General features: G+C 41.8%; 5 protein-coding genes across 12 annotated transcripts in view; 1 reads left to right on the plus strand and 4 right to left on the minus strand.

The window, feature by feature from the left end:
- The window catches only part of LOC115131677 (splicing factor, proline- and glutamine-rich-like), a 22,831-nt gene extending 14,386 nt beyond the window's left edge, over positions 1 to 8,445 (minus strand). For all 3 annotated transcript variants that reach the window (XR_003863990.2, XR_003863991.2, XM_029663585.2), the window contains exons 1-9: positions 7,513 to 8,445; positions 6,702 to 6,890; positions 6,277 to 6,578; positions 6,070 to 6,165; positions 2,648 to 2,844; positions 2,475 to 2,559; positions 2,278 to 2,392; positions 2,151 to 2,193; positions 1,846 to 1,940 (exon numbers count right to left, since the gene is read on the minus strand). Coding sequence is in view for 1 of the 3 variants with exons in the window: in XM_029663585.2 (XP_029519445.1) it covers positions 1,846 to 1,940; positions 2,151 to 2,193; positions 2,278 to 2,392; positions 2,475 to 2,559; positions 2,648 to 2,844; positions 6,070 to 6,165; positions 6,277 to 6,578; positions 6,702 to 6,890; positions 7,513 to 8,316 (1,926 nt within the window). In the remaining 2 variants the exon portion in view is untranslated. The remainder of the gene's footprint in view (positions 1 to 1,845; positions 1,941 to 2,150; positions 2,194 to 2,277; positions 2,393 to 2,474; positions 2,560 to 2,647; positions 2,845 to 6,069; positions 6,166 to 6,276; positions 6,579 to 6,701; positions 6,891 to 7,512) is intronic.
- Positions 8,446 to 37,200: 28,755 nt separating this feature from the next.
- si:ch211-250g4.3 (uncharacterized) lies at positions 37,201 to 89,959 on the plus strand. The gene is given in 27 exon segments (XM_065020507.1): positions 37,201 to 37,353; positions 37,849 to 37,922; positions 38,352 to 38,600; positions 41,727 to 47,761; positions 49,554 to 58,056; positions 58,059 to 58,337; positions 58,340 to 60,142; positions 60,145 to 60,423; positions 60,426 to 61,184; positions 61,187 to 62,219; positions 62,221 to 63,212; positions 63,215 to 63,744; positions 63,747 to 65,028; positions 65,031 to 65,357; positions 65,360 to 65,380; positions 65,383 to 67,113; positions 67,116 to 67,385; positions 67,388 to 67,515; positions 67,517 to 68,510; positions 68,513 to 73,497; positions 73,499 to 74,660; positions 74,663 to 76,227; positions 76,229 to 77,674; positions 77,676 to 78,448; positions 78,450 to 79,311; positions 79,313 to 80,246; positions 80,249 to 89,959. Coding segments are annotated over 26 exon segments (45,213 nt in total). The 5' UTR covers positions 37,201 to 37,353; positions 37,849 to 37,900; the 3' UTR covers positions 88,498 to 89,959.
- Positions 89,960 to 90,871: 912 nt separating this feature from the next.
- Positions 90,872 to 102,063, minus strand: LOC115131680 (acyl-protein thioesterase 2-like). Of its 2 annotated transcripts, none has more exons than XM_029663588.2 (10): positions 101,963 to 102,063; positions 99,710 to 99,802; positions 95,418 to 95,449; positions 94,882 to 94,947; positions 94,636 to 94,683; positions 94,011 to 94,081; positions 93,736 to 93,809; positions 93,451 to 93,552; positions 93,035 to 93,211; positions 90,872 to 92,901 (listed from the first exon to the last, which is right to left on the minus strand). In XM_029663588.2, the coding sequence occupies exons 2-10, from the start codon at positions 99,785 to 99,787 to the stop codon at positions 92,851 to 92,853; spliced, it is 699 nt and encodes a 232-aa protein (XP_029519448.1). In that variant the 5' UTR covers positions 99,788 to 99,802; positions 101,963 to 102,063; the 3' UTR covers positions 90,872 to 92,850. The 2 variants fall into 2 exon arrangements, with proteins under 2 accessions (XP_029519448.1, XP_029519449.1); XM_029663589.2 differs by lacking the exon at positions 101,963 to 102,063 and adding an exon at positions 101,162 to 101,185.
- Positions 102,064 to 102,236: 173 nt separating this feature from the next.
- Positions 102,237 to 106,167, minus strand: LOC115132754 (PITH domain-containing protein 1-like). Of its 4 annotated transcripts, none has more exons than XR_003864110.2 (5): positions 105,886 to 106,167; positions 104,320 to 104,363; positions 104,135 to 104,203; positions 103,589 to 103,690; positions 102,237 to 103,082 (listed from the first exon to the last, which is right to left on the minus strand). XR_003864110.2 is itself a non-coding variant. In XM_029665491.2 (5 exons), exons 1-5 carry the CDS (start codon positions 106,054 to 106,056, stop codon positions 103,064 to 103,066), a joined length of 351 nt encoding a protein of 116 aa, XP_029521351.1. In that variant the 5' UTR covers positions 106,057 to 106,167; the 3' UTR covers positions 102,237 to 103,063. The 4 variants fall into 4 exon arrangements, 2 of the variants coding, with proteins under 2 accessions (XP_029521351.1, XP_064876581.1); XR_003864111.2 differs by having other exon boundaries at positions 104,131 to 104,203; XM_029665491.2 differs by having other exon boundaries at positions 103,643 to 103,690.
- A 1,232-nt stretch (positions 106,168 to 107,399) lies between these two features.
- LOC115131682 (elongin-A-like) lies at positions 107,400 to 121,597 on the minus strand. 2 transcript variants are annotated; one of them, XM_029663592.2, is made up of 12 exons: positions 121,474 to 121,582; positions 120,386 to 120,442; positions 119,663 to 119,778; positions 119,017 to 119,543; positions 118,285 to 118,613; positions 117,967 to 118,078; positions 117,574 to 117,729; positions 117,068 to 117,165; positions 113,638 to 113,818; positions 111,158 to 111,287; positions 109,544 to 109,689; positions 107,400 to 108,209 (listed from the first exon to the last, which is right to left on the minus strand). In XM_029663592.2, the coding sequence occupies exons 1-12, from the start codon at positions 121,543 to 121,545 to the stop codon at positions 108,148 to 108,150; spliced, it is 1,986 nt and encodes a 661-aa protein (XP_029519452.2). In that variant the 5' UTR covers positions 121,546 to 121,582; the 3' UTR covers positions 107,400 to 108,147. The 2 variants fall into 2 exon arrangements, with proteins under 2 accessions (XP_029519452.2, XP_064876582.1); XM_065020510.1 differs by lacking the exons at positions 107,400 to 108,209; positions 109,544 to 109,689; positions 111,158 to 111,287 and adding an exon at positions 111,525 to 111,700 and having other exon boundaries at positions 121,474 to 121,597.
- Positions 121,598 to 121,896: the final 299 nt, after the last annotated feature.

Consider the following 121,896-nt stretch of genomic DNA (forward strand, 5'->3'; position numbering starts at 1 on the left):
CTGCCACGCAGTTTCCTTGTGGATTACAATGTATTCGGCGTCCAAAAAGGCCGCTTACCGATTGGTATGAAAACTTGAAAAATCGGCCCTAATTGAGCGGCCATGTCAATTAATCAGTTGACCTCTGGACCCTTCTAGAACATTTCAGTTTTACATCAAAGATAGAGATTTACTTCAGATATAAGATTGATTTATTTCAAGGTGTCCTAGACATTTTTTACCTTTTACCCCAGTCATATTCCGAATACTTTGGTTTTAATTAGGCCATTTTTCACACTTTAAAATGCCTAAACTCTAAAAATGAATATTCACCTACAAGTATGTTGATCTAGGCACATGGTGTAAAAACTATTAATCGTTGATTCTACTTGGAAACAATATGCCTAACAAAAGCAGGCTTAGTTAAGGTAGGCTTAGCCATAGCCATTTTCTTCAAACAAATAAATGCTTGGCCAATTAATTGTAGTTCTAATGTCAATAATAAATGGCATCCCAATTTGTCATTGCGTCCTTGTGTGTAGCGGCAAGACCAGACAGTAACATATCTACTAGCCATCTTCCCGTCAGAGCAATCTTACCTTCCCCATGCGATCCCTGCACTATAAAAAGGTGGGTTCATTTTGCATTGCTTGCACCGAAGAACAGAAAAACTGACACGTGGAGAAATCAGTAAGACATGTTGTCGAACTGCACAATCCAGTATCGAAAAGCAACATCTGCTCACCTATTGCAAAAGTAGCCGACCTGTTGTGCCGTTTTTCCTGTCAGATTGTTTTGCCACCTATGAGTCAAAGCGGCCGTGTGCCATTACACGAATTGATAGATCCTTGACAGTATAAAAACTTAACTCATACAAAACGCAAGCTGTATCACTTTTAAAACGGACTTACAGCTTTGCGTCAGAACATTTAAGGAAGTTACCAGATATTTAACTGGTCAACTTATTAATTGCATTTAGCCTATAGCACAAAAAAAGGACATTAATACACCTGCCTGCCATAGGCCTAATGCGGATGCCTTCATCACATTCTGGGCTTTAGAGGGTTTCACCCACAGGGTACAAATAGCACACGTTTCCAAGCAGTCAATGCAATGCCTGTCATCCTCAGTTCTTCATATTCTGTTATGCAAGTTGCACTAAGGAGCTTACCCATTAGCTCAATGGTATGTCAAGAGACATTTGCTTCATAATGCAACCTGTACTAAAACCCCTCATTTGAATTGCTTGGACAAGGTGGTGGCTGGGGAAACATTACAACAACTAGGTAGTCAATCCATGCCACAATAGAACATTGCAGGAAGTTCACTTTTCACACTGAGGCCCCTAAAAATATTTCCAGGTTACACCAAGACAGCATCTGTACCATTTCATGTGATAGCATGAAGTTCAATGAGAGTATAGGGAAAGTACTAAATCCACAAAAAAATGCTGCCAGGTGACATCTTTCCACTTGCCAAGAAAAAGTGCCTGTCTGGCTCACACAAGACAGGGCTTGCAACTGGTCCATTACACAAAGTAGGAGCTTTGAGAAAGCACTGGAACACAATTCACCGGGTTTAGTACAGGTTGATTATTTTCAGCTGAAATACAGGCTGTAAGAGTAGAGGAACTGAGGGAACATGCTGTTGCTGAAAACAGCCATTGAGCACAAATTTAATCTCAACATGGCAGAGATGCCGCAGAAGATGCAAACAAGCTTCATTTCTTCCACACGCTTCCAAACTTGGCCGACCGGAGCAAAACCCATCTACTTCACTCTCCCTGATGACAACTACAGCAACCAGTGGAAAAACCCACACTTAACTAGGCCCTATTAGTGTTGGAATCCATTTGGAATACATTACCATTTCGTTGGGCATCATGGCTCCCCCAGTGCTGGGTCCCCCCATGCCTTGGTGTCCCATGGGGAACTTCTGGTTGGGTGAGCCAAATTGATTGTCTAGTAGGGACAACAGGACTAAACGTCATACATTAAAATGAGAGTCAGGGCAGCTTAAGGGGCAATGTCGTCATATGCTTTTATAAAAGCAGTCAAACTAGGTACTCTCGTTTCAAAACACATTTCTGGGTCAAGCTGAAAATCAAGATATGGGTTGCAAGAACAACTCAAATTACAATTCATGAAAACAAATCGTTATAAGATACTCACCAGCCATGCCCATGGAGCCACCCTGAGTCATTCTCATATCCCTCTGAAATCAAGACAGTAAGACGCAGCTCAGTTGCAAATGTCAAGGTCTGAATGGTTGTATGATAACCTGAGCAGAGTAACTTACATTGTCCATGAAGTTGCCACTCCTGTATGCCTCCTCACGCTTGCGGCGCATTTGCTCCTCAATCTCCCTCTGGCGAAGCATCTCTTCCTCACGTATGCGACGCTCCTCCTCCTGCCTGTTATGCACACTGCCAAGTTTCAGTAACATTCCAATGAATAAATTGTGGAACAAACAGTAACTCAAACCAGTTTCAATACCTGAGCTGCATCTCTTTCCTCTTCTGCATCTCTGCACTGTGCATCTCTTCCATGCGCCGTAGTTCCTCCTCCCGCCTCAGCAGATCTAAACAGAGTGCAAGAACATACATGTAAGACAATGCTAAAAGCTTTTCCATTTTGAAAAGTGGTCGTTTGTCCCAAGCTAAACTTGCCTTGGCGGATCATGTTGGCCTGGTGCACATGGAACGCATCGTCCATCTCTCCCTCCAGTTTCTCACGGGCTTCGCGGATGTTCTTCTCCACCTGCTGCCGCTGCTGCTTCTCCATGTCATCCAGGGACTTCCAGCGCTTAGAATATTCAAACTCAAATGTGCCAGGACGGGCAAACCTGGGCGGTTCCTCCCGCTCCCTGCAGCCACAAGTTGTTAGAATAGAAAGTTGTAACCAAGACGTGCATAGAGGGGTACTCAACATGGGTAATCATTTAATCAGAAAATCAACTGAAATCGATTTTTAACCTAACCTAACCTCTTGAGTGTAGGGGGCAGTATTTTGATGTTTGGATGAAAAACATACCCATACTAAACTGCCTATTTCTCAGGCCCAGAATCTAGAATATGCATATAATTGTCAGATTGGGATACAAAACCCTCTAAAGTGTCCAAAACTGTCAAAATATTGTCTGTGAGTATAACAGAACTGATATTGCATGCGAAAAACTTAGGAAAATCAAACCCGGAAGTGGCCTCTATTTTGAAAGCGCCATGTTCCATAGCCTGCCTTCACTCCATTTAAAGGGATATCAACCAGATTCCTTTTCCTATGGCTTCCCCATGGTGTAAACAGTCTTTAGACAGTTTCAGGCTTTTATTTTGAAAAATCACATCCATTTTCTCGCTCTACTATTGAAGCTACATTCCCGGTTGAATTATTATCGATTATATATTGTAAAAACAACCGAGGATTGATTATAAAAAACGTTTGAAATGTTTCTAACATTACGGATACATTTTGGAATTTGTGACAGCTCGAGCCTGTGGATTTCTGAACATAACACACCAACAAAATGGAGGTATTTTGAATATAAAATTATTCTTTATGGAACATGAACATTTATTGTGTAACTGGGAGTCTCGTGCGTGCAAACATCCGAAGATCAAAGGTAAGCAAATTAATTGACAGCTAGCAGCCAATCTACTTGGCTGCTAGCTGTTTGTAATATTATCTACTGAGAGACTATATCTACTTTCGGCCCGTCATTGGACACTGTGCTATCTAACCTCCAAACGAGCTTCAATGCCATACAACACTCCTTCCGTGGCCTCCAACTGCTCTTAAACGCTAGTAAAACCAAATGCATGCTTTTCAACCGATCGCTGCCTGCACCCGCATGCCCGACTAGCATCACCACCCTGGATGGTTCCGACCTTGAATATGTGGACATCTATAAGTACCTAGGTGTCTGGCTAGACTACAAACTCTCCTTCCAGACTCACATCAAACATCTCCAATCGAAAATCAAATCAAGAGTCGGCTTTCTATTCCACAACAAAGCCTCCTTCACTCACGCCGCCAAGCTTACCCTAGTAAAACTGACTATCCTACCGATCCTCGACTTCGGCGATGTCATCTACAAAATGGCTTCCAACACTCTACTCAGCAAACTGGATGCAGTCTATCACAGTGCCATCCGTTTTGTCACTAAAGCACTTTATACCACCCACCACTGCGACTTGTATGCTCTAGTCGGCTGGCCCTCGCTACATATTCATCGCCAGACCCACTGGCTCCAGGTCATCTACAAGTCCATGCTAGGTAAAGCTCCGCCTTATCTCAGTTCACTGGTCACGTTGGCAACACCCATCCGTAGCACGCGCTCCAGCAGGTGTATCTCATTGATCATCCCTAAAGCCAACACCTCATTCGGCCGCCTTTCGTTCCAGTACTCTGCTGCCTGTGACTGGAACGAATTGCAAAAATCGCTGAAGTTGGACTTTTATCTCCCTCACCAACTTCAAACATCAGCTATCTGAGCAGGTAACCGATCGCTGCAGCTGTACATAATCTATTGGTAACTAGCCCACCCATTTTCACCTACCTCATCCCCATACTGTTTTATTTATTTACTTTTCTGCTCTTTTGCACACCAATATATCTACCTGTACATGACCATCTGATCATTTATCACTCCAGTGTTAATCTGCAAAATTTTAATTTTTCGCCTACCTCATGCCTTTTGCACACATTGTATATATACTCCCCCCTTTTTTTCTACTGTGTTATTGACTTGTTAATTGTTTACTCCATGTGTAACTCTGTGTTGTCTGTTCACACTGCTATGCTTTATCTTGGCCAGGTCACAGTTGCAAATGAGAACTTGTTCTCAACTAGCCTACCTGGTTAAATAAAGGTGAAATAAAAAAATAAAAAAGAAGTGCTTACATAAACGCTTGGTATGCTTTCGCCTAAAAGCTTTATTGAAATCTGACACGCCAGGTGGATTAACAACAAGCTAAGCTGTGTTTTGCTATAATGCACTTGTGATTTCAAGAAAACTAAATATTTTTAGTAATTTAATTTGAATTTGGCGCTCTGGAATCCAGCGGTGGTTGACGAAAATGATCCCGCTAACGGGATGGGTGCATCAAGAAGTTAACAGCTGTCTCATCTACCAACCCAACATCTGGTAAGCACTTTAGCTCAACGAGTCCCACCTTAACGAATGCCCGTTTTGGACTTATAATCCTTCTTAAACATTGTGTTTGAGCTACAGAGTTGTGGCACTGGATTGGTCTATTTCTGCACCCGTAGATAGCAACCATTTGTCTGTGTGATTAACGGGGGCTGAGCTAGAGCTGTGTTGGTGAGAAATGGGCAGATCTCTAAGGGGCCTGTTTTTTTATAACCCCTTTTTTTGTGATATCCAAGTGGTAGTAGTTAGTCTCGTCTCATCGCTGCAACTCCCGTACGGGAGAGGCGAAGGTCGAGAGCCACGCGTCCTCCAAAAACAACCAAGCCGCACTGCTCCTTGACACAATGCACATCCAACCCGGAAGCCAATGTGTTGGAGGAAACACCGTACACCTGGCGACCTGGTCAGCATGCACTGCGCCCGCCACTGGGTCCAGATTTTTAATACAAACTATTAAAAGCGGAGACTCACGAACACGTTACACGTTCTGCTCTACGGTTCATACAAATTCATTTGTGGCGGGTTTTTGCTTTGGCTGTGCTTATTTTTATTGACATTTGTCAATAAAACTCAGGAATGCAACAGTTTGTGTCTAAATGTTTTTTAAATGTTGTTTTCTACTTGAAACCCTTGTTGTCCTGAAAAGAAAATGGTATTACACTTCATTGTTGGGGCAAATATGGACATGCAGAGACATGAAAAGCAGATTGCTGGAATCTCAGTAATGATAGGACTAGCAGCGCAGTTTGCATGAAAAGATCCGCCCTGGCAGCACCTGGCTACAATAGCTATATTTCCAATTCTCACCTCAACTCAAAATGAGCATAACATCAAAAGGTATACTGTGGGTGTGGTAATAAAACAAAATATGCACACCTATCAAGCACAAAATCCCATATGCTATTGAATTAAAGCCATTTAGTTATATGAAGTGAGGGTTACTTATGATAGTTGTGGTTCTTCTGTGCCAGTTTCTCTGGTAGACCATCCTCATCATCATATTGTTCAAGAGGCTCAACGACAATTGGACGAGGTGACCTAAGACATTAAGAGTATCAATTACAGCGTAACCGCATGAGCCATTAGGAGAAAGCTTCATGTGCATTTCATGTTCTACTTAAAGTTGCCAAATAGATGTATACAACTTACGTGGTGAGCAAGAAGACGCCATCGTTGCAACGATCCAGGGCCTTTCGTGCAGCAGGCTTAGAGGCAAATTCAACAATGCCCTTGCCAGTGGAGCGCCCGCGATCATCTACAATTACCACAGCTCTCTCTACCACTCCAAACTGGGAGAAGGCCTCCTCCAGTAGCTCATTGGAAACAAAGGGTGACAAGTTCTTCACAGACAGTGCAGCAGAGTGAGTTGCGAAGCGCACCCGAAGAGGTCTGCCTTTCATGGGCACATCATCCAGTTCAGCTTTAGCTATCTCAGCCAATGCACGGGATTCCTGGAATGGTAGAAATGCTTTTAAACTGTAACTAGAGGGGGCACTAAACACCAAAAAATACTTTATGGTAGAGCCAACTACTAAAATGACAATGGTTATGCAAACACAGTGTGGTGCACTTACCAGGCGTATGAAGCCAAAGCCTTTGTTTTTGTTGATGAAAATCTCACTGGGCTCGCCATACTTCGCAAACAGCTTCTTGAACGTGTCATCTGAGATATCATTGGGAAGGTTGCCAATGAAAAGGCGGCATCGTTGAGTGTATGTCTTCTCGCCAGGTCTGCGCAGCGATGACAGCGTCGCTCTCAACTCCTACAGACAGAGACAACGTTCAGTTTCAAATACTAAAATGTAAATGATAGTGTTACTTGAAATTAACCTTAATCGTAATTAAACAAAACCAAAATGTAAAAGTAGTTGGGATAAGATTAACTATTTGGATTGTATGAAATTATCATGGGGACAAAGGATCCAGTTAGTACTAGCTAGCTAGGGTATATGCATGTTACTCAACCGTTCTACACCCCCCACAGTTGAAGAAAAAGGCCCAAATTTTAGTTTACGTCTTCTCAGTGGATTCTTCCATGCGCTTGTTAACCGCGTCGTGTGGATGCATATATATAAATCAGCTTTCAGTAACATTGTCGAAATGTACCCGTGGTTTAATTATTATTTTTTATATTTACACCGTCGTCGCTAGATTCACACAAAATGGCCGACGTGTCTCCCATGTAACAGTTAGCCACCTAGCTTAATTAGCTAACGTTCGCTGGCTAACTCCGCAACGCGTTTTGAACGGAAAGCTTTACTAGCTCAGTGGGTCCAATTGTATTTAACATAACACAGCTCCATAGCTAATATTAGCTAAAATACAGTAGTTAGTTAACATACTAATTACGGAATGTTAGTTAGTTTGACTGACGCCCTTACTAACCTTGGGGTGCTGGGCTTCCTCGGCCTCCATTTGAGTATTCTGAGTTTGAGGTTCAGGTTTTTTGTTAAAGGGTGCAGATTTATGCCCATTTCCATTGGCGTTGCCTGGTCCTGCTCTTTGCTGGTTCCTATTCATTTGGTTTGGTGGGGGAGATGAAAGTGCTGGTTTCTTCATTTGGTTTGGTGGGGGAGATGAGATTGCGGGTTTCGGAGGAACAGGCTTCGGAGGTGGGGACTGCATTTTTGGTTGACCTGTCGGCGCTGCTGCTGTTGGAGGTGTAGCTGCGGCTTTCGGGGGTGCTGCTGCGGCTTTCGGAGGTGCTGTTGCGGCTTTCGGAGGTGCTGTTGCAACAGCCGGAGGTGCGGCCGCCGGTGCTGCAGTCGCTGGAGTTGTTGCTGTGGGCGCAGGAGGTGCTGCTACGGTCACCGGAGGTGCTGCTACGGTCACCGGAGGTGCTGCTACGGGCACCGGAGGTGCTGCTGCGGCCGCGGCCTGCTGTTGCTGTACGGGGCCCTTCATGGTTAGCGCAGGGCCAGGAGTAGGTGGTGGCCGAATCGGTTGAGCGCCTGGCTGGGAAATAGTAGGTGGCAGAGGCTTCTGAGGGGTCATCGGACGTATCTGGTTGGGTGGTTTTCCAAAGTTACCGGGATGAGGCCCTCTTTGAAAGGGGTGTTGGTTTTGTCTGAAATTATTCAGGTTACCCATTCCACCTCGCATCGGACCACCAGGCCCAGCTCCCCGGCGTTGAAATCCAGCTCCACGGTTATTTCCTCTAATGTTAATGTTAAATCTGTCCCGAGACATTTCAACGTTGTAGGATCACTGGATCAAATATGTAATATATCGTTAAGTGTAAACAAAGCTTTGAAGTATGTAGCTAACTAACTGCTTTTGTTCCGAACAGCTCTCCTTCTTTTCTAAAATGGCGAATCAAAAACGTCGTCGTAGTGATTTTGAAAGGAATCCCACTTGCGCCTGCGTATCTCCGCCCAGATGTATCGACATACCGGGCGTCTCCATCTGATGTGATATTTTTTTGGGGGGGAAACAAGCCTGTTTCTTTATATATATATAAAATACATTTTTTTTGATGGAAATCATAATAAGTTCACGGTCCATGTAACAATTATCAGTCTAATAATCTAATACACTTGTTCAAATGGAATAATATAATATTCGTATGAATTTCTCATGTTCTCAATTGTCTGATCCACTCGTTTAAATTGAAAATGTTTTTACATTTCTCATTTTTCTGCACTGTAAAATTTAGATTTCTATATCGTTTTTCACATGTATCAAATGTCCTTTATTTGTTTGAAAAGTAAAGTTTAAATATTGGTGTGGCTTTGAAAAAGTATGTGGCTCAAGTGGAAGCTACCACTTCAGTGCAGGGGGATTAGCCTATAAATAATGTGGTAAATGAATGTTGTCCTTGGAGGCTAAGTCACACACACACCAGATATCCCAAAAGCAATGCTATACCAGTCTAACTGAATGGCGTTAACTATTTTGGTACGGTCACTGCGAAGACATGAGCTGTGTTCGAATACCCATACTAATATTACTGTATACTATGAGGATTATGTGTTATGCAATATAGCCCGTTACCATATATGTGATTGAATATTATCTGCTGTTGGCTTGTGTGGATGTATGTTTTATGCAACATAGCTGACTTGAGACATTGTTAACAGTTTCAGGACCATGGGCCTTTCTCATGATGGAAAAATATAGAATAACATGAAGACAGGAACAGTACAATGAGTTGGGGGGGCACATTCAGAACGTAGTGTTGCGAGAACAAACAGTCTTTTATTAGATAACAGGAGCCAGGTGCCTGATAACGGTATATTCTACACATCTACAACGACTGACCGCTGAAGTGCTTAGTGGGCTGGGACCAGCCTCTGCGCCAACAATCAACGATAGGCTGGGTGAGTCTAAACCACGCCCAGTCTCTACTCTGACAGGCCGGCTCGGAAGCAGGAACTACCTCTGTCAGAGTATATTTATAATATCTTTGTCAGGAACAAGTCAGTTATCTGTTTTGCCCTGCGAGGTGGGACAGAGAGCCCGTATATACGAAAATTGCATTTACCACTTATTGCTTAGCTAATAAAAAATACATAGTATACAATCGGTGACTCAATGTCATATTTATCCTGATACCAGATTCAAATTGACGCAACTCTAACAATACTACATACTTAATGAGTATATACTACATACTATATACTATTAGTGCATTTTAGCATACTGTAAAGGAACAGTATCCTTTCAGTTGAGCGTACAAGCTCTTCATCTGTCTACCGGAAGTTGATGCTGTTGCTATGCAAACTCTTGCTAGCTAGTTAGCGTAACAAATGACTAGTTAGACATTTTACGACATTTATTTTAGACATTCAATCTGGTGTGCCAGAGTGAGCTCGAAAATTCAGAGCGTTCTCAGATTGTCCATTTGTAAATTCAGAGCGCACTCTGGACTCTCAGCCCGAGGAGTAGGGTTGATTTGAGCGTTCTGACCTTAGCTTTGGTGCTTGACTACCATTGTAACGTTGGCTAGCCTCTTCCAGACACAAACGAGACCACTCTGACCATTTTACTCGCCCTAGCAGAGCTGGTTAGGCAGTTTTCATGTTATCCAGAGCGTTGGTGATTGTAAATGTGCTGATGGCAACAATTTAAGGATGTTTTTTTGCGACGTTTAATGACACTGGCCATATTCAACACACTCAGACGAGAGTGATATGAAATCGGAGTAGATAGCCAGATCGAATTTACGGAAGCACCCAAATGTCCATTGAGAACGCAAAACGACTATACCATTCCAACATAGCATGTAAGATAACTTATTTGAAAAGTCATTACTTTTTTACATTGCTCAATATTTTCTTAACACTTGTCATAATTAGTTTGTATCTGCTCTCGTTCTACTTCGGCTGCATATTTTCCACCCATTTTCTTCAAATCTGGAAACGATGTGAAGCCACGTACATTTCCTGAAGAATTGTATTATGGGCCCTAAAGTAATGAAATAGTGTCCTCTGCGTGCGTGTATACTTCATATTTTTGCGAATTTAGTATGACATCTGGGAACTTTTGGCATGCTAACTATATCCATACAATTTTATTTTTTATATATATTTTTTATTTCACCTTTATTTAACCAGGTAGGCCAGTTGAGAACAAGTTCTCATTTACAACTGCGACCTGACCAAGATAAAGCAAAGCACTGTAACAAAAACATCAACAGAGTTACACATAAACAAATGTACAGTCAATAACACAATAGAAAAATCTATGTACAGTGTGTGCAAATTTAGAAGAGTAGGGAGGTAGGCAATAAATAGGCCATAGAGCCGAAATAATTACAATTTAGCATTAATACTGGAGTGATAGATGTGCAGATGATGATGTGCAAGTAGAGATACTGGGGTGCAAAAGAGCAAGAAGGTAAGTAATAATATGGGGATGTGAAACAGCAGATTTCCTCCTCTTCGTCTGAAGAGGAGTAGGGATCGGACCAAGATGTGGCGTGGTAAGTGTTCATGACGAATTTAGTTTTAAAAAGCACTGAACACTATGAGACACAAAACAATAAATGTGACCATTAACCAAACCGCAACAATACCGTGTGGTGACAAACACACACACGGAAACAAACACCCACAAACCAACAGTGAAACCCAGGCTACCTAAATATGGTTCTCAATCAGGGACAACGATAAACTACTGCCTCTGATTGAGAACCATATAAGGCCAAACACAGAAATAGAAAAAACATAGAAACACAAACATAGACTGCCCACCCCAATTCGCGCCCTGAGCATACTAAATAAAGACAAAACAAAGGATATAAAGGTCAGAACGTGACAGGATGAGATAGTTGGGGGTGCTATTTACAGATTGGCTGAGTACAGGTACAGTGATCAGTAAGCTGCTCTGACAGCTGATGCTTAATGTTAGAGAAGGACATATAAGACTCCAGGTTCAGTGATTTTTGCAATTCGTTCCAGTCATTGGCAGCAGAGAACTGGAAGGAAAGGCGGCCAAAGTAAGTGTTGGCTTTGGGGATGACCAGTGAAATATACCTGCTGGAGCGGGTGCTACGGGTGGGTGTTGTTATGGTGACCAGTGAGCTAAGATAAGGCGGGGCTTTACCTAGCAAAGACTTATAGATGTCCTGGAGCCAGTGGGTTAGGCGACGAATATGTAGTGAGGGCCAGCCAACGACAGCATACAGGTTGCAGTGGTGGGTAGTATATGTGGCTTTGGTGACAAAACGGATGGCACTGTGATAAACTACATCCAGTTTGCTAAGTAGAGTGTTGGAGGCTATTTTGTAAACGACATCGCCAAAGTCAAGGATGGGTAGGATAGTCAGTTTTACGAGGGTATGTCTGGCAGCATGAGTGAAGTAGGCTTTGTTGCAAAATAGGAAGCCAATTCTAGATTTAATTTTGGATTGGAGATGCTTGATGTGAGTCTGGAAGGAGAGTTTACAGTCTAACCAGACACCTAGGTATTTGTAGTTGTCCACATATTCTAGGTCAGAACCGTTCAGTGTAGTGATGCTAGTCGGGCGGGGGGGGTGCGGGCAGCAATTGGTTGAAGAGCATGCACTTAGTTTTAATAGCATTTAAGCGAAGTTGGAGGCCATATGGAAGGAGTGTTATATGGTGTTAAAGCTTGTTTGGAGGTTTGTTAGCACAGTGTCCAAAGAAGGGCCAGATGTATACAGAATAATGTCGTCTGCGTAGAGGTGGATCAGAGAATCACCAGCAGCAAGAGCGACATCATTGATATATACAGAGAAAAGAGTCTGCCCGAGAATTTAACCCTGTGGCACCCCCATAGAGACTGCCAGAGGTCCAGACAACAGGCCCTCCGATTTGACACACTGAACTCTATCTGAGAAGTAGTTGGTGAACCAGGCGAGGCAGTCATTTGAGAAGCCAAGGCTATTGAGTCTGCTGATAAGAATGCGGTGATTGACAGAGTCGAAAGCCTTGGCCAGGTCGATGAAGACGGCTGCACAGTATTGTCTTTTATCGATGGCGGTTATGATATCTTTCAGGACCTTGAGCGTGGCTGAGGTGCACCCATGACCAGCTCGGAAATCAGATTCCATAGTGGAGAAGGTACGGTGGGATTCGAAATGGTCGGTGATCTCTTTGTTAACTTGGCTTTCAAAGATTTTATAAAGGCAGGGCAGGATGGATATAGGTCTGTAAGAGTTTGGGTCTAGAGTGGCTCTCCCTTTGAAGAGGGGGATGACCGCGGCAGTTTTCTAATCTTTGGGGATCTCAGACGATACGAGAGAGAGGTTGAATAGGCTAGTAATATGGGTTGCAACAATTTCGGTGGATAATTTTAGAAAGAGAGGGTCCAGATTGTCTAGCCAGGCTGATTTGTAGGGATCCAGATTTTGCAGCTCTTTCAGAACATCAGCTGTCTGGATTTAAGTGAAGGAGAAGCGGGGGAGGGGGGCTTGGGCAAGTTGCTGCAGGGGTGCTGAGATATTGGCCGGGTAGGGGTAGCCAGGTGGAAAGCATGGGCAGCCATAGAAAAATGCTTATTGAAATGATCGATTATCGTAGATTTATCGGTGGTGACAATGTTTCCTATCCTCAGTGCAGTGAGCAGCTGGGAGGAGGTGCTCTTATTCTCCATAGACTTTACAGTGTCCTACAGGAAACACATTTCTGTTTGAAAAAGCTAGTCTTAGCTTTCTTAACTGACTGAGTATATTTGTTCCTGACTTCCCTGAAAAGTTGCATACCGCGGGGACTATTGCATAATGCAGAACAGGATGTTTTTGTGCTGGTCAAGGACAGTCAAGTCTGGGGTGAACCAAGGGCTATATCTGTTCTAAGTTCTACATTTTTTGAACGGGGCATGCTTATTTAAGATGGCGAGGAAAGCACTTTTAAAGAACAACAAAGCATCCTCTACTGACGGGGTGAGGTCAATATCCTTCCAGGATTGGTGGATGACCAATAAGTATATGATATACTCAATTCACGTCACAAATAGTACGGTAGGTCCTGGAGTTCTTGGCACTGACATTTTTTTATTTGAATTTGAGAAGACAGCAGGTGAAGATACTTAACTGAAAAATGTTAAGATCTCAATTTAAGGTAAGGTTTCTCCCTTTATGATCTAAATGTATATTGTTTCATAGCTGTGCAAATGGCTGTTGTTTGACTCTTTCTCACTTTTCTATTTCTAAAACAGAAAATGTACACAATTCAATGGATATAAATCAACAAAGAGGTAAGAATATGTAAAATCAGTGTAGGTTCCTCAGAGGAGGACCATCCTCCAAAGTGAATTTCATAAAAATAAAAATTGTAAAACGTTAAAAAAGTTATCATTTTTAGATAAAACGATACTAAATATAATCATGTCACCAACTAGCTGATTAAAACACACTATTTTGCAAAGAAGGTATACAGTAGCCTCAATCATGCATGTTTCACTTGGGTCAAACGTTTCAGGTAGCCTTCCACAAGCTTCCCATGATAAGTTGGGTGAATTTTGGCCCATCCCACCTGACTGAGCTGGTGTAACTGAGTCCAGTTTATAGGCCTCCTCGCTCGCACACGCTTTTTCAGTTCTGCCCACAAATGTTCTATGGGATTGAGGTCAGGGCTTTGTGATGGCCACTCCAATACCTTGACTTTGTTGTCCTTAAGCCATTTTGCCACAACTTTGGAAGTACAGTGAGGGAAAAAAGTATTTGATCCCCTGCTGATTTTGTACGTTTGCCCACTGACAAAGAAATTATCAGTCTATAATTTTAATGGTAGGTTTATTTGAACAGTGAGAGACAGAATAACAAAAACAAAAATCCAGATAAAAACGCATGTTATAAATTGATTTGCATTTTAATGAGGGAAATAAGTATTTGACCCCTCTGCAAAACATGACTTAGTACTTGGTGGCAAAACCCTTGTTGGCAATCACAGAGGTCAGACGTTTCTTGTAGTTGGCCACCAGGTTTGCACACATCTCAGGCGGGATTTTGTCCCATTCCTCTTTGCAGATCTTCTCCAAGTCATTAAGGTTTCGAGGCTGACGTTTGGCAACTCGGACCTTCATCTCCCTCCACAGATTTTCTATGGGATTAAGGTCTGGAGATTGGCTAGGCCACTCCAGGACCTTAATGTGCTTCTTCTTGAGCCACTCCTTTGTTGCCTTGACCGTGTGTTTTGGGTCATTGTCATGCTGGAATACCCATCCACAACCCATTTTCAATGCCCTGGCTGAGGGAAGGAGGTTCTCACCCAAGATTTGACGCTACATGGCCTCGTCCATCGTCCCTTTGATGCGGTGAAGTTGCCCTGTCCCCTCAGCAGAAAAACACCCCCAAAGCATAATGTTTCCACTTCCATGTTTGACGGTGGGGATGGTGTTCTTGGGGTCATAGGCAGCATTCCTCCTCCATTCCTCCTCCTCCAAACACGGCAAGTTGAGTTGATGCCAAAGAGCTCCATTTTGGTGTCATCTGACCACAACACTTTCACCCAGTTGTCCTCTGAATCATTCAGATGTTCATTGGCAAACTTCAGACGGGCATGTATATGTGCTTTCTTGAGCAGGGATTCAGTCCTTCACAGCGTAGTGTGTTACCAATTGTTTTCTTGGTCCCAGCTGCCTTGAGATCATTGACAAGATCCTCCCGTGTAGTTCTGGGCTTATTCCGCACCGTTCTCATGATCATTGCAACTCCACGAGGTGAGATCTTGCATGGAGCCCCAGGCCGAGGGAGATTAACAGTTATTTTGTGTTTCCTCCAATTGCGAATAATCGCACCAACTGTTGTCACCTTCTCACCAAGCTGCTTGGCGATGGTCTTGTAGCCCATTCCATCATTGTGTAGGTCTACAATCTTGCCCCTGACATCCTTGGAGAGCTCTTTGGTCTTGGCCATGGTGGAAAGTTTGGAATCTGATTGATTGATTGCTTCTGTGGACAGGTGTCTTTTATACAGGTTACAAACTGAGATTAGGAGCATTCCCTTTAAGAGTGTGCTCCTAATCTCAGCTCGTTACCTGTATAAAAGACACCTGGGAGCCAGAAATCTTTCTGATTGAGAGGGGGTCAAATACTTATGTCCCTCATTAAAATGCAAATCAATTTCTAACATTTTTGACATGCATTTTTCAGGATTTTCTTGTTGTTATTCTGTACCTCACTGTTCAAATAAACCTACCATTAAAATTATTGACGGATTATTTCTTTGTCAGTGGGCAAACGTACAAAATCAGCAGGGGATCAAATACTTTTTTCCCTCACTGTATGCTTGGGGTCATTGTCCATTTGGAGGACCCAATTGCGACCAAGCTTTAACTTCCTGACTGATGTCTTGAGATGTTGCTTCAATATATCCACATAATTTCCCCATGATGTCAAGCAAAGACGCACTGAGTTTGAAGGTAGGCCTTGAAATACATCCACAGGTATACCTCCAATTGACACAAATTATGTCAATTAGCTTATCAGAATCTTCTAAAGCCATGACATAATTTCTGGAATTTTCCAAGTCTTCCGACTGGCTTGGAAAGAGTACCGTGCAGTATTGAAGAGGCCTCACTGCTGCTCGATCATCCTATTTTTCCAACTTAATTGAGGAAAATAAGAACAGTCCAAAATGCATTTTTGATACAGTCGCAAAGCTAACTAAAAAGCAGCATTCCCCAAGAGAGGATGGCTTTCACTTCAGAAGTGATAAATTCATTAGCTTCTTTGAGGAAAGGATCATAATCATTAGAAAGCAAATTATGGACTCCTCTTCAAATCTGCGTAATCCTCCAAAGCTCAGTTGTCCTGAGTCTGCACAACTCTGCCAGGACCTAGGATCAAGGGACCCACAAGTTTTTTAGTGCTATATCTCTTGACACATTGATGAAAATAATCATGGCCTCTATACCTTCAAGCTGCATACTGGACCCTATTTCAACTAAACTACTGAAAGAGCTGCTGCCTGTGCTTGGCCCTCCTATGTTGAACATAATAAACATCTCTCTATCCACCGGATGTGTACCAAACTCCCTAAAAGTGGCAGTAATAAAGCCTCTCTTGAAAAAGCCAAACCTTGACCCATGAAAATATGAAAAACTATTGGCCTATATCGAATCTCCCATTCCTCTCAAAAAATTTCGAAAAAGCTGTTGCGCAGCAACTCACTGCCTTCCTGAGGACAAACAATGTATACGAAATGCTTCAGTCTGGTTTTAGACCCCATCATAGCACTGAGACTGCACTTGTGAAGGTGGTAAATTAACTTTTAATGGCGTCAGACCGAGGCTCTGCATCTGTTCTCGTGCTCCTAGACCCTAGTGCTGCTTTTGATACCATCAATCACCACATTCTTTTGGAGAGATTGGAAACCCACATTGGTCTACACGGACAGGTTCTGGACAGGTTTAGATCTTATCTGTCGGAAAGATATCAGTTTGTCTCTGTGGATTGTTTGTCCTCTGACAAATCAACTGTTAATTTCAGTGTTCCTCAAAGTTCCGTTTTAGGACCACTATTGTTTTCACTATATATTTTACCTTGGGGATGTCATTCGGAAACATAATGTTAACTTTCACTTCTATGCGGATGACACACAGCTGTACATTTCGATGAAACATGGTGAAGCCCCAAAATTGCCCTCCCTGGAAGCCTGTGTTTCAGACATAAGGAAGTGGATGGCTGCAAATGTTCTACTTTTAAACTCGGACAAAACAGAGATGCTTGTTCTTAGGTCCCAAGAAACAAAGAGATCTTCTGTTGAATCTGATAATTAATCTTCATGGTTATACAGTCGTCTCAAATAAAACTGTGAAGGACCTCGGCATTACTCTGGACCCTGAACTCTCTTTTGACAAACATATCAAGACTGTTTCAAGGACAGCTTTTTTCCATCTACATAACATTGCCAAAATCAGACACTTTCTGTCCAAAAATGATGCAGAAAAATGAGTCCATGCTTTTGTCGCTTCTAGGTTGGACTACTACAATGCTCTACTTTCCGGCTACCCGGATAAAGCACTAAATAAACTTCAGGTAGTGCTAAACACGGCTGCTAGAATCTTGACTAGAACCCCAAAAATGGATCACATTACTCCAGTGCTAGCCTCTCTACACTGGCTTCCTGTTAAGGCAAAAGGGCCGATTTCAAGGTTTTACTGTTAACCTACAAAGCATTACATGGGCTTGCTCTTACCTATCTTTCTGATTTGGTCCTGCCGTACATACCTACACATACGCTACGGTCACAAGACGCAGGCCTCCTTACTGTCCCTAGAATTTCTAAGCAAACTGCTGGAGGCAGGGCTTTCTCCTATAGAGCTCCATTTTAATGGAATGGTCTGCCTACCCATGTGAGAGACACTGACTCGGTCTCAACCTTTAAGTCTTTATTGAAGACTCATCTCTTCAGTAGTTCCTATTATTGAGTGTGTCTGGCCCAGGAGTATTAAGGTGAACGGAAAGGCTTTGGAGCAACGAACCGCCCTTGCTGTTTCTGCCTGGCCGGTTCCCCTCTCTCCACTGGGATTCTCAGCCTCTAACCCTATTACAGGGTCTGAGTCACTGGCTATATGGTGCTCTTCCATGCTGTTTCTGCCTGACCGGTTCCCCTCTCTCCACTGGGATTCTCAGCCTCTAACCCTATTACAGGGTCTGAGTCACTGGCTATATGGTGCTCTTCCATGCTGTTTCTGCCTGGCCGGTTCCCCTCTCTCCACTGGGATTCTCAGCCTCTAACCCTATTACAGGGTCTGAGTCACTGGCTATATGGTGCTCTTCCATGCTGTTTCTGCCTGACCGGTTCCCCTCTCTCCACTGGGATTCTCAGCCTCTAACCCTATTACAGGGTCTGAGTCACTGGCTATATGGTGCTCTTCCATGCTGTTTCTGCCTGGCCGGTTCCCCTCTCTCCACTGGGATTCTCAGCCTCTAACCCTATTACAGGGTCTGAGTCACTGGCTATATGGTGCTCTTCCATGCTGTTTCTGCCTGGCCGGTTCCCCTCTCTCCACTGGGATTCTCAGCCTCTAACCCTATTACAGGGTCTGAGTCACTGGCTATATGGTGCTCTTCCATGCTGTTTCTGCCTGACCGGTTCCCCTCTCTCCACTGGGATTCTCAGCCTCTAACCCTATTACAGGGTCTGAGTCACTGGCTATATGGTGCTCTTCCATGCTGTTTCTGCCTGGCCGGTTCCCCTCTCTCCACTGGGATTCTCAGCCTCTAACCCTATTACAGGGTCTGAGTCACTGGCTATATGGTGCTCTTCCATGCTGTTTCTGCCTGACCGGTTCCCCTCTCTCCACTGGGATTCTCAGCCTCTAACCCTATTACAGGGTCTGAGTCACTGGCTATATGGTGCTCTTCCATGCCGTCCCTAGGAGGGGTGCGTCACTTGAGTGTGTTGAGTCACTGACGTGATCTTCCTGTTCGGGTTGGCGCTCCCCCTTTGGGTTGTGCCGGGGTGGAGATCTTTGTGGCCTATACTCGGCCTTGTCTCAGGATGGTAAGTTGGTAGTTGGAGATATCCCTCTAGTGGTGTGGGGGCTGTGCTTTGGCAACGTGGGTGTGGTTATATCCTGCCTGTTTGGCCCTGTCCGGGGGTATCGTCGGATGGGGCCACGGTGTCTCCCGACCCTTCCTGTCTCAGCCTCCAGTATTTATGCTGCAGTAGTTTATGTGTCGGGGGGCTAGGGTCAGTCTGTTATATCTGGAGTATTTATCCTGTCTTATCCGGTGTCCTGTATGAATTTAAGTATGCTCTCTCTAATTATCTCTTTCTCTCTTTTTCTCTCTTTCTTTCTCTCTCTCTCTTTCTTTTTTTTCTTTCTTTCTTTCTTTCTTTCTTTCTTTCTTTCTTTCTTTCTTTCTTTTTTTCTTTCTCTCTCTCTCTCTCGGAGGACCTGAGCCCTAGGACCATGCCTCAGGACTACCTGGCTTGATGACTCCTTGCTGTCCCCAGTCCACCTGAGGCTATGGAACCTTGACCTGTTCACCGGACGTGTTACCTGTCCCAGACCTGCTGTTTTCAACTCTCTAGAGACAGCAGGAGCAGTAGAGATACTCGGAATGATCGGCTATGAAAAGCCAACTGACATTTACTCCTGAGGTGCTGACCTGTTGCACCCTCGACAACCACTGTGATTATTATTATTTGACCCTGCTGGTCATCTATGAACATTTGAACATCTTGGCCATGTTCTGTTATAATCTCCACCCGGCACAGCCAGAAGAGGACTGGCCACCCCTCATACCCTGGTTCATCTCTAGGTTTCTTCCTAGGTTCTGGCTTTTTTAGGGAGTTTTTCCTTGCCTCCGTGCTTCTGCACATGCATTGCTTGCTGTTTGGGGTTTTAGGCTGGGTTTCTGTACAGCACTTTGTGACATCAGCTGATGTTAAAAGGGCTTTATAAATAAATTTGATTTGATATGATTTGAACACCATCCCAACCGTGAAGCACGGGGGTGGCAGCATCATGTTGTGGGGGTGCATTGCTGCAGGAGGGACTGGTGCACTTCATAAAATAGATGGCATCATTGATGGTGGAAATTTATGTGGATATATTGAAGCAACATCTCAAGACATCAGTCAGGAAGTTAAAGCTTGGTCTCAAATGGGTCTTCCAAATTGACAATGTCCCCAAGCATACTTCCAAAGTTGTGGCAAAATGACTTAAGGACAACAAAGTCAAGGTATTGGAGTGGCCATCACAAACCACTAACCTCAATCCTTTCAAAAATTTGTGTGCAGAACTGGAAAGTGTGTGCGAGCAAGGAGGCCTACAAACCTGACTCAGTTACACCAGCTCTGTCAGGAGGAATGGGCCAACATTCACTCAACTTATTGTGGGAAGCTTGTGGAAGGCTACCCAAAACGTTTGACCCAATTTGAAAGTGAAACAATTTAAAGGCAGTGCTACCAAATACTAATTGAGTGTGTGTAAACTTCTGACCCACTGGGAATGTGATGAAAGATATAAAATCTGAAATAAATAATTCTCTCTACTATTATTCTCTCTACATTTCACATTCTTAAAATAAAGTGCTGATCCTAACTGACCTAAAACAGGGAATGTTTACTAGGATTAAATGTCAGGAATTGTAAAAAACTGAGTTTAAATGAATTTGGCTAAGGTGTATGTAAACTTCCGACTTCAACTCTATGTGGTATCCTACACTGCCCTATATGTAAAGGGCTTTGAAATTCAGAGACACTGAAATAGTTCAAAAAGTGGAACATGATTGCTACATTCAACCATTGGCTGAAGATGAACATTCAGAGAAATATGTGTTTTATGTTTTATGACTTTGAGAGTAATCAGGGGTTCAGGGGGTTAACCTGCCTATTGTTGTATCCACCATGACTTTCAAGGGTGAAGAGTGGTTGGCAGAGGTCCCCAATTGTGCGCTACTCATTCTAAAACATTTCCAAAAACCCCAGTACAAAAATATCACTTTTTTAGCTCACAATTCTAGAGCCTATGATTCTTTTCTTTTGAATCCCTTGATACAACAAGGCGTTGCACCCAGTATCATAGCCCAAGGTAGTAAAATATTGTGTTTTGTAGACCCAGCCTTCCACCAGAGATACATTGACAGTTTAAGTTTCTGTTTGGCTCAAATGCCAGAGGCCTTGGGTTTTGAAAACTCGGTGAAAGGATGGTTTCCTAATTTCTTCACATCTGAGGAGAATCTACATTATATTGGAGCTTATCCCAGACCCGAAATGTACGGGTGTGATCAAATGTCTCCCAAAGAGAGAGAGAGAGAGAGAGATTCATGACTTGGTATGAGACAGTACGTCATAACACCTTTGATTTCCATAAAGAGATGGAATTATACTGTGACAATGACGTGGTTTTAAACTGCACGAAGGATGCCTCAAATTCAGAGAAGAGGTAATCAAAGATGCATGCATTGACCCCTTGAGTTTTCATGCATCAGCATGCATGAAAACCTATCGTACACACTTTTTTACCTCCAGCCTCTATAGCTATTCCATCACCTGACAACTACCGCAGACAATTCAAGTCATACTCTAGTGGCTCCATTCAATGGCCTTGTCCAAGGCTAAAAAAGATTTTTATTCAACATGCTTTGAATAAAGCGGAAAAAAAGATTGGACCATATTATGTAGATGGTTACACACAGATTGACGGTTTTGAGACGGTGTTTGAGTACAACGGTTGTGTGTCTTAATCCAAAAGACCTTTGGGGATATGTACCAGGAGTTCCAAGACAAATGGGAATCTTTACAGGCTGCTTATGGGGTGAAAGTGAAGGTGTTGTGGGAACACGAGTGGACAGAACTCAAAAAGTCTGATCCTCATGTTCTAGCTTTCCTTTCCAACTTTGTCATCCCCGAACCCCTGGAACCCTGCCAGGCCTTGTTTCCAGGTCGTACCAATGCGTTGACGTTATATTGCACAGCCTGATGAGAAAATTGGATATGTAGATTTTTACTTCCCTTTGTCCTCATGTAATGAGTTCCTCTTGTTATCCTATGGGACATCCAGAAATTATTCATAGTGACTTTGACTAACCACAAAACTATTTTGGTTTGATAAAAGAAACTGTTTACCCTCCCCAGGGTCCGAAATTAACACCCGTCAAGCGCCAAATGCAGGTAGATTTTCCGTTTGGCGAGTAAATCTCAGAAGGCTGTCTGCCACACTGGCGGGTAAATGTTTGTACCAAAATAGTCATGTAATAAAATCTGGCATGATGTCTCGAGGAAATTACTCATGTTTGCCAGCCTACCACAGACCGTCTCTCATGCTCCTAGTTTCATGGCACTGTTTACTGCATAGGACAGCTATTCCACATTGCTCACTTGACACGGGTCTGCTGCTAGCTACCGTTCATTAAATAACTGTTATGTGGTGACATTTACTTTTAAGCCAACCTTTGAAATGAAAACCCATCGACAAAAAGGAGGAGGAATCACATAAAAAAAGAACGTTTTGTGAGAAATGGAGGTTTGGAGATAAAGGAGTTTCAAGAGGCTGGCTACAGTATGATGCAGAAACTGTGGTGATGAGTTGTTCTGTGTGTCGCCAGTATGCTATGTATGTCCTCTCCAGAGATCAGGGAGTATGATCCAATAAAAGCTGTGATGCTTTGGCAACAGGACTCTGTCAGGAGCAGGAAGCCAGACTTCATGGACCGTGCAAAGCGGGTGATTGCGGTAGAGAGTGAGGAGTCTGATGAGGAGGTTTAAGTTGATTAAAATGATTAAGCATCTGGTAGGTTTACAAAACCTTCAAATTTACTTTTATGTTTGATCCTTAAGTACATTTAATAGCAAATACATCAGTAGAATTTTGAGTTCAAGACTTCTTCAGTTGTATTCAGGCTGGGAAATTACATCTAGCCACAGCCAAAATTACCCAGTGTCTGATAAGTCTCTATTTTACCTGTGTTTTATCAGGGTATTTCTACTCAAAGTAAAGGATTTGTAGACCTGCTTCCCCTGTTTCCCCTTTGTATCAGGAGAGCACCAGTTCTATGTCCAATGCACTTCTCATAATTGTATCTTACCATTGTTGTTGCCCTGTTTTGACTTCTATCTGCTCTTATTCATTGCATCTGATATGTTTTGTTTATTTCATTGTGTGCCCACTGTTTGGCGTTTTTGCACTCTGTACAGCACTTTTGGTCAACTACAGTTGTTTTTAAATGCGCTCTACAAATAAACTTGATTTGATTAACCGTTGAGCAATATATTAAAGTCATTTTGTTTCAAATTTTGCTCTGGCTGCTTCTTTAAGTTTGTATTCAACATAATAACTTATTATCTCAATGAAATGTACTGAAATTAATGTATATGTGACACAAAAAGGCAATTCCTTATTTTGGCTGGTAAAAAATATGCTTTGCTGATGGATTTTTTCATCTACCAGTCCCCTTGGCAGGTGAGCCAAAAAGTTCAGTTCGGATACTGCTTACAAGGGACCTCAAGGAAAACTTTTCTTTCCCCTTTGTCAAACCTGCAGTGAAAACAACAACCAGGAAAAGCCTTGTGATCATTCAGATCAAGAAAGAGCCTTGACCGTTGAATTCTCTATGGCTACAGAGAAGGGGTATCGTGTGGCCAAAGTCTTCAGCCACTGATCAAGAGAGCAAAGACAGATACATTCAGGACTATCATGAAAAAGAGGCCATACGTCTTGACCCTGACAGAATAGAGGTCAACAAAACCAAAAGAAACATCTCAAAGTTATTCTTGAATAGTCTTTGGGGGAAGCTATCTCAGAAAAGCAATATGTTGTCTTAGTGCCAGACTCTGACTGTGGTGGTATGTAAACATATACAAAGAATACAGATGACAACTCTCTCGGTAGGTAGTGTGGTCTACAGCTTATCATGAGATACTCTACCTCAGGCGAGCAATAGCGCGAGACTTCCTTAGATATCGTGCAACAGCTGTTGTTTACAGAAATACATAAACCGCCACCCCTTGTCTTACCAGATCACGGGGATCGGGGCCTGTTCCCGAGGAAGCAGAATATCCTTCGCGTCGAGCTCGTCAGAGTCGTGAAAGGAAAAAAGGACTCTGCTAGTCCGTGGTGAATAATCGCAGTCCTGATGTCTGGAAGTTTTTTTCGGTCATAAGAGACGGTAAGAGGCAACATTATGTACAAAATAAGTACAAAAATAAGTTACAAACAACCCAAATAAACAAACAAAAAAACACAATCGGCTGGGGGGCATATAAAACGTCTGCCTTCTTCTCCGGCGCCAAAGGAGAGTTTATCTTTCAAGGGGATGTTGGCAAGGGTTCTCATATGATGGACTTGCATGAAAGTATCACTGCATCCCACAAGATTACTGATGATAGAAGATCTCCTGGGTGGCGTCAGTTTCTCAAAGCCCTGCAGGCCTCAACATTCCACTCTCGGGTGTACCAAACTGTAAACTTCGCCAACAGATTCAAACTTTAAAACAAAACCCTTCAAAGAGTTTCAGCACCCCTAAAGATGTTCTTGGAACCCCTCCCCTTTTGAATGGGTTAATAATAACTAATTTATGGGCGAGTCCTCACCCCTGAATGCCTCTGGACCTTTTCCTAATCCTGATCTCTCAGGGTGGTTAGACTTTTGAATGACTTTTGATTAAATTCAATAAAACATGTTTTTGTTAAATGATACAATTTAACATTTGTGACATTCTTTAAACATTTGATGTGAGCATACACCTTGATTATAGGGTCTTAAAGGACACAGACTTAAACAAAAGAATCCGGGGGGAAAGCCTTAGGAATCAAAAAAGGTTGAGATATTTCTACCTCCTTCGTCATCTTCTAATGTCACAGCCAATGTTCACCAGACATGTGTTCAGGATGGGTATTAACAATAAACATGGCCGGTCGATCCTTCCATTTCTCAATAGGAAGTTCATCACAAGCCCATACGCCACAAAATTGTTTTCCTATCAAGCGGCTCATGAGACCTTCTAGCTCTTGGGTATTCATGTTTTGCTCAATGTTCCTTAATATCTTAATGAATAATAATCCACTAAGACTTGTCTTCAGACATTCACTTCCAACATTGAATCAGAGCGTGCATAAACAATACTAACTGTACAAGCTAAAGGTGTACGGAAACGCATTTCCACAGACAGATTTCCTGAGGTGATGAATTGATGAATTGAAAGCATACAATGTGTAACCCTCTGCAAAATCATGGATAAGTTGTCATTGAATTGTGGTTGGAAGGCCTTAGCAGGGACCTGACGTCCGTCCTGACAGAAAGCTACATACTCCGCATTGAAATGCTGAAAATGTTTTTGTTTTTTTAAATGTAAGCTGCCTGTATTAGAGGTGTGATCAACCAATCTAATAGCAATGTAGAGGGGTAATGTGCTTAAAAACAGGTTTTCTTGACTGCAGATTCTACTCCCCACAGCTATGCTGAATGTTTTCATGGTAATTCTTTGGAGAGCGTAAAGGGCATAATCCTTTAATCAAAGCCTGTGAACGACCCAGACGAACTGCTGGAGATAGACACTTTTTAAAATAAAAAACCGAGCACCCGACACTTTTAAACTAAAGTCACCGTCTCGGGCAGCCATCAGACAAAACTCATCCTTGGCCCTTGTTAATTTTTCCTTAAATCAACCGAATTTAAGAGTAAACGTTCTTGAAAGAAAAAGAGTGTATTGGACCTAGCCGATGAAACTCTCGAGAGGCTGAACAGTAGAGAGCATGAGCCTCCAGTCCTTTGTTTTCACAGGTAGTGGGGTCTATGGCTTCCATAGAAGCCCCTGCAGTATCCTTACTAAACAGTCCAGCGCTGAATTGTGTCTTCAAAGTGTCTTCGGAGTAGTTTAGTAAACCTTCCAGGATAGCCCTATAAGGATAGGTGGCACTGCTTTGACTGATAAGGCCCAAAGTCACATCCACTTGGGAGAAGATGGTGGCCAAGGGGTAATTAATGAGGCTCACTTTGGCATCATTTGCAATATTGGTACCATCTCTTTTGGTCACTTTGAGACGTAAATGTAATACGGTGTTGAGGTCCAGGTAGTTGTCACCATGGCCTGGGATGAAAAACTCTATAGGTCTATTGTCTGTAATGGCAGAGAGTGGGGCTATCTCCACATAACTGGACCTCTCTATTGAATGTTGGGTTAAGGGGGCCGTGAAAAGATCGAGCTCTGTCTTTATAGCTTCAGAGGACATGCGGTATAAAAGAGTCACGTTGCTTGTTCTTTTAGAAAATGCTTCTGAGTATTCTTTTTACCGTTTTTGGTCGAGATCTCCTCACTTTACGTCGTCTTTGACTTACAGACTTTCTTCTAATGTTCAGCTATCGCTTTTTAAGGGCGGGCATACGCCTTATGTTGGTCTTCGAGACAACAGCATAAGACCTGAGCCTTCTTGATGTTCAGGATCTGATGACGCACGTCTAGTCATAGCATTAGCCACCACCTCACTTACTATGTTTTTGGCTGCTGATATTAAATAAGGTTTGGCTATGCTAATGCCTCTCTTCATAAAGTGTATAACCATCCTAAAGAGGTTGCGGAATATACCACCTGGTATACACAAACATGTTGTAAAACCATGCATGTATATCCACAGGGAGTGGGAATCATTTATCTTTCACAGCCACCCATTTATTGGGCTTCATCCCCAACATGAAGGCTAAATTACTACTGGTCTGTATAGCTAGCTCATCATCCCCTGTGATTTGTACACGTTTTTGAATAGGGTTGTAGTTCAATAGTATTTTCATATGGTTCAGGGTTAGGAGGTCGTTCAACTCAAAGATGATCCTCTCTACAGTTCTATATAATCATTTTTTAAGCTCAAGATGTTTAGAGGGTTCAGATATCATTTTAAAATAAAAAATCACAGTTCTTATCCTTGATATTATACCAACTATGGGGGTATGTAATCTCGCTGAGACCTACTTCCCAGGCCTCTGATAACTCTATAGGCTTTGGAAAATTGGTTGTATAATTCGAACATTGTTATTCCCATATATATCTTCAAACGTGTTACTGGGGAGAGTCAGGTAAAATCCACGGTGCTCCATGATGCACTACAGTGTACACTTGAATGGGTGTATTTTTATCCTTGCATGAGGGTTGAAGTTCACACCCCCACTGCCGCCACCACCTCGTCCTCTAATACCCAACTGTTGAACTTTTGTGGACAGTTTTTCCAACGGACCAACACCCATTTAATCCCCTTTTCTCTCTTTGGATCCAGAATCTCCTCCACGTGAAAGACTTGGTCTTTACCCAGCTGTACCTTCTGTAGTTCCCTCTCATAAAAGGAACCCTCTAAGAGTTCCCCATCATAATATTTTAACTTGTAGACAGGCGGTACACGTGGAAAACATTCAGTAACTGTGAACAACTCGTCGCTGTAACCTTGCTCATATTTTTTTGTTGAAAACACCCCTCAACTTGGATATATGTACCAAGTCACCCACTATGAATTTAAAATGTGAAAACATCTTACGGCAAAGGGGAAACAAACCACACAGATTTTTAAAGACTTGAAAATAGTTTTCCGAAGACACCTCAGAGGGTTTCATATGGATACTCTTGTGGTAACTGTAGTTATAACCCTTTACCAAATCTTGAACTATATCCACATACAGTTGAAGTCAGAAGTTCACATACACTTATGTTGGAGTCATTTAAACTCGTTTTTCAACCACTCCACAAATTTCTTGTTAACAAACTATAGTTTTGACAAGTCGATTAGGACATCTACTTTGTGCATGACACAAGTAATGTTTCCAACAATTGTTTACAGACAGATGATTTCACTTATAATTCACTGTATCACAGTTCCAGTGGGTCAGAGGTTTACATACACTAAGTTGACTGTGCCTTTAAACAGCTTGGAAAATTCCAGAAAATTATGTCATGGCTTTAGAAGCTTCTGATAGGCTAATTGACATCATTTGAGCCAATTGGAGGTGTACCTGTGGATGTATTTCAAGGCCTACCTTCAAACTCAGTGCTTCTTTGCTTGACATCGTGAGAAAATCAAAAGAAATTGTAGACGTCCCCAAGTCTGGTTCATCCTTGGGAGCAATTTCCAAATGCCTGAAGGTACCACGTTCATCTGTACAAACAATAGTACGCAAGTATAAACACCATGGGACCACGCAGCCATCATACCGCTCAGGAAGGAGATGCGTTCTGTCTCCTAAAGATGAACGTACCTAGAGATGAACGTACTTTGGTGTGAAATATGCAAATCAATCCCAGAACAACAGCAAAGGACCTTGTGAAGATGCTGGAGGAAACAGGTACAAAGGTCCTATATCGACATAAGCTGAAAGGCCGTTCAGCAAGGAAGAAGCCACTGCTACAAAACTGCCATAAAAAATACAGACTACGGTTTGCAACTGCACATGGGGACAAAGATCGTACTTTTTGTAGAAATGTCCTCTGGTCTGATGAAACAAAAATAGAACTTGGCCATGATGACCACTGTTATGTTTGGAGGAAAAAGGGGGAGGCTTGCAACATGTTGTGGGGGTGCATTGCTGCAGGAGGGTCTGGTTCACTTCACAAAATAGATGGCATAATGAGGAGGGGGTGTGTATGTGGATATATTGAAGCAACATCTCAAGACATCAGTTAAAGCTTGGTTGCAAATGGGTCTTCCAAATGGACATTGACCCCAAGCATACTTCCATACTTCCACTTCAAGTTGTGGCAAAACAGCTTAAGGACAACAGAGTCAAGGTATTGGAGTGGCCATCACAAAGCCCTGACCTCAATCCTATAGAAATGTTGTGGGCAGAACTGAAAAAGCTTGCGTGAACAAGTAGGCCTACAAACCTAACTCAGTTACACCAGCTCAGTCAGGAGGATTGGGCCAAAATTCACCCAACTTATTGTGGGAAGCTTATGGAAGGCTACCCGAAACGTTTGACCCAAGTGAAACAATTTAAAGGCAATGCTACCAAATACTAATTGAGGATATGTAAACTTCTGACCCACTGAGAATGTGATGAAAGGAAAGTTTAAATAAATAATTATCTCTACTATTATTCTGACATTTCACATGCTTAAAATAAAGTGGTGATCCTAACCTAAGACGGTGAATTTCTACTAGGATTAAATGTATTTGGCTAAGGTGTATGTAAACTTCCGACTTCAACTGTATCTATGGGTGTTATGAGCAGTAAAGTATTTCCACATTCTCTCCTTCAAAGTCCTGTTAAAGTGTTCAACAACTGAAGCTTTCAAATCCGAACCTGTAGCAAAATGTACGATATTGTACTTCTTCATTAGTTTCTGAAAAGTATTAATAAAATAGCATTTACCGCCGTCAGTCTGCACTTTCTTAGGTGCTCCTCCGTCCTCCAAGATAGAGTCAAAGGCCCGGGTCACCTCTGCCCCACTCTTATTTTTTAAGACCCTTACAAATGCTATTTTAGAGAAAATGTCTATAACCATTAGCATGTATCGATATCCATCATTTTTATCAGAAAGTTCCTGCATGTCACATAGATCTGCCTGATACTGGGACAAGATAATGAGTAGAAAAAACTATATTTCGAGGAAATTGTTTTCGCACAGGTTTATGCAGAATGTAAGCAGCCAATCATTCACTTGAGCATCGCTTAACCTGCTACCTGTTTCTTCAGCTATAGCTCTCTGAAACCTCTCCTTCCCATTTTATTTTTGCATACATTTTTAAGTATTACGTATCCATACAATTTAGGATATGTAGCAAGATATTATTACCCTTTTTCTCAATGACCCAGGCATGCAACACATGGTATACTTGGTTTACATTTACAGGCTTATATCTCCGATTTTTTTTAACACATACATCCGTTATATAAGTATATACATAAAAAATATGATACATGTTACAATTAAATGATGGCTCAAACAAATAAACGAATCTTAGACAAGGATGTTTCTAGTTCTTCAGAATCATCCACAAGACGGGATACCAGTTGTGACCATTGTAGTCTTCCCCGTATGTCTTACATGACTCATGACTTGTTCCATTTTTAAACACATGCTCTGCATTAACCCCTGTACTGTAGGCTGTGTAGAGCGAGACATTGTCCACTTTATTTTCAATCATTTGTTGCATAAGAGTTGTAAATTATCTCAAAAGAAAAGATGTAGTTATTCTCTCTAACATAGTATGCAAATAGTTACCCATTTTTTTATATCTAATTAAAAAAATATATAATAATGTTACTCGTTTTCTTGGGGTTTAGTGAGCCAGAAAGTAACCACATCCGCCACCAAAGCTTCCTTGTATTTGTTGTCGTCCACCAGTGATTGCCTGATTTCTTTGACTTTCTCATGGATGTAGATTTACATTTACATTTACATTTAAGTCATTTAGCAGACGCTCTTATCCAGAGCGACTTACAAATTGGTGCGTTCACCTTATGACATCCAGTGGAACTGCCACTTTACAATAGTGCATCTAAATCTTTTAAGGGGGTGAGAAGGATTACTTTATCCTATCCTAGGTATTCCTAGATCACCTCCTTCAGTTCATGTAGGAAAGCCTCAGTTACACCGTAAACTCTGGGAATAGATGGCACAAGACCCTAAGACTCCAGGGCTCTGACCATCGATGGTATAAAGCGGCTGGACCACAGTCTTTTCACCAGCTCCTCAAAGTGGTTGAAGAAGAAGTACTTGGGTGTGAACACGGATGTCGTCGTTGGCTGGGGTGACCATGGCATTTTTCTCTTATATACTCTCCAATCACCACATCTAAAAGTGTGGCTACAGAGTGCCTTGATGGTATCCACAAAAATAGTACTGACCACCCCATCAAACACATCCTCAGGCTGTGTACATGTAGGGGGTGTCGGAGGGCATGACTAAGGGGAGTAGAAAGGAGGGCTGTGAGGCATAGAGTCTTCAGGGTCTGGTACCCATGACATATTGGAGTCCTCATATGGTATATGAATATCCATGGTATATGCTGAAATGAAGAACCGTAGGAGTTATGGTCACCCCTTTCATTGTTGAACCATTCCTTTGGGATCGAGGCGTGGTTAACGTAACACCAGCATACTTCGTTTTTTCAGGGGTTGACACTTCTGGGGGTTCCTTTGAATCAACATCCTTAGTATTCATATGTATAATGCAGTGGCTCTATAAAAAGAGAGCATCCACTACCTAAAAACGATTTCAATTCCATTATTATCCCAACCTTTAAAAGAAACAAGCATACGTAACATAAAATCCCCTGTCAGCCCACCATCACTGAAGTTCCCGTTGTGTATTTTCTCGTTGCTGATATAGAACTCTACACGAGTCCACAAGGAAGTCCATTCTTTCACCCTATGAAATATTCTTCCAGAGGAAGCAGGGGCAACTTCCCAATGGGCCTCCTAGCCCATGTACACGTTATAACCCTTTGAGCTAACTCTCAGTTCAGGACACACCACCTTGCGAAACACATGCCAGTCTTCAATCCTGTGGTCCACTCCTAAGGTCTGGTCTGTACGTTCTTCTCCTTCGGCTAAGGTATAGAGTTTCACTTTACAGGCCAGGTAATTAAACATATACCTCCACAGTTGTCCATTAGACATCAACACTTGATATTTCAGTCCAGTTACGGGAGGTATTTGGGTTCTATACAAATTTAGAAAATGCCTTTTTTGACGCATCATATATTGCTGATTTATACTCAACGAGTTTTCTGAAGTTTATCTCTCTAAAGGTTTCTTGTCGCTCGTAGTGTTCACAGGTCTTACTTATACTCAGGCATACCTACCACGGAAATATATATTTTTTTCATTCTACAGGGGTTCACAAGCTCACTCCATAAGTTCACTACAAACATTTCCAACTGTTTAAACTTTTCAAACACATTCAACGGTTCAACAAGGTCACTACACATCAATCAACATGACATTTTTATTGCAAACATATGCTTTACTTCAAAGGAACAGCTGCACTATCATGTTACATAAGCACTCACTCGATAGCGTGAGAACATCCGGACAGGATGTCCATAAAAGGGCATAAACACGTGACACTAAAAATAGATCATCAATCACTTTTGGACACATGCTGTCTACTATATTCTCTCTGTCATACATAATTCATAGATGCACCAAACATCTATTGTTTCATTATTCCTGGTAGATAGTACTGGTTATGATTAATTAGTCCTGGTAGATACTACTGGTTATGATTAATTATTCCTGGTAGATACTACTGGTTCTGATTGCAGACAGAGCCCAGAGAATGGGATGGTGTAAAATGTAATTAGTCATATTTTGATATGGTGCATGCATGGGGATGTCCACGTCAGCCAGAGATATATCCATGATTTAGAGGTACACCTAGCGGACTAAAACTTCACTGTTGTAGGCATAGTACAGCTAGTGCTATATAGACTTGCGCTGGCAAACAAATCCATTACATTAGCTAACTAAATGTGAAGTAAACTGAACTGAGTAATGGAGACTTTTAACTTGAAAACGTGCAGGATACCTCTTCCCGTCTACTCACAGGAGGATTCTGGAGCCTGCTCTCAATGAATGTATACAGGCTGCTACTGCCTGCTGCCGCTCAGTTAATCGTCAGATGGGGAGGAGAAGAGGTGGTAGGGGGCACAAGTGGGTAAATCGGGGGCCCTGCATTGATTGGGTAACTACACTGAACAAAAATATAAACGCAACATGTAATGAATTGGTCCTGTGTTTCATGAGCTGAAATAAAAGATCCCAGAAATGTTCCATACGCACAAAAAGCTTATATCTCTCAAATTGTATGCACAAATGTGTTTTCATCTCTGTTAGTGAGTATTTCTTCTTTGCCAAGATAATCTATCCACCTGACAGGTGTGGCATATCAAGAAGATGATTAAACAGCATGATCGTTACACAGGTGCACCTTGTGATAAGGACAATATAAGTAACTCTAAACTCTATAACTCTAAAATGTGTAGTTTTGTCATACAACACAAAGCCACAGATGTCTCAAGTTTTAAGGGAGCGTACAATTGGCATGCTGACTGCAGATATGTTGACCAGAGCTGTTGCCAGAGAATTTAATGTTACGCCTCCAACATCATTTTAGAGAGTTTGGCTGTACGTCCAACCAGCCTCACAACCGCAGACCACGTGTCACCATACCAGCCCAGGATCTCCACATCCCGCTTCTTCATCTGTGGGATCGTCTGAGACCAGCCACCTAGACAGTTGAGGAAACATGTGAGTTTGCACAACCAAAGAATTTCTGCGCAAACTATCAGAAACGGTCTCAGGGAAGCTCATCTGCGTGCTCGTTGACCTGACCAGGGTCTTGACCTGATCGCAGTTCGGTGTCCTAACTGACTTCAGTGGGCAAATGCTCACATTCGATGGCCACTGGCACGCTGGGGGAGTGTGCTCTTCACAGATTAATCCTCGTTTCAACTGTACCGGGCAGATGACAGAGTGGTACTCGTGTTGGCGAGCAGTTTGCTGATGTCAACGTTGTGAACATGGTGGCGATGAGGTTCTGTTATGGGCAGGCATAAACTAGGGTCAACAAACACAATTGCATTTTATCAAAGGCAATTTGAATGCAAAGAGTTAACCTGACGAGATCCTGAGGCCCATTGTCGTGCCATTCATTCGCCACCATCACCTCGTGTTTCAGCATGATAATGCACGGCCCCATGTTACAAGGATCTGTAGACAATTCCCGGAAGCTGAAAATGTCCCAGTTCTTCCATGGCCTGCATACTCAACAGACATGTAATTGAGCATGTTTGGGATGCTCTGGATCTACATGTATGACAGCGCGTTCCAGTTCCCGCCAATAATCAGTAACTACGCACATCCATTGAAGAGGAGTGGGACAACATTCCACAGGCCACAATCAACAGCCTGATCAACTTTATGTGAAGTACAGTGGGGCAAAAAAGTATTTAGTCAGCCACCAATTGTGCAAGTTCTCCCATTTAAAAAGATGAGAGAGGCCTGTAATTTCATCATAGGTACACTTCAACTATGACAGACAAAATTAGATTTTTTTTCTCCAGAAAATCACATTGTAGGATTTTTAATGAATTGATTTGCAAATTATGGTGGAAAATAAGTATTTGGTCAATAACAAAAGTTTATCTCAATACTTTGTTATATACCCTTTGTTGGCAATGACAGAGGTCACATGTTTTCTGTAAGTCTTCACAAGGTTTTCACACACTGTTGCTGGTATTTTGTCCCATTCCTCCATGCAGATCTCTTCTAGAGCAGTGATGTTTTGGGGCTGTTGCTGGGCAACACGGACTTTCAACTCCTTCCAAATATTTTCTATGGGGTTGAGATCTGGAGACTGGCTAGGCCACTCCAGGACCTTGAAATGCTTAAATACATAAATTAGCAAACATTACTAAACCTGTTTTTGCTTTGTAATAATGGGGTATTGTGTGTAGATTGATGAGTGGGAAAAAAAACGATTTAATACATTTTAAAACAAGGCTGTACGTAACGAAATGTGGAAATAGTCAAGGGCTCTGAATTCAAATGCACTGTAAATGTCAATGGAAAACAGCTAAAACAAATTTAAAGGGACTGTTCGCTGTCATTTCAGAGTTTGATGTGACTGGGTTAGTTTTTGTTAGCTATTCAATTCTAAAATCCCTATTACACTCTGGGGTAGGGATAGAACCCTCACGGTTCTTTGCCTTCACTGGATATATATAGTGTATATATAGCCTTTTTTAGTAAATGGTCCTTTAATCTCGTCCAAAGAACCCAACGATTATATAGAACCCTAAAAGAATGTGTAAGCACTTCACGATCAAGGGATATTACCGTGTGGAGTAGAGGATACTACAGAATTCTATGGTAAACTAGTATTTGTGGGTAGTGATTCAGTTAAGTCTGTCCCTTATTTTAATGTCAACCCTGTTACGTGAACTGAAATCTCATTTTAATATGGTGAAACTTTAAAAAAATATATTTTACAATGAAACATTGAACATCTAATAGTAAAAATAATGTAAAAGCAGGTGAGCTGGTTCTACTATTTTCGGCCATTATCAGTTTTTTTTAGTGGTTGATAACTGAGCAGGTCGAACATAATCCTTTAGATAGACAGGCTAGAATGTTTTAACAATACAAATGTTTTGTGAAGCTTGCATTCAATTGCCGCTTCCTGTTGCACACAAGTTTCCATTCACCCTGTCACAATGGGATTTATGGCTGATTTAAGAATTGTCAACCATGTTACCTTATATGGCACTTAATCGGCACTTACTATGGTATTTTTTTTATTTTCAACCTCTTGAGATGGGAAAACATATTTTTTTATGAAGTTGAACATGTGCTTATGACAGAATGTTAAAATCCGAATTGGTGGAACGACCCATCACTGGAAGCATTTTCAGGTGTCCTCTATTCAATGATAATAAGTGCTGTCCTTCTGCTGAATACCCTTAATAGCATGGCTCAGTTAGAGCTCCTCTACACATTTGATATTTCAACAGTGATACCTGATGATTGGAGCTGCTTTACACAAGAAAGCAAAAAAGAGACCATGTTTATATGCGGCTTTATTAACTCAATGATAATGAGCTTTCATTGTCTTCTTATATGCCCCCTTTATTTATCCTACAGTTCAGACTTGGTGTACAGGGAGAATACTGTAAGAATGGCCCATTTTCTGAAATCTAGATTGTACATTTAGTTACAGTTGAAGTCGGAAGTTTACATACACCGTAGCCAAAGACAATTAAACTCAGTTTTCACAATTCTTGACATTTAATCCTAGTAAAAATTCCCTGTCTTAGGTCAGTTAGGATCACCACTTTATTTTAAGAATGTGAAATGTCAGAATAATAGTAGAGAGAATTATTTATTTCAGCTTTTATTTCTTTATTCACATTCCCAGTGGGTCAGAAGTTTACATACACTCAATTAGTATTTGCCTTTAAATTGTTTAACTTGTGTTCAACGTTTCGGGTAGCCTTCCACAAGCGTCCTACAACAAGTTGGGTGCATTTTTGGGCTTTGTGATGGCCACTCCCATACCTTGACTGTGTTGTCTTTAAATCATTTTGCCACAACTTTGGAAGTATGCTTGGGGTCATTGTCCATTTGGAAGACCCATTTGCGACCAAGCTTTAACTTCCTGACTGATGTCTTGAGATGTTGCTTCAATATATCCACATAATTTCCCTACCTAATGATGCCATCTATTTTGTGAAGTGCACCAGTCCCATCCACAGGTACACCTCTAATTGACTCAAATTATGTCAATTATCCCAACAGAAGCTTCTAAAGCCATGACATCATTTTCTGTAATTTTCCAAGCTGGTTAAAGGCACAGTCAACTTAGTGTATGTAAACTTATGACCCGCTGGAATTGTGATACAGTGAATTATAAGTAAAATAATCTGTCTGTAAACAATTTTTGGAAACATTACTTGTGTCATGCAGAAAGTAGATGTCCTAACCGACTTGCCAAAACTATAGTTTGTTTAACAAGAAATGTGTGGAGTGGTTGAAAAACGAGTTTGAATGACTCCAACCTAAGTGTATGTAAATGTACGACTTCAACTGTATATTGACTACATCCGTCTTAGCTCGCTCATTAATGTCTTAATTGAAATTACAGATATAGCCTCTTATCTGCTCGTCTTCCCCTTATGTCATAGTTAGTACATCACAATTGTCAGTAGAAACCACATTTTTAAGCAAGTCAGCCATATCAGCTATGTTTTTTTAAAAGGCAGTAACTTAGTCTGAATGAACTGTTTTGCTACCAGACAAGTCTGATAACCAGGTGTAGCGGTGGTAACGATTCACTCCATGGTGCTGAAAAGAAAGACAGCTTTATGTATTGCCCTAACAGTTTCTGTGCACCGTTGTTCACCGTTATAGTGCAATTAATTTAATGTTTAGTGTTGTGTTGTGGCTTTGCTGGCATGCCTCTAAAAAAGAAATGATGAGTTTGTCCCACCAAGATTTACATGCTAAAATCGTCACTGTTGTGTTCACATTATTATTTTGCAAGTTCTGGGTTGGGGACTTCGGGTTGTCTGGCACCATGCCAATCAAAGGGCAGAAATGGACCCCACCCTTATCAGAGAGGGCCAGACTAAGGGCAAGATGCCTATTAAGATATTTTACCACCCCTGCGTTGCCTTCCAACCAATCAAACGGAAGCTCACTTTCTGTTATATTTATCCACCTTCAAATTAAGTGGACACCAATGGTGTGGAAAGAGAAGATATCAAATGTTTATGACACCTCTGCCTATTTGCTTTCTCTGGTATGACTGCAAAACCTACACCAACACCACATCGGACAATTAAACGGAATAAATTCTACTCACAAATCGGTGACTACTAAGGTGAGTTGTTGTTTTAATTGACTCAGATAAGATACTATATACTTTATTGGTACATTCTAGATGGAAAAGTGTCTTCTGCTTTTCCCCCAACTCCTCTGATATGACATACTGTAGATTATCTACCAATACACCAATATGTTAAATATTATTTTCTATAAAAAATGTGTACTACAAAAAAAACTGAACCATAACCTTATAGAGAAAATTCAGGGACATACTGTAGGGGGACAGAAGTGAGAAAGTTGTTCTTTGAAAAAAAGAAACAGTCGAAAACGCAAGGTCTCTAAAGGTGTTATTTTTTGGCATATCAATATGTTTTGTAAATGTGAAATTTGAAACCTAATTTCTCATCTTGTCATGATATTTTTGTGTGAATCATACTTATGTCTATATGAGTATAAATATTTGGGGTGTATGCACGCGCGCGTGAGCCTGCCTGCGTGCGTGTTCAAACTGAGTTTGATAACATAAAGCCACCTTATCCATTTCAACCAGGCCAGGGATCTCATGGACAGCAGCCCTCTAAGGAACATTGGAAGAGGCAAACATGGCAAAATCAAGAAACCACGGTACAATTTGCGTTCTGCAAAACAGTATATACCCTTTTGCTCTTCAGGATTGAGTTCTTCTTCTTATTTATATATATATATAAATAATTCAGCCATCATTTTCTAGTGAGTGATAAATTATAGTATCATATTATTTTAAATGATTCAAAATTAAACTATAATTCTATTTTGTGACATCTTTCGATATGTGTTTGTGATTGACAGTTCACCCTTGGCATGTGTGTGCATTGAATCATATACTAATGACATCTAGAGCAAGTAAAAATGACAATTTATTCAGTTTGTACTTATCAGGAGTCGCCTGTAACTATATAAAATTGTATAGAATCTTACAAAAATCTTAACCAGTTATACTTGAAATAAAGCTACATGATAATGAATTAATGAATACATTCAGCAACTCATTGAAATTAATTTATTTAATCCTAGTGGGGGACTTCTTGGAGGAGTTCAGAGAGCAGATCATTGCGCAGGTGAGATTATCTGGGCCCATAGTAGACGCTGTGATCTCACAACATCTTATCCCAGAAGAGCTGGCACACAGCGTCCGTGCAGCCCAGACCACACAAGACCAGATGAGGGCTCTGTTTGAAGCCGTAGAGAGAGAGACACCACAAACCAAACTTGCATTCCATCTGATATTGAGACGGAAAGAGCCTGAACTCATGGACAAACTAGGTAAGATTAATTCATATTTCTAATCTTCGGTCCCCTTTATTATAAAATTGTTGGAACATTCTAAGCATGCTCTTCACCATAAATGTATCCGCCATAAAGTTGTTATTAAACGAACAAACAACACTGTTTGTTTTTTTAATGAAGACGAGCAAGATTTTGTTGACGGCGGTTTTTAAATTAATTTCCTGCAATTCTAAACTTTTTATCATGAGGTGTAAAGAAAATATTGCTGTTTTAAAGAACGTTTCTGAAAATTCTGAAATGTTTATACAAATTTCATGCAATTCTACAAATTTTGCCATGGATCAGTGATCTTTTTGTTGTTGTTGCTGTTTTACAGCTAATCTCCTGCAATTCTACCCATTTTGCCATAGGGTGTAGAGAAATCTTTGCAAATTTAAACAGGGGTTGGAACCGGTTCAGGGAACAAAACCTAAAACCGGAAAATAGTAAACATTTTCGAGGAACGAAACAGAAGCGGGCATGAAAGAGATCTCTAGTGTTCCGGAACAGAAACATTATTTTAAAAGCATAGGAACTGGTTAATAATGTTCCAAGCATTTTTTTTCAGTCCCTCAAAAAACTCAATCAAAGCACCTAAACAAGCACTCATTCTGTCACTCAGAAACGTCTCCTTCCAGTTTCTGCCTACTCGTTTTCTAGGCTAGCTAAGGATACTATAGTTATCACGTTTCACGTTGGATGTATTACCTACAAAAAGGTAAGACGTGTTTTAAATTCCAGCGTTGCTGGGAACACAAACCTGTTAGCTATCTCTGGTCCAGGGCGTTGATCTAGCCTTAGCGTTGAGCCAACTCTCAGACGTTCAAAGTTCCTCCATAATATCTGCTCCTCCGTAGGTATCTAGCTAGTATATAATTATAGAATTCAGTGAAGTAATGATAGGCCTACTAATATCGTAAACACATTATAATGCACGTCAAATTATGATGCCCAGCGCTTCAAACCAAGCCTCAACCATTTCAGTTACATCTCGCGCCCTACACTTGTCTGTCCATCAAGCATGTAAAGAACTACCTTGCCCGTCCATATGGAAAGCTGCTCTATCTGCACTGATTGGTGGACTAATAATGAGCTAAATGTAAAAACAACGTCAATTTCACAAATACTGGTTCCAAGTCAGAATGAAACGATAAGGAAAATTATTTTGGTTCCAGCCCCTGGACAATTTCCTGCAATTCTACACATTTTTCCATGACTTATGCCATGTAATATTACATCTGAATTGGAGTGACAAACAAAATCAATGACCTCCCTGGAGGTCAGGGTCCTTGGTCACCTGCCCTGCGTACCTGGTCAGTATTTGGGGGGGGGGGGGGCAATACAAAATCACATTCTAAAATGCAGACTTTCTATTTGATGGGAAAGATGGGAAAACTGCACTTTCCCTCTCTTCCATCGGCATCGCTAAGAGGCGTGGTGGTCATGTCCTCCTCGAGCACAACGAACAATGGCAGCCTGTGGAAAGTTGTCAATGTAGAAATAATTTCCTGCTTGCAAAAATGTCCTACTTGCTAAAATTCTACACTCTTCACATACATACATTTCAGTTTATGTGAGAAAACAATACACACTGTTCAATACATACCATCCAAGAAGGTCATTACCCACTGATAAAATGACGTCAAATCACGTTATATCTACAGTTACTTTGATTGGACTCAACATCATACTTTCAAAATCTTAGCTAGCTGTTATCATCATGAATCCAACTAACAATCTACTGGCAAATCATTTTCAATCCTTGTCATATGAAGAGAAATTGGACATAAACATACACAACAAGACGGAAATCTCAAATTCAACAATGAGTAGTTTGGAAGGAATCAGTGGCTAACTGCATGCATTGCAATGCAATCACTAGCCTTAACGGTCTTTTTTCCAAGCTTAAATTATAAACATTCAACATTGGCCATGCTCTCAAATCTGACTTCAGTGAGTTCAAGACAACTGGGAAATCGGGGGAAAAACGCAATCCGACTGGGAAAATACATTTCCAACTCGGAATTGTAAGTCTGGAACTCGGGCCTCTTTCTAGAGCCAATACTTGTTTTTTTCCCAGTTCCCAGTTGTCTTGAAAGCATCATAAATCCAGAGAATGCCACACTTTGATGACAAAGTTTCATGACAAAATTTGTCCACGAAGGACCGTCGCGCCACCTTCCTGTTCAAGTGAGTCCAAAAATGTATTGTATGCTGCTGCTATAATGATGTAATATGCCAGAGAGATACTGTATGTATACTGTAGCTAAGAAAGTAATACTAAATGTATGTTGTGTAGTAAGCTGTTAGTAGCCCATGTGCCTCACCCTAATAATTTGGCCTATTTTCCCCTCTTAATTTCGCCTACTGTTCTGACTTGGTGGTGCACATGTAGTCTAGAACCACTTTTAGAGAAATGTAATCATCGAATATTTTAAGAGCTTTCATTGTCTTCTTTTATGCCCCCGTTATTTATCCTACGGTTCTGACTTGGTGTACAGGGAGAATACTATAAGAACGGCCCATGTTCTGAATTCTGTCACTGTATATTTCAAAAGTGCTGAACAAATACTTATATTGACTACATCCGTCCTAGCTCGCTCATTAATGTCTTAATCGATATTGCATATTGCCTCTTATCCACTTGTCGTCCCCTTATGCCATAGTTTGTACATCTCAATTGTCAGTAGAAACAACATTTGTTTAAGAAAGTCAGCCATAACAGATATGTTTTTTTAAGGCAGTAAATGAGGCTGAATGAACTGTTTCGCTGCCAGAAAAGGCTTGGCTGGTGTAGCAGTGGTAAGGTATTGGGACTCGTGTTGGGGCTCTGCGGTTGGGACAGCTTAAGGCCCTAACAGTTTGTGGGCACCGTTTGCCACCGTTATAGTAGAATTAATGTATTGTTTAGTGTTGTGTGTGTGGGGGGGGATAGTTGTTGTTGCAATTCATCTAGCTTCCACATGGGTGAGACATTCTGCATGTAGCACCTTTAAGATAGGCTGCTTTAAAGTATGGCCAGGTGTTCTTTATCTGAAAACGTGCTCACCTTTTTATAAATGCTATGCTCACTGGTTTGCTTTGAGAAAACTCTGATGTATTGCTCTTCCTCACCCACAACAGAGCAGAGACAACGAAACAGTAAGATGACACAGACAGGATTGGATCAAAGGTATGGCGATACCACAACATTAGAGGATAAGACCACACCAAAACTTGGCATACAGACAAAAAAGGAATCTCTTAAGAGACGAAGACAAGAAACAATGCAAGCAATTGAGGAGATTGAAAAACTTTGGGAGGGGTCAAGAAGGGAGAGAAATGAAACTAACTACATGAAAGCAAAGATTAAGCAACAACAAGAGGAAATAGAAAGGCTAATGGCTGAGAAACAAGAGCAAAACACAAAGATGGAGCTGATGAGGATGGAGATCCAGAATGTGAATGAAAAACTGAAACAGAACATGGAGGAAATAAATATAGAGAAAGACAGAATACGACAAATGTGGGCTGATGTCCAAACAGAGAAAGACAGTCTGGAGAGAAGACACAATGAGACCATTAACGAGAGACAGAGTTTGGAATTGATCAAGTATGAGACATTGAGAGCAAAAGAGGAGATGGAGCACTGCAAGGAAACAACAAAACTAGAGCAGGAGAAAATGGAACAGATTAAGGCTGACATTCAGGGACAGATAGAGGACATGGAAATAAGAATTGCAGAAACAAATCATGTAAAAGAAAAAATGGAAGCGATGAAGGCCGATGTACACAGGGAGCAAGGTCAGCTGGAGACAAAAAGAGATGACATTAAAAGACAAAAAGAACAGTTTGAGCAGATTAAATGTGAGATAAACAAAGTAAAAGAAGAGATGGATCGAAGATGGTATGAAACGGAGAAAGAAGAGCTTGAGCAGAGAGTTAGGATCCAGCAAGAGAAAGAGGAACTTGCCAACGTAAAAGCTGAGCTGCAGAGAGCTAAAGAGGAGGTTGATCAAAACAGGGAGAAGACGAAGCAAGAGAAGGACCTGGTCAACAAAATGAAAGCAGAGATTCTTCTAGAAAAGGATTCACTTGAGAAGGACAAACAAGAAACATTACGAAAACAAAAGGAGTTGGAGCAGATCAAGTATGCGATTCAAATGGACAAAGAGGAGATTGAGCAAAACAGAGAGGAAGCAAAGCGAGAGAATGATAAGATGGAACAGAGGGAAGCTGAACTGCAGAGACAAGTGGAAACGATTGAGAGAAACATTGAGGAGACAAAGCAAGAAAATGACAGAATGGAAAACGTAAAAGCAGAGATACAGAGAACGAAAGAAGCACTGGAGAAACAAAAAGATGACACCAGGCGAGTGAAGGAGGAAATGGAGAAAAGAAGGTATGAGACTGTCAAGGAGGAGCTGGAGCAGAGAGCTGAAATACAGAGACAGAGAGAAGAAGTGGAAATGCTCAAGTCTGAAATGCAGAAAGCCAAGGACGTTGAAAAAACAAGAGGAAACCGAGAGAAAGAGGAAGCCAAAAAGTGGAGTGAAGAAGTAAAGCGACAGAGAGATGGGATCAAACAATTGAGAGCTGAAGTTCAGAAGGAAAAAGACAACGTGGAGAGGAAAAAGCAAGAGACAATGAGAGAGAGACAAGAATTGGAGAGGATTCATTTTGAAACGCTGAGAATGAAAGAGGAGAATGAGCAAAGCAGGGAGATCACAAGAAGAGAAAAGGAGCAAATGGAGCAGATGAAAGTTAATATACAGAGACAGATAGAAGATATAGAAGAAAAAGTTACGGAGACAAAACAAGCAAAAGACAAAATGGAAGAAATGAAAGCAGAGATACAGAGACAACGTGAAGATTTGGAGAGTAGAAGGGAAAAGACAGAGAAAGAGCGAGAGCATTATGAAGAGGTTAAGTGTGAGATAATTCAATTGAAAGAGGAAATGGAAAGGAAATGGTGTGAAACAGAGAAAGACGAGGTGGAACAGAGAGCAAGAGCACAGCAAGAGATGGAAACACTTGAAAGGTTGAAGGAGGAAAAACAGAAAGTGCGAGAGGAAATAGAAAGAAACAAGGTGGAAACGCAACGAGAAAGAGAGAACCTAGAAAAAATTAAAGCCCGTGTGAAAGACGAGAAGAACATTGCAGAGAAAATATCAGAAGAGGCCAAAATAAAGAATGAGGACTTAACGGAAATGGAGCGTAACCTTCAGGAAGAAAGGGAAGAGATCGAGAGGAGCAAGCAAGTCACAAAGCAAGAGAAGGAAGAGATCGTAGAGATGAAGGCTGAACTCCAAAGACAGATGACAGAAATAGAGAACCGTGTGAAGGAGACAAACAGAGCAAAATATGAGGTGGATCAGGCAAAGCTGGTCGTACAAAAAGTGGAGTCCCAGCTGAAAAAGCGAAGAGACGAGGCTGGAAGAGTAAAAGATGAAATTGAGAAACAGAGATATGAAGCAGTGAAAGAAGAGCTTGAGCAACGAGCTGAAATCCAACGAGAAAGAGAAATGTTGGAGAAAGTAAGAAACGAGATACGGAGAGCCGAAGAAGACTCAGAAGAAACACAGCTTCAGAGCAAAAGAGGGGACTTACAAAAGAAGATGGATGAAACAAAGCAAGAGAGGGAGATGCTTGAGCAAATTAAAACAGAGGTTTTGTCAGAAAGGGCCATGTTGAAAAGACAAATCCATGAAACCGCAAGAGAAAGAGAGGACTTGGAATTGCTTCGGTGTGAGACCCTGAATAAAAAGCAGGAGCTTGAGAAAAAGAAGGATGAAGCTGTCAAGGAAAAGCTTGAACTGAGAGCTGAAATGCAGAGAGATAGAGAGGAGATAGAGAGAACCAAGAAGAAAATAGAGAGGGAGTTAAAACAAGGCAGGGATGCCACAAGTCTAGAGAGAGGCGAAGTGGAACGGATGAAGGTTGAAGTACAGAATCAGCATGAGGAAATGACTAGATCCATTGAGAGGACAAGGCAAGCCAGAGACGTGATGGAACAGATGAAGGATGAAATTCAGAGAGAAAAACAACTTTTGGAGAGAATAAGGGAAGAAACAATAAGAGAGAAAGAACCCTATGAAACGGTCAAGGATGAGTTAAACAGAGTAAAAGAAGAGATGGAAAAACTCTGGGACGAGGTACAGAGGGACGAGCAGGAAGAGAGAGCCAAACTGCATCGAGAAAATGTGGAGCTGAATAAGAGAATGGAGGAAATTAAGACAGAGATTAACCAGATAGAAACAATTAAATTTGACCTAGAGAGACAGAGAGATGAGATTGAAGCAAGGATGGAGAAGACAAAGAGAGAGATGGACAAGCTGGAACAAACGAAGGCTGAAATACAAAGACAGAAAGAGGACATTGAAAACAAGATGACAGAAACAAAGAGTGAGAAAGAGGAGATGGAAAGGATCAAATCTGAGATACAGAAGCAGAAAGAGGAAATTGAAAACAAAATGCAACAAGCAGAGACAGAAATGGATGAGCTGAAAAGTGTGAGGGAAGATATTCAGAGGCAGAGACAAGAGGTCGAGAACATGATGCAGAAGGCCAAGAGAGAGATTGGAGAGATGGAACTAGTGAAGACTGAGATGCAAAGGAAGAAAAAGGACCTTGAACAGATGATGAGAAAGACTAAGAGAAAAAAGGAAGAAATGGAAAAGATGAAGGATGAAATAGAGAGAGCGGAAGAAGAGATGGAACAAAGAAGGGAAGAGACCAAAAGGGAGAGAGATGCAATTGAACAGGCGAAGGCTGAAATAGAAAGAGCAAAAGAGGAACTGGAGATTCGTCTGGAAGAGGGCTTTAGAGATATTGATGAGAAGGAACAGATGAACGCCGAGATACAGAGATTAATCCAAGAGGTAGAGCGAACCAGAGAAATGGTACGACAAACAAAAGTGGCAATGGAAAACAGGATGGAAGAAAGCAATATGGAGATGGGTGACAAAGACAGAGTGAATGCTGTAATCCAGAGGTTGATTCTAGAGGTGGAACAAACCAGAGAGGTGTTAAGAAGGGTGAAAGAAGAAATGGAACTGAGCAAGGGGGAGTTAAAAGGGGAAAAGGACAAAATCAGACTGATGAAGACGGAGACACAAAAAAGAAAAAAAGAGCTGGAGCAAAGGATGGAGAAGATCATGCGAGAGAGGGATGAGTTAGAACTGGTGAAGTCAAAGATACAGAGACAACGGGAAGAGCTGAAACAGAAGATGGAAGATGGAAAGGCTGAGAGTGAAAAGATGGAACAGATGAAAGATGAAATTGAGAAACAGAGATATGAACAACGAACTGAAATCCAAAGAGAAAGAGAAATGTTGGAGAAAGTAAGAGACGAGATACGGAGAGCCGAAGACGATTCCGAAGAAATACAGTTTCAGAGCGAAAAAGGGGACTTACAAAAGAAGATGGATGAAACAAAGCAAGAGAGGGAGATGCTTGAGCAAATTAAAACGGAGGTTTTGTCAGAAAGGGCCATGTTGAAAAGACAAATCCATGAAACCGCAAGAGAAAGAGAGGACTTGGAATTGCTTCGGTGTGAAACCCTGAAGAAAAAGCTGGAGCTTGAGAAAAAGCAGGAGGAAGCTGTCAAGGAAGAGCTTGAACTGAGAGCTGAAATGCAGAGAGATAGAGAGGAGATAGAGAGAACCAAGAAGAAAATAGAGAGGGAGTTAAAACAAGGCAGGGATGCCACAAGTCTAGAGAGAGGCGAAGTGGAACGGATGAAGGTTGAAGTACAGAATCAGCATGAGGAAATGACTAGATCCATTGAGAGGACAAGGCAAGCCAGAGATGTGATGGAACAGATGAAGGATGAAATTCAGAGAGAAAAACAACTTTTGGAGAGAATAAGGGAAGAAACAATAAGAGAGAAAGAACCCTATGAAACGGTCAAGGATGAGCTAAGCAGAGTAAAAGAAGAGATGGAAAAACTCTGGGACGAGGTACAGAGGGACGAGCAGGAAGAGAGAGCCAAACTGCATCGAGAAAATGTGGAGCTGAATAAGAGAATGGAGGAAATTAAGACAGAGATTAACCAGATAGAAACAATTAAATTTGACCTAGAGAGACAGAGAGATGAGATTGAAGCAAGGATGGAGAAGACAAAGAGAGAGATGGACAAGCTGGAACAAACGAAGGCTGAAATACAAAGACAGAAAGAGGACATTGAAAACAAGATGACAGAAACAAAGAGTGAGAAAGAGGAGATGGAAAGGATCAAATCTGAGATACAGAAGCAGAAAGAGGAAATTGAAAACAAAATGCAACAAGCAGAGACAGAAATGGATGAGCTGAAAAGTGTGAGGGAAGATATTCAGAGGCAGAGACAAGAGGTCGAGAACATGATGCAGAAGGCCAAGAGAGAGATTGGAGAGATGGAACTAGTGAAGGCTGAGATGCAAAGGAAGAAAAAGGACCTTGAACAGATGATGAGAAAGACTAAGAGAAAAAAGGAAGAAATGGAAAAGATGAAGGATGAAATAGAGAGAGCGGAAGAAGAGATGGAACAAAGAAGGGAAGAGACCAAAAGGGAGAGAGATGCAATTGAACAGGCGAAGGCTGAAATAGAAAGAGCAAAAGAGGAACTGGAGATTCGTCTGGAAGAGGGCTTTAGAGATATTGATGAGAAGGAACAGATGAACGCTGAGATACAGAGATTAATCCAAGAGGTAGAGCGAACCAGAGAAATGCTACGACAAACAAAAGTGGCAATGGAAAACAGGATAGAAGAAAGCAATATGGAGATGGGTGACAAAGACAGAGTGAATGCTGTAATCCAGAGGTTGATTCTAGAGGTGGAACAAACCAGAGAGGTGTTAAGAAGGGTGAAAGAAGAAATGGAACTGAGCAAGGGGGAGTTAAAAGGGGAAAAGGACAAAATCAGACTGATGAAGACGGAGACACAAAAGAGAAAAAAAGAGCTGGAGCAAAGGATGGAGAAGATCATGCGAGAGAGGGATGAGTTAGAACTGGTGAAGTCAAAGATACAGAGACAACGGGAAGAGCTGAAACAGAAGATGGAAGATGGAAAGACTGAGAGTGAAAAGATGGAACAGATGAAAGATGAAATACAGAGAGCGTTTGCAGAGATAGACCTGGCAAGGGAGGAGATACAAATGGAAAAAAGGAAGATTAAAGAGGACAATGCAAGGAAAGAGAAGGTATGTACCGAATTATTGTGTTACATATTTTTTACAAGATTTATAGGGCCAACATCCCAACGATTGGTTGTCAAATTTGTTGTGGAAAAGTCTCTGATTCACACACAAAAATCTCTGATTTATGCACAAAAAATGCAGGCCTGCTAATTACACAAGTCCAACCTCAAAATAAATCAGAACAGGAATTGAAGTAAACAGAAACTTGCCATTTTTTTAGAATGCCATCAATAAAATATACTGGAAAAAAAATATGAACGCAACATGTGAAGTGTTGGACAAAAAACATATTTCTCTCAAATGTCGTTTCCCTGTTTGTGAGCATTTATCTTTTGCCAAGTTAATCCAATAAGTTGATTAAACAGCACGATCATTACATAGGTGCACCTTGTGCCGAGGACAATAAAAGGCCACTCTAAAATGTGCAGTTTTGTCACACAAAGACAATGCCACAGATGTCTCAAGATTTGAGGGAGCATGCAATTGGCATGCTCACTGCACGAGTGTCCATCAGAGTTGTTGCCAGATAATTGAATGTTAATATCTCATAAGCTGCATCCAACGTCATTTTAGAGAATTTGGCAGTACATCCAACCGGCCTCACAACCGCAGACCACGTGGAACCACGCCACCACGTGTAATCCGACTATTCACCTGCGGGTTGGTCGGACAGCCATCCGGATAGCTGATGAAATTGTGGGTTTGCACAACCAAAGAATTTCTGCCCAAATTGTCAGAAACCGCGTCAGGGAAGCTAATCTGCGTGCTCGTCATCCTCTCCAGGGTCTTGACTTGACTGCAATTTGGCGTCATAACCAACTTCAGTGTGCAAAGGCTCACCGTTGATGGACACTGGAACGCTGGAGAAGTGTGCTCTTTACGGATTAATCCCGGTTTCAACTGTACCGGGCAGATGGCAGATGGCGTTGTGTGGGTGAGCGGTTTGCTGAGGTCAATGTTGTGAACAAAGTGGTCCATGGTGGCGATGGGGTTATGGTATGGGCAGGCAAACACAATTGCATTTTATCGATGGCAATTTGAATGCACAGAGATACCGTGCCAAAATCCTGAGGCCCATTGTCATGCCATTCATCCGCCACCATCACCTCATGTTTCAGCATGATAATGCACGGCCCCATGTTGCAAGGATCTGTAAAAACAAATCCTGGAAGTTGAAAATGTCGCAGTTCTTCCATGGCCTGCATACTCACAAAATATGTCGCCCATTGAAACATGTTTGGGATGCTCTGGATCAACGTGTACGACAGCGTTTTCCAGTTTATGCTAATATCCAGAAACTTTGCACAGCCATTAAATAGGAGCGGGACAACATTCCACAGGCCACAATCAACAGCCTTATCAAGTCTATGTGAAGGAGATGTGTCGCGCTGCATGAGGCAAATCGTGGTCACACCAGATACTGCCTGGTTTTCTGATCCACACCCCTACTTTTTTTAAGGTATCTTTGACCAACAGATGCAAATCTGTATTCCCAGTCATGTGAAATCCATAGATTAGGACCTAATGAATTGATTTAAATTGACAAATTTCCTAATATGAACTGAACTGAAATTGTTGCATGTTGATTTTATATTTTTGTTCAATGTATATTTCAAAATGAATCAGAGAAGTAACTTTAAGTAACTATGTATATGGAGCTCTCCATCCTCATTACCGTTATCCACAGGGTGAATGTCAAACTGTGAAATTGATTCATTAAGACATAATGTAGTTTCTATGTAAAGTGCCCAAAAGGCAAGTTTCTATGCTCAAATCAATTTTCTGCTTTGGAAAGGATATGATGGAGTCTATGAAAGCTGAGCTTGACAGACAGAAAGAGGGAAAAAACGGAAGGAAAAAAGAAATGCCAATGATGAAGACCCCGGTCCAGAGGCCACAGGATGAAACAGAGAAAACCTACCTTGGAGATACGACAACTGAGATACCATTTGAGTCACAAGAGCTAAGAACCGCCATTGAAAAGGAAAGAAGAGACTTGGAACGCAGAGAGAAAATGATTATGAGAGAGAAGTATGACCTGGAAAAGTCAAAAGCCGAGTTTGAGAAGGAAAAGGCTGAGATGGAGAACATGATCACAAAACAACGAGAGGAGGGCAGACAAATTATTGAGGACATAGAAAAGGAAAAAGAAAATCTCGAGCAAATGGATGCAGAGATGCAAAGGAAAAGACAGGTCATCGTAAGGGAAATGCAGTATAAAACACAAAAGATGCGGGATTTAAAAAAAGCAAAAGCTAAATTTAAACAAACGCAAGTTAAATTTAGCAAAGAGAAAATTGAAATGGGAAACATCAAAAAGGCTACCGTGGCGGAAAGAAATAAACTAGCAGTAGAGCAAGCTTACATAGAGAAACGTAAGGAGGAGATGGAAGCCATCCTGGAACTGACAAAGAAGGAGAATGAAGATCTGCTGAACTTAAAAGCTCAAATAGAGGGATGGAAAGAAGACAAAGACGAACAGGGTGAACACCTGAACAGGGAAAGAAAGGAACTTGAATATCTGAAAAGTAAGATGCAAAAAGAAAAAGAGGATACGATAAGAAATAGGGACATTTCGGAAAAAGAGAAAAAGGACTTGGAGCTGATGAGATCTGAAACGCAGAAAGAAAAGGGGAAGATGGAACAAGAGAAGCTTAAGGTACAAGTTGAGAGAGAAAAGCTTGAACAAATGAAACTGGAGTTACAGAGAAAGTCCAACGACCTAGATATGATCATAGAAGACACAAAGAGGGAGAAAGTCAGTGCATCACAAATCCCTGTCCAAATACAACAACAAAAGAACCAAATTGATTGTTTTGTGGAAGAGACAAAGAGGAGTAAAATCGAAGAAGAATTGATGAGCGCTGAAATAAGAAGACAGAAAGAGGAGATAGACAGCAAACAAGACATTCTATCAAAGGAGAGAGAAGATCTGAATAAACTCAGAACAGAGGTAAACAATCAGAGAGAAGAGATTGAAAATATCACGCAAGAGCAAATTAAAGAAACATTTCTAATTAATCAGACAAAGACAGAGATGGAAAAAGAGAGATGTGAGATGGACAGAAAAAATAAAATGATAGAGCAGAATATGGATGAGATAGAGCAGAGAAAGTGTGAGATGAGAAAAGTAGAAAACATAATTATCGAACTGAGAAAAGAAGAAGAGAGTGTAACGAATGAGATGAACAGGATGAGAAAGAACACAGAGCAGAAAAGTTTTGAAATGCAGAGACGGTCTGAAGACATGAATCAGCTAATGGATGAGACAAGACGGGAGAAGGGGAAGGTTGAAGAACTGGCTATCCAAACTCAAAAACAAAGAGAAGACATGGTGGGTTTTATGGAAAAGAACAAACAAAAGCAGAACGAACTGGAACTCATGAATGACAAGATTGAAAGAGAGAAACAAGACATCGTGGAAAGTCGGGATGTGCTAACAAAGGAGAGAGAGGAGCTGGAACAAATGAGGTGTGAGATACAGCAACAGAGAGAGGAGACAGAATCTCACATGGAAGACCAAAGGAAAGAGAAAGAACATTTGGAACAAATGACGACGGACATGAAAAAGCAGTTGCTAGAGGTGGACAATGACAAGGAAATTATTGAAAGCTCAATGGGTGAACTGAGAGTGAAAGAGGCAGAAATGGTGAGAGAAAAAGACAACATGGATAACAAGATGGCTAGGCTCAAAGAGGAAGAGGATAGAATGCGGGAAGAAATAGGAAACAAGATGGACATCTTAAAGCAGGAAAGTTGTGAAATCAAAAGACTTAGAGATGAAATTGACAGTGAAAAGCACCAGCTGAATGCACAATTGCTTGAGTTGGAAAAAATGCGTGAAGAACTAGATAGAGAGAAGAAGGAAGTGAAAGACAGGAAGGATGAAACACTGAAAGAGAAAGATCAGTTGGAAGAGAGGCGAGGTAAGATAAGTAAGGAGAAAGAGGAATTGGATATCAGTCTTGAACTGATGAAAAGACAAAGGGAAGACTTGACAAGCTTGAAGGCTGAAGCAGAAGCACAGACCGAGCATATGGAAATAGACTGGAAGGAAAAGCTCATGAGGGAAAGACAACAACTTGAAGATGTAAAGGAGGAGATACAGAAGGAAAAAGAAGCCTTTGAGAGAAAGAAGGGATTGACCATGAAAGAAAGAGATGAGTTTGATCTGATGAAGTCTGAAACCCAGGGACAATTGGAGGCAATAGAACAAAACAAACAAGACATTTGTGTGGAGAAGGAAAAGCTGGATCAGATCAAAGCTGAGTTAGAAAGACGGTCTAAAGATGTGAATCAGGTCATGGATGAGACAAGACGGGAGAGGGGGAAGGTTGAAGAACTGGCTATCCAAACTCAAAAACAAAGAGAAGAAATGGTGGGTTTTATGGAAAAGAACAAACAAAAGCAGAACGAACTGGAACTCATGACTGACAAGATTGAAAGAGAGAAACAAGACATCGAAGAGAGTCGGGATGTGCTAACAAAGGAGAGAGAGGAGCTGGAACAAATGAGGAGTGAGATACAACAACAGAGAGAGGAGACAGAATCTCACATGGAAGACCAAAGGAAAGGGAAAGAACATTTGGAAAAAATGACGACGGACATGAAAAAACAGTTGCTAGAGTTGGACAATGACAAGGAAATGATAGAAAGCACAATGGGTGAACTGAGAGTGAAAGAGGCAGAAATGGTGAGAGAAAAAGACAACATGGATAACAAGATGGCTAGGCTCAAAGAGGAAGAGGATGGAATGCGGGAAGAAATAGGAAGGAAGATGGACATCTTAAAGAAGGAAAGTTGTGAAATCAAAAGACTTAGAGATGAAATTGACAGTGAAAAGGACCAGCTGAATGCAAAATTGCTTGAGTTGGAAAAAATGCGTGAAGAACTAGATAGAGAGAAGGAAGTGAAAGACAGGAAGGATGAAACACTGAAAGAGAAAGATCAGTTGGAAGAGAGGCGAGGAAAGATAAGTAAGGAGAAAGAGGAATTGGATATCAGTCTTGAACTGATGAAAAGACAACGGGAAGACTTGACAAGCTTGAAGGCTGAAGCAGAAGCACAGACCGAGCCTATGGAAAAAGACTGGAAGGAAAAGCTCACGAGGGAAAGACAACAACTTGAAGATGTAAAGGAGGAGATACAGAAGGAAAAAGAAGCCTTTGAGAGAAAGAAGGGATTGACCATGAAAGAAAGAGATGAGTTTGATCTGATGAAGTCTGAAACCCAGGGACAATTGGAGGAAATAAAACAAAACAAACAAGACATTCGTGTGGAGAAGGAAAAGCTGGATCAGATCAAAGCTGAGTTAGAAAGACGGTCTGAAGACGTAAATCAGGTCATGGACGAGACAAGACGGGAGAGGGGGAAGGTTGAAGAACTGGCTATCCAAACTCAAAAACAACGAAATGAAATGGTGGGTTTTATGGAAAAGAACAAACAAAAGCAGAACGAACTGGAACTCATGAATGACAAGATTGAAAGAGAGAAACAAGGCATTGAAGAAAGTCGGGATGTGCTAACAAAGGAGAGAGAGGAGCTGGAACAAATGAGGAGTGAGATACAGCAACAGAGAGAGGAGACAGAATCTCATATGGAAGACCAAAGGAAAGAGAAAGAACATTTGGAACAAATGACGACGGACATGAAAAAACAGTTGCTAGAGATGGACAATGACAAGGAAATGATAGAAAGCTCAATGGGTGAACTGAGAGTGAAAGAGGCAGAAATGGTGAGAGAAAAAGACAACATGGATAACAAGATGGCTAGGCTCAAAGAGGAAGAGGATGGAATGCGGGAAGAAATAGGAAGGAAGATGGACATCTTAAAGAAGGAAAGTTGTGAAATCAAAAGACTTAGAGATGAAATTGACAGTGAAAAGGACCAGCTGAATGCAAAATTGCTTGAGTTGGAAAAAATGCGTGAAGAACTAGATAGAGAGAAGAAGGAAGTGAAAGACAGGAAGGATGAAACACTGAAAGAGAAAGATCAGTTGGAAGAGAGGCGAGGTAAGATAAGTAAGGAGAAAGAGGAATTGGATATCAGTCTTGAACTGATGAAAAGACAACGGGAAGACTTGACAAGCTTGAAGGCTGAAGCAGAAGCACAGACCGAGCCTATGGAAAAAGACTGGAAGGAAAAGCTCACGAGGGAAAGACAACAACTTGAAGATGTAAAGGAGGAGATACAGAAGGAAAAAGAAGCCTTTGAGAGAAAGAAGGGATTGACCATGAAAGAAAGAGATGAGTTTGATCTGATGAAGTCTGAAACCCAGGGACAATTGGAGGAAATAGAACAAAACAAACAAGACATTCGTGTGGAGAAGGAAAAGCTGGATCAGATCAAAGCTGAGTTAGAAAGACGGTCTGAAGACGTAAATCAGGTCATGGACGAGACAAGACGGGAGAGGGGGAAGGTTGAAGAACTGGCTATCCAAACTCAAAAACAACGAAATGAAATGGTGGGTTTTATGGAAAAGAACAAACAAAAGCAGAACGAACTGGAACTCATGAATGACAAGATTGAAAGAGAGAAACAAGGCATTGAAGAAAGTCGGGATGTGCTAACAAAGGAGAGAGAGGAGCTGGAACAAATGAGGAGTGAGATACAGCAACAGAGAGAGGAGACAGAATCTCATATGGAAGACCAAAGGAAAGAGAAAGAACATTTGGAACAAATGACGACGGACATGAAAAAACAGTTGCTAGAGATGGACAATGACAAGGAAATGATAGAAAGCTCAATGGGTGAACTGAGAGTGAAAGAGGCAGAAATGGTGAGAGAAAAAGACAACATGGATAACAAGATGGCTAGGCTCAAAGAGGAAGAGGATGGAATGCGGGAAGAAATAGGAAGGAAGATGGACATCTTAAAGAAGGAAAGTTGTGAAATCAAAAGACTTAGAGATGAAATTGACAGTGAAAAGGACCAGCTGAATGCAAAATTGCTTGAGTTGGAAAAAATGCGTGAAGAACTAGATAGAGAGAAGAAGGAAGTGAAAGACAGGAAGGATGAAACACTGAAAGAGAAAGATCAGTTGGAAGAGAGGCGAGGTAAGATAAGTAAGGAGAAAGAGGAATTGGATATCAGTCTTGAACTGATGAAAAGACAACGGGAAGACTTGACAAGCTTGAAGGCTGAAGCAGAAGCACAGACCGAGCCTATGGAAAAAGACTGGAAGGAAAAGCTCACGAGGGAAAGACAACAACTTGAAGATGTAAAGGAGGAGATACAGAAGGAAAAAGAAGCCTTTGAGAGAAAGAAGGGATTGACCATGAAAGAAAGAGATGAGTTTGATCTGATGAAGTCTGAAACCCAGGGACAATTGGAGGAAATAGAACAAAACAAACAAGACATTTGTGTGGAGAAGGAAAAGCTGGATCAGATCAAAGCTGAGTTAGAAAGACGGTCTGAAGACGTAAATCAGGTCATGGACGAGACAAGACGGGAGAGGGGGAAGGTTGAAGAACTGGCTATCCAAACTCAAAAACAACGAAATGAAATGGTGGGTTTTATGGAAAAGAACAAACAAAAGCAGAACGAACTGGAACTCATGAATGACAAGATTGAAAGAGAGAAACAAGGCATTGAAGAAAGTCGGGATGTGCTAACAAAGGAGAGAGAGGAGCTGGAACAAATGAGGAGTGAGATACAGCAACAGAGAGAGGAGACAGAATCTCATATGGAAGACCAAAGGAAAGAGAAAGAACATTTGGAACAAATGACGACGGACATGAAAAAACAGTTGCTAGAGATGGACAATGACAAGGAAATGATAGAAAGCTCAATGGGTGAACTGAGAGTGAAAGAGGCAGAAATGGTGAGAGAAAAAGACAACATGGATAACAAGATGGCTAGGCTCAAAGAGGAAGAGGATGGAATGCGGGAAGAAATAGGAAGGAAGATGGACATCTTAAAGAAGGAAAGTTGTGAAATCAAAAGACTTAGAGATGAAATTGACAGTGAAAAGGACCAGCTGAATGCAAAATTGCTTGAGTTGGAAAAAATGCGTGAAGAACTAGATAGAGAGAAGGAGGAAGTGAAAGACAGGAAGGATGAAACACTGAAAGAGAAAGATCAGTTGGAAGAGAGGCGAGGTAAGATAAGTAAGGAGAAAGAGGAATTGGATATCAGTCTTGAACTGATGAAAAGACAACGGGAAGACTTGACAAGCTTGAAGGCTGAAGCAGAAGCACAGACCGAGCATATGGAAATAGACTGGAAGGAAAAGCTCATGAGGGAAAGACAACAACTTGAAGATGTAAAGGAGGAGATACAGAAGGAAAAAGAAGCCTTTGAGAGAAAGAAGGGATTGACCATGAAAGAAAGAGATGAGTTTGATCTGATGAAGTCTGAAACCCAGGGACAATTGGAGGCAATAGAACAAAACAAACAAGACATTTGTGTGGAGAAGGAAAAGCTGGATCAGATCAAAGCTGAGTTAGAAAGACGGTCTAAAGATGTGAATCAGGTCATGGATGAGACAAGACGGGAGAGGGGGAAGGTTGAAGAACTGGCTAGCCAAACTCAAAAACAAAGAGAAGAAATGGTGGGTTTTATGGAAAAGAACAAACAAAAGCAGAACGAACTGGAACTCATGAATGACAAGATTGAAAGAGAGAAACAAGGCATTGAAGAAAGTCGGGATGTGCTAACAAAGGAGAGAGAGGAGCTGGAACAAATGAGGAGTGAGATACAGCAACAGAGAGAGGAGACAGAATCTCACATGGAAGACCAAAGGAAAGAGAAAGAACATTTGGAACAAATGACGACGGACATGAAAAAGCAGTTGCTAGAGGTGGACAATGACAAGGAAATGATTGAAAGCTCAATGGGTGAACTGAGAGTGAAAGAGGCAGAAATGGTGAGAGAAAAAGACAACATGGATAACAAGATGGCTAGGCTCAAAGAGGAAGAGGATAGAATGCGGGAAGAAATAGGAAACAAGATGGACATCTTAAAGCAGGAAAGTTGTGAAATCAAAAGACTTAGAGATGAAATTGACAGTGAAAAGCACCAGCTGAATGCAAAATTGCTTGAGTTGGAAAAAATGCGTGAAGAACTAGATAGAGAGAAGAAGGAAGTGAACAACAGGAAGGATGAAGCACTGAAAGAGAAAGATCAGTTGGAAGAGAGGCGAGGTAAGATAAGTAAGGAGAAAGAGGAATTGGATATCAGTCTTGAACTGATGAAAATACAAAGGGAAGACTTGACGAGCTTGAAGGCTGAAGCAGAAGCACAGACGGAGCCTATGGAAAAAGACTGGAAGGAAAAGCTCACGAGGGAAAGACAACAACTTGAAGATGTAAAGGAGGAGATACAGAAGGAAAAAGAAGCCTTTGAGAGAAAGAAGGGATTGACCATGAAAGAAAGAGATGAGTTTGATCTGATGAAGTCTGAAACCCAGGGACAATTGGAGGCAATAGAACAAAACAAACAAGACATTCGTGTGGAGAAGGAAAAGCTGGATCAGATCAAAGCTGAGTTAGAAAGACGGTCTGAAGACATAAATCAGGTCATGGATGAGACAAGACGGGAGAGGGGGAAGGTTGAAGAACTGGCTATCCAAACTCAAAAACAAAGAGAAGAAATGGTGGGTTTTATGGAAAAGAACAAACAAAAGCAGAACGAACTGGAACTCATGAATGACAAGATTGAAAGAGAGAAACAAGGCATTGAAGAAAGTCGGGATGTGCTAACAAAGGAGAGAGAGGAGCTGGAACAAATGAGGAGTGAGATACAGCAACAGAGAGAGGAGACAGAATCTCATATGGAAGACCAAAGGAAAGAGAAAGAACATTTGGAACAAATGACGACGGACATGAAAAAACAGTTGCTAGAGATGGACAATGACAAGGAAATGATAGAAAGCACAATGGGTGAACTGAGAGTGAAAGAGGCAGAAATGGTGAGAGAAAAAGACAACATGGATAACAAGATGGCTAGGCTCAAAGAGGAAGAGGATGGAATGCGGGAAGAAATAGGAAGGAAGATGGACATCTTAAAGAAGGAAAGTTGTGAAATCAAAAGACTTAGAGATGAAATTGACAGTGAAAAGGACCAGCTGAATGCAAAATTGCTTGAGTTGGAAAAAATGCGTGAAGAACTAGATAGAGAGAAGGAAGTGAAAGACAGGAAGGATGAAACACTGAAAGAGAAAGATCAGTTGGAAGAGAGGCGAGGAAAGATAAGTAAGGAGAAAGAGGAATTGGATATCAGTCTTGAACTGATGAAAAGACAACGGGAAGACTTGACAAGCTTGAAGGCTGAAGCAGAAGCACAGACCGAGGCTATGGAAAAGACTGGAAGGAAAAGCTCACGAGGGAAAGACAACAACTTGAAGATGTAAAGGAGGAGATACAGAAGGAAAAAGAAGCCTTTGAGAGAAAGAAGGGATTGACCATGAAAGAAAGAGATGAGTTTGATCTGATGAAGTCTGAAACCCAGGGACAATTGGAGGAAATAGAACAAAACAAACAAGACATTTGTGTGGAGAAGGAAAAGCTGGATCAGATCAAAGCTGAGTTAGAAAGACGGTCTGAAGATGTGAATCAGGTCATGGATGAGACAAGACGGGAGAGGGGAAGGTTGAAGAACTGGCTATCCAAACTCAAAAACAACGAGAAGAAATGGTGGGTTTTATGGAAAAGAACAAACAAAAGCAGAACGAACTGGAACTCATGACTGACAAGATTGAAAGAGAGAAACAAGACATCGAAGAGAGTCGGGATGTGCTAACAAAGGAGAGAGAGGAGCTGGAACAAATGAGGAGTGAGATACAGCAACAGAGAGAGGAGACAGAATCTCACATGGAAGACCAAAGGAAAGAGAAAGAACATTTGGAACAAATGACGACGGACATGAAAAAACAGTTGCTAGAGATGGACAATGACAAGGAAATGATAGAAAGCTCAATGGGTGAACTGAGAGTGAAAGAGGCAGAAATGGTGAGAGAAAAAGACAACATGGATAACAAGATGGCTAGGCTCAAAGAGGAAGAGGATGGAATGCGGGAAGAAATAGGAAGGAAGATGGACATCTTAAAGAAGGAAAGTTGTGAAATCAAAAGACTTAGAGATGAAATTGACAGTGAAAAGGACCAGCTGAATGCAAAATTGCTTGAGTTGGAAAAAATGCGTGAAGAACTAGATAGAGAGAAGAAGGAAGTGAAAGACAGGAAGGATGAAACACTGAAAGAGAAAGATCAGTTGGAAGAGAGGCGAGGTAAGATAAGTAAGGAGAAAGAGGAATTGGATATCAGTCTTGAACTGATGAAAAGACAAAGGGAAGACTTGACGAGCTTGAAGGCTGAAGCAGAAGCACAGACCGAGGCTATGGAAAAAGACTGGAAGGAAAAGCTCACGAGGGAAAGACAACAACTTGAAGATGTAAAGGAGGAGATACAGAAGGAAAAAGAAGCCTTTGAGAGAAAGAAGGGATTGACCATGAAAGAAAGAGATGAGTTTGATCTGATGAAGTCTGAAACCCAGGGACAATTGGAGGAAATAGAACAAAACAAACAAGACATTCGTGTGGAGAAGGAAAAGCTGGATCAGATCAAAGCTGAGTTAGAAAGACGGTCTGAAGACGTAAATCAGGTCATGGACGAGACAAGACGGGAGAGGGGGAAGGTTGAAGAACTGGCTATCCAAACTCAAAAACAAAGAGATGAAATGGTGGGTTTTATGGAAAAGAACAAACAAAAGCAGAACGAACTGGAACTCATGAATGACAAGATTGAAAGAGAGAAACAAGGCATTGAAGAAAGTCGGGATGTGCTAACAAAGGAGAGAGAGGAGCTGGAACAAATGAGGAGTGAGATACAGCAACAGAGAGAGGAGACAGAATCTCACATGGAAGACCAAAGGAAAGAGAAAGAACATTTGGAACAAATGACGACGGACATGAAAAAACAGTTGCTAGAGATGGACAATGACAAGGAAATGATAGAAAGCTCAATGGGTGAACTGAGAGTGAAAGAGGCAGAAATGGTGAGAGAAAAAGACAACATGGATAACAAGATGGCTAGGCTCAAAGAGGAAGAGGATGGAATGCGGGAAGAAATAGGAAGGAAGATGGACATCTTAAAGAAGGAAAGTTGTGAAATCAAAAGACTTAGAGATGAAATTGACAGTGAAAAGGACCAGCTGAATGCAAAATTGCTTGAGTTGGAAAAAATGCGTGAAGAACTAGATAGAGAGAAGGAGGAAGTGAAAGACAGGAAGGATGAAACACTGAAAGAGAAAGATCAGTTGGAAGAGAGGCGAGGTAAGATAAGTAAGGAGAAAGAGGAATTGGATATCAGTCTTGAACTGATGAAAAGACAACGGGAAGACTTGACAAGCTTGAAGGCTGAAGCAGAAGCACAGACCGAGCCTATGGAAAAGACTGGAAGGAAAAGCTCACGAGGGAAAGACAACAACTTGAAGATGTAAAGGAGGAGATACAGAAGGAAAAAGAAGCCTTTGAGAGAAAGAAGGGATTGACCATGAAAGAAAGAGATGAGTTTGATCTGATGAAGTCTGAAACCCAGGGACAATTGGAGGAAATAGAACAAAACAAACAAGACATTCGTGTGGAGAAGGAAAAGCTGGATCAGATCAAAGCTGAGTTAGAAAGACGGTCTGAAGATGTAAATCAGGTCATGGACGAGACAAGACGGGAGAGGGGAAGGTTGAAGAACTGGCTATCCAAACTCAAAAACAACGAAATGAAATGGTGGGTTTTATGGAAAAGAACAAACAAAAGCAGAACGAACTGGAACTCATGAATGACAAGATTGAAAGAGAGAAACAAGGCATTGAAGAAAGTCGGGATGTGCTAACAAAGGAGAGAGAGGAGCTGGAACAAATGAGGAGTGAGATACAGCAACAGAGAGAGGAGACAGAATCTCATATGGAAGACCAAAGGAAAGAGAAAGAACATTTGGAACAAATGACGACGGACATGAAAAAACAGTTGCTAGAGATGGACAATGACAAGGAAATGATAGAAAGCTCAATGGGTGAACTGAGAGTGAAAGAGGCAGAAATGGTGAGAGAAAAAGACAACATGGATAACAAGATGGCTAGGCTCAAAGAGGAAGAGGATGGAATGCGGGAAGAAATAGGAAGGAAGATGGACATCTTAAAGAAGGAAAGTTGTGAAATCAAAAGACTTAGAGATGAAATTGACAGTGAAAAGGACCAGCTGAATGCAAAATTGCTTGAGTTGGAAAAAATGCGTGAAGAACTAGATAGAGAGAAGAAGGAAGTGAAAGACAGGAAGGATGAAACACTGAAAGAGAAAGATCAGTTGGAAGAGAGGCGAGGTAAGATAAGTAAGGAGAAAGAGGAATTGGATATCAGTCTTGAACTGATGAAAAGACAACGGGAAGACTTGACAAGCTTGAAGGCTGAAGCAGAAGCACAGACCGAGCCTATGGAAAAGACTGGAAGGAAAAGCTCACGAGGGAAAGACAACAACTTGAAGATGTAAAGGAGGAGATACAGAAGGAAAAAGAAGCCTTTGAGAGAAAGAAGGGATTGACCATGAAAGAAAGAGATGAGTTTGATCTGATGAAGTCTGAAACCCAGGGACAATTGGAGGAAATAGAACAAAACAAACAAGACATTCGTGTGGAGAAGGAAAAGCTGGATCAGATCAAAGCTGAGTTAGAAAGACGGTCTGAAGACGTAAATCAGGTCATGGACGAGACAAGACGGGAGAGGGGGAAGGTTGAAGAACTGGCTATCCAAACTCAAAAACAACGAGATGAAATGGTGGGTTTTATGGAAAAGAACAAACAAAAGCAGAACGAACTGGAACTCATGAATGACAAGATTGAAAGAGAGAAACAAGGCATTGAAGAAAGTCGGGATGTGCTAACAAAGGAGAGAGAGGAGCTGGAACAAATGAGGAGTGAGATACAGCAACAGAGAGAGGAGACAGAATCTCACATGGAAGACCAAAGGAAAGAGAAAGAACATTTGGAACAAATGACGACGGACATGAAAAAACAGTTGCTAGAGATGGACAATGACAAGGAAATGATAGAAAGCTCAATGGGTGAACTGAGAGTGAAAGAGGCAGAAATGGTGAGAGAAAAAGACAACATGGATAACAAGATGGCTAGGCTCAAAGAGGAAGAGGATGGAATGCGGGAAGAAATAGGAAGGAAGATGGACATCTTAAAGAAGGAAAGTTGTGAAATCAAAAGACTTAGAGATGAAATTGACAGTGAAAAGGACCAGCTGAATGCAAAATTGCTTGAGTTGGAAAAAATGCGTGAAGAACTAGATAGAGAGAAGGAGGAAGTGAAAGACAGGAAGGATGAAACACTGAAAGAGAAAGATCAGTTGGAAGAGAGGCGAGGTAAGATAAGTAAGGATAAAGAGGAATTGGATATCAGTCTTGAACTGATGAAAAGACAAAGGGAAGACTTGACAAGCTTGAAGGCTGAAGCAGAAGCACAGACCGAGCTATGGAAAAGACTGGAAGGAAAAGCTCACGAGGGAAAGACAACAACTTGAAGATGTAAAGGAGGAGATACAGAAGGAAAAAGAAGCCTTTGAGAGAAAGAAGGGATTGACCATGAAAGAAAGAGATGAGTTTGATCTGATGAAGTCTGAAACCCAGGGACAATTGGAGGAAATAGAACAAAACAAACAAGACATTCGTGTGGAGAAGGAAAAGCTGGATCAGATCAAAGCTGAGTTAGAAAGACGGTCTGAAGACGTAAATCAGGTCATGGACGAGACAAGACGGGAGAGGGGGAAGGTTGAAGAACTGGCTATCCAAACTCAAAAACAACGAGATGAAATGGTGGGTTTTATGGAAAAGAACAAACAAAAGCAGAACGAACTGGAACTCATGAATGACAAGATTGAAAGAGAGAAACAAGGCATTGAAGAAAGTCGGGATGTGCTAACAAAGGAGAGAGAGGAGCTGGAACAAATGAGGAGTGAGATACAGCAACAGAGAGAGGAGACAGAATCTCACATGGAAGACCAAAGGAAAGAGAAAGAACATTTGGAACAAATGACGACGGACATGAAAAAACAGTTGCTAGAGATGGACAATGACAAGGAAATGATAGAAAGCTCAATGGGTGAACTGAGAGTGAAAGAGGCAGAAATGGTGAGAGAAAAAGACAACATGGATAACAAGATGGCTAGGCTCAAAGAGGAAGAGGATGGAATGCGGGAAGAAATAGGAAGGAAGATGGACATCTTAAAGAAGGAAAGTTGTGAAATCAAAAGACTTAGAGATGAAATTGACAGTGAAAAGGACCAGCTGAATGCAAAATTGCTTGAGTTGGAAAAAATGCGTGAAGAACTAGATAGAGAGAAGGAGGAAGTGAAAGACAGGAAGGATGAAACACTGAAAGAGAAAGATCAGTTGGAAGAGAGGCGAGGTAAGATAAGTAAGGAGAAAGAGGAATTGGATATCAGTCTTGAACTGATGAAAAGACAAAGGAAGACTTGACAAGCTTGAAGGCTGAAGCAGAAGCACAGACCGAGCCTATGGAAAAAGACTGGAAGGAAAAGCTCACGAGGGAAAGACAACAACTTGAAGATGTAAAGGAGGAGATACAGAAGGAAAAAGAAGCCTTTGAGAGAAAGAAGGGATTGACCATGAAAGAAAGAGATGAGTTTGATCTGATGAAGTCTGAAACCCAGGGACAATTGGAGGAAATAGAACAAAACAAACAAGACATTAGTGTGGAGAAGGAAAAGCTGGATCAGATCAAAGCTGAGTTAGAAAGACGGTCTGAAGACGTAAATCAGGTCATGGACGAGACAAGACGGGATAGGGGGAAGGTTGAAGAACTGGCTATCCAAACTCAAAAACAAAGAGAAGAAATGGTGGGTTTTATTGAAAAGAACAAACAAAAGCAGAACGAACTGGAACTCATGAATGACAAGATTGAAAGAGAGAAACAAGGCATTGAAGAAAGTTTGGATGTGCTAACAAAGGAGAGAGAGGAGCTGGAACAAATGAGGTGAGTGAGATACAGCAACAGAGAGAGGAGACAGAATCTCACATGGAAGACCAAAGGAAAGAGAAAGAACATTTGGAACAAATGACGACGGACATGAAAAAACAGTTGCTAGAGATGGACAATGACAAGGAAATGATAGAAAGCTCAATGGGTGAACTGAGAGTGAAAGAGGCAGAAATGGTGAGAGAAAAAGACAACATGGATAACAAGATGGCTAGGCTCAAAGAGGAAGAGGATGGAATGCGGGAAGAAATAGGAAGGAAGATGGACATCTTAAAGAAGGAAAGTTGTGAAATCAAAAGACTTAGAGATGAAATTGACAGTGAAAAGGACCAGCTGAATGCAAAATTGCTTGAGTTGGAAAAAATGCGTGAAGAACTAGATAGAGAGAAGGAGGAAGTGAAAGACAGGAAGGATGAAACACTGAAAGAGAAAGATCAGTTGGAAGAGAGGCGAGGTAAGATAAGTAAGGATAAAGAGGAATTGGATATCAGTCTTGAACTGATGAAAAGACAAAGGGAAGACTTGACAAGCTTGAAGGCTGAAGCAGAAGCACAGACCGAGGCTATGGAAAAAGACTGGAAGGAAAAGCTCACGAGGGAAAGACAACAACTTGAAGATGTAAAGGAGGAGATACAGAAGGAAAAAGAAGCCTTTGAGAGAAAGAAGGGATTGACCATGAAAGAAAGAGATGAGTTTGATCTGATGAAGTCTGAAACCCAGGGACAATTGGAGGAAATAGAACAAAACAAACAAGACATTCGTGTGGAGAAGGAAAAGCTGGATCAGATCAAAGCTGAGTTAGAAAGACGGTCTGAAGACGTAAATCAGGTCATGGACGAGACAAGACGGGAGAGGGGGAAGGTTGAAGAACTGGCTATCCAAACTCAAAAACAACGAGATGAAATGGTGGGTTTTATGGAAAAGAACAAACAAAAGCAGAACGAACTGGAACTCATGAATGACAAGATTGAAAGAGAGAAACAAGGCATTGAAGAAAGTCGGGATGTGCTAACAAAGGAGAGAGAGGAGCTGGAACAAATGAGGAGTGAGATACAGCAACAGAGAGAGGAGACAGAATCTCACATGGAAGACCAAAGGAAAGAGAAAGAACATTTGGAACAAATGACGACGGACATGAAAAAACAGTTGCTAGAGATGGACAATGACAAGGAAATGATAGAAAGCTCAATGGGTGAACTGAGAGTGAAAGAGGCAGAAATGGTGAGAGAAAAAGACAACATGGATAACAAGATGGCTAGGCTCAAAGAGGAAGAGGATGGAATGCGGAAGAAATAGGAAGGAAGATGGACATCTTAAAGAAGGAAAGTTGTGAAATCAAAAGACTTAGAGATGAAATTGACAGTGAAAAGGACCAGCTGAATGCAAAATTGCTTGAGTTGGAAAAAATGCGTGAAGAACTAGATAGAGAGAAGGAGGAAGTGAAAGACAGGAAGGATGAAACACTGAAAGAGAAAGATCAGTTGGAAGAGAGGCGAGGTAAGATAAGTAAGGAGAAAGAGGAATTGGATATCAGTCTTGAACTGATGAAAAGACAAAGGGAAGACTTGACGAGCTTGAAGGCTGAAGCAGAAGCACAGACCGAGGCTATGGAAAAGACTGGAAGGAAAAGCTCACGAGGAAAGACAACAACTTGAAGATGTAAAGGAGGAGATACAGAAGGAAAAAGAAGCCTTTGAGAGAAAGAAGGGATTGACCATGAAAGAAAGAGATGAGTTTGATCTGATGAAGTCTGAAACCCAGGGACAATTGGAGGAAATAGAACAAAACAAACAAGACATTAGTGTGGAGAAGGAAAAGCTGGATCAGATCAAAGCTGAGTTAGAAAGACGGTCTGAAGACGTAAATCAGGTCATGGACGAGACAAGACGGGAGAGGGGGAAGGTTGAAGAACTGGCTATCCAAACTCAAAAACAACGAGATGAAATGGTGGGTTTTATGGAAAAGAACAAACAAAAGCAGAACGAACTGGAACTCATGAATGACAAGATTGAAAGAGAGAAACAAGGCATTGAAGAAAGTCGGGATGTGCTAACAAAGGAGAGAGAGGAGCTGGAACAAATGAGGAGTGAGATACAGCAACAGAGAGAGGAGACAGAATCTCACATGGAAGACCAAAGGAAAGAGAAAGAACATTTGGAACAAATGACGACGGACATGAAAAAACAGTTGCTAGAGATGGACAATGACAAGGAAATGATAGAAAGCTCAATGGGTGAACTGAGAGTGAAAGAGGCAGAAATGGTGAGAGAAAAAGACAACATGGATAACAAGATGGCTAGGCTCAAAGAGGAAGAGGATGGAATGCGGGAAGAAATAGGAAGGAAGATGGACATCTTAAAGAAGGAAAGTTGTGAAATCAAAAGACTTAGAGATGAAATTGACAGTGAAAAGGACCAGCTGAATGCAAAATTGCTTGAGTTGGAAAAAATGCGTGAAGAACTAGATAGAGAGAAGGAGGAAGTGAAAGACAGGAAGGATGAAACACTGAAAGAGAAAGATCAGTTGGAAGAGAGGCGAGGTAAGATAAGTAAGGATAAAGAGGAATTGGATATCAGTCTTGAACTGATGAAAAGACAAAGGGAAGACTTGACGAGCTTGAAGGCTGAAGCAGAAGCACAGACCGAGGCTATGGAAAAAGACTGGAAGGAAAAGCTCACGAGGGAAAGACAACAACTTGAAGATGTAAAGGAGGAGATACAGAAGGAAAAAGAAGCCTTTGAGAGAAAGAAGGGATTGACCATGAAAGAAAGAGATGAGTTTGATCTGATGAAGTCTGAAACCCAGGGACAATTGGAGGAAATAGAACAAAACAAACAAGACATTCGTGTGGAGAAGGAAAAGCTGGATCAGATCAAAGCTGAGTTAGAAAGACGGTCTGAAGACGTAAATCAGGTCATGGACGAGACAAGACGGGAGAGGGGGAAGGTTGAAGAACTGGCTATCCAAACTCAAAAACAACGAGATGAAATGGTGGGTTTTATGGAAAAGAACAAACAAAAGCAGAACGAACTGGAACTCATGAATGACAAGATTGAAAGAGAGAAACAAGGCATTGAAGAAAGTCGGGATGTGCTAACAAAGGAGAGAGAGGAGCTGGAACAAATGAGGAGTGAGATACAGCAACAGAGAGAGGAGACAGAATCTCACATGGAAGACCAAAGGAAAGAGAAAGAACATTTGGAACAAATGACGACGGACATGAAAAAACAGTTGCTAGAGATGGACAATGACAAGGAAATGATAGAAAGCTCAATGGGTGAACTGAGAGTGAAAGAGGCAGAAATGGTGAGAGAAAAAGACAACATGGATAACAAGATGGCTAGGCTCAAAGAGGAAGAGGATGGAATGCGGAAGAAATAGGAAGGAAGATGGACATCTTAAAGAAGGAAAGTTGTGAAATCAAAAGACTTAGAGATGAAATTGACAGTGAAAAGGACCAGCTGAATGCAAAATTGCTTGAGTTGGAAAAAATGCGTGAAGAACTAGATAGAGAGAAGGAGGAAGTGAAAGACAGGAAGGATGAAACACTGAAAGAGAAAGATCAGTTGGAAGAGAGGCGAGGTAAGATAAGTAAGGAGAAAGAGGAATTGGATATCAGTCTTGAACTGATGAAAAGACAAAGGAAGACTTGACAAGCTTGAAGGCTGAAGCAGAAGCACAGACCGAGCCTATGGAAAAAGACTGGAAGGAAAAGCTCACGAGGGAAAGACAACAACTTGAAGATGTAAAGGAGGAGATACAGAAGGAAAAAAGAAGCCTTTGAGAGAAAGAAGGGATTGACCATGAAAGAAAGAGATGAGTTTGATCTGATGAAGTCTGAAACCCAGGGACAATTGGAGGAAATAGAACAAAACAAACAAGACATTCGTGTGGAGAAGGAAAAGCTGGATCAGATCAAAGCTGAGTTAGAAAGACGGTCTGAAGACGTAAATCAGGTCATGGACGAGACAAGACGGGAGAGGGGGAAGGTTGAAGAACTGGCTATCCAAACTCAAAAACAACGAGATGAAATGGTGGGTTTTATGGAAAAGAACAAACAAAAGCAGAACGAACTGGAACTCATGACTGACAAGATTGAAAGAGAGAAACAAGACATCGAAGAGAGTCGGGATGTGCTAACAAAGGAGAGAGAGGAGCTGGAACAAATGAGGAGTGAGATACAACAACAGAGAGAGGAGACAGAATCTCACATGGAAGACCAAAGGAAAGAGAAAGAACATTTGGAAAAAATGACGACGGACATGAAAAAACAGTTGCTAGAGTTGGACAATGACAAGGAAATGATAGAAAGCTCAATGGGTGAACTGAGAGTGAAAGAGGCAGAAATGGTGAGAGAAAAAGACAACATGGATAACAAGATGGCTAGGCTCAAAGAGGAAGAGGATGGAATGCGGGAAGAAATAGGAAGGAAGATGGACATCTTAAAGAAGGAAAGTTGTGAAATCAAAAGACTTAGAGATGAAATTGACAGTGAAAAGGACCAGCTGAATGCAAAATTGCTTGAGTTGGAAAAAATGCGTGAAGAACTAGATAGAGAGAAGAAGGAAGTGAAAGACAGGAAGGATGAAACACTGAAAGAGAAAGATCAGTTGGAAGAGAGGCGAGGTAAGATAAGTAAGGAGAAAGAGGAATTGGATATCAGTCTTGAACTGATGAAAAGACAAAGGGAAGACTTGACGAGCTTGAAGGCTGAAGCAGAAGCACAGACCGAGGCTATGGAAAAAGACTGGAAGGAAAAGCTCACGAGGAAAGACAACAACTTGAAGATGTAAAGGAGGAGATACAGAAGGAAAAAGAAGCCTTTGAGAGAAAGAAGGGATTGACCATGAAAGAAAGAGATGAGTTTGATCTGATGAAGTCTGAAACCCAGGGACAATTGGAGGAAATAGAACAAAACAAACAAGACATTCGTGTGGAGAAGGAAAAGCTGGATCAGATCAAAGCTGAGTTAGAAAGACGGTCTGAAGACGTAAATCAGGTCATGGACGAGACAAGACGGGAGAGGGGGAAGGTTGAAGAACTGGCTATCCAAACTCAAAAACAACGAGATGAAATGGTGGGTTTTATGGAAAAGAACAAACAAAAGCAGAACGAACTGGAACTCATGAATGACAAGATTGAAAGAGAGAAACAAGACATTGAAGAAAGTTGGGATGTGCTAACAAAGGAGAGAGAGGAGCTGGAACAAATGAGGTGTGAGATACAGCAACAGAGAGAGGAGACAGAATCTCACATGGAAGACCAAAGGAAAGAGAAAGAACATTTGGAACAAATGACGACGGACATGAAAAAACAGTTGCTAGAGTTGGACAATGACAAGGAAATCATAGAAAGCTCAATGGGTGAACTGAGAGTGAAAGAGGCAGAAATGGTGAGAGAAAAAGACAACATGGATAACAAGATGGCTAGGCTCAAAGAGGAAGAGGATGGAATGCGGGAAGAAATAGGAAGGAAGATGGACATCTTAAAGCAGGAAAGTTGTGAAATCAAAAGACTTAGAGATGAAATTGACAGTGAAAAGGACCAGCTGAATGCAAAATTGCTTGAGTTGGAAAAAATGCGTGAAGAACTAGATAGAGAGAAGAAGGAAGTGAAAAACAGGAAGGATGAAACACTGAAAGAGAAAGATCAGTTGGAAGAGAGGCGAGGTAAGATAAGTAAGGAGAAAGAGGAATTGGATATCAGTCTTGAACTGATGAAAAGACAAAGGGAAGACTTGACGAGCTTGAAGGCTGAAGCAGAAGCACAGACCGAGGCTATGGAAAAAGACTGGAAGGAAAAGCTCACGAGGGAAAGACAACAACTTGAAGATGTAAAGGAGGAGATACAGAAGGAAAAAGAAGTCTTTGAGAGAAAGAAGGGATTGACCATGAAAGAAAGAGATGAATTTGATCTGATGAAGTCTGAAACCCAGGGACAATTGGAGGGAATAGAACAAAACAAACAAGGCATTCGTGTGGAGAAGGAAAAGCTGGATCAGATCAAAGCTGAGTTAGAAAGACGGTCTGAAGACGTAAATCAGGTCATGGACGAGACAAGACGGGAGAGGGGGAAGGTTGAAGAACTGGCTATCCAAACTCAAAAACAAAGAGAAGAAATGGTGGGTTTTATGGAAAAGAACAAACAAAAGCAGAACGAACTGGAACTCATGAATGACAAGATTGAAAGAGAGAAACAAGGCATTGAAGAAAGTCGGGATGTGCTAACAAAGGAGAGAGAGGAGCTGGAACAAATGAGGAGTGAGATACAGCAACAGAGAGAGGAGACAGAATCTCACATGGAAGACCAAAGGAAAGAGAAAGAACATTTGGAACAAATGACGACGGACATGAAAAAACAGTTGCTAGAGATGGACAATGACAAGGAAATGATAGAAAGCTCAATGGGTGAACTGAGAGTGAAAGAGGCAGAAATGGTGAGAGAAAAAGACAACATGGATAACAAGATGGCTAGGCTCAAAGAGGAAGAGGATGGAATGCGGGAAGAAATAGGAAGGAAGATGGACATCTTAAAGAAGGAAAGTTGTGAAATCAAAAGACTTAGAGATGAAATTGACAGTGAAAAGCACCAGCTGAATGCACAATTGCTTGAGTTGGAAAAAATGCGTGAAGAACTAGATAGAGAGAAGAAGGAAGTGAAAGACAGGAAGGATGAAACACTGAAAGAGAAAGATCAGTTGGAAGAGAGGCGAGGTAAGATAAGTAAGGAGAAAGAGGAATTGGATATCAGTCTTGAACTGATGAAAAGACAAAGGGAAGACTTGACGAGCTTGAAGGCTGAAGCAGAAGCACAGACCGAGCATATGGAAATAGACTGGAAGGAAAAGCTCACGAGGGAAAGACAACAACTTGAAGATGTAAAGGAGGAGATACAGAAGGAAAAAGAAGCCTTTGAGAGAAAGAAGGGATTGACCATGAAAGAAAGAGATGAGTTTGATCTGATGAAGTCTGAAACCCAGGGACAATTGGAGGAAATAGAACAAAACAAACAAGACATTCGTGTGGAGAAGGAAAAGCTGGATCAGATCAAAGCTGAGTTAGAAAGACGGTCTGAAGACGTAAATCAGGTCATGGACGAGACAAGACGGGAGAGGGGGAAGGTTGAAGAACTGGCTATCCAAACTCAAAAACAACGAGATGAAATGGTGGGTTTTATGGAAAAGAACAAACAAAAGCAGAACGAACTGGAACTCATGGATGACAAGATTGAAAGAGAGAAACAAGACATTGAAGAAAGTCGGGATGTGCTAACAAAGGAGAGAGAGGAGCTGGAACAAATGAGGTGTGAGATACAGCAACAGAGAGAGGAGACAGAATCTCACATGGAAGACCAAAGGAAAGAGAAAGAACATTTGGAACAAATGACGACGGACATGAAAAAACAGTTGTTAGAGGTGGACAATGACAAGGAAATGATAGAAAGCTCAATGGGTGAACTGAGAGTGAAAGAGGCAGAAATGGTGAGAGAAAAAGACAACATGGATGACAAGATGGCTAGGCTCAAAGAGGAAGAGGATAGAATGCGGGAAGAAATAGGAAAGAAGATGGACATCTTAAAGCAGGAAAGTTGTGAAATCAAAAGACTTAGAGATGAAATTGACAGTGAAAAGCACCAGCTGAATGCACAATTGCTTGAGTTGGAAAAAATGCGTGAAGAACTAGATAGAGAGAAGAAGGAAGTGAAAGACAGGAAGGATGAAACACTGAAAGAGAAAGATCAGTTGGAAGAGAGGCGATGTAAGATAAGTAAGGAGAAAGAGGAATTGGATATCAGTCTTGAACTGATGAAAAGACAAAGGGAAGACTTGACGAGCTTGAAGGCTGAAGCAGAAGCACAGACCGAGCATATGGAAATAGACTGGAAGGAAAAGCTCACGAGGGAAAGACAACAACTTGAAGATGTAAAGGAGGAGATACAGAAGGAAAAAGAAGCCTTTGAGAGAAAGAAGGGATTGACCATGAAAGAAAGAGATGAGTTTGATCTGATGAAGTCTGAAACCCAGGGACAATTGGAGGAAATAGAACAAAACAAACAAGACATTCGTGTGGAGAAGGAAAAGCTGGATCAGATCAAAGCTGAGTTAGAAAGACGGTCTGAAGACGTAAATCAGGTCATGGACGAGACAAGACGGGAGAGGGGGAAGGTTGAAGAACTGGCTATCCAAACTCAAAAACAACGAGATGAAATGGTGGGTTTTATGGAAAAGAACAAACAAAAGCAGAACGAACTGGAACTCATGGATGACAAGATTGAAAGAGAGAAACAAGACATTGAAGAAAGTTGGGATGTGCTAACAAAGGAGAGAGAGGAGCTGGAACAAATGAGGTGTGAGATACAGCAACAGAGAGAGGAGACAGAATCTCACATGGAAGACCAAAGGAAAGAGAAAGAACATTTGGAACAAATGACGACGGACATGAAAAAACAGTTGCTAGAGGTGGACAATGACAAGGAAATGATAGAAAGCTCAATGGGTGAACTGAGAGTGAAAGAGGCAGCAATGGTGAGAGAAAAAGACAACATGGATGACAAGATGGCTAGGCTCAAAGAGGAAGAGGATGGAATGCGGGAAGAAATAGGAAAGAAGATGGACATCTTAAAGCAGGAAAGTTGTGAAATCAAAAGACTTAGAGATGAAATTGACAGTGAAAAGCACCAGCTGAATGCACAATTGCTTGAGTTGGAAAAAATGTGTGAAGAACTAGATAGGGAGAAGAAGGAAGTGAAAGACAGGAAGGATGAAACACTGAAAGAGAAAGATCAGTTGGAAGAGAGGCGATGTAAGATAAGTAAGGAGAAAGAGGAATTGGATATCAGTCTTGAACTGATGAAAAGACAAAGGGAAGACTTGACGAGCTTGAAGGCTGAAGCAGAAGCACAGACCGAGCCTATGGAAATAGACTGGAAGGAAAAGCTCACGAGGGAAAGACAACAACTTGAAGATGTAAAGGAGGAGATACAGAAGGAAAAAGAAGCCTTTGAGAGAAAGAAGGGATTGACCATGAAAGAAAGAGATGAGTTTGATCTGATGAAGTCTGAAACCCAGGGACAATTGGAGGAAATAGAACAAAACAAACAAGACATTCGTGTGGAGAAGGAAAAGCTGGATCAGATCAAAGCTGAGTTAGAAAGACGGTCTGAAGACGTAAATCAGGTCATGGACGAGACAAGACGGGAGAGGGGGAAGGTTGAAGAACTGGCTATCCAAACTCAAAAACAACGAGATGAAATGGTGGGTTTTATGGAAAAGAACAAACAAAAGCAGAACGAACTGGAACTCATGAATGACAAGATTGAAAGAGAGAAACAAGACATTGAAGAAAGTCGGGATGTGCTAACAAAGGAGAGAGAGGAGCTGGAACAAATGAGGTGTGAGATACAGCAACAGAGAGAGGAGACAGAATCTCACATGGAAGACCAAAGGAAAGAGAAAGAACATTTGGAACAAATGACGACGGACATGAAAAAACAGTTGCTAGAGGTGGACAATGACAAGGAAATGATAGAAAGCTCAATGGGTGAACTGAGAGTGAAAGAGGCAGCAATGGTGAGAGAAAAAGACAACATGGATGACAAGATGGCTAGGCTCAAAGAGGAAGAGGATGGAATGCGGGAAGAAATAGGAAAGAAGATGGACATCTTAAAGCAGGAAAGTTGTGAAATCAAAAGACTTAGAGATGAAATTGACAGTGAAAAGCACCAGCTGAATGCACAATTGCTTGAGTTGGAAAAAAATGCGTGAAGAACTAGATAGAGAGAAGAAGGAAGTGAAAGACAGGAAGGATGAAACACTGAAAGAGAAAGATCAGTTGGAAGAGAGGCGAGGTAAGATAAGTAAGGAGAAAGAGGAACTGGATATCAGTCTTGAACTGATGAAAAGACAAAGGGAAGACTTGACGAGCTTGAAGGCTGAAGCAGAAGCACAGACCGAGCCTATGGAAATAGACTGGAAGGAAAAGCTCACGAGGGAAAGACAACAACTTGAAGATGTAAAGGAGGAGATACAGAAGGAAAAAGAAGCCTTTGAGAGAAAGAAGGGATTGACCATGAAAGAAAGAGATGAGTTTGATCTGATGAAGTCTGAAACCCAGGGACAATTGGAGGAAATAGAACAAAACAAACAAGACATTCGTGTGGAGAAGGAAAAGCTGGATCAGATCAAAGCTGAGTTAGAAAGACGGTCTGAAGACGTAAATCAGGTCATGGACGAGACAAGACGGGAGAGGGGGAAGGTTGAAGAACTGGCTATCCAAACTCAAAAACAACGAGATGAAATGGTGGGTTTTATGGAAAAGAACAAACAAAAGCAGAACGAACTGGAACTCATGAATGACAAGATTGAAAGAGAGAAACAAGACATTGAAGAAAGTCGGGATGTGCTAACAAAGGAGAGAGAGGAGCTGGAACAAATGAGGTGTGAGATACAGCAACAGAGAGAGGAGACAGAATCTCACATGGAAGACCAAAGGAAAGAGAAAGAACATTTGGAACAAATGACGACGGACATGAAAAAACAGTTGCTAGAGGTGGACAATGACAAGGAAATGATAGAAAGCTCAATGGGTGAACTGAGAGTGAAAGAGGCAGAAATGGTGAGAGAAAAAGACAACATGGATGACAAGATGGCTAGGCTCAAAGAGGAAGAGGATGGAATGCGGGAAGAAATAGGAAAGAAGATGGACATCTTAAAGCAGGAAAGTTGTGAAATCAAAAGACTTAGAGATGAAATTGACAGTGAAAAGCACCAGCTGAATGCACAATTGCTTGAGTTGGAAAAAATGCGTGAAGAACTAGATAGAGAGAAGAAGGAAGTGAAAGACAGGAAGGATGAAACACTGAAAGAGAAAGATCAGTTGGAAGAGAGGCGAGGTAAGATAAGTAAGGAGAAAGAGGAATGGATATCAGTCTTGAACTGATGAAAAGACAAAGGGAAGACTTGACGAGCTTGAAGGCTGAAGCAGAAGCACAGACCGAGCCTATGGAAATAGACTGGAAGGAAAAGCTCACGAGGGAAAGACAACAACTTGAAGATGTAAAGGAGGAGATACAGAAGGAAAAAGAAGCCTTTGAGAGAAAGAAGGGATTGACCATGAAAGAAAGAGATGAGTTTGATCTGATGAAGTCTGAAACCCAGGGACAATTGGAGGAAATAGAACAAAACAAACAAGACATTCGTGTGGAGAAGGAAAAGCTGGATCAGATCAAAGCTGAGTTAGAAAGACGGTCTGAAGACGTAAATCAGGTCATGGACGAGACAAGACGGGAGAGGGGGAAGGTTGAAGAACTGGCTATCCAAACTCAAAAACAAAGAGATGAAATGGTGGGTTTTATGGAAAAGAACAAACAAAAGCAGAACGAACTGGAACTCATGAATGACAAGATTGAAAGAGAGAAACAAGACATCGAAGAAAGTCTGGATGTGCTAACAAAGGAGAGAGAGGAGCTGGAACAAATGAGGTGTGAGATACAGCAACAGAGAGAGGAGACAGAATCTCACATGGAAGACCAAAGGAAAGAGAAAGAACATTTGGAACAAATGACAACGGACATGAAAAAACAGTTGCTAGAGGTGGACAATGACAAGGAAATGATAGAAAGCTCAATGGGTGAACTGAGAGTGAAAGAGGCAGAAATGGTGAGAGAAAAAGACAACATGGATGACAAGATGGCTAGGCTCAAAGAGGAAGAGGATGGAATGCGGGAAGAAATAGGAAAGAAGATGGACATCTTAAAGCAGGAAAGTTGTGAAATCAAAAGACTTAGAGATGAAATTGACAGTGAAAAGCACCAGCTGAATGCACAATTGCTTGAGTTGGAAAAAATGCGTGAAGAACTAGATAGAGAGAAGAAGGAAGTGAAAGACAGGAAGGATGAAACACTGAAAGAGAAAGATCAGTTGGAAGAGAGGCGAGGTAAGATAAGTAAGGAGAAAGAGGAACTGGATATCAGTCTTGAACTGATGAAAAGACAAAGGGAAGACTTGACGAGCTTGAAGGCTGAAGCAGAAGCACAGACCGAGCATATGGAAATAGACTGGAAGGAAAAGCTCACGAGGGAAAGACAACAACTTGAAGATGTAAAGGAGGAGATACAGAAGGAAAAAGAAGCCTTTGAGAGAAAGAAGGGATTGACCATGAAAGAAAGAGATGAGTTTGATCTGATGAAGTCTGAAACCCAGGGACAATTGGAGGAAATAGAACAAAACAAACAAGACATTCGTGTGGAGAAGGAAAAGCTGGATCAGATCAAAGCTGAGTTAGAAAGACGGTCTGAAGACGTAAATCAGGTCATGGACGAGACAAGACGGGAGAGGGGGAAGGTTGAAGAACTGGCTATCCAAACTCAAAAACAACGAGATGAAATGGTGGGTTTTATGGAAAAGAACAAACAAAAGCAGAACGAACTGGAACTCATGAATGACAAGATTGAAAGAGAGAAACAAGACATTGAAGAAAGTCTGGGATGTGCTAACAAAGGAGAGAGAGGAGCTGGAACAAATGAGGAGTGAGATACAGCAACAGAGAGAGGAGACAGAATCTCACATGGAAGACCAAAGGAAAGAGAAAGAACATTTGGAACAAATGACAACGGACATGAAAAAACAGTTGCTAGAGGTGGACAATGACAAGGAAATGATAGAAAGCTCAATGGGTGAACTGAGAGTGAAAGAGGCAGAAATGGTGAGAGAAAAAGACAACATGGATGACAAGATGGCTAGGCTCAAAGAGGAAGAGGATGGAATGCGGGAAGAAATAGGAAAGAAGATGGACATCTTAAAGCAGGAAAGTTGTGAAATCAAAAGACTTAGAGATGAAATTGACAGTGAAAAGCACCAGCTGAATGCACAATTGCTTGAGTTGGAAAAAATGCGTGAAGAACTAGATAGAGAGAAGAAGGAAGTGAAAGACAGGAAGGATGAAACACTGAAAGAGAAAGATCAGTTGGAAGAGAGGCGAGGTAAGATAAGTAAGGAGAAAGAGGAATTGGATATCAGTCTTGAACTGATGAAAAGACAAAGGGAAGACTTGACGAGCTTGAAGGCTGAAGCAGAAGCACAGACCGAGCCTATGGAAATAGACTGGAAGGAAAAGCTCACGAGGGAAAGACAACAACTTGAAGATGTAAAGGAGGAGATACAGAAGGAAAAAGAAGCCTTTGAGAGAAAGAAGGGATTGACCATGAAAGAAAGAGATGAATTTGATCTGATGAAGTCTGAAACCCAGGGACAATTGGAGGGAATAGAACAAAACAAACAAGACATTAGTGTGGAGAAGGAAAAGCTGGATCAGATCAAAGCTGAGTTAGAAAGACGGTCTGAAGACGTAAATCAGGTCATGGACGAGACAAGACGGGATAGGGGGAAGGTTGAAGAACTGGCTATCCAAACTCAAAAACAAAGAGAAGAAATGGTGGGTTTTATTGAAAAGAACAAACAAAAGCAGAACGAACTGGAACTCATGAATGACAAGATTGAAAGAGAGAAACAAGACATCGAAAAAAGTTTGGATGTGCTAACAAAGGAGAGAGAGGAGCTGGAACAAATGAGGTGTAAGATACAGCAACAGAGAGAGGAGACAGAATCTCACATGGAAGACCAAAGGAAAGAGAAAGAACATTTGGAACAAATGACGACGGACATGAAAAAACAGTTGCTAGAGTTGGACAATGACAAGGAAATGATAGAAAGCTCAATGGGTGAACTGAGAGTGAAAGAGGCAGAAATGGTGAGAGAAAAAGACAACATGGATAACAAGATGGCTAGGCTCAAAGAGGAAGAGGATGGAATGCGGGAAGAAATAGGAAGGAAGATGGACATCTTAAAGCAGGAAAGTTGTGAAATCAAAAGACTTAGAGATGAAATTGACAGTGAAAAGCACCAGCTGAATGCACAATTGCTTGAGTTGGAAAAAAATGCGTGAAGAACTAGATAGAGAGAAGAAGGAAGTGAAAGACAGGAAGGATGAAACACTGAAAGAGAAAGATCAGTTGGAAGAGAGGCGAGGTAAGATAAGTAAGGAGAAAGAGGAACTGGATATCAGTCTTGAACTGATGAAAAGACAAAGGGAAGACTTGACGAGCTTGAAGGCTGAAGCAGAAGCACAGACCGAGCATATGGAAATAGACTGGAAGGAAAAGCTCACGAGGGAAAGACAACAACTTGAAGATGTAAAGGAGGAGATACAGAAGGAAAAAGAAGCCTTTGAGAGAAAGAAGGGATTGACCATGAAAGAAAGAGATGAGTTTGATCTGATGAAGTCTGAAACCCAGGGACAATTGGAGGAAATAGAACAAAACAAACAAGACATTCGTGTGGAGAAGGAAAAGCTGGATCAGATCAAAGCTGAGTTAGAAAGACGGTCTGAAGACGTAAATCAGGTCATGGACGAGACAAGACGGGAGAGGGGGAAGGTTGAAGAACTGGCTATCCAAACTCAAAAACAAAGAGAAGAAATGGTGGGTTTTATGGAAAAGAACAAACAAAAGCAGAACGAACTGGAACTCATGAATGACAAGATTGAAAGAGAGAAACAAGACATCGAAGAAAGTCTGGATGTGCTAACAAAGGAGAGAGAGGAGCTGGAACAAATGAGGTGTGAGATACAGCAACAGAGAGAGGAGACAGAATCTCACATGGAAGACCAAAGGAAAGAGAAAGAACATTTGGAACAAATGACACGGACATGAAAAACAGTTGCTAGAGGTGGACAATGACAAGGAAATGATAGAAAGCTCAATGGGTGAACTGAGAGTGAAAGAGGCAGAAATGGTGAGAGAAAAAGACAACATGGATGACAAGATGGCTAGGCTCAAAGAGGAAGAGGATAGAATGCGGGAAGAAATAGGAAAGAAGATGGACATCTTAAAGCAGGAAAGTTGTGAAATCAAAAGACTTAGAGATGAAATTGACAGTGAAAAGCACCAGCTGAATGCACAATTGCTTGAGTTGGAAAAAATGCGTGAAGAACTAGATAGAGAGAAGAAGGAAGTGAAAGACAGGAAGGATGAAACACTGAAAGAGAAAGATCAGTTGGAAGAGAGGCGAGGTAAGATAAGTAAGGAGAAAGAGGAACTGGATATCAGTCTTGAACTGATGAAAAGACAAAGGGAAGACTTGACGAGCTTGAAGGCTGAAGCAGAAGCACAGACCGAGCATATGGAAATAGACTGGAAGGAAAAGCTCACGAGGGAAAGACAACAACTTGAAGATGTAAAGGAGGAGATACAGAAGGAAAAAGAAGCCTTTGAGAGAAAGAAGGGATTGACCATGAAAGAAAGAGATGAGTTTGATCTGATGAAGTCTGAAACCCAGGGACAATTGGAGGAAATAGAACAAAACAAACAAGACATTCGTGTGGAGAAGGAAAAGCTGGATCAGATCAAAGCTGAGTTAGAAAGACGGTCTGAAGACGTAAATCAGGTCATGGACGAGACAAGACGGGAGAGGGGGAAGGTTGAAGAACTGGCTATCCAAACTCAAAAACAAAGAGAAGAAATGGTGGGTTTTATGGAAAAGAACAAACAAAAGCAGAACGAACTGGAACTCATTGAATGACAAGATTGAAAGAGAGAAACAAGACATTGAAGAAAGTCTGGATGTGCTAACAAAGGAGAGAGAGGAGCTGGAACAAATGAGGTGTGAGATACAGCAACAGAGAGAGGAGACAGAATCTCACATGGAAGACCAAAGGAAAGAGAAAGAACATTTGGAACAAATGACAACGGACATGAAAAAACAGTTGCTAGAGGTGGACAATGACAAGGAAATGATAGAAAGCTCAATGGGTGAACTGAGAGTGAAAGAGGCAGAAATGGTGAGAGAAAAAGACAACATGGATGACAAGATGGCTAGGCTCAAAGAGGAAGAGGATGGAATGCGGGAAGAAATAGGAAAGAAGATGGACATCTTAAAGCAGGAAAGTTGTGAAATCAAAAGACTTAGAGATGAAATTGACAGTGAAAAGCACCAGCTGAATGCACAATTGCTTGAGTTGGAAAAAATGCGTGAAGAACTAGATAGAGAGAAGAAGGAAGTGAAAGACAGGAAGGATGAAACACTGAAAGAGAAAGATCAGTTGGAAGAGAGGCGAGGTAAGATAAGTAAGGAGAAAGAGGAATTGGATATCAGTCTTGAACTGATGAAAAGACAAAGGGAAGACTTGACGAGCTTGAAGGCTGAAGCAGAAGCACAGACCGAGCCTATGGAAATAGACTGGAAGGAAAAGCTCACGAGGGAAAGACAACAACTTGAAGATGTAAAGGAGGAGATACAGAAGGAAAAAGAAGCCTTTGAGAGAAAGAAGGGATTGACCATGAAAGAAAGAGATGAATTTGATCTGATGAAGTCTGAAACCCAGGGACAATTGGAGGGAATAGAACAAAACAAACAAGACATTCGTGTGGAGAAGGAAAAGCTGGATCAGATCAAAGCTGAGTTAGAAAGACGGTCTGAAGACGTAAATCAGGTCATGGACGAGACAAGACGGAGAGGGGGAAGGTTGAAGAACTGGCTATCCAAACTCAAAAACAAAGAGAAGAAATGGTGGGTTTTATGGAAAAGAACAAACAAAAGCAGAACGAACTGGAACTCATGAATGACAAGATTGAAAGAGAGAAACAAGACATCGAAGAAAGTCTGGATGTGCTAACAAAGGAGAGAGAGGAGCTGGAACAAATGAGGTGTGAGATACAGCAACAGAGAGAGGAGACAGAATCTCACATGGAAGACCAAAGGAAAGAGAAAGAACATTTGGAACAAATGACAACGGACATGAAAAAACAGTTGCTAGAGGTGGACAATGACAAGGAAATGATAGAAAGCTCAATGGGTGAACTGAGAGTGAAAGAGGCAGAAATGGTGAGAGAAAAAGACAACATGGATGACAAGATGGCTAGGCTCAAAGAGGAAGAGGATAGAATGCGGGAAGAAATAGGAAGGAAGATGGACATCTTAAAGCAGGAAAGTTGTGAAATCAAAAGACTTAGAGATGAAATTGACAGTGAAAAGCACCAGCTGAATGCACAATTGCTTGAGTTGGAAAAAATGCGTGAAGAACTAGATAGAGAGAAGAAGGAAGTGAAAGACAGGAAGGATGAAACACTGAAAGAGAAAGATCAGTTGGAAGAGAGGCGAGGTAAGATAAGTAAGGAGAAAGAGGAATTGGATATCAGTCTTGAACTGATGAAAAGACAAAGGGAAGACTTGACGAGCTTGAAGGCTGAAGCAGAAGCACAGACCGAGCCTATGGAAATAGACTGGAAGGAAAAGCTCACGAGGGAAAGACAACAACTTGAAGATGTAAAGGAGGAGATACAGAAGGAAAAAGAAGCCTTTGAGAGAAAGAAGGGATTGACCATGAAAGAAAGAGATGAATTTGATCTGATGAAGTCTGAAACCCAGGGACAATTGGAGGGAATAGAACAAAACAAACAAGACATTCGTGTGGAGAAGGAAAAGCTGGATCAGATCAAAGCTGAGTTAGAAAGACGGTCTGAAGACGTAAATCAGGTCATGGACGAGACAAGACGGGAGAGGGGGAAGGTTGAAGAACTGGCTATCCAAACTCAAAAACAAAGAGAAGAAATGGTGGGTTTTATGGAAAAGAACAAACAAAAGCAGAACGAACTGGAACTCATGAATGACAAGATTGAAAGAGAGAAACAAGACATCGAAGAAAGTCTGGATGTGCTAACAAAGGAGAGAGAGGAGCTGGAACAAATGAGGTGTAAGATACAGCAACAGAGAGAGGAGACAGAATCTCACATGGAAGACCAAAGGAAAGAGAAAGAACATTTGGAACAAATGACAACGGACATGAAAAAACAGTTGCTAGAGGTGGACAATGACAAGGAAATGATAGAAAGCTCAATGGGTGAACTGAGAGTGAAAGAGGCAGAAATGGTGAGAGAAAAAGACAACATGGATGACAAGATGGCTAGGCTCAAAGAGGAAGAGGATAGAATGCGGGAAGAAATAGGAAAGAAGATGGACATCTTAAAGCAGGAAAGTTGTGAAATCAAAAGACTTAGAGATGAAATTGACAGTGAAAAGCACCAGCTGAATGCACAATTGCTTGAGTTGGAAAAAATGCGTGAAGAACTAGATAGAGAGAAGAAGGAAGTGAAAGACAGGAAGGATGAAACACTGAAAGAGAAAGATCAGTTGGAAGAGAGGCGAGGTAAGATAAGTAAGGAGAAAGAGGAATTGGATATCAGTCTTGAACTGATGAAAAGACAAAGGGAAGACTTGACGAGCTTGAAGGCTGAAGCAGAAGCACAGACCGAGCATATGGAAATAGACTCGAAGGAAAAGCTCACGAGGGAAAGACAACAACTTGAAGATGTAAAGGAGGAGATACAGAAGGAAAAAGAAGCCTTTGAGAGAAAGAAGGGATTGACCATGAAAGAAAGAGATGAGTTTGATCTGATGAAGTCTGAAACCCAGGGACAATTGGAGGAAATAGAACAAAACAAACAAGACATTCGTGTGGAGAAGGAAAAGCTGGATCAGATCAAAGCTGAGTTAGAAAGACGGTCTGAAGACGTAAATCAGGTCATGGACGAGACAAGACGGGAGAGAGGGAAGGTTGAAGAACTGGCTATCCAAACTCAAAAACAACGAGATGAAATGGTGGTTTTTATGGAAAAGAACAAACAAAAGCAGAACGAACTGGAACTCATGAATGACAAGATTGAAAGAGAAAAACAAGACATTGAAGAAAGTTGGGATGTGCTAACAAAGGAGAGAGAGAAGCTGGAACAAATGAGGTGTGAGATACAGCAACAGAGAGAGGAGACAGAATCTCACATGGAAGACCAAAGGAAAGAGAAAGAACATTTGGAACAAATGACGACGGACATGAAAAAACAGTTGCTAGAGGTGGACAATGACAAGGAAATGATAGAAAGCTCAATGGGTGAACTGAGAGTGAAAGAGGCAGAAATGGTGAGAGAAAAAGACAACATGGATAACAAGATGGCTAGTCTCAAAGAGGAAGAGGATGGAATGCGGGAAGAAATAGGAAGGAAGATGGACATCTTAAAGCAGGAAAGTTGTGAAATCAAAAGACTTAGAGATGAAATTGACAGTGAAAAGGACCAGCTGAATGCAAAATTGCTTGAGTTGGAAAAAATGCGTGAAGAACTAGATAGAGAGAAGAAGGAAGTGAACAACAGGAAGGATGAAACACTGAAAGAGAAAGATCAGTTGGAAGAGAGGCGAGGTAAGATAAGTAAGGAGAAAGAGGAATTGGATATCAGTCTTGAACTGATGAAAAGACAAAGAGAAGACTTGACAAGCTTGAAGGCTGAAGCAGAAGCACAGACCGAGCCTATGGAAAAAGACTGGAAGGAAAAGCTCACGAGGGAAAGACAACAACTTGAAGATGTAAAGGAGGAGATACAGAAGGAAAAAGAAGCCTTTGAGAGAAAGAAGGGATTGACTATGAAAGAAAGAGATGAGTTTGATCTGCTGAAGTCTGACACCCAGAGACAATTGGAGGAAATAGAACAAATCCAGAAAGAAAGGGAGGAAATGAAAAGTGTTATTGAAGATATCAAGAGAGCAAAAGCTAATCAGGAAGTGGTGGAATCTGAGATTGTGACAAAGAAACGAGAAACAGATAATATCATGGAAATGATCTCAAAAGAAAAAGACAACATGGACAAAATTAAGATTGAAATGGAAAGAGAGAGGGACGAATTTGAGATCACCAAGTGCAAGATGGTGACGGAGATGGATGAGCTGGGACAGAGAAAAGCTGAGATCGAAAATGATAAATATGAAGCAGAAATGTTGATGGCTGAACTGAAAGAGGAAGAGCAAAGAATGAAGGAAGACATTTGCAAGATGAAAGACAGTCTCGAGCAGATCAAAGCTGAAATACAACCACAGAGAGAAGACATTGGAAGCAAGATGGAGGAGCTGAATGTCCAAAAGGCTGAGATGGAAAGTGCTATGACAGATATCGACAGACAAAAAAAGGACATGCAAAACCAAAGACAGCAAATTGAACAAGACAAACAAAAGATGATCAAGGAAAAGGATGATCTGGAAAGGATTAAGATGGAGATAGAAACACAATCAGCATATCTAGAAAACCTTTTGGAGAAAACAAAGAGGGAGAAAGAGGATGCTGAGATAATGACTATTCAAGTCCAGAAGGAAAGGAAGGAAATTGAAAGTGTTGTCGAGGAGAACAACAAACGGACAGAGAAACTGGAATTCATGAAAACTGAGGTGGATAAAAAGAAACGAGAAACAGAAAACATCAAGGACATGGTAACAAAGGAGAAGATTGAATTGGAACAGATCAGGATGGAGTTAGAGGCACGATCTGAACATCTAGACAACATCATGGATGAGACAACGAGGGAGAAAGAGAATGTTGGTGATATGACTGTCCAAATGCAGAAAGAAAAAGAGGACATTGAAAACTTGATAGTCAACAACAACAGACAGAGAGAGGAACTGGAATTGATGAAAGCTGAACTAGAGGACGAGAGATCAGAGACTGAAAATGTCAAGGATGTGCTATCAAAGCAAAAGAATGATCTTAAACAAATGAAGATTGAGATGGAGAGAGAGAGAGAAGAAATGGATAACACTAAGGACAATATTGCAATTGATATGAATGAGCTGGAACAGAGAAAAGTTGAGATGGAGGATCGAAAATATGAAGCAGAAAATTGGGTGGCTGAACTAAAAGAGGAAGGGCAACGAGTGAAGGAGGAAATCTGCAAGATGACGGAGAACCTGGAACAGATCCGCACAGGAATACAACCACAGAGAGAAGACATTGAAAGCAAGATGGATGAGTTGAATGTAAAGCAGGCTGAGATGAATAAGGCTACGACAGATATCGACAGACATAAAGAGGAAATGCAAAATCAAAGGGAAGGAATACAACAAGACAAACAAAAGATGCAAGATGAAAAGGATGAACTGGAACAGATCAAGATGGAGTTACAAACACGATCAGATTTCCTGGAAAACCTCATTGAGGAGACAATGGGGAAGAAGGAGAACATTGAAAGTATGGCTTTCCAGATTCAGAAGGAAAGGGAGGAAGTTGAAAGTATTGTTGAGGATATCAAGACAAGGAAAGCTGATCTGGAATTGATGAAAGCAACGGCTGAAGTAGAGAAGCAAGAAACAGAAAACATCAAGGAAATGATCTCCAGGGAAAAAGACAAACTAGAACAAATGACGATTGAGATTGAAAGAGAGAAGGAAGAAATTGATATCACCAAGGGCAAAATTGAAATGGATATGGATGAGCTGGAAAGTAGAAAGGCTGAGGTAGAGAATGGAAAACATCAATCTGAAAAACTGATTGCTGAATTGAAGGAGGAACACCAAAGAATGAGGGAGGATATCAGGAAGATGAAAGAAAACCTAGACACTGAAATACAGCTGAAGAGAGATGATATTGAAAGTAAAATGGAAGAGTTGGATGTCAAAAAGAGAGAGCTGGAAAACATGTGGCCCGATATTTACAGAGAAAAGGAGGAACTACAAAACCAGAGAAAGGAAATAGAAGAAGACAAACAAAATATACTAGATGAAAAGGGTGGGCTGGAACACATCAAGGCTGATTTACAGATGAAGAGCAAAAAGGAGAATGTTGAGGGCATGGCTGTCCAATTCCAGATGGAAAAGGAGGAAATTCAAAGTGTCATGGTAGAACCCGAGATAAGAAGACAAGTACTGGAATTTACAAAAGTGGAGGTAGAGAAGGAAGAAACAGAGAACATCAAGGACATTGTATTAAAGGATCAGAAACATCTGGAACAAATGAAGATTGAGATGGAAAGAGAAAGAGAAGAAATTGATAATACCAAGATCAAGATAGCGATCGATATGGAAAGGCTGGAAGCGACAAAGGTTGTAATAGAGAGACAACTGAAAGAAGAACAACGACAAATGAGGAAGGATATCGAGAAGATGAAGGACAACCAAGAGCAGATCAATGCTGAAATACAATTACAGCGAGAGGACATTGCAGCCCAAATGGCTGAGTTAAATGTCAAAAAAGCAGAGTTGGAAAACATTCAAGCTGATCTAGACAGACAGAAAGTAGAACATGATGACATGAGAAAATACATATTTGTGGGAAAGAATCAACTGGACGAGAGGAATGCTGCCTTGCAAAAACAACGGGAGGAGATGGATAAAATCATGGAACCAACAGCTGTGATAAAGGCTGAAGTACAAACACAGACAGAGCCCATGGAAGACAGCTTGGAGGAACAGCTCAAAGGGGACATGGAAGAAGTTGAAGGTCATGACATAGAGAAAGAGGACCTGGGACAAACCAACAGGCTGGCAATGATAGAGAGGGATGAGTTGGAATCCATGAAGTCTGAAATAGGAAAACAAAGACAGGAAATAGAGGAGAACAATCAAAAGATACAGGATGAGAAGGCTGAGATTGAAAAGATCAAGAATGATTTACAGAAACGGTCAGAGAATCTAGACAACCTCGTGGAAGAGACAAAGAGGGAAAAGGAGAATTTTAAGGACAGGGCTGCTCAAATCCAGAAGGGCCAGGAGGGAATTGAATGTGTTATTGAGGATACCAAGACAAAGAGCCCTGAACTGGAAATGTTGAAAGCTGAGATAAAGACAGAGAAACAAGAAACATTCAACCTGAAGGGCATGACATCAAAGGAGAAACGTGACTTGGAACAAATTAAGGTGAAAATGGAGAAAGAAATACAAGAACTGGAGAACACCAAGGACACGGCAGAAATGTATATTAGTCAGCTGGAACAAAGAAGGGTTCAGTTAGAAGGAGAAGAAGATGGAATGAAAAATCTGATGGCTTCACTGAAAGAGGAAGAGCAGAGTATGAAAGAGAATATTGGGAAGATGAAAGAAAATTTAGAGCAGATTAATGCTGAAATACAAGTACAGAGAGATGACATTGCAACACAAATGGAAGAGTTAAATGTCAAGAAAGAAGAGCTGGAAAACATTCAAATGGACATCGACAGACAAATAGAACAGATGGGCAAAACACAAAATGCTATGATCATGGAAAATAATGAACTGGAAGAGAAGCTTGCTGGCGTGCAAAAACAAACGGAGGAGGTGGAAGCCATCATTGAAATGACAAAGAGGGAGAGGGAGGATGTGTCGAGGATAAAGGCTGAAACAGAGGAACAGAAAGATCAAATGGAAGACAACCTGATGGAAACTCTGAAACACGACAGAGAGGAACTTGAACGCCTGAAAGAAACAGAAAGAAAGGAGGAAACTAAGGGCATTAAAGAGAAGACAGGGAGGGAGACGGAGGGGTTCGAACGGGTTAACATAGAGTCCCAGAGAGTGCTGCAAGATCTGGAGAACGTTGTGGAGGAAACCATGGAGAACGAGGGTGCAGAGGAAATGGCTATCCAAATACAAAAGCAAATGGAGGACAATGTGAGAATCATTGAGGAGATGGAGCAAGAGAAGGCGTATTTAGAGCTGATGAACGTTAAGATGCAAAGTGAGAGAGAAGAAATAGACTCTAACAAGGCCATGATTGAAAGGGAGAAGGATGACCTGCAACAAATGAAGTCTATGATTACACGGCAGAGATGCGAAATTGAACAAATTACAGCCGTCTTAAGGGACGAGAGGGACACTCTTGAGCAAATTAAGACTGATATGGAAAGACAGCGACAAGAGATGATGAACAATATGGACTTGGTGGAAAGAGAGAGAGATGAACTGGGAAAGACGAGGTCGGAGATGGATGAGTTGGAACACATGGCAGCTGAAACAGAAAGACCGAAGGAGAAGACGGACAAAAGAAAGGGTGCAGCAATGATGGAGACGCCTCCGCTGGAGGAAAGAGAAGACAGCGTTCAGAAACAAAGTGTTGAAGTTCTCTTCATCTCAGATACAACACAGACAGAAAAAATAAAGGATGAACCCGAACAAAGCGCGGTTGAGACACTTCAGACACAGGGCGAAACGATGGACTCAGTCAAGAAGGACAGAGATGATCTCGAACAAATGAGAGCAACAGATGAAAGGCTCCCAAAGAGAGATCATTTGGAGAAAATCCGTCAGGAGGCTCAGGCAGAAAAGGAGGAGATTGAGAAGATTAAGCACAGAGTTCATGAGATGAAAGAACATCTAGAGGGAAGACTAGCAGTGATTCAGAGACACGAGTTGGTACAGAGAACAAGGATACAAAGAGAGAAAGAAGAGCTAAAGAAGATGAAGGAAGAGTTGGAGAGAGACAGCCAAGCTCGGCAAACAGAGTGGGACAGAGGCAGGAGGAAACTTCAGGAGAAGGACCGGGAGCTTGAGATGCTAAAAGTGGAGATGTTCCGAGAGATCGAAAGACTGCAGGTTCATATGGAAAAAGAGATGGAGACACTGGAGACAAGTGACAAAGGTGTTCAAACCTCAGACGTGGTATTAACCATAGAAGAAGAGAGAATGTGGTTGATGGAGGACTCAACGACAGAGGAGTACAGTATGCTGGCAGAAATAAGTCAAGAAACAGAGCAAACCACAGTGGATATGACATTCGCCAGTTCATCACTGGAGCTCCAGGGTCAATCAGAGGAGCACACAGTGATAGAGGATGCTCAGATGAGCGTAGTAAGAGCAGAGGCTTCTCCATTCAGCAGGTTGCTACGGTGGCTTTGGCGCTACTGCTGTGGCTGCTGCCGCTGTTGTGACTGCTGCGGAAGGGAGTGTGAAGAAGAAGAGGAGGAGAACATAGTATAGTCCCAACTATATCAGTGGGGCTTAAAATAAATGAATTTGCTATGTAAAGGCTGTGTGGGAAAAAATCTGGTTCAGTAATATGAATTGTGAAACAAAACCATCAGTTATCATTCCTTCAGTTACATCACGTATGATCTCTATTCTACTATGCCCAAGTGAAGTGATAAGAAATCATGTTGAGATGATGATATGCAACAACCTGATTTATATGCCGTGTTGTAAGGGTTGTGCAGTATTGCAGTGCTATGTATTTACAATGATGGTGAACTAAGTTTGCACTGAATATTAGATCTAGAGAGAGCAACATGTACCTTTATTTATTTGTTATATTTATAATGAAATATGTATTTATTATATCTCTTTACAGCTTTTGTTAAAGGTGCACTGGATACTGAATGGACTCTTGTCAAAACAAATTATTTCTATTACTTTTAGTTTTCTTATTTTTATACACACGGAATTTGCAGTAAAACAAAGCGCTATTCTATCATTTTCTCAGGGACAGCTGTTGTTCTTTAAGCCAGTATTTTGTAAGTGTAAAAGCCTTGTAAATTCATTTATAAGCGTGTCATTCTAATGTATTTAATTGGGTTATTTCTGCATCTCTTTCTCTATACATCCACAATTACAACAAACATGTGCTATTATGTTCTCAGATGGGATGAATTCACAGTGCAGTAATGGATACTAGCAGTGACTGAAGAAGTACAAAATACACTTGATTATTTTGATATGAGCAATGGTTCCCTTCATGAACTTCAGTGGGGTCTGGGATTCACTCAGTCAGTCCTAATTGAAAAGCATTTACATTGCAAAGTTGGGTCAATAATCAGCAATGACAGTAACCCAGACACAGAGGGTTAGTTTGGCCTCAGCAGACCTAAACCATTGTTGTCGGAGGCAGCTGAAAGGGGACACTAACAAAGTAGTCATTACCCAGGAAATTGCTTATAACCTGTTCCTTGTCGTGAATGGCAAGGAAAGTTACTCAAAGTTGGCACAGGAACTTGGCAGTTCATACTTGCCCCACAACAGTGGTCTATGAGAGCTGAGTTTGAAGTTTTGCAAAAGCTTCATGTCAAAAGAATCAATGCACTATGGGCCGGTTTCCTGGACTTAAAAGGATACTCTATGGAGACTATCCATACTTTAGTTTTTTTAGTTCAGGAATAGGTTTAACTAAATGATTTTCTCATGAATAATTTTGACCCAAAGACTGATGGTGGAGATGCAGGAATAAAAAGCAATTCTCACTCACAATTTGACAGACACTATTAAAAGTGCGAGAATACGCCAATACAAAAAGTACGTTCCTGACATTGGATGGAACATTCATATTCCTGTGGAAAAGCACAGCTGCAATGCCTGGGAAATCGACCAATCACTCATGTACCTGGATACTATTTACCATTGTTGTCAAAGTACTGTTTGCCTGTAACCCAATAAAGACACCATTAATAAATGTGTTCTGTTTCTTTTGTCAATCCCTCATACTGGTCCCTTAGCTTATCAGTGAATTTATGCTTCGCATTATCGAATGTATTAAGCTCCCCCATGTCTGGTAAAAGGACTAACAATTGCATCGGTGGCAAGAATGCATCTGTGGAAGGCTATCTCCTAGCCTACATATTATATTTTGAGAGATTTGCAGGCAGTGGTTAACTGTATGTGCCTGGTTAACTACAATGCGGTGCTGCAAACAGATGCCATTCCCTGAGTTTCTGAACTCACCTCACTCCTCTGGGGTACAGGTCGACTTTTGTTGACACAACTCAAAGGCAAAAAGAAAAAGGACATTCGAGAAGGGGAAGGAGAAACCATTATATAGCTAAACGTCTCAAGAAACATTACGTTTACCTTTCTGATGCCGTTACAGTAGTAGATCAATTCATGCATGTCATTAGGCTACACTTAAGTGACAAGACTCCTTTCAAACAGACTCGATCATTTCAATCCCTGAAACATTGATGTTATATGGCTTGTCCTGTTCATTTAGCGTGGTAACTACCACTTAACTACCCAAAAACATACATTTCTTAGTCTGCAACATAGAAATAGAGGACTCAACTTTATATCGGTGCCATTATAGCGTCTGTGATAGCATGGGCAGCGGCCATTGAGGCTACAACCCATAGGAAGTCCCAACCAATTGGCTACTTTAAAAAGGGCAGAAGCATGGTGGAAGCCCTCAATGGCCCTTTGGGCCACTAGAGGCCTCTATCACTCTCTATGGTCTGCACTGCAGAAGTCTCTGCACAAGAGACGTACACATGCACACTTTGGATGTCCCCAATTTCTTGAACGATGCGATGCACAGTTCACAGACCAGAATAATACTACCATAACCATTCCACAAAAACACTCAACTCAAATGCACTGTTGTTATTTGCATCATTTATTCCACACATACAGGTGTCTTGGGAAAAATAAAATAACCTGAGGGACAAACAGTCGCTCAACATGTTTTAAGCCAGTCAAATTAACAGACACAAAGATGAGATGACAAAGTGACCGAACACATTGAGACAAAATGACAGATCAAAAATGAGTCACAAGCGTAAAAATTCAAACAAAGACAAAAGTACAACTCAGGAGAACATATGAGACACTTTATCCAACCTTCTCCCACATGGAATTAGGTGATAGGATTGGACGAGAAGGCAAAAAAGGGATGGAAGACAAATAAAAGAGAAAGGAACAGAGAAAATGCTAAATGTAGCCCACTTGTACAAGTGAAAAGTAACAACAGATGTGTTGGTTCAAGGAAGGTGACATGGGGAAAGATGTCATAAGAGACAAATTAGGCAGTAAGAGACATTCATTAAATAGCGGAACAATCGATACAGATTTTTCAATTCTCCAATGTCTACCCTTTTAAATGAGGTTTCAGTAACACAGAATAGGTCATCATAAAGAGAGAAAACATTGACTAAAGGAAAAGACAGAACATCTTATTTTAGCACACTAACTCTGTTAAAAGTCATACACCCAAGAGCCACAAGTTGTTCAAGATTAATGCTTTAAAAAAAAAAATCACCCTTCAATTAAAAGGAACAGCTTCTTTCTATCAAAGCCTTCCCAGTGTATAACCATTTTCAGAGTTAACTCTGACCTTTTCACACTTTACTAGTGGGTGCCAGTAAGTTGTCAAATGAGTAAATGGTTTTGTTCCGACAGTAAAAATGACCTGTCAGCGTGAGAGCCGAGACTGATTTGTGCTGGACACATGGATGGAATGGAACTTGGCTCACTGGTCAAATGCTAGATGCTGAGAGGGAACAGCTAGGAAGAGCTGCAGTCAAATGAGTCCAGTTGTGTCTACTACACTTTACATCCTGGACTGGTTCCATCTGGTGTGAGACATGACCAATCTAGGTTTAGCTTTCATTTCTAGGATTTTTTAAAGCCCTAAGCCATTTAAGGTGCATGTAATTCAACATTTTAATCTTTGTCAGTCAATACATTTTTATGAAATCCTGCCACTTCATTTTTGTTATCATTCCCATTCATGTCAAACAAAATAAATCATAAAATGTACACTTTATCCACATCCTCAATAGCCCTAAATTGCGGTAAAGAACAGAAGATGGTGGCAAAAGTAATGATCCATAGGTTTCCTTTATTTATTTTAATAATAGTGTCAGATATTTGAATCAGCACAAGTAGGGGCACCCAGGAGTAACAGGGGCATCCCATGGGTAGCTGGGGTGTGACCACAACCCCACCAGTGGCCGTGAACCCGTTGGGAACAGCATGCAGAGCAGCGTGGCACCAGAGTCACTCCAGACGGCACCAGTCACTCCAGACGGCACCAGAGTCACTCCAGACGGCACCAGACCTCGGGGCCTGAGGACCAGAACCACAGGCTGCTGAACCTGAGCCAGGCTCTCTGACACCGGGTGGCATCTAGCAACAGGGACACCTGCACACTAACTGCTTCACTGACTCACTGACACACACAGCATAGGAGGGAAACAGGAGTGGAGGTTGTGAAAGGAGGAGAGAGATTGAGAGAAAGAAAGAGGGGACAATGGCGGGTTGGATAAGAGAGAAAAGAATCCCAGGGGAATGTACTGTGCGAGTGTGTGATTCTCGCTCAAAAATGTAAGACTTGTGGGTGCACTTCAGTGTGTTAACAAATGTGCGTTTATAAATGGTGTGTCCAGTATAATGTGCGTTGGTTGGATTTTTATGAAATGTATTGTGTGTATATGATGATGATATGTGAAAGTAAGTGTTACTGTGTATGTATGGGGAGGGAGGGGGCAGTGCTCATGGCTGTTTCCAGTGGGAGAATGGCAGGTCAGAGGTGAGAAGTCAGTGTTTAAGGGTCACAGTGGGGTTGAGGTGAGGTCAGATTCGGGGCAACTGCTTCTCAATGAATTCCTTCACTGCTGCCATCTCCTGCAAAATCAAAATAAAGAGGCTTATAAGAAACCGAACACCATGAATACTTCCACACCGATACTCATAGAAAAATATTAACACATATAGAACATTGATACTCATGCATGTTACAACCAAAATCCCCTTTTACCTGAGGACAGGAGCTGTGCATGAGTCCCGGGTAGGTCCGGAAGGTGATTTTCTGAGGGTTGACGATGACCTTGAGCTTCTCGGCCGTCATGGCCCCAAACTGCACTGGGATCATGGGGTCCATCTCCCCATGACACTGCAGTATGGGCATGTCTCTGTTCCCACTGGCGCTCGCCGCCTAATGGGAACAACAGACCATTACATCCAAATAATACAAGCAAAAAGTGAAGACCAAGAACAGGTTCTAACACCAAATCTCATATTCAGTTCATTCATACCTACACAGCAAAATCATCAAGACAAACGGAGAGTACATTTTCCAGTTTGGAATCCAGCCCAGTAATAAAAGAAACAGCTCTGCGGAATGTTCAGGGGCCCCGAGAGTACCGTACAAACAAGTAAGCTGTGTAGCTGTACCTGTGGGAAACTCTTGTGAAGCGGTAACCAGCAACTGAGAGCGACCACGCCCGCCAATTGCTGCTGACAGGTGAGAGCGGTGTACAAGGACAGAGCCCCACCCTGGGAGAAATGGAACAATAGAGGGAAAGAGAGGTAGAATGGGTTGAGCGCTATAGAGATGTTCACATGGTTTACACAGTTTAAACAGCAATGTTGCCAAAAATAAATCACAGAGAATCAGGAACTCGAAAAAGAGGACTTCATTTGCACAACACCTCCATAGCGATTCACATTGACGCTTACCTGAGAGAACCCTCCAAGCAGCACACGATTGGCGGGTATCCCATTCTTTGCCTCATGGTCGATTATGGCCTTGACTGTGGAATAGAGTGAAAAACAGAAATTGAACATCTACAGTACATAGTGGGGCTGATAATGTCTAATAATGATGCATATTGTGCTTTAGCTAACATGGTTATGTGAATAGGGCTTGGTATGATACCTATATGCATCTACAATGCTATTTTATATATATATATATATGATGTATAGTACTGGTGTCACACTGAATGACTTACTGTTCTCCGCTGCCCTCTTGATGCCAGCCTCGTCCTCTGGAGAATCTGGGCTGAGACCCATCAGGTCAAACCTACAGATCCACGGTCAGTCGATTTAATACGCATCTCATACAGTGACCTCCAAAAGTATTGGCACAGTGAAATGTTTTGTTGTTTTGGCTCTGTACTCAAGCACTTTGGATTTGAAATGATTCAATGTCGATGAGGTGAAAGTGCAGACTGTCAGCTTTAAATGTGTTTTTTTTTTCATCCATATCGGATGAACCACTTAGAAATTACAGCACTTTTTGTATATTTTAGGGGACCAAAAGCTCAAATTCCCTGAGATTAAAGCTGACAGTCTGCACTTTAACCTCAATCATTGTATTATTTCAAATCCAAAATGCTGGAGTACAGAGCCAAAACAACAAAAAATATGTCACTGTCCCAATACTTTTGGAGCTCACTGTATATGTTATGTGCCCCTGGTATCCTGGTAGTGTGTGTGTGTGAATCCGTCTTTGAAGGAAATCCTTGTTCAACAAATCTCTTACCAAAAGGAAATATTTTCCCACTGAAGTGTAGGTTAGAGTCAAGCCATTGGCCAATGACATATTTTTCAGATCAGGGCAAACATATGACTCACCATGAGGGCATGGTCATCTTCATATTGAGAGTGACGGGGATTCTGGGCCTGCGGACAAACAAGTGAGTCAATTTAAGTACACATGGGTGGAGGAATACAAAGTGGTTGTATGGAAAGATCAGAGATGAGACACTACCAAATATAAGACTCAACTCTCTTATTACATCCTACTCTGGAAATTGAGACAGAGGCATTAAGCAGAGAAATAAACTTGTCAGAAAATGACAGATAATCATACAGACTTACGCGTGGGGGCAGATATACTTTACATGTGGCAGTTGGATAGCCGTCATGGCATCTGCCCAGCCATGCCTGACAACAGGAAGAAAAAGAGCAAATCAGAAAGAGAACATTGTACTCTTTACAGATTAGGCTATAAGACAAAACGATTTATACAGAGTATAAAGGCGCCCGCATACTAGGTTCGGTTTCCTCATAGCAGAACTTGGCTAGGCAAAGTGAATGTCTGTGCCTCTCATACTCCCTTAAATGACTACCGCTTTTTTTTTTTTTTTAAATAAGATATTTTTACCATTTGTCCCTCTTGAGACGCCGTAGCAACAACATAGTCAGTATACACCATGACCGTATATATGAAGGTGCACACTTGCTCAAAATAGTCTGAATTAATCTAACTGTAAAAATTATCTTGATTTTCACGTTTTTGCAGGCTACCGAACTTCGACTTGCCTGCCGAACACCAAAACGTCTCAAAATGTTGTTATAATATATGCAAAATGTTGACTGGGAAGCATGCAACAGGCTTCAGACAGAAAACTCACCCCGAGTCACCCAAACCATGAAGGAAGATCACCTGTGGTAGATTTGGGGAGATTGTAAAATGGTCAATGGTGCATTACGAACCACAAAGAACACCAATGGCTACTGCACTGTATTGCATATGAACACCATGTACAAGTGAATCAGGCCCAACAACAACAAAGGGCAAATTCCTACTCAGTTGATATTACTGCTTGCCAACGCTAAATAATATTATTTAATCAGAGGCAGCATAAGAGAAAGAAAATGAATTTGGCGAGCCAGATAGAACGTTAAAAAAAAACATTTTAAAAAATTAAAATGAATTTTAATTCTGTAAAAATCAAATATGAGCATTCACAAGTGAATTCAATAGAGTTAGTTTTGACCTTACAAGTGCTTACAGACCCAAATAACTGGTGTAATCAGTTTGTTATGCCTTCAAGCTGCAATATTTTAACATAGCACAGTTCTGATAGGGCTGGCAACCATACCAAATCATTTCCCACAGGGCACAGACGGCAGTTCAACGTTTTTATGTTATTTACATTTGGTTGAATTGGTAACGAACGTCAAATCAAATTTGATTTGTCACATACACATGGTTAGCAGATGTTAATGCGAGTGTAGCGAAATGCTTGTGCTTCTAGTTCCGACCATGCAGTATTATCGAACAAGTAATCTAACCTAACAATTTCACAACAACTACCTTATACACACACACAAGTGTAAAGGAATGAATAAGAATATGTACATAAAAATATATGAATGAGCGAAGGCCGAACGGCATAGGCAAGATGCAGTAGATGGTATAGAGTACAGTAAATACATATGAGATGAGTAGTGTATGTAAACATTATATAAAGTGGCATTGTTTAAAGTGGCTAGTGATAAATTTATGTAATAAATGTTTCATTATTAAAGTGGCTAGAGATTTGAGTCAGTATGTTGGCAGCAGGCACTTAATGTTAGTGATGGCTGTTTAACAGTCTGATGGCTTTGAGATAGAAGCTGTTTTGCAGTCTCTCGGTCCCCGTTTTGATGCATCTGTACTAGAAGTCGACCGATTAATCGGAATGGCCGAATAATTAGGGACGATTTCAAGTTTTCATAACAATCGGAAATCAGTATTTTTGGTAGCCTATTTGCCGATTTTTTAAATATACCTTTATTTAACTAGGCAAGTCAGTTATTAAGAATACATTCTTATTTTCAATGACGGCCTAGGAACGCTGGGTTAACTGCCTCGTTCAGGGGCAGAACGACACATTTTCACCTTGTCAGCTCGGGGGATCCAATCTGGCAACCTTACAGTTAACTAGTCCAACGCAATAACGACCTGCCTCGCTCTCGTTGCACTCCACAAGGAGACTGCCTGTTACGCGAATGCAGTAAGCCAAGGTAAGTTGCTAGCTAGCATTAAACTTATCTTATAAAAAACAATCATAATCACTAATTAACTACACATGGTTGATGATATTACTAGATATTATCTAGCGTGTCCTGCGTTGCATATAATCTGACTGAGCATACAAGCATACAAGTATCTGACTGAGCGGTGGTAGGCAGAAGCAGGCGCGTAAACATTCATTCAAACAGCACTTTCGTGCGTTTTGCCAGAAGCTCTTCATTGTGCGTCAAGCATTGCGCTGTTTATGACTTCAAGCCTATCAACTCCCGAGGTGAGGCTGGTGTAACCGAAGTGAAATGGCTAGCTAGTTAGCGCACGCTAATAGCGTTTCAAACATCACTCGCTCTGAGCCTTCTAGTTGCTCTGCATGGGTAACACTGCTTCGATGGAGGCTGTTGTCGTGTTGCTGGTTCGAGCCCAGGGAGGAGCGAGGAGAGGGACGGAAGCTATACTGTTACACTGGCAATTACTAAAGTGCCTATAAGAACATCTAATAGTCAAAGGTTAATGAAATACAAAATGGTATAGAGGGAAATAGTCCTATAATAACTACAACCTAAAACTTCTTACCTGGGAATATTGAAGACTCATGTTAAAAAGGACCACGAGCTTTCATATGTTCTCATGTCAACATTAGCTTTCTTACATAGCACATATTGCACTTTTACTTTCTTCGCCAAAACTTTGTTTTTGCATTATTTAAACCAAATTGAACCGGTTTCATTATTTATTGGAGACTAAATTGATTTTATTTATGTATTATATTAAGTTAAAATAAGTGTTCATTAATTATTGTTGTAATTGTCATTATTACAAATAAAAAATTAAATATACATTTTTTTTTTTATAAAAATGAAAAAAAAAAAAAAAAAAAAAAAATGTAAAAATAATAAAAAATCATTAAAAAAATGTAAAAAAAAAATGTTTAAACCGATTAATCGGAATCGGCTTTTTTTGGTCCTCCAATAAATCGGTATCGGCGTTGAAAAATCATAATCGGTCGACCTCTAATCTGCATTGACCTCGCCTTCTGGATGATAGCGAGGTCCTTGATGATCTTTTTGGCCTTCCTGTGACATCGGATGGTGTAGGTGTCCTGGAGGGTAGGTAGGTGATGCGTTGTGCAACCTTCACTACCCTCTGGAGAGCCTTACTGTTGTGGGTGGAGCAGTTGCCGTACAAGGTGGTGATACAGCCTGACAGGATGCTCTCGATTGTGCATCTGTAGAAGTTTGTGAGTGCTTTTGGTGACAAGCCGAATTTCTTCAGCCTCCTGAGATTGAAGAGGTGTTGTCTGCAAACTTGATGATTGAGTTGGAGGCGTGCATGGCCACACAGTCATATGGGTGAACAGGGAGTACAGGAGAGGGCTGAGAACGCACCCTTGTGGGGCCCCAGTGTTGAGGATCAGCGGGGTGGAGATGTTACCTACCCTCACCACCTGGGGGCGGCCCGTCAGGAAGTCCAGGACCCAGTTGCACAGGACAGTGTCAAGACCTAGGGTCTCGAGCTTAATGACGAGTTTGGAGGGTACTATGGTGTTAAATGCTGAGCTGTAGTCGATGAACAGCATTCTTACATAGGTATTCCTCTTGTCCAGATAGGTTAGGGCAGTGTGATTGCGTCATCTGTGGACCTATTGGGGCGGTAAGCAATTTGGAGTGGGTCTAGGGTGTCAGGTAGGGTGGAGGTGATATGGTCCTTGACTAGTCTCTCAAAACACTTCATGATGACGGAAGTGAGTGCTACGGGGCGATTGTCATTTAGCTCACTTACCTTCGCTTTCTTGGGAACAGGCCCTCTTGAAGCATGTGGGAACAGCAGACTGGGATAAGGATTGATTGAATATGTCTGTAAACACACCAGCCAGCTGGTCTGCGCATGCTCTGTGGATGCGGCTAGGGATGCTGTCTGGGCCAGCAGCCTTGCGAGGGTTAACACGTTTAAATGTTTTACTCACGTTGGCTGCAGTGAAGGAGAGCCCGCAGGTTTTGGGCCGTGTCAGTGGCACTGTGTTGTCCTCAAAGCGAGCAAAGAAGTTTAGTTTGTCTGGGAGCAACACATCGTGGTCCGCAACAGGGCTGGTTTTCCTTTTGTAGTCCGTGATTGACTGTAGACCCTGCCACATACCTCTCGTGTCTGAGGCGTTGAATTGCGACTCTACTTTGTCTCTGTACTGACGCTTAGCTTGTTTGATTGCCTTGCGGAGGAAATAGCTACACTGTTTGTATTCGGTCACCTTGCCCTGATTAAAAGCAGTGGTTGACGCTTTCAGTTTTGCGCGAATGCTGCCATCAATCCACGGTTTCTGGTTGGGGAATGTTTTAATAGATGCTGTGGGTACAACATCACTGATGCACTTGCTAATAAACTCGCTCACCGAATCAGCGTATTCATCAATGTTATTGTCCGACGCTATACGGAACATATCCCAGTGCACGTGATCGAAGCAATCTTGAAGCGTGGAATCCGATTGGTTGGACCAGCGTTGAACAGACCTGAGCACGGACGCTTCCTGTTTTAGTTTCGGTCTATAAGCTGGGAGCAACAAAATGGAGTTGTGGTCAGATATTCCGAAACGAGGGCGGAAGAGGGCTTAGAATAACAATGATCCAGGGTTTTGCCAGCCTGGGTCGCGCATTCGATATTATTTTCCAATTCAAAGAACCCAATATTTTACCTACAGCAGGTTTTTAAAGAACTAAAGACTTGTATAAAATTTTTGCCATGGAAAAAAAATACTGCAATACTAGTATCGTCCCAACCCTAGTTTACAGTGCCTCTGAAACTACAAATTAGGTTTAGCAAGGCAACTCTTCCACTTCCTTTGATACTTTGCAACAAGTGGGCAAATTTGCTGATGGATGCCATAAGTTACAGTATGGTGTTGGTGTGGTCTCTCACCGCAGCGGTCTCCTTCTCTGTCCCAGACACCGTCACAGCCTCGGCAAGCAGCGGCAGAGACATGTTGTTGCCACACATACACTGTAAGGGGTGCTAGAGAGAGGACAGGGGGGGAAAGGGCATATCAGTGACGTTGGCTGGTTAGCAACGCAGCTATTCAGCATAGGGACAGACATGATGACAAAAGAACTGAACATCCCACAGATTATGGCTGCTTTGAACCAAAGAGACAGGCTGAATACTGAGAAGAATCTCTTCAGTCAGCAAGTTTTGAAACTCAACTAAATGTACTCCTCCTAACTGTATTTATGTAATTAACCAAGATGCCAATAGGCTAGGACTGATGCCACTGCCTATCCACTGATAAGGGATATCGGCTAGCTAGAGCATATTGTTTTCAAAGTCAACTTTTAATACCCTCAAAGTCAGGTTGAGTGACATATGACAACAAAAAGATGAGGTGAGCAAGAGAGAAAGAAACAATGGGAGGAGAAAATAAACGGAAAAGTAAGGAGGTTTAATCTTCAGGGAGATCATACACAGAGTTAGTTACAATTCCACCCACCTAATGACCGGCAGTTAGTGAAAGCAAAGGGAGAGACAGAAAAGAGCCAAATCAGGGGAATGATAATGACAGGCTCAATAGGGAGAAAGAACAGGGCCGTGCATCACACATCACAATAACTTTCTAAACTGCAGTGACACGCATGCTCATTGTGCCTTTGCCTCATTTCCTTGCGACCGTGTCAGCTATTGCACGCTTTAATAGACCAAACTATACGATTCCCCCAGGCAGGTAGGCCTACAGCACTTGGTCCATTGCTATCCAGGATCCTCGGGACATCCATACCAAATTGAAGTTGACATTTAAAATGGTTAAGGTTAGGTATAAGTTATGGTTACGGTAGGGACGTACCAAGGACCCCAGATTGCATTAACCAGAGATGTGCTCTCTGATAGGCCTGTTCTGAAGCAATTGGATAGTAGCATCTAGCATCAATGACACAGAGGAGGCTTTGTTCCAGCATGCCAATGTAGTCTTTGACTTTATACCACCACTTAATGTTAGGCAGACTATAATTGTGTTTGCAAGTCAAACATTCCCAGTCCCTTCAGAGATAACAGAAAGACCACAAATAGCTAATCGGGTGGAAATACACTGATTTCAGTCACTCCTCTCTCTCCCTCTGCGCAAGGCTTCTGCTTGTGATACAAACAATGCCGTCCATGCACGGCTACAACATCACGAGTTCCCATCTGACTTGCATTAAACTGTCTAGGACAAACTAAACGTTGACTGGTTCAGTGGTTGGCGTAAGAAAATGTCCCGCCTTGGCTCTTTATTCACTTGCATTTACAGCAGCTAATGGCTCGATTTCCTCAGTAGTCAAGAGCAATAATTACTGGGATAAAGGCCCTGTAAGGTAAACCCGGTGCATAAATTCTATCCACCTGGCAAGCATCAAGTCATATGCGGCAGTCAGTATAGCAGTCCTTCACCAGCAACACCTGGGTGTATTCATTCCGACGATTATGTTGCAAAACGGTTCTTAAACGGAACAGGGAGGGACCTACCTGAATTGTTCCAATAGAAAATCTAGCTGTAGTTGCAAAACGGAACTGTTTGGACTAATGATTTACACCCCCTAATTTTAAAAGCCAGCTTGGTTATGCAGGCTAACTAGTTGGTGTGGCTACTTGCAACATAAGTCAGTTATCTTTTTACATGACTTTATTTCGATAATTTGAAGTAGACATGTGTGGCTGGCTATACATAGACAACCTGCGATTCAGGTTACGGATATTTTGTTCATTCGCTAGCTAAAGGAAAGGAAGGGGTGGGGATGAAGAAACAATGGGGCTGAGAAGCAGCTTAGCTCACTAACCCAGTCGTTGAGCGACCCGGTGGGAGAATTCGGGAGAGGATTAGTGCAAAGCCACTAGCTAGATTGTTTCAAACACGGAAAAGCTAGTTAGTTACAGTCCGTTTAGCGGGCTATAAATCCTCACAATGCCTAGTTTAGAAAGCTAACCACACAGCAGCAATCTGTAACGTCTCAGTACACTGCCTTCCGCTGCCATTCGAGCTTGGTTCGAATGACATGTGGCCTAAATTCGACCAGGTATTTGAATACATCGTTTTCCCATGCCCTTGAACCCCAGTGGTAACCGAAGGCCCATGTGGGTTCGGTACGGACGGGGTAAATGATTATTGTAAAACCGCGGCCCGCTAATATAAATTCATACACTCACCAATTGCTGTCCAAGAATATCAACAGAACTTCCGCTACTGGTGTCGAGGGGCGGGGATTCTTCGACGTGACGTCATGATGACGTACAAACCCTTTCTCGAGTTCGCGCTTACCGTACACCCCTCCAATTGATAGGCAATATATTCTAGTCCAATTTACACTAAACAAATAAATTATACCAAATGCAAAGAGCATATTTTTACACAAATAACAATACTGCCTTTTATTAATCCAAAATCAACATTTCAAATAAATTCTATACAAATTAAAAAATATATTATGTAACGCATCTTTATTGTTCAAATAATTACATTACACACAACAGCCGAGGACATTTTCTATTTCTCAGCCTACGCATATAGCAAATTCCCAACTCCAATATGTCGCACCAAGCCATCACATTCAGCCACTGGCGGTCATAGACCGCAATGTGACACCACATTAATAATGCAATGAAATCATGAGTTAAATAGCTTTTGTGTTTGGTGGGTGTCAAAGAAAGCTGTGTGGTATAGTAAGCAACTCACCCCTAAAGTAAGTGTGTGTATATGAGTCTAATCAAATGAAAACCTTATGCTGATCTACTTTGGTTGTGTCAAAATGTCTACATAGTCACATTATTACCATGCCATTCAGAGCTTGGCTGAAATAATGTGAGTGAGCTCCCACTGCAGGGGATTTGAGTCATACCAATTTTGCTGAGACAAGTTGTCATATTACAACAAACCACTAGGTGGCAGACAGCGACCAGATATAGTTTTAGATAAAAGCACCGTGATGCTTTATCACAGGGTTACCAGCAACTGACATTAAATGTATTAATTTACCAAACGAAAACGTACTTCTTTCAGGCTCCACTCGGTGGTACAATAAGTGTAACTGAGAAAATCCAGATTAGACACTTATGTTTAGTATTAGGCATACCTGACCTCCAATGAGAAAGTTCACCCACCAGGCCTAAGTACACACTTCCTTTTGACCCATCTCTGTCAATGCAACTATCCCGCCCCTCCTTTCTCTCAGGAGATGACATTTGTTTGTGGGATGATGCTGTCGACTTTATGGTCTGCGGGGTTAGCCGACACGTCGTAGTTGCAGATGGTCAGTTCATGCCTATGAGCCTGGGAGGAAGAAAACAGATGAGACAAAGGTGAGGTGTGTTGCCATTTTAAAAAAAATGGACAACATATAAGTCAGAGTAAAGCCTGATACATAAGTGAAACAATTCTGGAAATCCTTAGAGCAATAAGAAAAATAAACTCAGCCGAGGCATACACTGTCTGAGCTGTATAAGATCATTTACTGAACGTTGGTCTCATGTTTGTTCTCACCTGGGAGTACTCCCCTCTCAGCCCAATGTAGTAGACCCGTGTGGACTCTGTCCCAAAGTTACGTGATATGTGAACTGACAAGTGATTAACGTTGGAAAAAACGGGCAATTCTGGAAAGAATGTCAATTTAGGATAGATTCGTTTGGTGTGTTTTAGGTTTGGTGGGTACTTAGGCATAATGGTTTTGTTATTTTGTCTCCGAAATAGTCTATGGGTGAGCAATGACCATAAACCCCATGGTTTTCTTGGAAAACAATAATACTTTAAGTGTGTTTGCGCACCTCTGTTGCTCTTACTTAGTTAGGTATTCCAGCTGAGCCAGTGGATCTCTATTGAGACGGAAGACTTACTCAGGTTCTCTGCATGTGTCAAAGGACATGTGGGGTATGTTCTTGTATCTACAGGGACAATGCAACAACAACACACAGTTATCAAAACCACACACGCTGACAATAAATCAAATGCAGTTCCATGCCGATGTAGCAGAAGCGATCTAATTTGTCCCTAGCCGTCTTGATCTCACGGTGTGACGAATGAGTCAAATGTCACTCACGGAGCAATAAGCTAACTACAATACTTGCTCTTTCAGTTTGCACAGCGGTCTCAGAGCTGGGGGTGTATTCACTATGAACCAAACGAAAGCAAACAGAAGCAAACATAATTAAACGGGGAGGGACCTACCGGAATATGTCCAATAGAAACTTGTTGTAAAACATTTCCCGTTGTAACCCCTTTTGCACAAATTAATACACACCTGTTGACTTGTTGTGAGTAATAAACCATCAAATCTCAAAGAGTTGATACATGCTACACTGGCTCAAGGTGAAACAGTACTCACTCACAGTCTCATTTCAGCAGGATGCGATTCACCGGCGATGACGATCCCTTTCAGCTTGACCCTTCCGGTGAACCTGAGAAAAATATGATTTGTGAAAGATAACGCATAAACATAATATGATGAAACAAGTTTAAAGTTAAAATGACAGAATAAGAAAGGGTGAAAAAGGGGTTGAAGGGGGGTTCTTACGGGATGTTGAACAGGAGCTCTTCATCAGCATCACTCTCAACAAACTGCCGAAGATAGAGACCGTTTCAAGATAATTCATTCAAGATAATTTCAACTGCTCTTAAATGCAATTAAAACTAAATGCATGCTATTCAACCAATCATTGCCCGCACCTGCCCGCCCATCCAGCATCACTACTCTGGACGGCTCTGACTTAGAATACATGGATAACTACAAATACCTAGTCTGGCTAGACTGTAAACTCTCCTTCCAGACTCACATTAAGCATCTTCAATCAAAAATGAAATCTAGAATCAGCTTCCTATTTTGCAACAAAGCTTCCTTCACTCATGCTGCCAAACATACCCTCGTAAAACTGACCATCCTACCGATCCTTGACTTCGGCGATGTCATCTATAAAATAGCCTCCAACACTCTACTCAGCAAACTGGATGTAGTCTATCACAGTGCCATCCGTTTTGTCACCAAAGCCCCATATACTACCCACCACTGCGACCTGTACGCTCTCGTTGGCTGGCCCTCGCTTCATACTCGTCGCCAAACCCACTGGCTACAGGTTATCTACAAGTCTCTGCTAGGTAAAGCCCCGCCCTATCTCAGCTCGCTGGTCACCATAGCAGCACCCACCCGTAGCACGCGCTACAGCAGGAATATCTCACTGGTCACCCCCAAAGCCAATTCCTCCTTTGGTCGCCTTTCCTTCAACTTCTCTGCTGCCACTGACTGGAACGAACTGCAAAAATCACTAAAGCTGGAGATTCCCATCTCCCTCACTAGCTTTAAGAACCAGCTGTCAGAGCAGCTCACAGATCACTGCACCTGTTCATAGCCCATCTGTATACAGCCCATCTATCTACATCATTCCCATACTGTATTTATTTATTTTGCTCCTTTTGCCCCACAGTATCTCTACTTGCACATCCATCTTTTGCACATCTACCATTGCAGTGTTTAATTGCCATATTGTAATTACTTCACCACCATGGCCTATTTATTGCCTTAATTAACTCCCTTATTTGCACTCACTGTATATAGGCTTTTTTTCCTACTGTATTATTGACTGTATGTTTTGTTCATTCCATGTGTAACTCTGTGTTGTTGTCATATGTGTCGAACTGCTATGCTTTATCTTGGCCAGGTCGCAGTTGCAAATGAGAACTTGTTCTCAACTAGCTTACCTGGTTAAATAAAGGTGAAATAATAAATAAATAAAAAATAAGTAATTCATTAGTATCACATAACAGTTATGATAAAGTTAACCAACAGTGAGTGAGTGACCCTTCATCACATTAGAAAGGTTATAAGAAATTGGCCTTCAATGGAAGAAGAGGACATTTGACTTCATCAATGGAAGAGGTCCAGATCAGCTTTAAGGAAAGGCTCATTGACACTAAAACATTGCACCACCTGTGTACATATTTCGTTCAGTGTACAAAATGAGTTCATTTTTTCAATATTTGATTTAACGCAGAGCCACGTAATTTTAGTGGGGGATTCATTGATTCTACACCAAAATGGTTCATTTAAGATGTACTTACTATACGTTCAATGAGTCGATAACATTACCTTCTCCCTGTCTGTCCGTTGATCCCATGGTTTAAGTACGAGTTTCCCATCGCCTTCTCTTGCTTCGTTGAGGCACTGCAGTTTCTCGATGTCAATGCGCCGATAAAGTGCATACTCCAGGCCCCGTTCCGCTGGCTCGTGCTCGTCTTCACAGCAGCCGTGACCAGACATCGCGGGTACTAACTATATGTAAACCCTAGCTAGTGATGATACCGGCTGTCTAACTAGCTAAGTTATTGGTTTCAGACTGACTTGACTGGTTTCACTTTTCCACAACATTCAGTAGAGGAAACATTTTAAAATAACACTTACGTTAATAGCCAATCAAGATGGACGTACAGACGCACAACGCCAAAGTGCTCTCTGATTGACCTGGCCAACACCAATGAACAAGCACAAGGTTTCAATAGATTTTTGACCAATAAGTTATAAATCATTTATATATACAGTAGAAATACTAATTGATTGGGGACGCCGTGTTGAAGCCACTGTGCCTCCATTTTGGCACTACCCCAACATTGTAAAACATAGTTTGGAAGCTATTGAAATGCATTTATTGATGTCAATCTTACATTCCTTTTTGCGAGGTTTATTCTATTAGACACCTTAATGCAGGGGTTTCAAACTCATTCCATGGAGGGCCAAGTGTATGCTGGTTTTCGTTATTTCCCGTCAGTTTGTCGAATTAAGACCTAGACAACCAGGTGAGGAGAGTTCCTACTCCCCTCAATCAAGTACAAGGAAGAAGCGAAAATCCGCAGACACTTGGCCCTCCATGGAGTTTGACACGTGCCTTAATGCATACTTTAAATTATACTAGGTGAGTAAACATAAAAAAATATATAAAATTCTTTCAAGTATAACTTTTAGAGATCACTGTTACCGTCCCCACTACAACAAAACATTTTATTGAAACACCGTAGAATTCCATTCATTCCTGTGGAGAACTGCTCCTACTCGCGTGGCTTCAAAGCCAATACAATAGCCAATACACAGCATCTGCAAACCAGGGTTTGTATACATAATTGTTTTATGCAGTCAGATTGCACAGCCACAAAATCAAAATTGGTTACAGAAATTAGCTTTTTGGTCTTGATTTAAGGTCAGGGTTGGGCATAAGGTTGGCAGTGTGGTTAAAGTTCGGTTTAAAATCTAAATTTTAAGATACATTTTAAAAATGGGCAGGGTTTATGACTTTGTGGGTATACAAAGTAGTGGCAACCCAAGCACACACACACATGTAAAATCAATAACTGAGCTTAGATCAGTGTCTAGTGGAAAGCTACTGCCATTTGTTTTGCACCCAACATCCATTGCACATTTCTTTCAGTAGTCATTATTACTGTGTTACAATATAAAGCTGAACAATGACATTCTCTGTTCTCAGTGTGGGGCATACAGAATATACCCTATTACAGCAATTTATTCAGTGCACTATTGCTTGGTTCCATTGCTAGATTTGAGCTGTGTTTTTCAACATCAACACAGACTGAAGAAAATAGGCAATTAACATATGAGGGCAAAAAGTCAATTTTATTAAAAATGTCCATATAACATTTATTAAAATCTATTAAAATTACTATTTCATCCACTTCCATTTGGGTCTGGGTTCAGGGGTCCCAGAGTTTAAAATAAATACATACGAGTGAAGCTGCAGGGTCCTATCACTTGCTCTTTACTCTCTCCCTTTTTGTGTTTTCCTCTTCCCGCAGTCACTTCATTCCTCACTCATCACAGTGAACCAGATAAAAGTAGGGATGCACATGTGGTTCAACACTGAACACAGTAGGAAAAGAAAGTGGGAATACACTGGAGTAAAAGGATGTCTACTCAATTGTATTTAAAAAAACATGACTGACTGTAACAGCACGATGTAGTTTGATGTCTTAACTTATGAGTACCATAATAAAGAATAGTTCTGTCTGTCAGAGTCCCTCTGTAGTGTGATACTGCTTGTATGAACTTGTAACAAATGACTAGTTTCACCTTTGAAATGTTATTTTGTCTGTGTGTACAAGTGTGTGTTTGCCAGGGTCAAACTGGGAACAGTTAAAAAATAGGACATAATTGTGTGTGTATTTAAGAAATGCTAAAATAATGGAATAAATCTGTGTGTGTGTCTGTGTGTGTACACATGTCTGGTCGGGGTTTGTAGATCTTCCATAATTCATTGAATTTTTTTAAAAAAAAAGAGCTTAGCTCACTTAGCTCCTACAATCTCTCTTCCTCTCAATAACTCCATACATTCACCTCTCTCCAACTCTATCGGCGGGAGAATCTGTTCTTGAAAGCTTTGATAGTTTTAGCCATCATGGGGGCGATTTCTGCAAGACAAACAGACGTGACATTGTAACAGCAGAAAAGTTAGCCACGCAGACATGTCCTCAACACAGATTAAAGTCAAAATGTTTTAAAACAGAAAAAAAAACAAATATATATTATTTATTTTTTACATGAATGTTGGGTCCAATTGTTTTTGAAAGAAAAGCACATTTTTTGTCCATTAAAATAACTTCAAATTGATCAGAAATACAGTGTAGACATTGTTAATGTTGTAAATGACTACTGTAGCTGGAAACGGCAGGTTTTTAATGGAATATCTACATAAGCGTACAGAGGCCCATTATCAGCAACCATCACTCCTGTGTTCCAATGGCACGTTGTGTTAGCTAATCCAAATTTATAATTTTAAAAGGCTAATTGATCATTAGAAAACCATTTTGCAATTATGTTAGTATAGCTGAAAACTGTTGTTCTGATTAAAGAACCAATAAAACTGACCTTCTTTAGACTAGTTGAGTATCTGAAGCATCATTTGTGGGCTGGATTACAGGCTCAAAATGTCCAGAAACAAATAACTTTCTTCTGAAACTCGTCAGTCTATTCTTGTTCTGGGAAATTAAGGCTATTCCATGTGAGAAATTGCCAAGAAACTGAAGATCTCGTACAACGCTGTGTACTACTCCCTTCACAAAATAGCGCAAACTGCCTCTAACCAGAATAGAAATAGGAGTGGGAGGCCCCGGTGCACCACTGAGCAAGAGGACAAGTACATTCGTCTGTCTAGTTTGAGAAACAGACAGCTCACAAGTCCTCAACTGGCAGCTTCATTAAACAGCACCCACAAAACACCAGTCTCAACAGTAACAGTGAAGAGGCGACTCCGGGATGCTGGCCTTCTAGGCAGAGTTGCAAAGAAAAAGCATTATCTCAGACTGGCCAATAAAAAGAAAAGATTAAGATGAGCAAAATAACACAGACACTGGACAGAAGGACTTGGCCTAGAAGGCCAGCATCCCAGAGTCACCTCTTCACTGTTGAGACGGGTGTTTTGCGAGTACTATTTAATGAAGCTGCCAGTTGAGGACTTGTGAGGCGTCTGTTTCTCAAACTAGACACTCTAATGTACTTGTCCTCTTGCTCAGTAGTGCACCAGGGCCTCCCACTCCTCTTTCTACAGTTTTTGCTGTTCTGTGAAGGAAGTAGTCATCTACAACATTAACAAATGTCTACACTGTATTTCTGATAAATGTTGTTATTTTAAAATGGACAAAAACTGTGCTTTTCTTTCAAAAACAAGGACATTTCTAAGTGACCCCAAACGTTTGAACGTTAGCGTACATTTCTGCACCCATTTTCTCACACACATGATACTCACTTTTGACCTGTGGCTTGTTGTCTCTTGCGCTGGGGCAACCCCCACCGCTGGGGCCTGAGGAGCGAGAGGTCTCAGGGGGACTGTCGTGAGAGGAGGAGAGGCTGGGCTCAGCCAAGTGAGAGCTATAAGACATGGCTGGCCTTATTCTGAAGAAGAAAAAAAACGCAGGAAGGACGATCCAATCAGTGTACAGGAATATACAAAACAGTATAGTTTCATAATAGTAGGTTTTCAAGCCTGGGGGGCATTATAAGCACCATCTACACCACTTAATAGTTCTCAAAATCAGCATTTCAAGAAAGTTTCTATTTGCTCTTCTTTACTCATGTAGTCTAGCTGCTATATCCGCAACCCGTCGTCAGATTGAATAACTGCCTCGCTTTCTTTTCCTGTCAAGCTTTCACAATGTCTCTGAAGCTTGCCGTCTCCCTGCATGTTCGGGAACGGCCAGAAAACGTCAGAATGTCTGCCTCTATTCCATTTCATCCTCCAGTGTGTTGAAACTTTATGATATCTTATGACTACTCATTCATTCTTCAAAACAGGACATATTTTCCATCAAATTTTGGATACAAATATGCTGAAGTGCATATTATCTTAAGTTAGCATTCAGCCAAGCATTTCTGTGTATATGAAAATGTAAGTGCCAGCATATCAGAATGTTTGATGGTGGTGGAGAGATTAAAGGAATTCTGGAATGTTTGTATGTGCTCTTCTCTTTCAGCCTCTCCATCCTCACCCTGACACCAGATTGAACACTGGGAAATCTTTCGCTTTAGTCTCTTGCTTTTCCTGTTTAACATATGGTCCTCTGGCTACTCTGGCATCCCTGAAGCTGTGTGTCCTCCTGCAAGTTCAGAACAGCCAGAAAATGTCAGGGGGAGTTTCAGCATTTTATTTAAATGTAAGGAATCGTAATCCCTGTGTGAACTTGATAACCTTTATAACTTCCCATGATGACGTTGCAACAATTCACATAGAATCATAACGGTCGGCCTCCCGAGTGGCACAGCGGTCTAAGGCACTGCATTGCAGTGCAGAGGTGTCACTACAGACCCGGGTTCAATCCCGGGCTGTATCACAACCGGCCATGATCGGGAGTCCCATAGGGCTGCAGACAATTGGCCCAGCGTCGTTAGGGGAGGGTGTGGCCGGGGGGGGCTTTACTTGGCTCATCGGGATCTAGCGACTCCTTGTGGCCGGCCGAGCGCCTACAGGCTGACCTCGGTTGTCAGTTGAACTGTGTTTCCTCCGACACATTGGTGCAGCTGCCTTCCGGGTTAAGCGGGTGGGTGTTAAGAAGCATGGTTTGGTGGGTCATGTTTCTGAGGACGCATGACTCGACCTTCACCTCCCGACCCAGTTGGGGAGTTGCAGAGATGAGACAAGATAAAAATTGGGGTGGAAATCATAACGGTCAACTTGTTGATGAAAATATGATATAGTGAACCTTTGAGAATACGTTTGAGTCTGAATTACATGTTAGCATACAAAGTTACCATTCAGCCAATCATATCTTCAGATAAGGAAATGTAAGTAGGCAAAAATAAACACGGAAGTGCATGCAGTACTATGCAGTGTTTGATAGTGGTATACACACTAGTGTCCACATACTTGATCGGAGCAGCAGCTGCGGTGGAGCTGGCAGTGGAGGTGCTTGTGGTGCCAAACTTCTCCTGTCGCCGGCGGACATCACGTGGAGGTTTTGCGACAGAGTTCACGAATGCCATTTTAACCTGTCGACCTGCGAGGAAAACACAAACACACACAGTACCAGTTAAAGAATAATATCGAAGACATCAAAACTATGAAATAACACATATGGAATCATGTAGTAACCAAACAACAAATCAAAATATATTTTATATTCTTTAAAGTAGCCACCCTTTGCCTTTGACAGCTTTTCACACTCTTGGCATTCTCTCAACCCGCTTCACCTGGAATCCTTTTCCAACAGTCTGGAAGGAGTCCCCACATATGCTGAGCACTTTTGTTGGCTGCTTTTCCTTCACTCTGCGGTCCAACTCATCCCAAATCATCTCAATTGGGTTGAGGTCGTGTGATTGTGGAGGACAGGTCATCTGATGCAGAACTCAATCACTCTCCTTCTTGGTCAAATAGCCCTTACACAACCTGGAGGAGTGTTGGGTCATTGTCCTGTTGAAAAACAAATTATATCCAATCTGGTTTGCACTTAGTGGGACTGGCGTATCACTGTAGAATGCTGGCGTAGCCATGCTGGTTAAGTGTGCCTTGAATTCTAAATAAATCACAGACAGTGTTACCAGCAAAACATCTCCACACCATCACACCTCCTCCTCCATACTTCACGGACGGAACCACACGTGGAGATCAAAGGTTATGTATGTAACCACGGTTATGTGAGCTATATGGACCACTCCAATTTATTGGTATTACTCCGCGGCGGAGGGATACATCCAAGGTGAGGATTTACAGATTTACTCCCGTGTACACATGTATCACGGCTGGAGTCCACCCCTATATATAGACCACATGGCTGCGACACATGTTCTCCAAATAATTTTTGAAGCACCTCTAGCACTGTCGAGGATTGGAGTGATCCATATAGCTCACGTAACCTTCGTTATGTTTCACTCTATTGGATCACTCCAATACATTAGTATACCCGTACCAGATTTAGCTGGTGGTAGAGAGAACTGGCCAGCCAGCAGTGAAATCTCAGCGCAGGACCGAGATGCAGGGGCCGTCAATGTGGAAGGGGGGGTCTCGGCACAGTCCCTGGAAGGGGAGGCGACGCCCATGACTGCTGAACCAACCGCAGAGGGAGGTGCCACATTTACCCGATAGAACCTAGCAAAGGTGCAAGAGGAAGCCCAGCTGGCCGCAGCACAGATATCATGAGGGGCACTCCTCTCAATAGAGCACTGGGAGAAAACCACAGAAAGTTTGTACCTCAAACCACACGGACATCCACCGAGAAAATGAAAGAGAACGTGTGTCACGGCCATGGGGTCTATTTATAGGGGCGGTCCCCAGCCGTGATACAGGTGTACACAGGAGTAAATCTGTAAATCCTCACCTCGGATGTATCCCTCCGCCGCAGAGTGATACCAATATAATGGAGTGATCCAATATAGTGAAACATAACATCCGTTCACCTACTCTGCGTCTCACAAAGACACGGAGGTTAGAACAAAAAATCTCAAAATCAGGACACAGACCAAAGGACAGATTTCCACCGGTCTCATGTCCATTGCTCGTATTTCTTGGCCCAATCAAGTCTCTTCTTATTATTGGTGCCCTTTCGTAGTGGTTTCTTTGCAGCAATTTGACCATGAAAGCCTGATTAACGCAATCTCCTCTGAACAGTTGATGTTGATGTGTCTGTTACTTGAATTCTGTCAAGCATTTATTTGGGCTACAATTTCTGAGGCAGATAACTCTAATGAACTTATCCTCTGTAGCAGAGGTAACTCTGGGTCTTCCTTTCCTGTGGCAGTCCTCATGAAAGCCAGTTTCATCATAGCGCTTGATGGTTTTTGCGACTGCACCTGAAGAAACTTTCTGGATTGACTGACCTTCATGTCTTAAAGTAATGATGGACTGTTGTTTCTCTTTGCTTATTTGAGCTGTTCTTGCCATAATATGGACTTGATCTTTTACCAAATAGGGCTATCTTCTGTATTCCGCCCCTACTGATAGGCTCAAACACATTAAGGAAAGAAATTCCACAATTTAACAAGGCACACCTTAATTGAAATGCATTCCATGTGACTACCTCATGATGCTGGTTGAGGGAATGCCAAGTGTACAAAGCTGTCGAAGGAAAAGGGTGGCTACTTTGAAAAATCTCAAATATATTTTGATTTGTTTAACACTTTTTTGGTTACTACATGACTCCATATGTGTTATTTAATAGTTTTGATGTAGAAAATAGTACAAATAAAGAAAAACCCTGGAATGAGTAGGTGTGTCCAAACCTTTGACTGGTACTCTATATACACATATGCTCACTCAAAATAAACACCCTCAGTACACTTTCATGGATGAAATAACTCCTAGTAATAAGTACTGTATAGTAGGATCCAGTTCATAGATAGGACATAGAAAACCTTTGGGCTTGTTGGCATGGGCCGAGCTGATGTTTTGGGTGAGCTTGCGCAGGCGCTCCTCCCGCTCGTCGTGTTTCCGCAGGTACATCTCCCGCCATGATTCGTACTCCTGGGGCGTCTCACGCTTGAAGTCACGCTGGCAGTGGCGTTGCCAAAGCTCATCAGAGTCCTCCATAAAACACTGAGAGGAAAATTTTGGGTTAAAATGATAAAATACAATACAATTTACAAGAGTGTTGACACGAAATACAGTGCCTTCAGAAAATATTCATATCCCTTGAATTATTCCACATTTTGTTGTGTTAGAGCCTAAATTCAAAATGGATTGAATATATATTTGTTCCCCTCACCCATCTACCCATACCCCATTGTGACGACCCTCTCACTGTCTGCCGAATTCTCTCTCTTTGCTCTTGTTTTCCTTAATAGGATGTCAGTGGGCGGAGCCGGGAGGGTCGTCAGTGAAGTGGGACACACCTGGGTTCGGGTGTGTCCCAGCATAAATGCACCTCGTTCCCCATTCATTGAGGAGACTCTCTCCATGCAGACATAGATTTTGGTTGTTTGCGTTGGCAACACCCATAATTATCACATTGATGCACGTAACCACTCACACCATTGTTAATTATATTTAGTTTACTTTTGTTAATAAATATATTTTGTTATTCCTTATCTCCACGTTGTCTCCCTTTTTGTTACGCATTTTGAGTCGTTTGTGACAAGTGGGGGCTCGTCCGGGATCATAAGGTTGGTTCCTAGACATTTTGACGTATAGCACTATTGTATTATGAAGGACTAATACTAGTGTCGTTTGGCTTGCTAGTATGTGTGTTGTGTTTGGGAGAAAATGTGGAATTAATGTTAAACTGTAGGGTCATTGTTTGCATCTTTTGTTACAGCTTGTTTGAGTTGTAATGTTTGGTGCCTAGTACTAATTGCCTTTGTTTGTTTGGTAAACTTGCTACTGAGGTGGATAGTTTGTGTGCTGCGTTGGAGAAAGTACATTGGTTAGTTTCCTGGCGCCTGCCAAGGCTGGAGACTTGTTCTACTCGCTGTTGGTTAATCGGTCTGAGGTGAGTACAATCGTCTGTGTACCTCCAGTGGGAGATTTGGGAGGGTAGTGACACTAGCTACCCAGAGCTATAGCCTTTAACTCTGCTAGGCTTAGCGACATGTTTCACTTTGGAATACGTTGGGCATGCTTATTGTGTTGTGTCTGGACTGAGCAGTTGTCTCGGGGGCACATCTGTGGCTTGGGACTCTGCCAGCGTGGCTTATTTCCTTGCCAGTGGGCTACAGTGCTTTACTACCCACTGCAAATCCACATGAAGATTAGGGTTGAGTTACTGTAAGTTTTGGGGAAGCTCCATATCGCATCTCTTCCGTGATGCCCAGTATGATTGTCATTTCTCTGTGTGGTCTGGTGTGTTCAGCAGAGGGGAAGAATGAGATTATTTGTATTTTTTTGTGACTATGGTGTCTTATGTAGATGAGTTAATTCGCTTTTCATCAGAGGAACTGTTAGAATTATGTACTAAAGAACAGCTGAAGGTTGCTGGACACTACAAGGTTGAAATTGGTGATAAACGTCTAAAATTCTATTAGGTTAATCTGATGGAGTGGTATTCTTGAAGTTACCACTGGGGCAGCCTCTGCTGACGACTCTGTCTCCCTGTAACGTCAATGGCCACGCCATCTGTTAGTCCTAGTAGTGTCCTTTTTGAACAGCAGAAACCTGCTTCTGTTACAGCTAGAGCATGATTGTGTCAAATATGAAAATGAATTGGAATTTAAAAAGGTTTTGGAGCGTGCTAAAAATCAAGCTGTAACAAGAGCAGCTAGAGCTGGTTAGGGAAGGAAAACTCAGGGGAGAGTTTGCTCTGGGAAGGTGACCCAGATGTACCTAGGGGTCGCTCCTCTTTTGGTCGTGCCCCGGACACATTTGATGTTGCATTCCATCTCAATGTGTGGCACATCCGGGGGACTTATGTCATTGCGCTACAGGTCGGTAATCATTTAGGTAGGTTACCGCAGTGTTCTTGGGCACAGGGACTATGGTGGTCTGCTTTAAACTTGTTGGTATTAGACTCGGACAGGTTGAAAATATCAGTGAAGACACTTGCCAGTTGGTCAGCGCATGTACACATCTTGGTAATCTGTCTGGCCCGAGGGCCTTGTGAATGTTGACCTGTTTAAAGGTCTCACTCACATCGGCTGCGGAGAGTGATCAGCTGTCATCCGGAACAGATGGTCTCCTGCATGTTTGTGTTATTTGCCTCGAATCAAGCATAGAATTAGTTTAGCTCGTCTGGTAGGCTCGCGTCGCTGTGCTACTCTTTGTAGTCTAATGGTTTGCAAGCCCTGCCACATCCGTCAGAGCCGGTGTAGTACGATTCAATCTTAGGCCTGTATTGACGCTTTGCCTGTTTGAAGGTTCATCAGAGGGCATAGCGGGATTTCTTAAAAGCTTCCGGGTTATATTCCCGCTCCTTGAAAGTGGCAGCTCTACCCTTTAGCTCATGATGCCTGTAATCCATGGCATGTACACTGTTTTATTGACTGAGTCACTGGTGCTTCCTGCTTTTTCTTAGACAAATACATTTAATCCTAGTAAAAATTCCCTGTCTCAGGTCAGTTAGGATCACCAATTTTTTTTTTTTTAAAGAATGAAATGTCAGAACAATAGTTATTTTATTTCAGCTTTAAGTTCTTTCATCACATTCCCAGTGGGTTAGAAGTTTACATACCCTCAATTAGTATTTGGTAGCGTAGCCTTCCACAAGCTTCCCACAATAAGTTGGGTGAATCTTGGTCCATTCCTCATGACAGAGCTGGTGTGTCAGGTTTGTCATGCTTTTTCAGTTCTGCCCACAAATGTTCTATAGGATTAGGTCATTTGCTTTGATGGCCACTCCAATACCTTGACTTTGTTGTCCTTAAGCCATTTTGCCACAACTTTGGAAGACCCATTTGCAACCAAGCTTTAACTTCCTGACTGATGTTGCTTCAATATATCCACAATTTTCCTACCTCATGAAGTGTACCAGTCCCTCCTGTAGCAAAGCACCCCCAGGTATCCCTCAAATTATGTCAATTAGCTTTTAAAGAAGCAATTGCAGGATTTTTCCAACTTGTTTAAAGGCACAGTCAACTTTAGCCACTAGGCTACCTGCCGCCCTAGAGCGTTGGACTAGTAACTGAACAAGGCCGTTATTGAAAATAATATACTTTTCTATGTAAACTTCTGACCCACTGGAATTGTGAGTGAAAATCTGTCTAATCAATTGATGGGACATTACTTGTCATGCACAAAGTAGATGCCAAAACTCTTTTGTTAACAAGAAATTAGTTTTAATGAACTTTTAACTTCAACTGACCATTTCATACCGGCTGAGGGGTTGTGCATTCATACTTTCACTGTGTCTGTTACCTGATTGCACTGCTCAATGCGGTAAAGCTGTTCTGGGGTGCATCGCTCTAGTACTGGTTCCAGTATCTCAAAAGGCACGCCTCCCACCTCATCAATTGCTGGACAAACATACAGTATCTCATTATACAATGACACAATCGGCAGGGTGTCAAGCACCTAAGATAAACAATGATAGTGTGATTTGAAAATTGTCAGGAACACATTTCCTGGATTTAGACACTAACAGTCAATGTTTTGTGGGACTGTAATGTTAACTAAGAGCAACACGTGACGTTCTGGTTTTATTGATTTTGAGAGTGGATAAGTTGGCCAGCAGCCATAAGAAACAACACAATTAAGTTGGTGTTTGAACAATAGACCATTATAAATCAGGTAAATTGTCTTTGCCTTCTGGGAGATGTTAGGTGTAGGACATTAACATGTACATAATGTGATAAGACACTGAAATAAAACTTAAGCATTCTGATTACATGGCATTCACAGTGTCACTAGGAGACAACACTCACAGTCAATGTTGTTTTGTAGCACCCTGATGCACTGCTCGTACAGACTCATCATCTTGGGCAGATAAGACGTCTTTGAACCCGAGTAGACAGTCATTTTAGAGTTAAAGCGTCTCCCAGTGAAGCCGGTGTCCTCCTCGGCGTCATTTGACACAGGACCTGCCAGAAAGAGGTGAAAAGTTAAGCATGACAAATTGCTGACAATCAGAACTAACTGGTTTAGGCCTAGAGAGTAATACATACTCTATCTTAATACACATTTACCCAAATTATGTCCAGACCAACACATATAATTCTACTACCAATATCCACGCTATCATAACACAGAATGAATCTATGGATAATGGGAAGTACACACACAGTGTGAAGGAGGAACCCAAAAAAAATGTTGAGTACCTTTGCGCCGCTGAGGGGACAATGGTGTGAGATCAATGGAAGGCAGAGGTCTGTAGTAAGGCTGGATGGCCGGCAGAGGGATATCAGGCAGTGTGGACACAACCTCGACCACCTGGGGTAAAAGAGGAAGAGTTCAGTCAAGAAGCTGAGAACATTTATGGGAAAATCAGGGTCAGGGCAACTGGTTAATAAAAACATACATGATCGGAAGGACTTACTGTCCAGCACCCAAATTTTTTTTGCAGCAAAATATAACATTCTCCAATTGAACATACGCATGATCGAGTGAGGAAAAGTTCAGTGAAAGTCTGTTCTTACCCTCCTGCGTTTCTCAGGCACCGGGGTCGTTGCCGTTGGGGTCTGGGCTGGATCAGCCCTCTTGCTGCGGTTCCCGTTTGCCTTGCTGGGCTTGGACTCCTTGGAGGAGGAAGGGGCAGCAGGCGAAGGCTGGACAGGAGGACGAGGTGTGTGGTGGTGGGAGGAGGGCCGACTGCTGCTGCTGGGCTTCTTCTTCTTCTTAGTGGGCGTAGGGGCGTCATATGTGAGGAAGGATTCAAACGACACGGTGGGGGTATCAAATGCCTCTTCTGCCTGCTCCTCAGGTGTCTGGGCTAATATAGGAGAGTCCCTAGGCTCACGTGACTTCCCTAAAGAGTAAGGAGAACAGGGAAGGATGTATATTTTTATTGGGGGGGGGGTAGATGTGTGAGACAACCCACATCTTTAAGGGTCAAATTAATGGGGAGATGCTAACAATCACTACTATCATCGCCTATTTTAATCACCCATAGCAGTACTGTTACAGAGTTCTGATGAAAAACACCATGGGTCACCATATCCACAATACAGTAAAGTTCTTATTATCCCACATGTATAAATATAATACACAATTGGAAAACCATCTATTAACAGACCAATACTGACTCAAAGATTGAAAGAGGCATCTATGGAATAGGATGTCATTTGAGAACCAGCCTCTCTGTAAATGTCACAATGACACAGGAGTCACAGCGAACTTCTCTCAGCAAACACACTCGGCAGCACACTCACCTTCACTTCCCCCTCTCTTGTCCTTCTTGCTCTCGTGCTGCGTGGAGTGCCGACTGTGCTTGGAGGCCTTGCCACTGTGCTGCGGTTCCTTCCCCACGCCGCTCTTCTTCTCTTCGCCACCACGGCTGCTCGCCTGGGCGTGACGTTGCCGTCTCTCCTCGCCCCGGTCGCCGTGGGAACCGTGATGCTCCCTCCCAGGCTCTTTTTGCGGTTTGGCGTGTCGGACCTCTTTGCGGGGGGGGCTGGGCGCGGGCTCTGGCTCTTCCTCCGTGGGGCTCTCGTAGCCCTCCGACTGGTACCCCACTCGTTGGCCACCGTGGCCAACCTGTGGGGGACTGTAGTGGTGCTGAGGGGGGGAGGGTGAGTAGTTTGTGCGGTAGCCTCTTTCCTCCTCCTCTTCGTCATCCTCCTCTACATGAGGAGGCGGCTCCTCCGGGGATAGTTCCGGGACACGTTCGCGCCTCCCGTCCTTTCCCTCGGAGCTGCGAGGGTGCACGTGTGTCCGTACATCCTTCGCGTTGCCGGGTCTGTGAGGAAGAAGAAAAACATTAAAGCTACACTTCAGTAGAATCCAGATGAAAATACGCTCGATGATGAAGAAAATGAAGACGAAGAATCAGAAGAAATCCCCTCAGTAATAATGTACCTTTCAGCAGACTGGGTGGGAACCAGTTTCTTCCACTTGGCCACAAGGCTCTTCGCAAGATCTCCAGCAAGATCATGTTTCCGGAACGAATTCACAGTTTTTCCTACTCCAGTTTCCTGCACCGGAGAGAACAAAATATAAGCGGGACACAGATAGTAGTAGGGTGTCCTCCTCATCAGAACATTATGTTTTGACACTAGTGTCATTAAGAGAAACATGGGTGGTTTGTATAGATTCAGGAGCTCTAATGGTTAAGTGAGCAGGCCAGCACTCTTAGTATTGCACATAAAATGGGCCACATTAGCATTATTGCCCATGGTAAAAGGAAGTGAGCATGCTCTGAAGGTTGCTTGACAATATTAAAAAGCACATCAACTCCTATAGGGAAACTGGCTACACAGGGCCACATCATCCGGTTGCATAACCGAAGACTGTATTTGGCTTCCTCTTCTAAAGAACACTTTGCAGTGACTGAGGAACTAGGGCGCAGTGCAATCAATGTGGGGCTTTGAGACTAAAGAAAGAGATACTATCAAAATCGTGACATGAGCATTTTTACATTTGTCATTTAGCAGACGGCTCTTATCCAGAGCAACTTACAGTAGTGAGCGTGCACTGATTTATAAAAATTAAAAAATACAAATTAGAACCCACTATCTGGCGTTGCAAGCACCATGCTCTACCAACAGCCACACAGGACCATGCATTATTTCAAAATCTTACCACAAGGATATCCACAGTCATAGGCAGCTCCCCCAGCCTTTTGAGGTTCTTCAGGAGCTAAATAGTGCAAATACAGAAGATTTACACTGTGCTCACTACATCCTTGGTAATGATTGACCTAACTAGCCTGATTCGGAGAAAAACAGAACAGTCTGCAAAGTGCACAAAATTCAGGTATGCCAAAAGGGAGGACATAGCTGGTTAAAGGTAATGGTCAGGTGAATTCAAGGCTGCAGAGCATTGAATGAATGAAAACATAGCGACATAACAATATTGACAAAATCACAGCATTGATGACATGGGTATACTGTGTGAAAGCGTACGCTAGCGTTATCTGTGTAAAAGTGTAGGCCTACTGGTAGTTGACTTTGTAGGCTATATATGACAAACTGTGTCGTACTTTGAGGTTGTATTTTAGTAAGAAATTGACTAAATGTGCCCGAATTGCGCACTGTCATGGCTCATCAAGATGTGTCCGTTGTCGTGGCCTATGGGGGTTGTGAGGTAGGCTAGTTACGCATATCCGGAGAGGGGGTTGTGTTTACTAAAGTCGATCAGCTGATAAAAATCCACCCCGACACGGCAGTGTGTGCAGGGATTGCGTTGTTCAATGAGACACAATCAAGAAACTGCCGACATCACAATAACGCAGCACAACCCAAATGTATTGTTGTTGCCCTTCAAATTTGGACTGGTCCATGAGTGAAGTGCAACAATCTACCAACAAGGCCCGTGCTGATGTTGCTGTCACTCGATCGTGGAGCTTATACAATCGGTGTCGTTTTTTGAACACTAGCTAGATGGCTACATTATTAGCATTTGAAAGTGGCAATGTCCGTTGGCTCCAACGCATAAATAACAGTTTTGCGGACTTGGCAGGTAGCTCGGGGACTCGGTTAAACTTAACATGAACTATGGTTAAGAAACACAGTTAGTTGGCTAAAGTTACGCATCGTGATCTTAGAAAAATCAGTCGCTAGCGACATTCGCGGAACTACCTGCCACGCGATAATATTTGAAAACATTCTAGCGAGCCGAAGCCATCCGCTACAGCCTTGCCATTTCATTCTGGGCCTTACGACTATTACCTTGCGAGGCTCTAGGTTTTCGGAGAGCCGAGACTGAAGTCTCTCCACCACTTCCAACAGCTCCTCCGCCATGTTTAGTGCTGGTGTCCTGTGACCCGGAAGCTGCTTCATTACAGCAGAAATGGGTCCGCGCTGTCCTATCCGCTGCTTCAGTCAGCCTGCAGTTGACATGGAGATTGACGGAACTACGCAATAATAACAGCTGACAAAGGATAAACCTGTTTGACGATGAAAGGTCCAATGCAGACGTTTTTTTTTATCTCAATGTAAAATCATTTCTGGGTAACAATTAAGTACCTTACTGTGATTGAGTTAAATTAAAATAGTCAAAAATAAAAAAATATCCATTTGAGTCCGGAACCAGAACTCCGACACAGTGGCCCATTAATGTGTTATCTGCAGCATTTGGTCACATGACTGCTC

Source organism: Oncorhynchus nerka, linkage group LG7, assembly GCF_034236695.1.
Source record: "Oncorhynchus nerka isolate Pitt River linkage group LG7, Oner_Uvic_2.0, whole genome shotgun sequence".
Classification (NCBI taxonomy): Eukaryota; Metazoa; Chordata; class Actinopteri; order Salmoniformes; family Salmonidae; genus Oncorhynchus; species Oncorhynchus nerka.

What these genes read in the sequence shown, in the direction of transcription:
- LOC115131680 (XM_029663588.2), bottom strand. Translation starts at nt 99,787, where the DNA reads ATGTGTGGCAACAACATGTCTCTGCCGCTGCTTGCCGAGGCTGTGACG. An exon ending in TTCACAAGAGTTTCCCACAG is followed by an intron (nt 93,212 to 93,450) that starts GTACAGCTACAC and finishes TGTTCCCATTAG; the next exon opens with GCGGCGAGCGCCAGTGGGAA. An exon ending in TGCACAGCTCCTGTCCTCAG is followed by an intron (nt 92,902 to 93,034) that starts GTAAAAGGGGAT and finishes TTGATTTTGCAG; the next exon opens with GAGATGGCAGCAGTGAAGGA.
- LOC115132754 (XM_029665491.2), bottom strand. Translation starts at nt 106,056, where the DNA reads ATGTCTGGTCACGGCTGCTGTGAAGACGAGCACGAGCCAGCGGAACGG. An exon ending in GAGCTCCTGTTCAACATCCC is followed by an intron (nt 104,204 to 104,319) that starts GTAAGAACCCCC and finishes TATTTTTCTCAG; the next exon opens with GTTCACCGGAAGGGTCAAGC. An exon ending in CATCCTGCTGAAATGAGACT is followed by an intron (nt 103,691 to 104,134) that starts GTGAGTGAGTAC and finishes TTGTCCCTGTAG; the next exon opens with ATACAAGAACATACCCCACA.
- LOC115131682 (XM_029663592.2), bottom strand. Translation starts at nt 121,545, where the DNA reads ATGGCGGAGGAGCTGTTGGAAGTGGTGGAGAGACTTCAGTCTCGGCTC. An exon ending in TGCCTGAGAAACGCAGGAGG is followed by an intron (nt 118,079 to 118,284) that starts GTAAGAACAGAC and finishes CTTTTACCCCAG; the next exon opens with GTGGTCGAGGTTGTGTCCAC. An exon ending in GCATTGAGCAGTGCAATCAG is followed by an intron (nt 113,819 to 117,067) that starts GTAACAGACACA and finishes TTTTCCTCTCAG; the next exon opens with TGTTTTATGGAGGACTCTGA.